At 38.4% G+C, this 142,406-nt stretch overlaps 11 protein-coding genes and 1 non-coding gene across 20 annotated transcripts; 7 read left to right on the forward strand and 5 right to left on the reverse strand.

Moving 5' to 3' along the window:
• The first annotated feature begins 17,470 nt into the window (after positions 1–17,470).
• LOC104425489 (protein PHOTOPERIOD-INDEPENDENT EARLY FLOWERING 1) lies at positions 17,471–29,700 on the forward strand. Of its 4 annotated transcripts, XM_039305737.1 has the most exons (22): positions 17,471–17,840; positions 18,182–18,282; positions 18,626–18,706; positions 18,888–18,995; positions 19,149–19,229; positions 19,328–19,416; positions 19,556–19,695; positions 19,757–19,830; positions 20,475–20,610; positions 20,805–20,876; positions 20,948–21,021; positions 21,107–21,238; positions 21,822–21,860; positions 22,058–22,126; positions 22,822–22,884; positions 22,967–26,039; positions 26,147–26,211; positions 26,293–26,360; positions 26,643–27,411; positions 27,967–28,194; positions 28,291–28,487; positions 28,829–29,700. In XM_039305737.1, the coding sequence occupies exons 2-22, from the start codon at positions 18,223–18,225 to the stop codon at positions 29,274–29,276; spliced, it is 6,066 nt and encodes a 2,021-aa protein (XP_039161671.1). In that variant the 5' UTR covers positions 17,471–17,840; positions 18,182–18,222; the 3' UTR covers positions 29,277–29,700. The 4 variants fall into 4 exon arrangements, with proteins under 4 accessions (XP_039161671.1, XP_039161669.1, XP_039161670.1 ...); XM_039305735.1 differs by having other exon boundaries at positions 17,472–17,840; positions 27,967–28,487; XM_039305736.1 differs by having other exon boundaries at positions 17,473–17,840; positions 19,769–19,830; positions 27,967–28,487.
• A 3,729-nt stretch (positions 29,701–33,429) lies between these two features.
• Positions 33,430–48,347, forward strand: LOC104425492 (VQ motif-containing protein 17). Its single transcript, XM_010038184.3, has 2 exons — positions 33,430–33,604; positions 47,019–48,347. Exon 2 carries the CDS (start codon positions 47,059–47,061, stop codon positions 47,629–47,631), a length of 573 nt encoding a protein of 190 aa, XP_010036486.1. The 5' UTR covers positions 33,430–33,604; positions 47,019–47,058; the 3' UTR covers positions 47,632–48,347.
• On the forward strand, positions 33,603–38,171 carry LOC104425490 (zinc finger CCCH domain-containing protein 14). The gene is made up of 3 exons (XM_010038182.3): positions 33,603–33,927; positions 34,917–34,974; positions 37,205–38,171. The coding sequence occupies exons 1-3, from the start codon at positions 33,855–33,857 to the stop codon at positions 37,980–37,982; spliced, it is 909 nt and encodes a 302-aa protein (XP_010036484.1). The 5' UTR covers positions 33,603–33,854; the 3' UTR covers positions 37,983–38,171.
• LOC104425491 (18 kDa seed maturation protein) lies at positions 39,303–40,326 on the reverse strand. The gene is made up of 2 exons (XM_010038183.3): positions 40,071–40,326; positions 39,303–39,951 (listed from the first exon to the last, which is right to left on the reverse strand). Exons 1-2 carry the CDS (start codon positions 40,176–40,178, stop codon positions 39,526–39,528), a joined length of 534 nt encoding a protein of 177 aa, XP_010036485.2. The 5' UTR covers positions 40,179–40,326; the 3' UTR covers positions 39,303–39,525.
• A 10,657-nt stretch (positions 48,348–59,004) lies between the features above and the next one.
• TRNAA-UGC lies at positions 59,005–59,077 on the reverse strand. Its single transcript has one exon. It is a non-coding gene; the product is annotated as a tRNA-Ala (tRNA).
• Positions 59,078–59,151: 74 nt separating this feature from the next.
• LOC104425494 (DNA polymerase delta small subunit) lies at positions 59,152–65,148 on the forward strand. 3 transcript variants are annotated; one of them, XM_010038185.3, is made up of 14 exons: positions 59,152–59,281; positions 59,522–59,651; positions 60,383–60,489; positions 60,621–60,747; positions 61,082–61,189; positions 61,940–62,055; positions 62,162–62,245; positions 62,748–62,816; positions 62,923–62,994; positions 63,072–63,163; positions 63,236–63,363; positions 63,560–63,661; positions 63,776–63,843; positions 64,774–65,148. In XM_010038185.3, exons 1-14 carry the CDS (start codon positions 59,213–59,215, stop codon positions 64,825–64,827), a joined length of 1,326 nt encoding a protein of 441 aa, XP_010036487.2. In that variant the 5' UTR covers positions 59,152–59,212; the 3' UTR covers positions 64,828–65,148. The 3 variants fall into 3 exon arrangements, with proteins under 3 accessions (XP_010036487.2, XP_039160270.1, XP_039160271.1); XM_039304336.1 differs by having other exon boundaries at positions 61,133–61,189; XM_039304337.1 differs by lacking the exons at positions 59,152–59,281; positions 59,522–59,651 and adding an exon at positions 59,841–59,901.
• A 1,368-nt stretch (positions 65,149–66,516) lies between these two features.
• Positions 66,517–79,570, reverse strand: LOC104427520 (G-type lectin S-receptor-like serine/threonine-protein kinase SD2-5). The gene is given in 7 exon segments (XM_039305200.1): positions 66,517–66,783; positions 66,785–67,213; positions 67,216–67,589; positions 67,672–67,735; positions 67,817–68,269; positions 68,500–69,038; positions 79,375–79,570. Coding segments are annotated over 7 exon segments (2,322 nt in total).
• Positions 79,364–91,699, forward strand: LOC104425495 (tubulin-folding cofactor E). Of its 2 annotated transcripts, XM_039305412.1 has the most exons (16): positions 79,364–80,021; positions 81,174–81,344; positions 83,615–83,661; positions 85,051–85,197; positions 85,288–85,362; positions 85,748–85,798; positions 86,193–86,302; positions 86,386–86,528; positions 86,621–86,682; positions 88,324–88,431; positions 88,547–88,581; positions 88,884–88,949; positions 89,859–89,950; positions 90,024–90,100; positions 90,177–90,254; positions 91,292–91,699. In XM_039305412.1, the coding sequence occupies exons 1-16, from the start codon at positions 79,718–79,720 to the stop codon at positions 91,388–91,390; spliced, it is 1,665 nt and encodes a 554-aa protein (XP_039161346.1). In that variant the 5' UTR covers positions 79,364–79,717; the 3' UTR covers positions 91,391–91,699. The 2 variants fall into 2 exon arrangements, with proteins under 2 accessions (XP_039161346.1, XP_010036488.2); XM_010038186.3 differs by lacking the exon at positions 85,748–85,798 and having other exon boundaries at positions 79,368–80,021.
• A 2,926-nt stretch (positions 91,700–94,625) lies between these two features.
• On the reverse strand, positions 94,626–97,990 carry LOC104425496 (actin). Its single transcript, XM_010038187.3, has 5 exons — positions 97,842–97,990; positions 97,061–97,128; positions 96,461–96,854; positions 95,310–95,923; positions 94,626–95,011 (listed from the first exon to the last, which is right to left on the reverse strand). The coding sequence occupies exons 2-5, from the start codon at positions 97,118–97,120 to the stop codon at positions 94,946–94,948; spliced, it is 1,134 nt and encodes a 377-aa protein (XP_010036489.1). The 5' UTR covers positions 97,121–97,128; positions 97,842–97,990; the 3' UTR covers positions 94,626–94,945.
• Positions 97,991–101,540: 3,550 nt separating this feature from the next.
• On the forward strand, positions 101,541–105,753 carry LOC104425497 (hypothetical protein). Its single transcript, XM_010038189.3, has 6 exons — positions 101,541–101,813; positions 102,539–102,631; positions 103,574–103,703; positions 104,185–104,473; positions 104,592–104,646; positions 105,291–105,753. The coding sequence occupies exons 1-6, from the start codon at positions 101,691–101,693 to the stop codon at positions 105,363–105,365; spliced, it is 765 nt and encodes a 254-aa protein (XP_010036491.1). The 5' UTR covers positions 101,541–101,690; the 3' UTR covers positions 105,366–105,753.
• A 1,907-nt stretch (positions 105,754–107,660) lies between these two features.
• Positions 107,661–112,130, forward strand: LOC104425498 (nudix hydrolase 23, chloroplastic). Of its 3 annotated transcripts, none has more exons than XM_010038190.3 (8): positions 107,661–108,223; positions 109,002–109,133; positions 109,369–109,445; positions 109,603–109,738; positions 109,825–109,965; positions 110,062–110,120; positions 110,238–110,328; positions 111,587–112,130. In XM_010038190.3, exons 1-7 carry the CDS (start codon positions 107,915–107,917, stop codon positions 110,296–110,298), a joined length of 915 nt encoding a protein of 304 aa, XP_010036492.2. In that variant the 5' UTR covers positions 107,661–107,914; the 3' UTR covers positions 110,299–110,328; positions 111,587–112,130. The 3 variants fall into 3 exon arrangements, with proteins under 3 accessions (XP_010036492.2, XP_010036493.2, XP_010036494.2); XM_010038191.3 differs by having other exon boundaries at positions 111,672–112,130; XM_010038192.3 differs by having other exon boundaries at positions 111,679–112,130.
• A 4,323-nt stretch (positions 112,131–116,453) lies between these two features.
• LOC104427521 (probable L-type lectin-domain containing receptor kinase S.5) lies at positions 116,454–118,418 on the reverse strand. Its single transcript, XM_010040601.3, is given in 5 exon segments — positions 116,454–116,778; positions 116,780–117,320; positions 117,323–117,595; positions 117,634–117,934; positions 117,936–118,418. Coding segments are annotated over 5 exon segments (1,923 nt in total).
• Between the last annotated feature and the right edge of the window lie 23,988 nt (positions 118,419–142,406).

Genomic DNA, 142,406 nt, shown 5'->3' on the forward strand with positions numbered 1-142,406 from the left:
TTGGTCATGCTTAGAAAGTTTCTCCGAATCGGTTTCCAACCTTTGGAACAATCATTTTCATAATAATCATGGTTGCCATAGATTGAACATTTAAAAATGTTTTGACCAACAGGTTTTACAAACTATTTTCTAAACTTGTTTTCATAGAAAACTCTCGAAGGCTTTTACCTCTTCCTTTCTTTGTGAGTTGGAAAATCATTTTCTATTTTTTTTTTTTTTTTGCATCCAAGTCCTATTTTGTTGTAGTATGAGATTTGGATGGACAAAATATGTTCCAAAATTTTCGAATCAATTGAAAATCTTTTTACAACATCTGAAATTTCCTTTTTCAAGGAATCATTTTCTTTTAAAACAGAATTATGATTTTCTTTTGTTTGAAGAAGATTCTTTTCAAAATACTCAATCTTTTCTTTTTGGAAAGAATTCTATTACCTTAGTTTTGAGTTTTCCTTATTCAATTCTAAAAATTTTCTAAGCGCAGCCTTCTAATCAATAAGTAATTATTCTATATAATTAGATACTGCAACAAAAATATCAAAATCTCTTACCTCAAATTCTTCTTCAGAATCAGATTTTGCCATGAGACAGATATTCACATATTCTTCATTTCTCTCTTTGCACTCAGTGCTACTCCACGTTTCGGCCTTCAGTGCTTTCTTTGTCTACTTATACTTGTTCTTTCTTTTCTTCAAAAAAGGACAATTCGATTTTGTGTCCTTGCTTCTTACATTTGAAGCATATAGCATCCTTATTTTCCTATTTGTTGTTGAAGTTTCTCTTTTGCTTAGATGATTTGAAGGATTTCTTTCTTTTGAACTCCCTTCCTTTTTTGGCCATTTTTTGAAGCTTTTTCACCATAAGAGCTATCTCATCTTCGTTTGAATTTGAATCATTAGAGTCAAGATTAAATTTCAATGCTATTGCTTTCTTACCTCTGGTGTCTTTCTTGTTTAGACGTTCTTCTTCATAGGATTAGAGTTCTCTCACAAGTTCATTCACATAAAGAGGTGAGATCCTTTAAGTCTCTCGGATGAATGTCTTGATGTTGTTCACTCCTTCAACAAGCATTGAAGAATTTTGTTTACTTTCATTGGGTTTGATATAGGTTGCCATTGATATACTAATCCATTGACAATGTCAATAAATCTACTAAATATGTCAGTTATGGATTCTTTGGGTTTCATTTTAAAGGCTTCATATTTCTGGAGAAGAATGTTTATATTTGTTTCCTTGACCCGATCAGTTCCTTCATAAGTTACCTACAATTTATCCCAAATTTGTTTTACTAATTCACATGAAGAGATTCAATTATATTCAAAGTAAGAGATAGAGAATTGCACATAAAAGTTTATAGTGGTTCGGCTTTTGCAAGCCTACATTCACTCTCCTGCGCTACATCCTATTAGCTAAAATTTACTAATAATAACCGAGTAGGGTTAGACGTCCTAAGTTGTAAGTACTCAAGTTTGTGTGAACAACTTTTCATACTCTCAACCTTTAAAGGTTACATAGTGTCGCTTAGCAAAAACAAATATATGAGATCACAAACACTCTTTAAACTCTCAAAATTAAAAGTTTCAAACCTCGTGAATGTGAATATTATTTCTTCAAAAGAATAACCGTAACCGTCTCCTAGGTGCTCTGGGTTCCTCTCTACCGCTTGGTAGCTGTCTCCCTAATCCGTGGCACTCAAGCCTTCCTGTAGCGACACACCCACATCAAACCTCCATTAAAACCCCATTTCTCTACTTGAAGAGTTGACTCTTACCTCTTCAACCCTTGTCTCCTCTTCCCAGGACGCTTCGTCCAAACCCCTAATCACTAAAACTACTGTTGATTATACCCATATTAATCCCCCACAAAAACCCTAAATCAATCACTGGGAAAAGAATTGCACCTCTTCGACCACAATTATGTCTCATTTTCGTCCCAAAACCCTAAGCAATGAGACCCCAATTCCCTGATCAACCCTACTGGCCGCAGCCCACTTCCTAGCCCCTGCACAATTAAATACTTCCCAATCTCATAGACACATCCCTACCCCACCATCCACTTCCCTACAAATCTCCCATATGGGTTAGCACCACTTCCATCACTGAAAAGGTCTGGTCCTTTTTCTTAGCAAGGATCAACATGTCGACTCACAGCACATAAGGTCTGAAGGAAGGTATGCAAGCGCTTCTGACTTTCATCTAGTGGCACCATCGGGGATTCTACTATACATCTATCCGAGCATCTTTAGTACTGAGGTAGCTTTCTAGATATTTCATTGTGCCCTACAACGGTAAAGTGAAATATGAATTATTAGACCTCTAATGATAGTAGATTAAAGGCTTTGTGTAAAAGCTTGGGTAATTGCTGGTTAGAGGATGATGTGATAGATGTCAATGAAGGAATTTCTGAAGAAAAATTAATAGAATGTTAGTTAACATTATTTGGAAATCTCTATTCTCAACCAAATGTGAATTTTCAGGCTTTTTTAAACACTATGAAAAGGGCATGGAAGACGAAGAATGTATCTGTGTAGCACCATTAAACAACTAAGGTCGCCACAGATACCAAAAGAAGAATCGTAGTTCATAGGCATTTTTTTTTATATAACGGTCCCAGCGCAACTTATTTGCGGAAGCATAATCAAGTCTTACCAATTCTCCATCCAACAATCATGATACAATACACACCACTAAGCACCATAAGAAATATAAAACCGAGCCACTCTTTATTTATATATTTTTCAAGATGGATTTCACGGGTCGGTACAACCAAAAGGAAAGCCAAGACTCTTGGCTAGACTTGGCCACAACTCAAAAAGAGACAACTCGACCCTCTAGGTCGATCATGTATAATCCTTTATCTACAAGTGTCGGCTATGTCCAAAAAGTGTCAGCTCCCACTCCTCACGCGGGCCGTCACACCCATCTCGGTGCGTCAGGCGGTGGCGGCGGCAATGGCAACATCCCCCACATCACTCTGTCACGACGGGCGTGGACAAATATGAACTCCTAAATGACCGATCCCCCAGCCAAGCCCACGTCATACATCACTAGTGCATGAATCCGAATGAACGTCAGACCAGGGATGGTGAGACAGTCGATCTCCATACACTCGACCTCCACGTCAAATGGAAGGCCGTAAAAGGTGCCCCGCGTGACAGTAGGAAGCGGCATCTTTCTAATCTGAAATGTTAGTCTTTAAAAGGGATGAGTACAACCACTTAGCAGGTAAAAGATCCATTAAACCACTCAATGCATCACTCAGAACAATCAAGATAGTACAAACAAAGCACATGTTATTCATGCATCCAAGCATAACTTACCTTGCAGACATGCATATGTCATTATACCATATGTGCATACACCATCATGCCATAGGTGCATATGTAACCATGCATTCATTATCAAGCATACATGCATATACCATCATGCCATAGGTGCATATACATCCATGCACTCATCATCAAACATACATGCATATATGTCAACATACCATGCATGACTCAATTTCAATTTCTCAATTTTTATTCTTTCAATTGGACCATCGCATTTTTCTTTCCCGGGACCAGAAATTGCATCCCACATTTATCGCTCGCACCTAACCTAGCATCGCGAGGAACCTCCGGCACACATCTCTGGGCATCCGGCACACACACTTCGGGCATCTCATACCCCAACTGACATCACGAGGTATCCCTCGGCTCACACCTCCGGGCTTCCAGCACCCCCACATCCTGGGCATCTCGAAACTCCCGAGGACATCCGGCACACACACTCCGGGCATCCGGCATGCACACTCCCTAGCCGAGCATCCCGACACTACCTGGGCATTGTCGGCTCACACCTCCGACGGTATCCTCATTTCTCATAATTCACATTCACATTTATGGCTCAATATCAACATGGCATATGTTATGATGGCAACAAGGTCATTTTCAGCATTTTGATTCTTATATGTAATGCCAAATATCATCACATGTACAGCAAGATTCAACCACTTAAGACAACATAATCCATGGGGTTCATACAACTTAGAATAGTCCATACATCACGGCTTTTGAGATTTACAAAATCCAGCTTGCACAATCTTAGAAGACATATTAATTAAATATTTAAATGACCTTAAAAAATTATGAAATTTGAATGTGTGATTGTCAAGACATAAAAGCAGAAACTTCATGAAGAACACTACACCAAAAGATCTCCATGTAATTTAATATAAACCGTGCATCACAATTCTATTATTTTCACAGTTCCATTTACACAGTTTTTGAAATATTTTTGATTAAATAGACAAATAAACTTTACGAAATTTAAATATATTGTAGGGAAGACATAAAGAGAGATGTTTCATGAAGAACACATACCCCAAGGAACCTCACACAAAAAGATATAGCTCACGCATTATAGCTTGCAAAATTCAGACACATCAGATTGCGTGGTTTTAGAAATATTCCAAATTAAATACCCAAATGACCTTAAAAAATTATGAAATTTTACCATGTGATAGTCAAGACCCTAAGGTAGATTTTTCATGAAGACATCAAAGTCATATTCATCCTAGATAATTAATTATGGACGGTTGAAGCCCCTATTCCTAGTACCAAACATTCTAGGTTTAGCCGTCTCTGAAAAATCACGATTTCACCTGCTTATCTTCCATCTTTTCCTCTGAATTTTTGATATGTTTTGTCCCAAGAGGTCTACTACAACTTTAATTAAAAGATCAAGGTGAGATTTTCAAAGGAAAGTCACTTTATAGTCCACGAAGTCACTGGAGTTCAGTACAACATTTCCAGATCTAACATCTTCAAAAGAAAAATCGTTTCACTAGGCTATATTTGTTCGTTTTACCTTAAATTTGAGAAAGTTAGTCTTCAAAATGTTCTCTACAACTTTTGTGAAGGGGTCGAAGTGAAATTCTCAGTAAAAAGTTACATGCAACACACAAAATCACCAAGAGGTCAACAAAACAGCTTTAGATTTAACATTTTCGTAGAGGGAGGGTTTCACCCCTAAAAACTCATCCATTTTGCCTCAAATTTTATTATTTTATACTTTAAGATGTTATCTACAACTTTTATGAAGAAGTCGAAGCCAAAATCCGACTCAAATATCACATGCAAGCCACTACAACATTATGGGTTAGACTGTTTACTCGAGAACAGTTTACTACTTTAGAACAACACTCTTAAAACTTCGGTTTTTCACACCCTAGACATCCGAAATTCATCACCATTCAATAATACCTTCTAGACACAAATGCAAGAGTAGATCAAAGGATCTAACTTGCCTCTAAATCAAGCTACGGCGAGCACGACGGCGGTGAGACATGGCGGCTACGGGCGATGCACGACTTCTCCTCCTTCTTCTTCTCTTCTTTCTTTCCTTCCCTTTCCTTTCTCTCTTCATCTCTCTCTCTCTCTCTCTCTCTCTCTCTCTCTCTTACGGTCGACACCCCCTAAACCGGCCACCCCTTCTCTTTATTTTCCTTTAAAAGCAATCATTAGTAATCATTAGGAGCCGCCCAAGGTGGCCAATGGGTGTAGCTCCCCTTTTTGCCACTTGGCAAACCCCATGCACATGATGGGCTTGAAGATGGGCCGGCCTTCTCCCCTCATTGTAGTCGATGGCCCATACATGGGCTTATGGGTCAGCCAATTTGGCCCATCTTAGGCCCACACTCTTGGGCCTAAGACCCAAGCTTAATTAAATCCAATTTTAACCCCTTTTTAAAACTAATTAAATCCCTATTAAATCAAAGTACCAAATTACCAATTTAAATGGCTATAATACTTTGTAACATAGACTAATAAAATCCAACTTATAAAATTCATGGCCAAAAGCATAATTTCCTCATCAAATGAATTGGGATCTTACATGAGTATGAAACATGTTTCTAACAAAATATTATCTCATTAGGTGCTCGGCCATTAATTCTATTACATTTCTTTGATCTAATGACCACAACATGCTTCAATGACACAACCATTCCCTTTTCCATAGGTCATCATGTCTCTAGAAATTGCCATGATATTTTGGGATGCCACATTCTGCACCTTGCTCGAACCAGGATTTTTCTCATTTTCCTTCAAATCTAAAGCTAAAAAGTAGAAAGTGTTAGACTCCGAGCTGTGGTCCTTTTCCAGCAATCTCCTAGTGCTCCAGCAATGCGATCTTGACCTTCCAAAAATTTGTTACGACTTCACTCATTGTCCCTTTTGGGCGCACCTGTATAGCTTTCCATTTGGCAGAGTGACGAATGATGTAGTAAAAGAGATAACCTCCAAGATTGGCAAGGTCATAGATGTGAAACTAGAAGCAAAATGAAACAACATCTATAAGGTCGGTAAAGTCAGAATCAATTTGAACCTGGCTACTCCTCTAAAAACAGGTGTAGTTATCAACTTGGGAAGTAAACAATTGTAGATAGAATTCAAATATGAGTGGCTTTCGCAATACTATTACTCTTGTGGAACAATTGGTCATTATGCCACTACATACAAAGAAATACCATATGAAACCACAAGGCTGGAGGAGGACTTACTAGGAAACTTTAGGAATTGGCTACGTGTAGAAGTCTAGGAATTTAGCCCATATGGAAAAGTTTTTTATGGTAAACAAGCTGAACTCCTTAAAGACCTAGAAATGGTGCCGGAATCCTCTCTTGTAAAAAAAAATATGAAAACTAATGAAGCTCATATGGTGAAAAACACAAAAGCGCAACCTATTTTACCCATACATAGTCAGCACTTCTCGGAGGAGGAATCGAAACAAAAGGCTAATCATCTCCATTCTACTTTGACCATAACCTTAAAGGAAGAAAAGGACCACAGAAGAGAGGCAGCAGCTATTTAGATGAGGAATCTATGATAATTCTCTATAACGAACAGTTGAAAGAAATGGAATAAGAAAGATAGCACCAAACAGCAACCAAAAGAGCCCAAATTAAGGGCAAAGCTAGAAGCACTATACTTTCTACATCAAAAAAAGGGAAGAGATTTTGTCCATATGGTGCACAATCCTCAAAGATACCATCAACTGACAAACTACAACTAGTGGAGATCCCTCTTACAAAGGAGGAGAAGTCAACACATTGGGCTTTGGTGGCTAGTCCTAATAAGCCACCGAGTCATCCATGAAGCTACTTAGTTGAAATTGTCAGGGGTTGGGCTCACCCTTGATAATTCGAGCTCTAAAAGTCCTAGTGACTTAGGAAAAGCCCAGTATAATCTTCATAATAAAAACAAAAAATCAAGAGCAGATGGTGCAAATAGTGAGGAGACGACTGAAGTATCAAAATAATTTTTTGGTAAACTTAGAAGGAATATTATGAGGTTTGGCTATTTTCTGGGATAATCAAGTCACTATTTTAGTAGACTCATTTTCTGAATACCTAATCAATGTGCAGTGCTGACTACACAACAATAGACAACTTATGCAAATTACTTTCATACATGCTCCAACTGATTTTAATGATAGAGTTTTACTATGGGAGGAAATATAAAAAGTAAGTGCCTTAAATCATCTACCTTGACTCTGTATCGGGAATTTTAATGAAATCTTATACCATTGGAAAAAAGTGAGAAAGAGGATGGCAAAACACTTTCGCTTAATAGCATTTAGAAATTTCTTACATGCGTGCTCTTTAATGGACTTGAAATGCAAGGGATGCACATTTACTTGGACAAATAAAAGGGGTGGAGACGAAAATGTTAAAAAAAAAAAGGTTGGATAGAGCTATATGTACCTTGGAATGGGGAATAGCATATCCAACCGCAAAAGGCATTGCCCTACCAGCTATCGACTCTGACCCTTGTCCTCTCATTCTGTCAATTTCTCCTAAAATAGAACGTCAACGTTGAGATTTTAAGTATGAAGCTTATTGGGCAGAAGATGAGGATTGTAGGCAAATTGCGAAACGAACTTGGAATGACCCCAAAGAAAAAATATGACTGAAAAACTACATCTAGTGGCCACCAACTAGATGCGTGGAGTGAAAAAAGATTCCCTAATGCTCATAGAAGAATAGACAAGCTAAAAAATGAATTTCAAATGTTGATGAATAGCTTCGACTTGCAATATGATTATCACAAAATTTAACACATTAACCAAGAGATCAAATCACTATAGCGACAAGATGAGATGTTCTAAAGTATGAGATCTAGAATTAAATGGTTGAAATGGGGGGATAGAAATACAAATTTTTTAATGCAACTACTATTCAATGGAGAAACAGAAACTGAATATTCATGATGTTGAATGAAGAGGGAGAGTGGGTCAGGAACGAAGAAATTCTTAAGGATATGACGGTAAACTTCTTCAGGATCTTTTATACGTCAGGAGATCTTAGGAACTTTTAGCCCATTCTAAACCACATCCCAACCTTGGTGGATGCATTTATGAACCAATCACTAATTGCACCCATCACCATGGAAGAAACCACAACAGTTACTAATCAGTTGGAAACTACTAAAGCTCCTGGATTGGTGAATGGCCTATTTTTTCAGCATCATTGGCGAGACATCGGAGGAGATATCTTTAGGGAGTTCCAATACTTTTTCGAGATTGGAACCGTAAACCTAGCCCCGAACAAAACTCAAACCACCCTCATTCCCAAAAATCAAAACCCATAAAAGTTAGAACAATATCGGCATATAAACCAGTGTAATTTTGCCTACAAAATCATATCCAAAATCCTTATAAACAGACTGAAACATGTCATAATTGAAGCAGAACAAAGTGCCTTTGTGGGAAGTTGACAAATTCAAGACAATATTCTAATTGTACAGGAGGTCCTTCATAGATTAAGAACTCATGACCGGCAAATAAAATTCAAAGCTGTCCTTAAACTTGACATGCAGAAAGCTTATGATCGATTATAGTGAGACTTTCTTTAGGGGTGTCTAAGAAAGATAGGGTTCTATGAAGAATTGGTGCAGTGGATCATGCAGTATGTCATTACGGTTTCCTACAGCATTAAGTTTAATGGGGTATCCTTGATTTAGTTCAAGCCATCTTAGGGCATTCGCTAGGGGGACTCATTATCTCCTTATTTATTCATAATAGTGGCTAATGTTCTCTCCCACATGATGAAGCAAGCCCTAGCAGCAGGTACACTTCGCGATATCAAATTGAATAGAAACCGTCCCACCATTTCACACTTATTATTTGCATGACTCCATCTTTTTCTTACATGGTACAATCTTGGAATATCAAAACTTGGCAACTACCCTTCACCAGTATTGTTACGCATCAAGTCAGGCTATAAATCTAAACAAATCGAGGATATTTTTCAGCAAAGGATGTCTACAAAGCCTACGGAGAAACATGGCGTCGGAGCTACAAGTTACTGAAATTGAGAAACAAGCAAATATCTAGGATTCCCTTCGGATTGGGGTGCCTAAAAAAAAGAATTGTTCACGTGGATACTCCCTAGAATAAATATGAAGCTGGAGAGTTGGAAGGCAAATCTACTATCAAAAGCTGGTAAGGAAATACTTCTCAAATCAGTGGTGCAAGTAATATCCTAGTATGCAATGTCAATTTTTAAAATCCCAATATCTATTCTTAAATCCATTGAAAGAAAATAGCTAATTTCTAGTGGAGAAACAACAACAAACGGCAAGTCTACATTGGAGAAAATGGGAACTTCTCAAGCTTCGAAAAGAGGAAGAAGGGTTGGGATTTAAGGACCTACTCACCTTTAACATCGCTATGCTAGGAAAACAAGCCTAACAAATTCATCAGCACCCGGATACTCAATGGAGTCAAATTATGAAAAGTCTATATTTTTCGAACTGTGACTTTTGGCAAGCAAGGAAAAGATTGCGTCCATCGTGGGGTTGACAAAGTTTAATAGCAGGGAGAGAAGCAATCGCCCCTCAAGTTATGTGGGTAGTGGGGAATGAATAAAAAATTTCAATCAAAAAAGATAAATGGCTGAAGATTGGACCAATCGGAGGACTCGCGAGAAGAAATGAACCACGCAAAATGGCGAATTTGATAGATTTTGAAGCAGCTGAATGAAAGAAACCCTCTTGCGGTCCTTATTTGATTATCAGATGGTGGCAGAAATAATCGCCATCCCTATTGGCCTCCCAACTATAGAAGATAAATTGGTTTGGACAAACAATAAATTAGGAATTTATATGGTGAAGAGTGGATACTTAGGGAATAGAAAACTCGCAACGAGTCCACAAGACCAAATGCCAACAACATCTCACCAGTTTAATCCAACCTATGGAAGCTTATTTGGATTGCAACCATACAACCTAAATAAAGTTCTTCCTATAGAGTGTCTGTCAAAATGCCTTGCCTACATTGGATAACCTATATAGGAGGAAGATAGTACCTGAACCAATATGCCCAATATGAAATCTTGAACTGGAGACGATCGAACATACATTACTACTTTGCCCTTAGACAACACATCTATGGAACAAGCCATCCCTACAAATTGACATAAACCGAGTGGGTTTAACTCGATTTGAGGAATGGCTATGTAAAGTTCACGCACGACCAAGGAACTCATGAAGCTTTGAGTTGATTGTAACTGCATTATGGTGCATATGGAAGAATATAAACCATTTCATCTTTAGGAAAAGTCCCCTCAACCCTCATCACGCCATGTTTAAAGCCACAATATTACAAGAAAGCTTTGCAACATGGAATCCAAAGCCAAAGAGTCGGAAGCAAGGCGATGACTTACATAACAAATGGCAACTCTCGAGCCCTGGCGTAATCAAAATCAACATCGATGCATCATTTGGGAGTGCCTTTACGTCAAATTCAAGCTAAGAGAATCCGATGCATAGTACTAAAACTCATTCAGCCTCAGCCCCGGACATACACTCAACTAGAGAAGAATTACCTGCCATGCATCATACTCCCTTAACCTCCAATCCAGATATAAAGACAATTTCTTGCAGCCCTACGGTCTTGAAGCTATTTGATCCTCACCAAGAAAGAGTTGGTCAAAGTTTTGCAATTTCCCCAAGCCCCAAACCAACCTAGACAGCAACCCATAGCAACTCTGAATCAATGCCATGTCAAGAAGGGAGTACAGAAGGGGTTGACCACGCCTCCACCACACTGCCTAACCCAAACTTACACAGCAACGTGCTAAAGGGTAAAATGCACAAAGCAGCGACGACCCGATTTGAATTAAGCAATAATGCCTGGGGCCGATTCGAGCGGACAGGATGGAAGCACTCCTATTATGTACAAAGAAGAAATTAGAGACACAGCATGGCCCAGATCTAAATGGAGATGTGATAAATAGCAACCCCTAACCCTTGAGGACTAGAGGAAACGCCCCGAGCTGAATCACCTGTGAAGACCAAAGATGAATCGCCCCGAGCTGAATTGAAATGTGAAGCTAAGGCCCAAACCAGATCTGGCCAGAGTAGTGCACGCCTTGGCCTGAACAACGTTGTGACGCCTACTGTGACGCCCATTTTGATTCAAAGTGGTACCAGCTCAGCCTAACTCGAACAACAAAGAGGATGGGAAGCAAGCAGTTGTGGATGGCTTCACCTGAGTAGCGGCACCAACGAAGACAGCTACACCTCTAATTGCTCATCGCACCCTAATCTAACCAAATGGAATGCTTGCTCCATCTACAACACACAGGGCACGGTCCTTCCTATATTGCACATAAGTTCAAACGCTAGTTATAGGGGAAGGACGAATCTAAGAAGATAAGCGGCTAATGGTGGCTTCGAAACACCCATGAGCCCTGCTCTGACCATAGCGGAGGACGGCGACGACAACTACACCTTCGACTCTTCACCACACCCCAGTCCGACCAAACGAAACACTGCTTGCATCTACAACATATAGTGCACAGCCCTTCCGGCACTGCACAGCAATTCGGATGCCGGAAATAGGGGAAGGACGGATCCGGACAAAAGTATACCTCAAGTGCTATAACTTAGCACAAATGGACACTTAAGTGCCAAATGTTACGAAATGTATACTTAAGTACCACATTTGAAGAAAAATAGATCATTTGAGTGCCAATCCAGTCAAAATCCGGCCAAATTACATACGTGGCATCTTTCCGACGAAACGAGCCCAAAACAACGTCATTTTGCACATTGACATGGCTAAATAATGCAAAAACAACATTGTTTTGGGCTGACGTGGTAAAAAAAATAATATAAAAAATAATTAAATTTAGTTAAAATATTAAAAAATAATAATTTAAAATTTTAAAAAAGAAAAGAAAAAAAAGAAAGAAAAGGGGCGGTGGCTGAGGGCCACCTCCACACCATCGCCGGGAAGGGTTGGCTATGGAGGGGGTTGGCTAGGTTGCTGGGCCTTGGCTAGGGGCCGGCGGCCCTTGCGGCGAGGGCTCGTGAGCCCTCACCCAGATCCGGCGAGGGTCAACGGCCCTTGCCCGACCGGGCCTAGGGCCGCCACCCACTAGGGCGACCCCTAACAGGATCTGGGTGAGGGCTGCAACCCTCGCCCTAGATCGGGGCAAGGGCTCACGAGCCCTCTCCGCTGGTCGGCCAGGGTCGCCGTCCCCGGCCAAGGTCCGGCGACCCCGCCGACTCTCCCCCTTCATCGCCGGCCTTTTGCGGTGACGGCGGGGAGGTGGCGGCAAATGGCGAGAGCTTTGAATTTTTAAATTTTTAAAATTTTTAATTTTTAATTTTTAATATTTTAACTAAATTTAATTTTAAAATGATCATTTTTAATATTTTAACTAAATTTAATTTAATTAATTTTTATCACATCAGCCTAAAACGACGCCGTTTTTGCATTTTTTGGCAACGTCGGTGTGCAAAACGGCGTCATTTTGGGCTCACTTCACCGGAAAAATACCACGTATGCAATTTGGTCGGATTTTGGTCAAATTGGCACTTAAGGGCGCGTTTGGTAACGTTTCTGTTCTTTTTTTGTTCCAGAGAACATAAACAAAAAAAAAGTGTTTCTGCTTAGGGAACAATTTTTGAACAAAAGAACGCGTTTGGTAACGTTTGTTCCGGGAATAAAATATGAATAGAAACACGTTTGGTAAATTTTATTCTTTTTTTGTTTCTTTTAATTTTTTAAACTTTTTATTTTATTTTTCATTTTTTCCTTTATTTTTTTTTTTTTTTTTTTTCGGCGGCCTCCGGCGACCGGCGAAAGAAAAAAGAAGAAAAAAAAGAAGAAGAAAAGAAGAAGAGAAGAAGAAGAGAGAGAAGAGAAATGTTTCTTCATTTTGTTTCTGGAACAAGAAACAACAATTTGTTGTTTCTTTTTTTGTTTTTATTTTGTTCGGGAACAAAAAAACAAAAAAAAAAAAATAACAAACGCGCTTCATTCTTTTTTTTGTTCCCAAGAACAAAATCCGTACAGAAGTGTTCCAGAAATGTTTCTTTGGAACGTTTCCATGCACGCCCTAAGTGATTCATTTTGCTCCGATTTTGACACTTAAGTGTCACTTTCGTAATTTTTGGCACTTAAGTATTCATTTGTGCCAACTTATGGCACTCCAAGGATTTGCGTGTCGATGGATCTGAGAAGAGGAGCGGTTGATGGCGGCTTCAAACCACCCACGAGCCCTGATCTGAACATAGAGGAGGACGGCGGCATTTCCAACACCCAGCAGCGACACCCCCCTCAATTGGAGCCGTTGCTTGCATCTGCAGGAACTCCCATGGCAGATTACTAGATGGGTTTACTAAATCGATAGAGGTGATTTCAGCAGAACAAGTAGAGGCGGCAGCTTTGGTTCAAACCCTAGATTTTATCTCCTCAAAGCTTGCTCTAAACATAAGCGAAAGAGAGATACAAGTACAATCTAATTGTAGTAGGCTGGTGGAAAGTGTTCTCACTTTAGCTACCCTAAGTTGGGAAGTGTAGCCTCTAGTGAACCAGGCTAAGCACAAAATGAAAAAATGTCGAGAATTACTTTAGCTCATTATAGAGGAACTATAAACAAGGTGGCTGATTGGTTAGCCAAAGCCTGACGAATAGGTTGTCTCCCTAGAAACTAGGTAAATAACCCCCTGTCTGCTATTTTGGACTTCTTATGAGTTGATGCTAGAGATGTATTTGCTTAGAACTTAACCTAGTAATGGTATTCTGCTCGTTTGTTAAAAAAAAAAATACTATTTCTTCAGCTTCGAAATCTCCTCTTATACTCCTCATAGTCCAAGCTAACCGTTGAATATATCTTTAGGAGAACTTATCCAGCCAATCTACCCTTTGGCCTAGATCTATTAGAGAAGATTTGATGGCTTCAGAATCGCCAAGTTTTATACTTCCCATAATTTCTGTCGCCCATACAACAGTTTTGGTTTCCAAAAGTCAAATGTTTACGAATTGAAATAATGTTTTGCTTTTAGAAAGAAATCTTAAGAAAGTTAAACTTCTGAAAGAGTCTTGCAATACTTTCCTTTTGAAATTCCTTATAAATATTGTAAGGAATCAAACCAATTTGCCATTAGCTATTGCATGGATGATTTACTTCCTCCTATATGATTGGTAAAATATGTAAGGGAGATAAACCACAATTTTGATTCTGATTGACAATGTCTAATTATATTCCATCAAACTTTTCTCCTAAAAATAGTTTATATCAGAATCAAAGTCTCTAGGTTTGTCAATCATCAAAACAACTTAGGGAATGTTTCCTCAACACATATAGCCTAAGAAGAGGAGTAGACTCCTTATATCTTCAAGTAGGGGTGATCGAGTCCAAGGTCGGTAGGTTCTAGATCTGGACCTTGAGCTAGACCTTATTATAACCGGTTCTATTTTTTTGGACCCTATATTTGACCATGTTTGCATTGGACTCTGTACCAAATCACCCTATTTTTTGGTTCAATTCCAATGTTAACCATATTTCCATTGGAACCTATTTTGCAACCACTCATATCCTATACGACTTCAAATTTTACACTAATACAAGAGAAAACAACGTAATCCTCTTAATTTGTATTAAAACGTTAAACACTTGTAATCAATAAGTATATTAACTTTTTGACTAAACAAAAGACTAAGATCCACAAGGCTAAAGATGATAAAGTAGAGTTACAATCTCCAATTGATGACTTTTAATAATGTCTACAACTTCCTCATCATGGCAATACGCATAAGGGAATAAACAAAGAAAACAATAAAACATACGTTAAGTGCAAACTCAATTGATCTAATTTCAAGATCTTTTTACCCACATAGCCGGATTATTATAATATAGGTACCTAAGAAAATGCATGAGAATGCCTCGTATCTTCAATAACCGTGTTCATTTTGGGTTTTGGACTTCAAAATCGGTTCCCAAATCAATTCCCCAACCGGTTTGGTCGATTCGGTTCCTGGGTGGGTATTCACTCAGAATTGGTTCCTAGACTAGTTCCAACCACATATGAATTTCGGGAATTGGTTCTCAGACTAGTTTTAATAGGAACTTGTTCCTGACCTTGTTTTCTAAGTGGGTTGGTTTGGCTTTCGGGTAATACCCGGTCTTGTTGCGTACTCCTATCCTCAAGGTATCTTTCGTAAATCTTTTTTAGCCTATATCTCACTCATACTATGTTGGACTTGCATTAGGAGTGACTATGGTCTAGGTTGGCCAGTTCAACACCTAACTTAGGGACCCCCTTGCACAATGTCGATGTTTAATTTTTGGAATCGAGAACCGACTTTATTGAGCTTGGATTGAGGACAAGATTGATTTTGTGGGTGTGGTTCGATTCCAAGCTCAAGACTAATTGATTGTTGTTTTGTTTCATTTTTTGTATTCTTTGAAAGAACAAACATATTTTTTCAAATTACATATTCATCGACAATGCGATATTAAGCAACCAAACTGTGAACATTGGTACAAATCAAATAAAAATTTAAGAGAAGGTAACAACAGAAATTTGCACTTGCTAAAAGTAACAAATCATAAAAGATGAACATGTACAATAAAATTAAACCATTAAAAGTTTAAAAGACATGATATAAACCATGAATAATAGAACTTCATATTTTGTTCATTCTTAAAAGATCGCTTTAATTTCTGAACATCTAAAAACAAAACAAACGACAAACATCAATAATAGGCATGTGCAACAACTACGTGCAAATATTAAAGGAAAGAAATTCACCATCTCTTTCAAGGAAAATCTCACAAGCAGCATATCATTAGATGACTATTTAGGGTTCAAGAGACGCAAAATGCAAGATTTCTCATGAGCATTATTACCAAATGGACTTTACACAGTAGATCAAGAGGTGTTATCATCACCAAGAATGAGATTTTTCTAAAAAGCTTAGAACTCTCAAATCAAGCACAAACCTAGAAACGAAAGTTAAAAAATAAATACCTAACATAAATTGAAAACTCACTCGAGCTTGAAGCTCTCTAATCAAGCACAAATCGAGAACTCACCAACTGAGTTGCATTTATGGGGCGAGATAAGAGAGGCAAGCGAGCTGTAGTCATGAGGGGAGCCAAGACAGGCATGCAATATCACCACCTTAGTTGCGTTCTTGAGGCGAGTGAGGAGAGGCGAAAGATCTAAGAAGAGAGGCCATAGAGTTTTCATTTTATATGATAGAAGAAAGAAGAGGAGAGGTGGAGGGTTTGGACTAAGGATGTGTACACATACATCCATACATGCACATACCATGGTTCAAGGGACCAACCCACATGGTACAACTTCTAGGGGCCTCAAAACCAAGGATTGACCTAGTTCCTCAGGGAAGAGGACCAGGACTAGTCAAATTGGACTAGTCCGGGATTGATCTGGAGTTGACTCTAAAATAGTGCTCACCCTTAACTTGCATGATCATGACGTAGTTGAAAAGCTCACAAGGAGAGCTTTTCTCTGAGCCTAATATTTGATGAGATAATTTGAAAAAAAAAATCAAAGGCTCTAAATTTTATCATAAGCCAGTGCAATTTACTCGATTCTATGAATCAAACATGGGACTAATGTTCATAAGCCAAAAAAAAAAAAGAGTCCTTATTTTACCATAACGAAGTTTTCTGAACCATAACGAAGTCTTATGAAAAAGAGTGGTTCGATTTCGAAATTTCTGATGAAAATGTCTAAACAAGCTCACAAACACGATTTGCATTAAAGTCTGGGGCTCGCTCGACACAAACTTCTTTGCAGATATACTCATTCGCACTCCGCACTCCGCACTCGGAATCGTGTTGCTGCGCACCTCGACAAGTCCATTTTCGAGCGATTTTAAGAGCGCACCTGACCCAACCAAAAAAAGAAAAAAAAGAAGAAAAAGAGAGAGAACGCCAGAATCAATCATCTAATAAGCCCAACGCACATCCCCCCCGGTACGCAAGAGAGGGGGGAAATTTCCAAAACTTTCCGCCTTCTTTTTTTCTCGCTCGTTCCGCTCCCTTCTCCGTGGGGTGGCTCGGATTATAGGTTCACAATACACAACGAGGTCCTCTTTTTTTTTTCTTTTTGTCAAGTCTTCTTTCCTCCTCCTAATCTCCCCCTCTCTCTCTCTCTCTCTCTCTCTCCTCCGTTCCTCAGTCTTTCTCTCTCCTCTCCCCTCCTCTCCGCTCCGCTCGCGCAGCTCGGTCGCACTGTCGAGCTCCGCCGCCACCCTCGCCGCCGCCGCCGCCGGACCTCCTCTCTCGGTCTCCGACCGCCGCTCGCGCCGGTGGGGCCCGGCTCCGGCGTCTCTTTGTGCCGCGCGTCTCCGTCTCTGTGTCTCCGTCTCCGTCTTTTTCTCTCTCTCTTTCTCTCTCTCTCTCTCTCTCTCTCTCTCCACGCAGCGACCCAGCACCGGCTCGCTCGTGTTCTTGGCGGCTCGCCGACTCTGATCGCCGCCGGTCTTCGCCGCTGCTGCCGGGCCCACCTCGCCGAATCGCTCTCGTAAACCGAGGTGAGCGTCTCGTTCCCGCTCGCGCGCGCGCGCGCTCTTGCCAGATCGTGAGGACCGTCGCTCGGGCCGTGCGGATCAGAAAAGGCACTGCCTTGGCCGGCGCGGGGCGGCGTCGCGGCGGTGTCGTGGCGGATTTTCTTCCCTCCCCGCCCGCGCCCCGCGCCCCGTGCCCGTCCCTGTCTACGCCGTCGCAAATTGGCGTCTGGTTTTTAATAACAATTTGGCGTAGCGTAAGGCAACGCGGTCTTCGTTTGTTCGTTTAGTGCCTTGCGTTAAAAACCATTGGGTCTGACAAGTGCTGTTATGACTTCTTTTTATTTTTATTTTTATGGCAAATGCAGATGTTGCTTCCTTCCACAGTGCTATAGGTTGAACTATAACCATGGCGTCCAAAGGTCCAAGGTCGAAATTGGATCACGAGACGAGAGCTCGGCGCCAAAAGGTTCATAAATTATGGGATTTGCTCGATCCTTTTCTGTTTAATATGTATGTTTTGGCGAGTTACATAATGGGGGTGTATTCATAGTTCCTTTTTCGTGAAACACATAGCCAAGTTGCCCAGATGAGCACTCACTGTGCATAATGCAATATAGATGTTTTGTTGGTAGGAGGAAAAGTTTATGCTTTTCTGCTTATGAGGCAGATATTTATGCAACTGCATGATTCATCTGATGGACAGGGGCTTTTCAGTAGAGGGACTGTTCCTAGGTTATCAGATATTAGCTCATAATTTACTTAGTTTATCAGTTTCAGTCATTCATATATGGTGTCACTTTAAATGCTAGGCACTCGAAGCCCCTCGAGAGCCTCAACGCCCTAAAACTCACTGGGATCATGTTTTAGAAGAGATGGTCTGGCTGTCAAAGGTAAAAGAAGCATTTTTGACTTGCTTACCTGGTTGATATTTTTCTTCACTGCAGAAAGCTGTGGGGTAAATGTGGGGTGTTTTGCTTAGGGCGATTGATATCGCTCTCGCAAAAGATGTTGGAATGCAGTAGATTGGTTGAAGTGCATTCATATCATGTCAATTGATTTACTTACATGCAGGATTTTGAGTCTGAGCGTAAATGGAAACTAGCTCAAGCAAAGAAGGTTGCCATAAGAGCAAGCAAAGGCATGTTAGACCAGGCTACCAGGGAAGAAAAGAAAATGAAGGTTTTGCCTTTTTGCTTAGAGTTGCCATTCTTTCTTGTGATCTTCTTCTTCTTCTTCTTCTTCTTCAAGGAAGGCATTGTATACTTGTTAGTTTATGACAAGGAATGCCACAGTGAACATTGGTTGGTTGACTATGTTTAATTTTGATGTCAGGAAGGGGAACAAAGATTGAGAAAAGTTGCTCTTAATATTTCAAAGGATGTGAAGAAGTTCTGGATGAAAATAGAAAAGCTGGTAGGTTTATCTAGTGCAATTTGATCTCTCTCAAACGGGATGCATTTTTCTCTCTTTTGAAGATTATCTGAGACTTGTACTAACACCCTTAATTGTAGGTGCTTTACAAGCATCAGCTGGAGGTTGATGAGAAAAGGAAGAAGGCACTTGATAAGCAGCTTGAGTTTTTATTGGGCCAAACTGAGAGGTAAACTTTTCTTATATTTTCGTAAGTATATAAATTGTTTGCTTATGATGAGATTAATGAGCTTGCTTGTGAAGGATGGGCATCTTAAGAAGATTCAGCTGACATTGATGTATGTGTGTGCCATATATTTTTATATTAGGTACTCAACAATGCTGGCAGAAAATCTCACAGATGCACATATAACTTTGCAACAAAATACTATCGAGGAGCATCAGCCAAGTATTTCACCTGAGGATGATGATGAGAATTTGACTAATGAGGGGATGGAACTAGATGCTGGTGAGGAGAGGTTTTTCAAGTTGTTTGATTTTTACTGTCCGTTTATTAAGTTACATGTTAGTCTATTATGCAGAATCTCATCCAGAAGCGGCAAATGTTGATGAAGATTTTAGTCTACAAACCGAAGATGAGTCGGTGAGGATCTGCAAGCTTTAACTATCCATATAGGGGCACATAGCATTTGGGATTTGCAGCTCTTGCTCTCTTGCATCTTGTGCTGTAGAACATTATTTTGTATTTAGTAGTGAGCAACAGTTTAGAAATGCATATTTTGGGAACCACTTAGGTGCATGGATAGTCATTTTCTTAGTATCAGGATTGGAGTAGCATGTCACTTGTTGATTTGATTTTGAGACAGGTGGAATGCTTTCCCCCTAGAGTAATTGACATTACTAAACTGGAAGAAAGAGTCTGATGTATTTCTGCAAATTATCCTGATGACAGTGAAGTGCATGTTTTTAATGGCAACATTAGCATCGATTACTACTTTATTATAGATTATGTATCTTAGTGGAAATACAATTTTCTTATGCACTGTTACTGTATCAATTCTGATATATGATTACCTGCATCCCTTTGGACACACTCACATTCATTTGGACCCTTTCGATGTCTCTATTTGTTTGTGCTGAAAAGAAAAGTTCATAATCTGTTGGCCTCGAAGTTATTTGCGGATGTTGGAAGAGTTTCAGCTTATTTTTTATTTTGTGCCTAGAATTTGGTTTGCTTCTTCCATGTATATCAAATCTTATAAGTTCTTTTGGTGGATGATGTTCTAGGAGGATGATGAGCAAACTATTGAGGAAGATGAGGCTCTCATAACAGAAGAAGAAAGGAAAGAAGAATTGGAAGCCTTGCACAATGAAATGGATGTTCCACTGGAGGAGTTACTTAAACAATATGCTGCGGACAGAGGTGAAATTTTTAAAAGTTGAAAGTATCTTTCTTAAGAAGGCCCTTAGCTGATGTGTTGTTCCGGGCGAACAAAAATTTGCTGATGTTTCTATGACAAACTTGAATTATTGAATTGTTGATGGATAAATGCTTGTCATTTTCAAGTAATTTCCAGTTCAGTAGTTTGTTACGTATGTTTGCTCATTCTTTTTCAGATGATAGAGATAGTCCAGGAGGAAGTGAAGATGCGGCTCAGCAAAATTCAGACGAGAATGATCAGAATGAGTGTATGACTTAGCTGATAAAGCATTTTAGTTGTGAATTATGGAATATTCCTGATGCATGAGGTATTGTGCAGGTGTACAGAAGGATATTTCTGCTGCTGGCGAGACAAATAAAGACAGCTCTGTTGTAGTAACTGGTCGTCGTTGTGTAAGTTGTATGTGTTTATTGTTGCAGTTACTCAGTTGCTGAGAAATTTATGGCTCAACATGAATATCATCTCTTTTATCTTCAGGCTGAAAGTAATGGCAGCTTAAGTGTACCGAAAAGCCTTGTTTCTGATATGGAGGTCTGCAAAACCGAAAGTAGTTCCAAAATTTTGGAGAATGACAAAGATCATGCGCATTATGACTTTATTGAAGAACAGGTTCTTTCATCTGTTGCCTAGATATGATGGATTTGTAATAATTTCCTATGTATGGTTTGGCTTTGGAATTGACAGTTTTTTTAGATAAATCTGTTACTCCAGCTGCTTGCCTTAAAAGTTTTGAATCCCGTGGCAATGCATGACCAATGGTGATTCTTTAAATCTATAGGGAAATTTGATGGTGTTTTAGTGGCATTTAAGATGAAGTTCAAGGGGTCTCTAGATTCATCTTTGCCTCAATTCGCTAATTTTTGGCTGTGATTTTCTAATTGTCATGGGACTCTCATGGCAATGGTTGTGGTTTGTTGTGACTTTCCGTACTTCTATGTGCATTCTTCTCTTGCACCTATGGTTTTCCAAAATTAATTGTGGTTTGATTTAAAATTGTAATTATGGCCTTTATTGCTTTGCATGAAACTACTGCCTCTCTCTCTTTCTTTCTCTCTCTCTCGCGTGCGCGCACGTGTGCTTGCTCGTCATGTTTCCAACATGATTGCCTTTTACACCATCTACTTTATCTTTGTGATTATCTCAACAATCTTGTATAAGCTGATTTTGCTGATTTATCGCTTGTGGGATGTAGGAAGATGGTGATTATGTCCTCGCTGGTGGAGAGGACAAGGTATAAGACACTCAAGCATCTTGTGCTCTGTTAATTTAAAGCCTTTGTATCTTTATACTTTCTTATTGAAATATGCATGAAATTATGGTTAAGATTTCCTTATGAGATTGGATTAGGAATTGGAGTTTGGTCAGAATTTTTTCTCAAAATTTTCTTATTTGTTACTTACAACCTCTTGTTTACACTTTCATGGTCAGGATGATGAAGCGACCTTGTTAGAAGAGGAGGAATTGGCAAAAGCAGATTCATATGATCCGATGGATGAGGTAGAGAATGCTGATTCACCTTTCCTTTATTAACTTTGTCCTTTTTTGGTCATTGGAGAGGAGGTTTGCTCGTCCAAACTCTTTGAGTGCTTTTTGTTATGTTTTTGCTCCTTTTAACTACTATCACCATTGACCTTAAAGAGAATTCGGGGTTAAGTTGGATTATAATTTACCCAAGATGTAACCTTTATAGAGTGAAACAAAGAGGAGGATTTCTCATTTCTGTTTGTGTACTTTTTTCCCTTGCAAGAGTCAACGCATTTGACAATCGAGTTTTTTTTTTTTTTAGATTCTAGGTTCACTGTGAAACTTGTAATGTGGGGTAGCTTTGACTTTTTTTTGCTTTAATTGTCAACTTGAGTGATAGCTTACCTTTACAATTAATCAACTGCAGCTTATCTTGAATAGTCTTAATATTAAATGGCTCAGTGTAAGTAGGTTTTACATATTTACATATGAAGTTATTTCATCTTTCTTTTGCAGTTTTTCAAAATTAAATCAAAATATTTCTACTAAAAATAGTAAGCCATGTGTCAGAACTTGAGTTGGTTCGGCCAGCTTCTGACTTAGCTTCTAGCTTCGTTCTAGAAACATACATTGGGGGTCAAAATGCCTCCAAACATGACAGTAACTTTTTCTTTGGGATGTTGCTCTTTCTTAGGTTTTTTAATCTTGAAGGATTTACTTTTTCGCAGATTGCTTTACTGCAGAGGGAGAGCGAGATTCCTGTTGAAGAATTAATTGCCAGGTATAAGAAGGTAGGTGGGAGGATTTTCTGCATGTAGATTTGTAAATTTGCATTGTTACTTGAGTATGATGATGTCATTTTTTATATGGCAGGACATTGAAAATGATGCTGTCTCAGAGGATGAATCTGAATATGCCTCTGCTTTATCTGAAGATCTTGAAGATGCTGCAGGCCCCAAGTATGAGGTACCATATAGGGAAAGCATGTCTGAAAGTGATGGTGAACTTCATGCAAATTTGTCAGACTCTTCTCCTGGAAAAGAAGCAGAAGCCGGAGAACTTAATGAATCAGAAGGCAGGGAGAATGATAGTAGAATTGCAGATGCCGCAGCAGCTGCAAGATCTGCCCAGCCCACAGGCAACACATTCTCAACAACCAAAGTGCGCACAAAGTTCCCCTTTCTTATCAAGCACCCACTACGTGAGTACCAACATATTGGCTTGGATTGGCTTGTTACAATGTATGAGAAAAGACTGAATGGGATTTTAGCTGATGAAATGGGTCTTGGAAAGACTATCATGACCATTGCACTACTTGCACATCTTGCTTGTGAGAAGGGAATATGGGGCCCACACCTAATTGTAGTTCCAACAAGTGTGATGCTAAACTGGGAAACTGAGTTTCTAAAATGGTCTCCTGCTTTCAAAATCTTAACTTATTTTGGAAGTGCAAAAGAAAGGAAATTTAAGAGACAGGGTTGGCTGAAACCCAACTCCTTCCATGTGTGCATAACCACTTACAGGCTAGTTATACAGGATTCCAAAGTCTTCAAGCGGAAGAAATGGAAGTACTTAATTTTGGATGAGGCTCATCTAATTAAGAATTGGAAGTCTCAGAGGTGGCAGACTCTCTTAAACTTCCACTCCAAGAGGCGCATTTTGTTAACTGGCACGCCTCTGCAGAATGATCTTATGGAATTGTGGTCTCTTATGCACTTTTTAATGCCTCACATCTTTCAATCTCATCAAGAGTTTAAGGATTGGTTCTGTAATCCGATTTCAGGAATGGTTGATGGACAGGAAAAGGTAAATAAAGAAGTTGTTGATCGCCTGCATAATGTTCTCCGTCCATTTATACTCCGCAGGTTAAAAAGGGATGTGGAGAAGCAGCTTCCAATGAAGCATGAGCATGTCATAAACTGTAGACTTTCAAGGAGACAGCGGAATTTGTATGAGGATTTCATTGCTAGCTCTGAGACACAAGCTACTCTTGCAAGTTCAAATTTCTTTGGAATGATCAGTGTTATAATGCAACTTCGTAAAGTATGCAACCATCCTGATTTGTTTGAGGGCCGTCCAATCATTAGTTCCTTTGACATGAGTGGCATTGTTACCCATTTGAGTTCATCTGTATGCTCCATTTTATCTACTGGACCCTTCTCTGGAGTGGACCTTGAGGGATTGGGGTTTTTGTTTACTCATCTTGATTTTCACATGACATCTTGGGAGAGTGATGAAGTTAGATCCATTGAAACTCCATCGGACCTAATCATAAACAGGGTTGATCTGAATAACCAGAATGAAGATTGGTATTGTCCTAGAAGAGACCGGAAGAGGTCACATCAAACAAATATATTCGAAGAGATCCAAAAGGCATTATGGGAGGAGAGATTACGAGAAGCGAAAGAACGTGTTGCTTCTATTTCTTGGTGGAATTCATTGAGATGCCGGAGGAGACCCATGTACTCAACATCACTGAGAGACATAGTTACAATCAAGCACCCAGTTTATGATATTCATTGTCAAAAGGCTGATCGGTCATCCTATTTATATCCATCAAAGCTTGCTGACATAGTTCTTTCACCAGTAGAACGATTTGAGAGGATGACTGACTTGGTGGAGAGTTTTATGTTTGCAATTCCAGCAGCACGGGCCCCAGAACCTGTTTGCCGGTGCAGTAAAAATGACACTCCTGTCTTCCTGCACCCAAGTTATGGGGAAAAGTGCTCTCAGATCTTATTGCCTCTTCTATCACCCATTAGACCAGCTATTGTTCGCAGGCAAGTATACTTTCCCGACAGGCGACTCATACAATTTGATTGTGGGAAGTTGCAGGAGCTGGCGATGTTGCTTAGGAAGTTGAAATCTGAAGGTCACCGGGCTTTGATTTTTACCCAAATGACCAAGATGCTTGATGTGTTGGAAGCTTTTATAAATTTGTATGGCTATACCTACATGCGATTAGACGGCTCCACCCAACCAGAGGAGAGGCAAACTTTGATGCAGCGCTTTAATACAAACCCAAAAATTTTCCTTTTTATTTTGTCAACCCGTAGTGGAGGGGTTGGTATTAACCTAGTAGGTGCAGATACTGTTATTTTCTATGATAGCGACTGGAATCCAGCAATGGATCAACAAGCACAAGATCGATGCCACAGGATTGGACAAACTCGTGAGGTACACATCTATAGGCTAATTAGTGAGAGCACCATTGAGGAGAATATATTAAGGAAAGCAAATCAAAAGCGGGCTCTTGATGATCTGGTCATACAGAGTGGAGGTTACAATACCGAATTCTTCAAGAAGCTCGATCCTATGGAATTATTTTCAGGTCACAGGACTCTTCCCTTGAAGCAGAAGGAAAAGAATGTTAGCAATGGAAGTGAGGTTTCTTTGTCAAATGCAGATGTTGAAGCTGCTTTAAAACATGCTGAAGATGAAGCAGATTACATGGCACTTAAGAAAGTTGAACAGGAAGAGGCTGTAGACAATCAGGAGTTCACAGAAGAAGCGGTTGGCAAAATGGAAGACGATGAGTTTGTAAACGAGGATGATCTCAAAGATGATGAGCCCACAGATCAGGGTGGCCAAATATCGACTCTAAACAAGGAGGAGGCACTGATTAGTGGAAGTGATTTTAATGAAGATGGAGCTCTCACTCTTGTTGGCAAGGAAGATGATTTGGATATGCTGGCTGATGTTAAACAGATGGCAGCAGCTGCAGCTGCAGCAGGACAGGCAGTTTCATCTTTTGAGAATCAATTACGCCCAATCGATCGCTATGCGATGCGGTTTTTGGAATTATGGGACCCTATCATAGACAAGAGAGCTGTGGAATCTCAGGTAAGGTTTGAGGAGACTGAATGGGAACTAGACCGTCTAGAGAAGTACAAGGAGGAGCTGGAAGCTGACATGGATGATGATGAAGAACCTCTTGTATATGAAAGTAAGTGATACTAATGTCCTCTGGGTATCCTGTGTCATGACCCCAAAATAGAACAAATGCTGTATAATCTTGTGCCTCTCTGAATTTGATATGTTGTCTTATACTAGAGTGGGATGCTGATTTTGCAACTGAGGCGTACCGACAGCAAGTTGAGGCATTGGCTCAACATCAGGTCAGTTTCAAATTGACTAATGTCATCCATCTAATCCACTTGGAATCAAATTAGTTGGTCATTTTACTGTACTTTGTGCAGTTGGAGGAGGAGCTGGAATTGGAAGCAAAATTGAAGGAAGATTTGGATAATGAAAATTACGAAGATAAGTAAGTTGACCAGTAAAGCTTTCTTAGAATTTATGATTTTCACCCTCTTATTCCTTACAATTACAGAGAGTGGCTTGAATGCTGTACAGCGGTTATGAAGGCCTAGGGACAAGAAAATTGTACTGTTGCTTTTGCCCCTATCTTAAAAAAGGAAAAATGGCTAGAAGTATACAAAGTGGTTCATCTTTTTGGCATTCGAAGTTTGTGGAGTGAATTTGCTTGGGCTCTCTCTCTCTCTCTCTCATATCAAACTATATGTGATCGAGATTTATCTATTTGCAGGGTTGAGCGTCCTAGGGCCTCCAAGCCGAAGTCAAAGAAGAAAGCGAAAAAGGCCAAGTTTAAGTCCCTGAAGAAAGGGTCATTGACTTCTGATGGAAAACAATTCAAAGGCGAATCTCCGGAAGAATCCATATACTCAGATGATGACATTGTTTGCCTTGACATTTCAGATGGAGAATTGCCTCATTCAGCTATGCAGAAGAAACGTAAGAAGGATGAGCTTTTTGAGGACCCTGATGAAGAGACTTCTTCCAAGAAGTCCAAGAAACATGACCCTCCTGGAAATTCTGTAGATTTGGATTGCAAGCCATCTGGTAAAAAGCAGGAGGAATCTGTAGACTCGAAAACACTAGATTACATGGATGTTGACCGCGAGCAGAAAACAGTCGGCAGGAGCCGGATGGGAGGAAAAATCTCCATTACATCATTGCCAATAAAGAGGGTTTTTACGATAAGACCGGAGAAGTTAAAGAAAGGAAATATCTGGTCTAGAGATTGTGTTCCATCGCCTGATATGTGGTTACCACAAGAGGATGCAGTATTATGTGCTGTAGTGCATGAATATGGTTTTAACTGGAGCCTGGTTGCCGATACACTATATGGGATGACTGCTGGTGGATTTTATCGGGGAAGATATCGAAACCCTATTCACTGTTGCGAGAGGTTTAGGGACCTTATTCAGAGGTATGTTTTATCTGCTGTGGACAACCCTAACAATGAAAAGGCTGGCCATGTGGTCTCCACAAAAGGTTCTCTTAAAGTGACAGAGGTAACCTCCGATAATCCATCATTTGCTGATTTTTGTTACCCCCACCATCTGCCACCCCCAAAAAAAAAAAAATCTCCTTTAAGATTGTTTTTCCTTTGCTTCCCCCTCCTTCCCCTCTTTTCTCTGTTTCTTGCCATTTTCAGACATTCTTATAGGATGCGAATCCAAGTTTATTATGCCTTTTGTTTACTTTCTCTCAACTTGTTCTCTACTTTCCATGGCATTGCATAGCTCATGATTCCTAGTAATATCACAGTAAATACGTCTGATTGAGCTTAGTCGATGAGTGTGCTATGCTAGCTATACTGTATTGTCCTTGAAAAGTTTGAGGCACTTGCGTGAACCAATTCTTTGTTTATATTTCAATGCATAATTAATGGGAAGACTTTCCTTGTAATGCATCTTAATAAGATAACCTCTTGATCATGTTTTCTGTGAAATTATTTTGTGGTCTTTACTGAATAAACAGTGAATCAGTAATCTATGATTGAAACTGAGAATCTTGTAAATGAAGTTAGCTACTGCTTAGCCTCTCTTTCTAATTTCCTGTTGCAGGATAACATTCGAATGCTGCTAGATGTTGCCATGGATTTACCAGATAATGAGTTACTCCTTCAGAAGCACTTCACTGCTTTGCTCTCATCGGTATGGAGGGTGACATCTTGTGTTAATGACCAAGAGAATCTCTCATCTCCCAGAAATGGCTTGTACTTTAGTAGAAGCATTCTTGATTCTGCTATCAACCATTCTTCACGGAAATCCAGACCTGAAGCTGCGGGGAAGGTTAAAATGACTAATTTGATTCCGAGTAGGAAGTTAATGGCAGATGCACTAGATGCTGTTGGTCATCAGAATGAGATTGTGTGCCCCTCTGACCAGGGAGATGGAGTTTCAGCTATTGAAGAAGGTTTGGAAGTCACCCTCGAATTCCAGCAGGAGAAAGATGATTTGACCATTCCATTGCCAACCTTTCTGAAGCTATCGCTACCTGGCTCGGTTCCATCAACTTCTGGAAGCAATTCTACTGGAGACAAATTTTTAAAATCATCTAGGAACATGGCAGAATGTCGTTTCAGGTAGTCATTTATTTGTTAGATCGGAAATTGGAGGAATTATATAATTACTCCTTGGAGGTCATAGTCAACTGTTTTATGTATTGTGGGATGGCAGTTGGTCCTTGAGGCAATGCATTGCTGGCTATTTTTGGTCTAGGAAAGGTCAAATTCTGAATTGATGCTGGAGGACCACGTTATGATTTCTTTGATGCAAATCCTCTTTGATCTGATATGAGAGCTGATATGAATGGTTGTTTTGGTTGTATAGATAACTTGCGATTATTGCATCTTCTTGTCATGCCGTTTTGTGTTAATCTCTTGTTGTGTTAGCAATGACTTTGTGTTCTATTTGATTTTTACAGGGAAGCGTCGAGAGCTTGTGCTGAAGGAAGTCTTGGTTGCTCGACCTCTGGTCTCTTAGCAACTGATGTCAAGACCCGATCAGCACAGAAGCCACAGGCTCTGGGAAAGCACAAGCTTCCCCCAACTGACTCAATCAAGCCCTCTAAGTCGAAGTTCAGGAAAACAAACATGGAGTTTGGCCTCACTAACCAGCCAGTTTCTGAGCCACGGCCCCTGCCGATGCAGATGGTATCAGCTGGAGATGCGAGTGCATGGTGCGATTTTTCTAGTGCCACTTTTGATGCTGGGGCTCATGACTTCGAGGGTGACTTGCTTTCGGCGATGGACAAAGAGCTTCCCTTGGAACCAGAGAGCTATGATATGGTTCAAAATACCTACTACGTTCCTGATGTAATCTCAGACCTAGATGATTGTTCCTTGTCGCCGGAATATACTGATATTGGCTAGGGTTCTTCAGGTTATAAGTGGCCAGAATTTTACAAAGCCCACATAATTTTTGGAGAGACCTGAGTTTCTCCCATCAAACGAGTCCCTGGTCGACGGACAATGTGCCCTTCAAAGATGAGGCGCTCGAGCTTGCGATCGGGGGGGCACTGGTGGTGGAAATGCAGCAAAATTCTTTTGGCTCCGCTCATGTTATTGTATCTATTGAATTTTGTGACAGGTAGGATCTGAAGATCTGAGGTAACATGGGCCTGATCCTCTCTGGATTAGATAGGACACACAGAAATCTAACATCTGACCTCCGTTCAAATTTTTTTTGACGTGCGACTGTTCTCCCGTGCCGGCACCGATGTATCTGTATGAGTGCAGTTTGTATTGAAGGCATTTCCAAAGGCAGTATGATTATTTGATGCACATTCGAAGCCAATCTCTCTCTCTCTCTCTCTCGTATGATGATACTTGTACTTTTGAGTGTTGAATTGAGTCGATAAAAATAAGATAAAAATAAATTGATTTAGTTTTTACTTTTTGAGATCGCGGGAGGATGAAAATAGATGTATATGGTTTTCTTGGCTAAGAAAGAATACGCGATCGCCGATTGCGATCGTGCCCCCTGAATTATAAAAGGAATATACGATTAAAATTTATTTACATAGAGGTGAATTAATTCAAAGTTATTGAGAAAAATCAAGTCCAGCTCATTTTCCAAACTATAGAGTCAGTCTGAAGGGTTTTTCAATGTCATGCTTTATAAGATCTAACAGTTAGTCTTATATTCATTCTAGTAGTTTTGGTTCGGGAATAGCACAGATGAGATTTATTTTCAAACTTAAAGCCGAAGAGCATCATACATCGTGAAAGCATTACATGTTAATTGGATATTCCATTTTAGGCCATGAATTAAATTGTAAAATAAGAATCAAGAATCGATCTTATTACTAACTGCGCCTACAACATACTCGCTTATAACCAAAAAAAAAAAAAAAAATTGTAGTCAACATCTATACTTGCAGACATTGTTTCTTTTCCCACCTATGTCTCCATCTTCTTTCTCCTGGACAACGATGATCCACAAACCCTTCCAATTCAACCCAAAAGTACTTGTCAATTATCTGAGTGAACTACGAAATGTGAGAACCCTAGTTAGGACGGCTTTGAACCTTCTCGATTGCTTGAAGAGTGCCATCTTCGCCGGAAAGCCGGAAAACCCTTGTCCTTGATTCAAGCTTCTTGTCGACGTCGTCCTCTTTCTCAAACCCAGCAACCATCGTGTACAAATCAAGCCGATGAACTCGGCCGGCGATAGGATGAACGGCGGCTCTATGATCGGATCCTTGTTTGTGGGGTCGGGATGATTTCGACTTTGCTCCATTGCTAACCAGTGGCGACAATAATCTTCCTGGCGGTGTGGTAAGGGCTGAATGAATGTAATCAAAGAGTTCAGAAATACTCGTCTTGATATACTCCATGCTTTTTATAGAAAGGTGAAACCTCAATTATTAATTAAACTAAATAGTGCTTTGATTTTCGAAGAAGCAAATATTTCCTTTTTTGTGCTTCCTAAGAAGCAAATATTTCCAATTTTGTGCTTCCTAAGAAGGAAGTATATCCTATTCTTAATTTAAAGGAAATATTTTCTGTTTCCTATATCATATGTTTTTTGCTCAGGCCGCTTTTTAGGTCCTGTCCTTTAATTCCTTTTTCTTTTTTCTGTAAGAACATAATCGGAAAGGGAACGATGGATGATGGTGGTTCTTAAAGAAATAGGGATAAAAAGTTGATTTAATTTATCTTTTTGAGACCATGAAAGTGTAAAAATAGACGTATATGTTTTTTCGGGGAAAAAAACACGATTGCTAATTGCAATTGTTCTCATAAATTATAAATAAAATAAAATAAAAAGTTAAGATTTATTTTCAGTCAATACGCCACAATTTTAAAAATAGATAAATTAAGACAAGCCATTATGATATCCACTTTTTTTTTTTTGGTCTTAATGCTTTACTATATAAATCTAACAGTACTTATAAAATTAATTCTACTGATTTTTTATTAAACCTAAGATTGAAGATCATCATTGTCAAGAAGTTTCCATAATCCGATAGTAATAGTTGGTCTTCTAAGAAATTCTGACTACCCAACATCATTAAAGCAATAAAGTCCATGCACTTCTAGTTAATAAGAACAAACCGAAAATAGTTCCATATAAACTTTGCACCCTATTCCTATTCCTGATTGGCGGAAAATTAACCGGTTTGAAAATATTTTCCTAGATAAATAATGAGTCAGCAGAGAACTTTTTCATATTTAAAGAAACATATATACTGAAATTCGCTAGAATCATTAAAATTAGCAACTATTTTTCTGAAATATAACTTGACATTCATCATTACCAAATTATCTTGATTGCTCAAACCTAAGCGCTTGAATGTCATACCCAGGACCCTAGCGTTGGGGATGGGGTCCCGACGGCCCGAACCTAATAATATTTTTTAGATTCATTCTAGTAATTCTGGGTAGGGAATAGCAGGGATGAGATTCACTTTCAAAAGATAATATTATCTGTAAGTATGAATTTTTGTAACAAACTAAAAATAAAGAGAATTGATCGGTTCATATCGAATTGGTAAACTTGCCAATTATTTGGTAAAAGCCTATTGAAATTAATGTTTTGCACATTCATGCGATAATTTTGGATTATTTGGACCGTGAATCGAGTCGAATTAAATCTTAAAATACGAAATAGGAATCGCTCGACTGCTAACCATGCCTACAACATACTCACATGATTTGATATGCAACGAGTTATACTATAATATTCAAGTAACATCGAATCCGAGCTCTACAACAAAAAGAAAAGATTGTATCATGGATACAAAATATACTCAAATTCTAGTCAAAGACTACACTTGCAGACGTTGTTTTTTTTCGGATAGTGATGATCCACGAGCCCTCCCAATTTCAACCCAAAGTAGTTCTCAATTTTCTGAGCGAAGTACGAAATGTGAGAGAACCCTAGTTAGGGTGGCTCTGAACCTTCTTGATCACCTCAGGAGTGCTATCCTCGCCGGAAAGCCGGAAAGCCCTTGTTCTCGATTCAAGCTTCTTGTCGATGTCGTCCTCTTTTTCGAACCCGGCGACCATCGCGTACAAATCCAAACCGATGAACTCGGCCGGCGACAGGGTGAACGGCGGCTCGATGACGAGGTCCTTGTTCGTGGGGGCGGGACGATTTCGGCTTTGCTCCATTGCTACCGAATGGCTGACAACAATCTTCACGCTGGTCTGGTGAGGGATGAAGAATGTGACCAAAGAGTTCAGAAATACTCGTCTTGATCTAGTCTATGCTTTTTATAGGGAGTTGATACTTGATTATTGATTAAACTAAGTAAGAGTTTTGGGGTTTTTGTGCTCCCTAAGAAGGAAATATTTCCCATTCCTAAATAAAGTCTGTTTCCTAGATCATATATTATTTGCTCACGCCGCTTTTTAGTTTCTGTCTTTTAATTCTCTCTCTCTCGTTTTTTTTTTCTTTGTAAGAACATAAGCGGAAAGGGGAACAATCGATGACGGTGGTTCTGAAAGAATTAGGAAAATAAATTGAATGGTATCTGCCCATTTGAGGTCATGAAGGGAAAATAGATGTATATGGTACTTTTGGCCAAAAAAAAAAAAACGATTGCTAATAGGATCCTATTGTGATTTATAAATAAAAAGATAAAAAGAACCCTATTGTGATTTATAAATAAAAAGATAAAAAGAACGGTTAAGATTAATTCACAGTTAATGCGCCATAATTTAGAAATTCTTCAGAAATACAACTCAATGTTCGTCGGTGCCAGACTATATCGACCGCTCAAACCTAGGCACTCAGCCATCAGACATGGGACCCGGGGGCTCCCGCAGCCTGGACCGGGATCGGCAATCTGATCGAACCGGCCAGCACCGGTCTAAGACCGCACCCCCAAATCGGCCGAACCGGTTTAATGGGCCGGGCCGGGTCGGGGGCCCTCCACTCTCAAAAGCCTCATGGGCTCCGAAAAGAAGGCCCAATCCGAGAAAAACCGGAGTGAGCGCCAGCTGGACGCCACCACAACCTTTCCGCTCCCAAAAACCCACGGGCCCGGCGACGTCGTATCGAATCGCCGATGACGACCGTCGAAATCTATCCCCTCTTCTTCTTCCCCGATCTATGTTGTCAATTCATTAACACCAATCGAGACATTCAAAAGAACACGAAACCCTAATTTTCCCAAGCTCCGATTTTTATCTCCCTTTTCCTGATTATATATATACTCTCTCCCTCTCTCTCCCTCTCTCTCTCTCTCTCTCTTCTTTCTCTCTCATCTTTCTCTTGCAGCTTGAGGAGTCCGCACGAGCAGCGAACCCCCTCCTGGTTCCTCTAGGGTTAGGGTTTTCCCTGGTTCGGCTCGCGCTCGCTAGCTAGGGCGGTTTCCGCGGTGCGGTTCCTCTTCGTCGCTGCTGGAGTAGCTCCCAGCTCGAGCTTCTTTAGTGGGTTTCCTCGGAGGCGTTCTTGCGGGCTGTTGTGTCGACGCTCTGTTCGCATCTGTGTCTCCGTCCATGGACACTCGCAAGAGAGGAAGGCCCGAAGGCGGCTCGTACGCTAATGGCGGGCTCAAGAAGCCCAAGCAAGGTTCGTCCCCCTGTGTCCTTTCTTTGTTTCTGTCGTTTCGCGTGTTCTGGAGCTCGTGCTTTTCTTTCTTAGCTTGGGATTAGTGGTTGCTCTGTTGTTTGGTCGGTGAGAAAATCGTCGGGGAATGTATGAGCCTTGTAGTTTCCGAGTCATGCCTAGTCGTTCAATGCCGCATCTCGTATTCTTGGCAACTCCTAGGTGTTGGAGCGTTGTTGATTTGACTTCAGCTGTCGCCAATTTGCGTCTCTCTTCCCCCTTTTCTGGTCGCTTTTGTGTGTTTGCCCTATTCTGAGCCGGGAGCTGGAAAATTTGGGTAATTTGTGGTGCTTTAGGAATTAAAAGTGTTGGTTAGTTGTTTGCCAAGTTCTTTTTCTTTTTTTTTTTTAATAAAGAAAACATAAAAGATCTGTTTAATAGGTTGTAGCTACAAAAGGTTTTTCAGGAGTGAATGATGCGAAGACTCAACTGAGAATTGTAGAATGAAAGAACCTCTTACCTTATTGAATTCCATGCCTGTGTCATCTAGCCTCAGGTGAACTTTACGATGACATATTGTTTAGAGACTTATGAACCCGGTTCCTCCTTGCTATTTCATGTTATGAATATAACTCCTTCGATGATGCTTTGAGTGCGCATTTATGAATTGTGGCTTGGTGTTGTTATAGCACCTGGTTCTTATGATGTACTTTCTGATGGGAGTACTATAAAGTGTGAATAAGAAAATTATGCGCCAGTTATAGAGCAGTCATGTTAGTGTCGTCATTAGTATGAAACAACAGAGTGCTCAGGAGTGCCTGGAGCATTCGTTACAAGGAAAATGTTTGATTTTGCAATGTTGCTCATGAACTTTGAAATGAAGAAAGAACTTGTTCTCCAGAATCTCGGTTTTTACCAAAGGTCATACAATTACCTGAAATTATGTTTTTGATAAGCAGATTTGAAATCAACAGAATCTTTAACTGAGAACACTTAATAATGTGTTGTAACAGAATTGGAGTCCTTATCTGGTGTAGGAAGCAAATCGAAGCCATGCACAAAGTTTTTCAGGTTTATATCCTTTCCTATCTAATTAAATATCTTAAACTTCCATACTCTCTTAATAATGTTTACAAGTTCTTAGAAAATTTTAATTATAAGTGCCAGAGATATAATTACTTGATTTCACTAATGAAGTGGACATTTAAGTGTCATACAGGTACATATTATGCCTTGGTTAACCATGTTAAAGAAAGCTATATAATGGAGATACTGCTTTATCATGCAGTACAGATAGATGAACTTTGGCTGCCTATTATTGGATCAAGGAAGTTATTCGAAGTTTAATTGATTAGATCACCCTTATTGGACTTCTATAATAAATCTCATATTAATTAGTTTGTACTGGATGTTACACGGCTATATATCTACCTGTCAATTGGTAAGTCGTATCCACAAACAAGGTAATGTGGTAACGTTACAGACTTCCTCTGTAGCATGTAAAAAGTTTCATTTGAATAGAAATTGCACTTCTTCATGAAGATAAACTATCTATTAGATTGACAATTTATTAAGTGTTGAATTGTCTTAATCAGCTCAAGCCATGCTCATTTTGGACTGAATTACAACCTGGCATACTAAAATTTCCACCTTTTGGTGGAAGATAATTCTCATTTGTCATCATACTTGTTAAATAGAAGTACATGTGTGACTAGAAAATAGGTATACCAAATGAGATCATGTCCAAGGTCTTTTTGAATTGGTTGCAATTTTTATTTTGGAGTAGATGGAGGAAGCTGCGGTTAGTGGGATCCAAGGATTTTTCTTCTTTCTACAGTCGTTTTCCGACTGTTTCTCTTTCTTTTCAGAATTGCTTCTATGAGTTCTTGCATGTATGTCTGATTTCAATCCATTTCTTGGTGTCGTGAATGAATATTGATACATCAGTTTGCATAGCTCATGCAGTAATAATTCTTTTTTCAATCACAACTTGAAAGAATGAGCATCGCAATAGTGGAGGGATTTTCTCCTTCAGCATATGTTTCTGTCCATTTTTTATACGTATTCTGATATGAGACAACAATATTCACAATGATGCAAGGTTGTATTAAAATTCTGAATTGACAGTTGGTGCTTTAGTATTCGAAAACAAGAATTTTTCGTATGTTCCACAGTCATGTGAATCTGCTGGTATACCATTTATTCTCACCTGAAAATCTAGAATTTAGTGAGAACTAGGTCTTGAAACGTAAGGAAGATGAGAATGACAGTAGTTAAGTTGCTGCAGTTCCATATTTTATGTGTCAGTCTAATATAAAACTTCATAGCACCATTCTCAATTCATGGATGAATTTTCATAATGGTTGTCTACAATATTTGATAAAGTGTTTGTGAACATTATATTGCACCCAGGGCTTATTAATCACTGTTAGAAGTTTTTTCCCAACATGTTACTACCTGGCTGAATATCCATTTGCAATATTGGTATATCTTTTTATCAATATAACTGCTGTTATTTTTACCAAAAGAAAAAAAATATAACTGCTGTTACTGTGTAATGCTTTGTTTTTAATCATTATTATCAGAAGAAACCCAAAATTCACATATTGCTGGTGTCTTCTGGAACTTGCATCAATTTTTCTTTTTCTTTTTTTGGTGAAAGATGTGGCCTAAGCCCAAATAACTAATTATTACATAATCTGGCACGAATGTGCCCTCAGTCTCCTACCAATAATGGAATTTGCATCTTTATCTTGGAAGTTTCTTGACACGATGATTTTCTAACTTGAAGGACTCAGATTTAATGAAGTTTAATCCTAGTGTTAAAAAAAAAAACGATAATAATTTATTCTTCTATGTTCTCAGCTTGTGTATTATCTTTTTTCCCTTTTGGTGGGTAGGCCTTGAAAGGTATTCTATACCTTGTGGAAAGTTTTAAGCACGATCATTGTCAAATGTTGTTAGTTCGATTGCAGGTCAAATATATTGCTTTGGAGTCTCATATATTTTTGGTGGAACATTTTGAAGTTATCATATTTAGACTTTGTCTTAGTTTTCTAGTTTGTGAAATTGAGTCTATCCATGGCAAACGGATGTTGTTGCTGGCATTTGTGCACAAACAAAAAGTTGCTGGTTTTCTTTCGCATTTTTGTAGGCATCTATCTAGTTTGTGAAAATCACCACTTCATGCACTTTGATCCAGTGGAGTCATGTAATTTGATGAACTTGATATCATTGTTTCGTTGACATTTTATGGCATTCATCGTACTGTCTCTAAGTGGGGGATGCTTTGTGATTGCAGCATCGCTGGTTGTCCCTTTGGTGAGGGCTGTCACTTCTTGCACTATGTGCCTGGTGGCTACAATGCTGTGGCCCAGATGATGAACCTGGCACCGGCTGTCCCCCAAGCACCTAGAAATATGGCTGCTCCACCCCTGCAAAATGGCACGGGTGCATCTCAGCCAGCTGTCAAAACTCGGATGTGCAACAAGTATAACACTGCAGAAGGCTGCAAATTTGGCAACAAATGCCATTTTGCTCACGGTGAGTGGGAGCTTGGCAAGCCCATTGCTCCATCTTTCGATGATCCGCGTTCAATGGGACCCATTACAGGACCCATTACAAGCCACCGCTTGGGTGGGCGGATGGAGCCGCTGCCACCACCACCTGGCCCTGTTTCTAGCTTTGGTGCGTCTGCCACTGCAAAAATCAGCGTTGATGCTTCTCTGGCTGGAGCCATCATCGGGAAGGGTGGTGTGAACTCAAAGCAGATTTGTCGCCAGACGGGGGCTAAGCTTTCCATCCGGGACCATGAGAGCAACCCAGCTCTCAGGAACATCGAATTCGAAGGAACATTTGAGCAGATTAAGCAAGCGAGCACCATGGTGAGGGAGCTGATCGACAACATCAGTGCACTAACCGGCCATTCAAAGGGCCACGGAGGGCCTGGGGGCCCAGCCCCTCCTGGCAGCAACTACAAGACGAAGCTGTGTGATAATTTCGTCAAAGGGTCTTGCACGTTTGGAGAGAGGTGTCACTTTGCGCATGGAGCTGCCGAGCTACGCAAGACTGCACTTTGAAGAAATCTGTGGAGTTTTGAGAGTGCAATTGTAAGAGAGGATCTGTTGTGCAGCCTTGTATTAGGGAGAGCCTTTTAAGTATCTGAGTTAGTAGCATTACGTATTTCATGTTCTTTAAATTTTGGGGCTACCAAATCACTTTGATAAGATATTGTCTCAGCTTTGGTAATGGTAGAGCTTTTTGATGTACTCGGTGTGTTGATTCGGTAGGCTTTCATATGCTTGCACGGATTGCTGTCTGACCGTGAATTCATTCAGCTCTAATAATGATCATCTGAATAGTGATGCCTTCTTCGTTAAAAAAGAAAAAGAAAAAGAATAGTGATGCCTTCATGTGTCTTGGAGTTAATTCCTTTTCTGGAAGTGTTTTTTGCCAATGGTCCCATTCGGCTTCAAGTCGTTTTACTTTCACAAATTATCTAAATAAAATCCCTAGAGCAACAAATTCGACCAAATCAAACAGCCGGATCATCCGACGATAGTTGAGTGCGATATGGACGGCATTTTTCAAGTTCGAAATCCAAGTTGATGCCCTAAAAGAGAGATTTATAGTTGAATGAGGAGTGATTTTTTTTTTTTCTTTTTGTTAAATTTTCGTTCTTTTATGATAGGGTCAACGCCAGCAAAATGTCGTACACGTCGTACTCAACGTTGCCAATAGTTACACCAGCTCGATTTTCGCCAGATATGCAGAGCATTGGAAGGGCTTCATTATTGCAAATAGAATGATCTCATTACAACGATTAAGACTGCGATATGAAAAGATGAGATACTCTGTCCATCCTCCACCTACAAATATATACCAATTATTTTTCTTCTAAAATTTAATATACCTCATCTCAAGACCCCGAATTGAATCTGAGTTACATGAAGATCAGTCATTTTGAAAAATAATGTAAATCGTTTTGTAATCGTCATATCATATTATGATTGTACTTATGGTAAAATGTAGGGTACAAAACATTAGGACTTTAATTTGACATATTTGGTATTGTAGATCTATGTAATGCAATTATAATATTCGTACCCACATCGCGTCGAACATTTTACCCCCGTTTCTTAAGCATACTTCCCTCGCCTGGCGCACCAATAAATATGCCTGATGCTTCAGCTATATCTCGATCACGCACTCGACAAATAAAGCGCACCAGAAATTCTCTTAAGACTTACGTCATTGATATTAATCAGTCTTCAATTACAGAAATAAAGCTCCTAAACACCTAATAATAGAACTGTTTTTGTACCCTTTTGTTTCAATTTATTCCTACTTTCCAGATTTTGACAATAAAGACTACAAATGCAACATCAATTCTCACTTGGTTAGGGGCAGAACACATCATCTTGTCTTATTAAAACCATGGGCAAAATGCATCTTTACAAATCACAAACACCCTCCCCAAAACACGAGAGTGACCTGGAAACTAGTAGTACACCGCAATTCAAAGAAGGGAAACACACTCGTACGATACGATTCCTTATTACTCCTCTACCATAGCAACCCAACTCATCTACACTCCCCCTTCCGTCCCCCATCGCTTCTGATTTAATTATAGGCCCCGCCCGTGCCATAGCCCTGCCCGGTCCCGCCAACCCGGGTGTTGTGCGCCGTCGTCTGCCCCGTGCCCGTGTTGGTCCCGATGGGTTGGGACCCCGCCACACCCTCGACCACCTGCCTGACCGGCTGCCCCGTGCCGTGGCCGGGCAGGGCTGACATCTGGTGCGCCCCGGTCGGCCGGCCGGTCGCGCCGGTGGTGGGGTAGGTGGCGGTGGTGCCGGTGGTGGTGGTGGTGGTGGTGCCGGGGCCGGTGGTGGTGTTGGCGAGGTGGCCAGTAGCGGCGGTGGACTGCTTGGAGGCGGCGTTTTCCTCGCGGGCCATCTGCTTGTTGAGCTCGGCCTGATCGATCCGCTCGTGCTTCTTCTCCGTGGCCATCTGCTTCTCGACAGGATCGTGGGCCGTCATCTTCTCCATCTGCCACCATAATCCAAAGACAAACCAATTTATTAGACACACCGAAACTCAACCATGCAACTCGTGACATTCGAGATGTACAACACGTATAGATCAATCGCAATCATTTACAGGCTAACCTTCTCCTGGGCGACGGCCTTGGTCTTCTCCATGCCGGCCTTGGCGGAGGCGCCGACGTTGGCCGCCGCCTCCTTGGCCGAAGCCGCCGCGTTCTTCATGGGCTGCATTTTTTTCTCCTCGAACTCTGCGGCAACGACAACGACAGAACCCAAAAACACACTCCACAAATCGCACTCGAATCGGATCGCAAGACTTGACTTCTAACTCACTTCCTCCTGCTTCTGCTGCTGATGACAATGAAGACGAGTGGTAACTGCAATGCTTGGGGGGCCTTAAATAGAGCGGGCAACGTCTTGTCCACGCGACAGGTGGAACAGCGAAGCTCCCTACGTGGAAGGCGAGGGAGGAACTATCGCTGCATCGAGGACACGCGTCCCTGGACCAGCGGAAGATCTGGGGTTGGATCGTCGTTTGTACGGAAGTTCTGGGGGGTTTCCTTATCCGCTTTGGTCACGGGGACAGGGAGCGAGAAACAGGACTAACTGTAAGGCGCAGGAGGGTTACGTGGCGATTCCGACCTCTGTGGCGACACGACGCTGGCCTTTTCTCCTAGGGTTTCTTTTCTGGGTTGGAGTTAGGTCTACAATATAATACATCTTGCACCGACCAATATATATAATACATCTTGCTGTGCTGTTGCTGTGTGCTGTGCTGACTTTTGTTTGTTTCTTTGAATACGTAGTCTGTTTGGATTCTTGCTTCGTTCGAAACTAGACCGTGTTCGAGCTGCTGCTCGTCGGAATGGAAATGGATGAGGTTCCATCACACGGCAACCCAAAAGAAGAAGACCCAGATGCAAGATTAGCATTTCTTGTTCTCAAAACATTAGCATCTCGTATATGATTTTATCTGCACGCATACCCAGAAGATGATCAAGATGCAAGATCTCTCTCTTTTCCAAGGCAAATCTCGTGTATTTCAACGACCAATCCAAGAACCTGCATCTCCCAGATAACTACGCTTACGCCCACAGTAACAGAGAAGAGGACAAATCAAGAGCCTAAAAAGGCCCAGCTAAACTGAATGCTGAGTAGATCTATCTGGCAGAAAAGCCCATGAGAGCCCGCTGCCACGGGAAGCCCATGTTGTAGCTCTTTCCCCAGAACCTATTGAAACACCCTGTCTTAGCACTGCATGGACAGCAGCAATGGTGGTTCTTCCTGCTCAAAGATAGATGGACCAGCGGGGATGTAGGCATTTTGTGTGGCGGATATAGCACGTGGTAGTGACGCGTGGCATGATCGATTCATTAGAAACGAGATGCAAACACACACGGAGCCGAGTGAGATTGGATTTCATAACATGGGGACAATGGTGATTGGTTGGTTACACCACGTCATCACTATTACGTGATATATCTATCATGTGAAATACTTTCTCGTTGGATGGATTATGATGCTAGAATCATTCCCGTAAGAGGCGGCAAGGGTTGGCTAGGCAGAAGTAGATAGGAGAGGTGGCGTGGGGCTGCGGCATAGGTGGAAGAGAGAAGCGACAAAGAGGGCCATGGGAATAGAACGATAGAGTGCCGAGAGGTCTAGACGGAGAAATTTGCAGGATTGTTGGTGGTGGTTTCGGCGATGACGAAGGCGAGAGTTCTTGCAGTGGCTGGCGGCGGAAGATTGTGCATCGGAGGAGACAAGAGTACGGTGGTCTAGACGAGAGCAACGCGCAGTGGTCAAAGCGAGAGAGTAGCTCGTTGTGTCCGGCGACAAGAGAGCATCACAGGTAAGCCACTCCTCTTTGAAGTTAGGAGGCGCTGATAATTGATGTAGAACCAATATACATACATAAATTTTGTTACCTAGTGTATGTTTTTTTTTTTTTTGGTAGTTTCTGGTTTGTGCTCAATTTATTGTACTATATATTATTGATTTGTTCAATGAGAGAAATGAACGTTTCCTCAAATTGACATCTATTGTTTGAGTCGCCCATTTTCCCGGATAGTTTCTTCAAAGAAAAATATAAAGAATAATACATTTACAAAATCATATATATTTGATAAAATAGGGAGTTGGTAGTTACAAAATCAAAGTTCTAAAGTCCACCAAAAACAATATATATGTATTTCATCAAACTAACAACTAAAATCAATTAGATTTCATTCTAGGCATATCAAACTATCTAAATTCATACCTAAAATTCCACCATCAAAAGTTTCTTGTTGATATATCTCTCGTTCTACTTGCTTGCTAGCTGAAGAAAATGAAAAAAATTAGGAATGAGTGGAGTGAGCGACCAAATCACAGCTCATTGAATAGTACGTGTCTTTTTAAAATAGATCAAGTATTCATTATGCATATTTATGAAGAAAAGCTACACGCACACTTACAACATAAAAAATTAAGCTACATCATTTCAACAAAGCTTTAAACATATCAAACCATTTAACAATATCAAATCAAATATTAGTGGTTCATTTCTTTGATCAATCAAAATCAAATCAGACGGCAATAGTTCATTCTATCAATTAACCTAGTATTTAATATTCAATTGTGGTCATGCTTAACGCTCCGTGATAAAGGCAAACAAGATTGTATTCATAGAACAAATATAATCTAGACATCACTTTTTTTTTTTCAAAGAAGTATCAAACCATGTGATGTCTCTTTCATAACTCATAAGTTACCTAATTCCTATTATTTTCAAGTTGAGTTTACAGAATCAAAGAAAACATAAGCACCACTCAACTGAGAATGCCAAAACCAAACAACCAAAGTTAGTTAAGCCGGCAAACTCAAAATCATATCAACTAAGCAAGAAACGGATATGAAAAATTGAGTAAATAACTTCCTTAACTAGGACTTGATTAAGTTAAACTCATCAGGTGGTAAAACAAATCCTATGCAGCAACCAAAAACTCGCTTGTAGCAGGCATTTATTGTTGTCTGCTATGAGTACTACCATGTTGAGTTTGGTTGTGCCACAGCTCTTTCCATCAAACTTTGATTCAAGTGAGTTTAGTGTTAAAAGAAGTCTCTTTTGAAGTACTAAAAGATCCTAAATTTCACCGACTCAAAAGATGGATGGAGGTGGGGGAAGACCATTGCCAAAAACAGTAATTCATAATTGGCTAACAACACGCATGAAACTTTGAAAATTCGCTCCAAACAAACCGTAATCCAAATTGACTTTTTAAAATCCCATAACTACATTGCACCCTATAGTTTCTTTGCAAACAATTTCACACCTTAATAATCACTGGAATGAACCGGGCAAACTAAAATCTACACTAATACGAATTTACAGGTTAATTACGATAATTTCTTCGCAGAAACTTTGATTCAAGGGTTCGAATCTCTCCCTCTCTTCTCTCTTCCCCCGCTCCCCCCTTCTCCTGCTGTTGGTTTTCAATTTCTTGTATTTCAGGGTTGAAGGAATGGAGTTGGGCTGAGGGCCTAACTATAGAAACAAATGGGCTTGGGCTTTGGGACTCTTATTTTACGTCTCGCATGTGACGTTAAAAGTACGATATAAAAAAGGAAATTTAGGTATCAGATGTCAGAATTCTGAGCCTAATCGCGTCAGTTTTAGGCAAGACTCCATTTCGCACGTAGTATCGTTGGTTCGATAATAGTTGTCATTTGTTGAGACAGATCAAATGGGGTAAAATTACCAAAACAATTCTAAATTTATTGCAATTTTTTTCTAATTTAGTCATAAACTTTTTTTTTTTGGCTCAATTCAATCTTAAACTTTGTAATTGTACTTTATCAAAAAAAAATTGTAATTATATCAATTTAGTTCATTTGGCTAATTTTGATTGATTGGTGTTGCATGCATGCCAACTGGCGCTAGCCATTTAGCTGACATTGATGTGGAATTTTTTTTTTTAATAATATTTTTTTTTCTCCTTTTTCCTCCTCCCTCCTTCCTCCAGTCGGATGGCTAGAGGCAAGCGCCGACAAGGGTGAGCCTCGCCCAATGACGATGAGACCACCCTTTTCATGGCTGGGTAAGGCCTTGCCTGCCTCTAGTATAGGCGAGCCTCACTGGCCATAGGCAGGTCGCGGCCTTGTCGAAGGCTCGACCCCTGCTAGATCCGGTAGGGGCGAGCCTCGCTCAACCTCTAGAGGCCCTTGCCAAAGGTCATGCAAGGTCGCGACCTTTGACCTCACACATGGCTAGTGAAGGTGAGCCTCGCCAACCTAGCTGGTGACTTGGGCAAGGTCGCTCAGCTAAGAGCAACGTCGGCAAGGGTGAGCCTTGCTAGCCCAGTTGGTGGCTTGGGTGAGGTCACCTAGCCATGGTTGATGAGGTCCCTCGCTAGCCCTACCTCTAGCTGGTCGTCGGCAACAATCGGATGAAGGTAGGAGAAGGAAGTGAAAATAAAAGAAAAAAAAGAGAAAAATAAAAAGAAAGTTAAAGAAAAAAGAATAAAAAATTTGAAAAAAAAAATACTAATAAAAATTGTCCATGACAGTGTTAGCCAACCAGCCAATGTCCATGTCAGCATCGACTGACAAAAAATAGCCGCATTAACTGAATTGGTATAATTGCAAAAGATTTAGGATTGAATTGGAAAAATTACAATATATTTAGGACTATTTCGGTAATTTTCCCATTAAATAGTATTAACATATAAAGTCTAGGTTGTTAACAAATACTATCGGCGGTTCGATAATAATTGTCATTCGTGGAGACGATTTAAAGGGTATTAACAATATAAAGTCACAAATGAGGGAAAAATAATCAAGTTATTTAGGGATAGAAGAAGTCTCGGTTGTTAATCAGTTTTTATATACATATATACCTATAAGTAATTGAATTCAGTTCATTGGCACACGAAATGGCATCAACGGAAAACAACACCTTCTTTGCAAGCCAAAGACCTAGAGTATGTAATTAACTTTAACTTGTCTTTTTGTCGCTTTATATATAATGACCCTTATTTGGTGATTGGCAACACTTGTGGATGATCCACATTATTGATTATATCGAAGACAGTTTTCAAAAAGGGACTAAAAAGGACCAAAGCCCTCGTTACTACTAATTTGTTGGCCAGATTCTTAGGAAAAAGAGTTTCTAAAGCTAGATTAGTGCATCACTTATATCTGCCTTGGACGAAATGAAGTCAAAGTGATGTTTTTCTATCACGGTAGATATACAAAATGTAGACGTGCATGCCTGGAAAAGTGAGGATGGTCATTTGGTCTTAGGAAGTTCAACCAACAAATTATTACTTAGTTTTATAGTTCGACTCTTGTGTGTGAGACGGACAGACCACGAACTTTAGTGCCAGAAAGAGGCCTAGTTCCATAAATTAGAAAAGACGTGGTACGATGTTTGCAAACTACAGTTTCATCGATAGGTGCCGACGTCTGGGTACTCATTACTTGATCGATGTGAATGTAGAAGTCGACACGAATCATGACAAAGTCAAGGACACTCATGGCACGTTCTCGGAATGATCTGTAAACATCGGGTGTACCTCAACCTCGTGAGATAGTGACCTTGAAATGGTGGAAGCAAGCTGGTGGATTTCATGCTCTGTTCCATGTCTCCATTCGATGCCGTGACATGCTATGATCAGTTATTTACAAGCATCAATAGTTTAGAAGTATGAGATTTTATGGTATCATTCCCAATTTTTTTTTAAAGTTTAAACTGTTAGATAATGGTTCCTCGCATTTAGGCTAGATTTTGGCCTAGTAGTAAGTGTGGAAATATATAATGTCGAAGATGAATAGGGGTCGATAGAAATACAGTGAGAGATCCCGAGTTCAAATTTTTCAAGCCTCTATTTGCCACCTCAATTACATATTTCTTTGCTTTAACCCTAGATCAAAGTCCAACCTACCCCTAAGAATGTGTGGTAAAATATTTAAATATTACACCATATCTTCATCTAGTAGATTTAACTTTTTGAATGGCCTAACGAAGTTTCACGAGAAGAATGAGGTACTGAATAGAGATGCCGACCGTGATAGAGGATCTTCCTTCATAGAGAGCTAAGAACGATTTGGGAAAAGACATCATGTTTAGCCCGGGGAGAATTAGGGCATGATTCTTGCTGGCTTCTGCTTTCTTTTATTTTAAGGTCAAAGACGCGGGAACGTATACAGCTGTTGGATTGTGCAAGGCATGACACATGGATATCCAAAGTAGTGGCATCGCATAGCAAAGGGAGGAAAAAAAACTGCCGTACCAGTCCGTATTTGTATATCCTAACCATTTGGCAACTGATCCTTGACCTAAGCTGGATCCGCAAGAGACATACATTGACAAATAATATTTGTTTGGCCCCTTTTGTTTTTAGTTGGGGTTTTATGTTTGGAAGCTAGGGGCAAGTTTTGAGGACCACAATCGCAAAGCCTGGCCATAATCCCTCAATTGAAGTTTCAAAATCCGTAGTTATAGACACATGATCCGTAATGGCAAGCAACACAGCATGACAGAATCATCTCAATCAGGTTGCCGCGGGGGGCCGGGGGTGGGGTCCCTTATGTCCTAAAAAAACCCTAAATTGCACATCTAATCGTAGTGGCAATTACTAAGTATACTCTCTATAACAAATTATTAGATATATGTACAAGTGATACGTATATTTTAAATCCGTGTGAACTGTTGTATATTTTGAATCTGTGTGAACTGTTGAATTGGTATGTTCACATTAAATGTGATGTAAGAAAAAATCTATACTTATAAATTCACCTAAAGAGTCATTTTGTCATATTTGAACTTATGAGAATTTCGGGAACCTTCCTCTTTTATTTTAATAGAATCGGCTCTCTAATCTGCTTGACAACGATCCTTGATCGAACCTTCCCTAAAAAAGACAGCTTGATATGCTTATTGTTAATCATTATTTTTCTCCTTATCTTCCCCCACTAAACAATCTTTCTTTATTCCTTCCTCTATATATAAAAACACCCTCTTCTCCTCATCTTCCAAACAAATTCACCAACTCCTCCACCACCATCACCGCCACCGCCGCCACCATCTCCCTCTCTCTCTCTCTCTCTCAGCTGAGAGATCTTTGTTGCCATGGAGGAGATGATCCTGAGAGAACAACCCTTTATGGGGAACCCAAGTTCGACCTCAACCCCATCATCTGCCCTAGGGATCCACAGAGACTCAAGATCAATTGCCAAAGTCAAACCTAAGATCAGGATAATCCACATATTCGCCCCGGAGATCATAAAGACCGACACCGCCAACTTCCGGGGCCTCGTGCAACGCCTCACAGGGAAGTCCGCTGCCAGCGCTGCCAACCATCAGAAGAGCCAGAAAAGGAAGTCATCCGGGCTCATCATCCCTAAAAGAGAAGGGCATCAAAAGATCATGCCTGAGAAGCCGATACCAAGGAAGATGGAGCAGATTAACCTGTTTCATGGGTTCGACCCAAGGGAGAGGATGAAGGAGGAAGAAGGGATGATGATGATGATGGTGAGAGGTGGAGGAGATGGAGGTGGGTACTTGAAGGATTTTGCAGACTTGGACGGTTTCGCGTATGAGATGGGAGGTTTGCCTCTGTTGTCTGCGGATGCTTCTCAAATCCCCTCCTTTGAAGCAGCTCATCACCACCATCACCATCACCAGCACCACGTCTCCTCATGAAACACGCATGCGGGTGTGTGGATGGAGAATTTTATAGTGAGTGGAGAGTCTTCAAGATTTGGTTTCAGGGTTTTAGGGGATTGAGATAGACACCGAGAGTTTGTTGATTGATTGATGAAAATGCCCATGCTCTCTCTCTCTCCCTCTCTTTGCTGAGTAAGGATTTTGCACACGGTACACAGACTATGTCAAATAATTTCTCACTACACCCCCATTCTACCGTTATTAATTCAGATCGACAGTTTACTTCTGAAATATAAGTACCCATCTTATGGCAATGAAAATGATTTGTATGGAAAACCAGTTTATGGGCAGCTTGTGTGCCACTGATTAATTTGGTGAGAGAGCATTCTTGTGCTGTAAATATTGATGAAACATAGCTTATGGGATACTGCATCTGCATTTTGGTGGAGATTGCTGCTGGTTCTTCTTGCTCCATCGACGAGGATGTAATGGAAGCAAAGCGATACGATCAGCTAGGGGGTGCTAGTGGGCTTTCTTGGAAGGATTTTGTATTGTTCTTGTTTGGTTTGGCTTCTTGGGTTGGAGTTTTTCTTCGTTTTTCTTTTCAATGTGGGGTTTATGGACATCTCTTTCTGAGAAGTTTCCTTTGTTGACATACAATGTACAGTAGACAAGCATATCTATATCGACAGGACTTGTACGAGAGATTTGATGTGTCAATGGATTTCTTGCAAGAAAAGCACTTGTATGTTCTCCGGTATATCTCAGATATAGAAAATTCAAGTGCACTGAAAAGCGCTAGTGAAAACATATCCTGACTTGATGGGTTCTTAGACGTTCTGTCGATGTTTCAGACTCCAAGTCACCTAATGCGCATGCCCTGTGAATTCAGAAATTGGAACTCTTTCTTCAATTTTGAAATCACGCTCCCGGAGATCTTCTTGTGCGCGTAGCATGTCACATGAACCTTAAGTACATGTTAATCTCACTTTGACACTTCAGGCAGTGACTTGGGTTTTAAGAGCACGGATATAATCATTCTATTCTTCAGTAAGTTCAGAAATTGGCACTCTTTCTTCCATTTCGAAATCACGCCCCACGGAGATCTTCTCGTGAGCATAGCATGTAGCTCGAATCTTAAATACATGCTAATCTCACTTTGATGCTTTAGGTAATGAGTTGGGTATTATGGGCGTAAATGATAACTATTTTATTTTTGAAATAGAGATCTTTTCTATTTCTATTCCTAAATAAGTTTCTGGATGTATTTATGTGTTTGATAACAATAAAACATTTATCTTTCCATAATAGAAATTCATTTATTAGGACACAAAATTTATCCATTTTATGCTCTTTTCCATACATCAATGGGTGATAGAGCCTGTTGTGGATGCGTTGGTTCTGGGCGTTCCCCCCTCTTCCAATTGGGGGGAGGTTTGAGTCACCGCAGTCGCATTTGCGCGACTTAAATGCAGTGCCGTGGGAGGTGGGTCCCCGCGCTAGCATCTCCCTAGGTTTACATCGCCGGTCACCGGTTGTACGATGGTTCTTGAATCATAAAAAAAAAAATGTGATAGAGGGTCAGAGGCAAGGGCAAGAGGTGGAGTTTTTATTTCTCTTTTTATTTCAGAAACAAAAAAAAAAAAATTTACTTCTCATTTTTTTATTTAAACTTATTTCTGGCCTGAAAATTTGTTCTGAAAATAGAAAAAATGAAATTACGTTAACAAACGGCTTTTTATTCCTAGGAATAGATAAATTGATTTGGTTAGAAATAGAATGGCTATCATGTGTGACTTAAATATATCTAATAATGAATCATTTTTTGGTATTGTTTGGTACTTCTATCAACATTGATTAGAAGCTATTAGGTGGAGAAAAGATTGCACACAGAGAAAATCCGTTGAAAGCTATAGACAAGTAGCGTGAGATATTCCGACACCTCCTCTCAAGTGCAAACCGCATTGAAAATGTCATGTGGACAAAAAGCGGCACGCACGAAATGTACTTGGGGGAACATTTGGGATGATGGTCTGTACTTTTAGAGAGACAATCAATGTGGAATAATTAAAGACTGGATTATTCATTTTCGCACTTTGGCATTATTTATGTCCCCAGATACATAATTCATCCTTGAATAGCACGACATAAAGCATCGCGAGGGCAAATAATACAACAAGTTAGTCGACGCTTGTCGGTTTACATAATTGTTTGACTTTGGCGTTGAAGTCAACGCGGCTCCGATAAGCTATAATACCCCTCGCAACTTGTAGTACTAATACCATCGTGACATGTAGATCTGACTAACTTACTCTATTCACAAAATGAAAGTTGGAATGAGGATGACAGAGGAGACGTGCTTCAAATTCATAGATAAACACATATTCAAAAGGCAACTGGGGAGCATATTCCTCATTATTTTATGTACATGTGACATAACCTAACCTTGTTTATAATTTTTTGTTAATCAATCAATTGGGTCTTGCACTAAATTCCACGACAAGCTACCAAACCCTTAGAGAAAGAACTGGATCCATTTCGAAAGAATCGAGGGTTTTGCGAGCTCACAACCTTATAGTACAAAACTCCAATTCAAGGCTCCAAAGGATTTGCTCACGTTGGTGAAAATCCCTCAGAACGAAAATTCGGGTAGTGTAACTATCTTCAAGGGAGATCGGACTCTTGTCCAAAACATAGAAATTAAGACCCGGAACAGAGGATAATCACGCCACGGTTCTCAGGACGACGACTTGAGTAGGAAGACAAGGCCAGGCCGAGCAGCGGGATTGCGCCGGAACTCAATTCAATATACTTCGCCAGGGGTGATGGTGAATGTTGTGATCGACCGTATGAACAAGAAATAAAGAATTAATATGGTGGAAAGTGCAGGTAGAGCACCAAATATCTCACCCAGTTGACGTCCGGGCAAAGGCGGTTCGTTCACATTCCCTAGTCAACCCGCGTGTTCAGCCTCGTGCGTGTCTTTCAGACCTCGATCGCCCATCTTCTCCCTGTGGTATTTCAAGTGACGGATGCCCATACGACAGTGACTACATGGACAAAATCAACTGATTATCGGGCTCCGTTTGGCAACGCTTCCGTTCCTTTGTTTTTTTTTTTTTTTTTCCATTTGCATCTTAGAATGGAAAAAGAACAAAAATCCATTTAGTAATGTCAATTTCTCTGGAATAAAAAAGTGGTTCGAGAATAGGTTTGAAACAAAAAAAAAAGAAAAGTAAAAAAAGTAGTTTCTTATTCCCAGAAATTAGAGAGGCTGTGCAAGGGCTGCTGACGGTGGCGAGGGGCTGCGGATGGGGCTTACCAACGAAGCAATGTTGACTTAGGCGATGGCTTTGTGTGTAGTTTCGTACATCTTTCTTTATTTCTTTTTGTTTTGTCTTTTGTTCAGTTTAAGTTTTCGCGTGTGGGTTAATATAACTCCTGTAAACCACCATTGAAAATGGGGGTTGGAAACAATTCCCTCCAAACCTTTACTCCAAAAGCTAATACCAAATTAGAAAACTCTCTTTGGAAACCCTAATCCTAAAAGCATCTTCACTTATCTCACATACAAACTCTCGATGAGTCACCGCATCAGTTAAATAACTCTTAATGGATTTAATCTTTAGATCAATAATATCGGACGAATCGCCTCCTTTTGCTCAAGAAGAGATAACAATTGTGGACATGAGATGGACTAGAAAATGTCACACAGATGATGAGATCACTATATGTCACAGTCATCACTAGCTGCACACAGTATATCATGAATGACATAGATGCACAATTAATTTTGAAGCTACCCATATACAACTAGGAAAATTGTCCAATTAGTTCTAAATCTGTTATACATATGCCAAACAAGCCATAACATTTTCAATTCTAAACATTTATGCAAAATTCAATTTAATCATCCCAACTAATTTTTGTCGGAAATTATAGGCGCAATAGCGTGTTAGGTAGGATACTCGGGATGATTGGATTAAAAAGATCTTTTAGGTAATCATAATTGCGCATCCATGGATGACTTATTCCATGCTCAAAGCAAGCTTAGGTTCCATCTTTTTGTGTAATAATGGCTTGTCAAATATTTGTTTACTAAATGGCATTACGTGTTGAAGAATAGTCGAAAAGCCAACGGGTACCGGCAACCTGGTTGTAGTACTTTTTTAATAAACAAATATCTCACGTTGAAATGCATAATAAACCACATCAAATTCGCATCGCCTATACGAACTCATGCATAGTAGAATTCTAATTAAGAAAACCTATAGAGTTGCACTATATAGTGTTTTGGTAAATGATTTATGGAGCTCCAATTTCAATTTTACATATTAGGTAAGTCACAAAAAGTTCCAAACCCCAGTATAATCAAGATAGTCATACATTATATTTATAAATAAGCAAGTGATTGTGAAGAAAATAAGGGCATTTTAGTAATTATATGTTTGGATTTTGATATCGAGTTTATTCCGTTATAATATTTCATACCCATACTAAACCATCTGAGCTTTTTAGTAGTTGACTCCAAACACGTCATGCTATCTAAAATCTAAAGTCCGTTTACCATACTTATCGGCTATGTAGCACGGACACTCTCCGGAAGCCTTCGTGTCGTGTCCGACACTCCGACACGCGAGTCCAGAATTCCGACACACGGTTCCGACACGCACAAGGTCAATTTTAAAAATTTATAATACTTGAGGCGTCAAAATATAAATATACACAAAAGAAGTAATAAAAGAAGTAATAAAATTGCTATAAATATACACACACGGGGTCAATTTTTTTTTTCAGTTTTATTTTTTTAGAATTGTTTTATTTTTTTAAAAGTCTTTTACTCTGAAAGAAGTAATAAAAAAAATGCTATATATGATAAATAAATAAATTTAAAAATATCATTTCAGCATTTTTCTTTAAACAATGTTTTTTTCCTCTAAGTTTTGTGTATTATTGTAACAAATTAAAATAATGAATGATATTATTTAATATTTTTGTGTAAATTAATTCTAGGCTATTTTTATTATTATTTATTTATGTATTTATATATAAAAATACATCTAATATATAACGTGTCGGAACGTGTCGAAATTCTCTATTTTTAAGAAATGACGTGTTGACGTGTCGTGTCGTGCCACGTGTCACATGTCCGTGTTGGTGCTACATAGCTTATCGGTGCCAATTGGCACGCATTAGTCATGCGCATTGAAATAACTACTCATCTTCGCTTTGTATATATATTAATTTTGATAGACACCATCTACCTCAGGCAAAGTTGGGTTCCTCTCTATTACCCGAAGGTTGTATTTAGCGGTGTAGGCTAAAAATTTAAATAGAACAAGATAGGGCGATCCTTCAGACTTTTCAAATTGTGTCTTTTGCTTCTATTAAATGAACATATTTAAAGTGGTACAAAAACTAAATGCATAGTGAAAATGAGAATAGAAAATATATTCAAAGAAATAAAAGGAATAGGAATCCCTTGTGGTGGTAACATGGGGGTTGCAAACACCATGCCATGGTCACATGTTGGTTGGGGTCGTTAGGCTGTGGTAAAAAAACCAGAGTGACTTAGGCAGCGATTGTGGCTAGCAAGAATCATAAGATGGTGCCGGTGCCGGTGAGGTTGATCCAGGGACAGCTTCTATCGGTTGATGGTATATCACACGACAAGCCACTTACAATCGGTAGAAAAATTCTTCAAAAAAAAAAAAAAAAACATTGGAAAGAACTCTTCTAGTCAACCCGCATGCTCAGCCTCGTGCGTGTCTTTCAGACCTCGATCGTCCATCTTCTCCCTGTGATATTTCAAGTGACGGGTGCACATACGACAGAGACTACATGGTCAAAATCAACCGATTAATAGTGTCCAAGCATACCGAATCATGTTCTTCTCGAAGCCGGCTATACATCTCGATTTTCACGGTAAAAAACGCATCGAAAGTCCTAATTCTTAAGTCCTAGCCCTTCTATAAAAAATGCAATCGTACCTTTCAATTGATTCAAGTAAACCCTGAACCTTAATATTTTTTTTCAAAACAAACGTAATTAAGTACGTACCCAGAGTTGCTTACGAGTCATGGAAAACCTGTCAATTTGATCTCTTTAAATTAGACTTTTCACCGTAGTTTTAAGATTTAATCGAACCAATTGAAATGTTTGAAACTCGATCCCACTTTTTTGTAGAGTTTAGGACTTCGTTGTACCACTTGATAGGCTTACGACTTCATTGCATTTCACGCAAAGGGTTTAAATATTTGTGTATAACTTTTTCTACTTTTGATTGATCGGTTACCTGACATGTGGTGTATTCATCATATAAAATGCTTATATAATTTGCATGATTTGACAAATTGGATGACAATAGATGAATCTCTAGATCATATATTTCAAATTCATCCGCCACTTACATTTTGTCATGAAGGATCCATAATATATTATGTAAAGGAACTCGAAAACATTTATTTCAGTTTAATTAATACCAGCAAATAAATCAACCAACAAAGCAAACGAGTCCATCTATTCGATAGAAACTAACCTCAAACCTACAGCATGTTAAGTAAAAGTCACTTTCAAACATTTAATGCTGTTTAATAATATTAACAAAAAAATAAGCAGCACCTCGTCTCAAAATTTAAGTGTCTACACCGTTTGCTGAGGTTGTAAGTTGCTCTCATCAAGCTGCGCCCCTATGGCCGCGAGCCCCAAAATCGTCCGCTGTCAATTTTAACTATAGATCGATGATCGCCTACGGTCACGGACAGCCAAACTGAGGTCACCAAGCGGCCAACGTCGCACGGCGGCCTTTAAGCCCTCGGCAACCCGGACCGACGAGAGAGAGAGGGAGAAGGAGATAGACAATTTTTCTTTCTTTTTTGGGGGGGTTGTTGTGCAAGGGCTGCTGGCAGCGGGGAGGGGCTGCGGATGGGAAGCGATGGTTTTGTGTGGGTTGTTGTGCAAAGGCTGCTGGCAGCGGGGAGGGGCCGCTGTAGTTTGGTAAATCTTTCTTCGTTTCTGTCTGCTTTGTCTTTTGTGCACTTTAAGTTCGCGTGTGGGTTACTATAACTCCTGTAAACCACCGTTAGAGATGGTGGTTGGAAACAATTCCCTCCAATCTTCACCCCAGAAGCAAAGACCAAATCAGAAAACTCTCCTCAAAGCCCTAATCCCAAAAGCACCTTCGCGTATCTCACGTACAAACTCTTGATGAGCCGTTGCATTAGTTAAGAGTATATTTGATAACGTTTCTATTCAAAAATTGTTCTAAAGAACAAATAAACAAAAATTACTTTTGTTCCGGAAAAAAAAATTGAATAGAAGAACGTGTTTGGTAATTATACAAAATTTATGTTCCTGAAATAAAAAAAAGAATAGATACACATTTAATAAACACACATATATATATATATTATTTTTTTAATTTAATTTTTCCTTTTTATTTTTTTTTTTTATTTTTTATTTTTTATTTTTTATTTTTCTCCCTTTTGGCCGGCAACCGGCCAATGAGGGCCGGCGGCCTCGCCCAGCCACCGGCGAGGTTCGGCCTCATCGGATTTGGGTGAGCTCAAGCTCGCCTAGCCAAGGTGAGGCCGAGCCTCTCTAGGGGCCGGCGACACTCCGGCGAGGTCGCTAGCCAAAGAAAAAAGAAAAAGAAAAGAAGAGGAAAAGAAAGAGAAGAAAAAAATAGGAGAGAGAAAAATTGTTTCTCAGAAGTGTTCCTAAAAACAAGAAATAAGTTTTTTTTTTTTTGTTTATTGTTTCTGTTCCAAATATGTTCTCAAGAACAAAAAATAAATATTTTGTTCCCGGGAACAAAAGTGTAAACAAACGTGTTTTTGTTCTTTTTTTGTTCCTTGGAACAAAAGAACAGAAATTGTGTTCCGAGGAAGAAAAAAAAAAAAGAACACAAACAAAGATGCCTTAAATAAACCCTCAATGAGTTTGATCTTTCAATCAATACGAGCTACCTCCTTTCGCTTATGAAGAGAACAATTGAGGATGTGAGATGGACCAAAAATGTATCACAAATGACACAATCGCTATATGTCGCTAGTTGCACACAATATATCATGAATGATAATGCACAATTAAATTAGAAGCTATCCATATACAACATTAGAAAAAATGTCTAATTTGTTCTAAACCTACTATGTGGAGGATGATTCAATCCTAAAATTTCTAATTTTACCAATTTAGTTTTCAACATTTATACAAAATTTCAATATAGTCATTTCGGTCAATTTTTGTCAAAATTGCTGGTGTGACAATATGCCAGTAAAACAATCGGGATGATTGGATCAGGAAGATCTTGCAAGTAATTATAATTGCGCATTCGTAAATGACTTATTACACGCTCAAAGCAAGCTTAGGTTCCATCTTTTTGTGGTAATAATGGCTTACCGAATATTTGTTTACTAAATAATGCTAGGTAATGGGATGAGGTGTCGAAGAATAGTCGAAAAGCCAACGGGTACCGGCAACCTGGTTGTAGTACCTTTTAATAAACAAATATTTCACATTGAAATGCATAATAAACCACATCAAATTTGCAGCCACTATCCAAACTCATGCATAGTAGAATTCTAATTTAGATAACCTATGGAGTTGCACTATATAGTGTTTTGGTAAATGATTTATTGAGCTATGATTTCAATTTTACCCATTAGATAAGTCATAAAAAGTCCCAAACCCCAGTATAATCAAGATAAGGTATACATCATTTATAAATAAACTAGTGATTGTGAAGAAAATAAGGGTATTTTAGTAATTATACACTTGGTTTTGATATTGAGTTTTTTCCGTTATAATATTCCAAAGTCATACCAAACCCTTTACGCTTTTTAGGGTGCGTTTGGCACTAGCTTTGCCAAGTACTTTTGGGTGTCCAAAGCCCATTTGCTTAGGTATTGGGTGTTTGGGAGCATTTTTGAAACCCGCCTTGAAGAAATGTTGGTCTTCCAAAGGCTGAAAGCCAAAGGCAGGTCCTCGGCTGCCTTGGGCTTTCAGCATTTTCGGAAGGGTTGGTCACATTGTTCATCTTCCTCTTCATCAGATTCTCTGACATCGGCCGGCGAGGTTGTGATGGGTCGACGACAGGCTGGAGAGAGGCCAGCATGGTCGCGGCACCCCGGCGAAGGTCACCGACCAGTTGCGTGACCCAGATTTGAGTTGCATCGGTCCCCTAGGTTGTAGCGAGGTCAGTCGCCGTGACCTCTTGCGACCCATGACCTCACTGCAACCTAGATCTAGGTTGCAAGGTCACCTAGGTCGTGGCAAGGTCGGTCGCCGCGACCTCCAACAACCCATGACCTCGCCACAACCCAAATTTGGGTCGCAGAGGTCGCTTGGGATAGCGTGGCGGGTCGCGCGATGGCACGGCGAGGGTCGCCGTGTCCTCTGCATGGTGACCCTAGCCGGATGCTGCCCTTCGCCGCGTTGCCTCTCGCCGGACCACCTACCCTTCGCCGGCGGTGAAGCCCTTGGCTAATGGTAACCGGCGAAACCCTTTTTTTTTTTTTCTTTTTTTCTAATAACAAAAGTCTTTTGCAAATTTGATTTACCCAAACACTATTTTGCAGAAAAATACTTCACAATGAACTTTCACAAATAGATTTACCAAATACATTTTGCATTTCAAAAACTCTTTTCACGCCTTACATTTTCTCAAGGACTTTTCTCAAAAGTGTTCCCAAACACACCCTTAATAGTTGACTCCAAAAATATCATGCTATTTGAAATCTAAAGCTGCTTTATGGCCCCTCAAGTTTTTTTTTTTGGGGGTCAGATACCCAATTATACCCACCTTGCTTACCATCCCTATTGGTGCCAATTGGTGTGTATTAGTCATACTCAATGAAATAACTACTCATCTTGGCTTTGTACATATGTCAATTTTCATAGACACTATCTGCCTCATGCAAAGTTGAGTTACTTTTTATTACCTGAAGGTCCTATTTAGTGGCGTAGGATAAAAATTTGAATAGGACAAGGTAGGGCGATCTTCTAGACTTTTCAAATTGAATATTTTGCTTTTATCAATTGAACATATTTAAAACAGTATAAAAATAGAATACATAATGAAAATGAGAATAGAAAATCTGTTTCAAATAAATAAAAGGAATCAAAATTCCTTGTGGTGGTAACATGAGGGCTGGAACCATCCCAGAGAGTGGTCGTGCGAGAGTTGCAATCACCATATGTTGGTCTCATATCGGTTGGGTACTTAGGTTGTGGTAAAAAAAACCATAGTGAGGTAGGTGTGTTTGATAAAGTTTTTGTTCTGATGAATAATTTTTTTTTCATAAACACTTTTTTTCTGTTTCTGTTTTCGAGAATAATTTCTGAACATTCGAACACATTTGGTAACTATACAAAATTTCTATTTTCGAAAGAGAAATGCATTTGGTATGACCCAATATATTTTGGTGACTTAGAATTTATTTTTAATTTATTAATAATTTTATTACAATTTTCTTTTTTTTTTTTTTTCTCCTTCCTCTAGCCGGTCACTGGTTGGCAAGGCTAGACAAGAGCTAGCGAGGTTGTTGGCCTTGGGGGAGCCTCACCCGGCCACCGCAAGGTTAGCATTGCCCTCGCGATGGCCGGCGAGGCTCGAGCTCGCTAGATCTAGGTAAGGTGAAGCCTCACTAGATCTGGGAGATGTTGAGCCTTGCCCATCCATGGAGAGGCTTGGGGGAGCCTCGCTAATGGCCGGTGAGCTAGGGGCAACCTCGCGAGGGTTGGCAAGGCTTCAAGCAAGGTTGTCAAGCCTCGTCTGGCAATCGTCAGCCAGCGTTGAGGCAGGCAACTAGCTAGGGGAAAAAGAAAGGAAGAGAAAGATTAAAAAAAAAAAGAAGGAAAAGAAAGAAAAGGAAAGGAAAAAAAAAGCTTGATTTTTTTTTTTTGATTCTTGCTTCTGGAGTTGTTCTCGGGAGTAAGAAGCACACTTTTTTTTGTTTTTGTTTTTATTAGAAATTTGTTCTTGGGAACAAAACACTTACCAAACGTGTTTATTCTGTTTCTACTCCTGAGAACAAAAGAACATAAACACCCGTTCTTGAGAGCGTTATCAAATGCAGCCTTAGATGGTGATCTTAACCCAAGGTTTAGCAAAAATTACAAAATGGTGCTAGTGCAGAAGAGGTCGATTCGGGAAGAGCTTCCATTGGTGTTGTTTAGCACCATATCTTTGTCTCGCTTGATGGTATTCCATGACATTTTTTTGTGGTATATCACGACATTTTTTAAACAGAAGGACATGATTCTTAAACCACTTACGCGAAATATCAAGGCAATGTTGGATATAGAAAAATTCCAACAAAAAATAACATTGGAAAGAATCTCTTCCAATTAAGTTATAATACCCTTCAAATGAATAAGAGCAAAAAAAGAGAAGGAAAAAAAAGGAGGTGGAGATGCGGGGTATCGAACCCCGTACCTCTCGCATGCAAAGCGAGCGCTCTACCATGTGAGCTACATCCCCATTCGATGACAGTGAGCATCTCTTTATCAATATCAACTCAATTATTTTAGCTCCTCAATTCAAAATGAGGGAGACCCCGTTCTCTCACTAGTTCAGCTTCGCTTCGGTTTCTTCCTTTTTCCCGCCACGGCCGCCATGGAAATCGACGCGCCGCCGCCGCTGGCCGCCGCCCTCCAGCGGAAGCAGTCCGCCTACCTCTCCCTGGTATGCGGGAATCTCCCTCCTTCCCCAATCGCGGGCTTTCTAGCGGGAACGAGCGGAGCTCAGCCTCCGAATCTCTCGCCTCAATCCTCACGCTTTCTTCTTTGTCGTTGTTTCGCCAAGCTTCTCTTTTTCCAGTCTCGAGCCGGTTGCGACTTCTTTTTCGTTCGATTTCTCCATCTGGGTCTTCTCTAATTTTCGCCGGCGGTGGCTTTTTGTTTTGGGGTGGGTTGAATTTTGCAGGATGAAACGTTCCAGATACAGAAGGAGACGTACCGGGGCCAACAGTACAGCCAGATTTACTTCGCTCGTCTCCACATGATGCGGACCCTCCTCTACTCTCTCGTTCCCAATTTGAAACCCCATGTCCCCGGTAAAATTTCCCGGCTTTTCGGGGTCTTTTTCGTCTTAAAGACTGTAGCTTTGCTTCGTTTCCGCGTCATTTTGAGCTGCCAGTCTTTCGATCCGGTTGGTGCATTTTGGGGTTTGACTACTCGCCTGGAAGGTGGATTGCTTGGGGAACTATCGAGTGCTTTGTAGTTCTCTTAGCCTTTGACTTTGCATTTTTGGTAACGTGATGAATATTCCGCGTGTGGGATCGAGGAGTTTTTGTAATTCTTCTGGTGACGATTTTATCTTTCGAAGATGTTTGGGGTAGACTTTCTTTGTTTTTTCTTTTCCATGGTTTTGTTGGAACACTCATCCTGTTTTGGCAAATGGGGTAATGCTAAAGTCTTACAAATTCCGAGTAATCTGTTTAAATTAATATGTGATGGATTGTTAATGGTTTTCACTAGCTTAAAAATTTGTTGAGATAGAAGAAGTTTAGCCCTGTGCTGAACCTTTCGTTATGTTTATAGAGTTGTTTTCTTGCTTGTTTCAGTTGCATTGTTCTTGCTTATATTGGTTGCATTGTGGGTCTCTGTCGGGATGCTTGTGAACATTTCCCCTGTTTTTCATAAACTGTTGAAATGCCTTTATGAAGCTCTACTAGTAGAACCTCATGAAGCTCTACTAGTAGAAGCCTCATCTTTTTCACTAATACCACAGGCTTGACATTCCATAGTGCAGTATCATTCATAATCACCACATGATGTCTTGTAGTTTGCACTGTACTGGGATTAGAAGGTGGCAAGGAATGCATTATTGTTGGTACTTTATACAAGCACATGAAGCTTAAACCTACTATACTTGATGAATACTCCAAAGAGGTAATTTTTTTCCCGGTAATCTCGTCCTGTATAATTGTGTTCTATTCACCGCACTCAGACTGCAATGTGTCTCCAAGATGCATTAAGTTTATTTTGTTTTATGTCCTTTCAAAAAAAAAAAAAAAAAAAAGAGGTCTGCTGTTCCACTCGTGAAGCTCCACAACTTCATGCACCCTGATGATCATCTTGTGCTAGAAGACGAGAGTGGTAGAGTAAAGCTCAGTGGGAGTTTGTTTTCACCTGCTTCATATGTGACAGGTATGATCAGTTGCAGATTACAGGACTCTGTAATGGATTGACAATAGTTTTCTCATAAGTTAAACGAACTCAATTTTACAGAAGAATTTTGGCTCAAAAAAAAAGTTTTACAAAAGAATGAGTGACCGAATGCAAAGAGAAGAAATGTATGGGTAAAAGATAACTTTTATCTGTTTATAACTATATGAATCACTGTTTTTCAATAAAAAAGAAACATAAAAAGCGTTAGTGTTATCGTGTCAATTGTGTCCAAACTTTGCAAATTTGAAGTTGAAAGAAAATCATCAGTTTCTTTTATCGTCATGAATTATGGGAACTGACATGGCTAGGGAAGGTGTTGTTGTTGCTTTGCATGGGAAGGAAACTGATGCTGGTGACTTTTTAGTTCAAGATGTCCTTGAAGCAGGCCTACCATCCCAGTTGGAGTTTCCTCTTAAGTCGAGTAAGAACCGATTCATTTTCCCATCTGTTTTCTTGTATTTCTTCTTTCTAGGAAGGGAGCATGGGTCACTCATCTTTCTGATTATTTTATAAGTTAAGCAATTTTTTGTAATAACCCAAGGAGTTGCTCAAGCAGTTAGCCTGTCCTATTCAAGGGCTGGGTTCTAATCATCAGATTTGCGCATTCTCTAGGCCATCCTTAGGAGCACAATCTTGAGTTCTCCTGTAGTTAACTTGTGTATGTGAGAAGGAGAGTTTAAAACACCAGGTGGGGATAAGTCGAGTTCTTGTAGCATTTCAAACACTGAATTGATAGCAAAAGGAGAAGTGACTCTGTGTAATAATAAGCCTATATATAAAGGCCTGCAATGTTTCTGAGCAGTTGAGATGTACTAAATGAGCATTGACATCTCGAGCTCTTAATGACAGTGCCTGCAGGTAGATATTGTGTGCAGAACATGTGATATACAAGAAGGCACATTAGGATATTTAGTTAGAGTAAAACATCATCTTCACTTGTCTTTGTTGTTTTTGATGGTTTTGTTTTTGCTATTGTATTTCTAGAATGATGTATGATCCTGCTTTCCCCTTTAAGTAGTTTTTTTCATTTAAGGAAAAAGTTCCAGTTTCCTCATCATATATGCGAATCTTTATTCAGAGTGTGAAGTTTAGATTCTGCTTAAGTGTGTTTGTTCGGCACATCTTTTGCTATGTACTTTGTCTCAAGCTCATTGTTTTTTGCTTCAAGCAGGAGAAGACAAATATGTCGTTCTTGTGTCTGGGCTTAACATCGGGAGCAGCACTTGTAACCCCCTCCAGTTTCAGCTTCTTGTTGATCATATAACCGGACATCTTGGGGATGAACAGGTTAAGGCTACTTTTTGGTTTTCCTTCTCCCAACCCATCTATAGAGGATGGATGGCCAATCAATCTAAGTGACTGTCTTGCTTACTTTGCTATGCTGGCTGAACAGGAGCAAGGCATTGCAGCCGAAATTGTTCATGTTGTAATTGCTGGAAATTCTGTTGAAATTCCGCGTGGAATTCTTAACAGACAGGTATGTCATCTTATGCTTGCTTGCCCATAGAAAGGTGCTTTTCCTTGGAGGTGTTGTTGCCTACACAATCTTCTTTGCTTCCAGAAAGAAGTACAGAATACAGTGACTGCACATGGATATGAAGAGCTTCCCTTCTGTTTCTGTGATATACAGATACATGATTAACTTGTACAAGAATCTGCTAGTATTGAACTAGAGGAGTGACCTGCAGTTGTGTATTGACATGCCATTAAACATAATGCTTGTTGCATTTCCCTGAGGGCTAGGAAGGTTTTTATTTTCATAATTTGCGTCTCCAAGGGAAAAGATTCTTGAATTTAACTGTACATTGCTTGACGTGGTTGATGATTGCTTAAAAAAATGATAGATTTGTACTTAACTCTATGAGTGGAAGTAAATAGTCAGTAAGTGGGATAGAACAAATAAGGACAGTGATCATGATAAGTTTGGTTTTTTCTCTGTTAAGCAGTATTGATGACTGTCATTTGCTCAATTGTGGCAGAATTTGGCTTCTAAGGACCTATCGACATTGTCTGAACCAATTAAAGAGCTTGATATATTGCTCATGCAGGTGAATTTAATGTCTCTATGTGCACATATTCTTTTATGTGCAAAAAGGTATTGTTGTTATTGCCTCTTGAAAGATCAGGTTGCTGAAAGTCTTTACTTATATCTAGATAGCTGCAGGGTTGCCTTTGGATATCATGCCGGGGCCAAATGACCCAGCAAACTTTTCCTTGCCTCAGCAGGTTTGGTATCTTTCAATATTGTTAAATACGTTGGTGCTTAATTTTAGTAGTTCTTGCTAACTCTGCTTTTCCGTCAGCCTCTCAACAAATGCCTTTTCCCTGGTTCATCAGCCTACAACACGTTTAGATCTTGTACAAATCCTCATTGTTTTGAGCTTGACAATATAAGGTAAGTATCCCATAATTTGACTGAAGACATACATGCATTAAACTGTTTTTCACCTGTGGTTTTTCCTTTCAGGTTTCTTGGTACATCAGGTCAAAACATTGATGATCTCGATAAGTACTCTGAAGCAAAAAATAAGCTTGAATTTATGGAAAGAACATTGAAATGGAGACATCTTGCACCAACAGCACCTAATACTCTGGGTAAATTTGCATTTTGTGGTATTATCGACTTTGCACTATTTATTGAAAGACATTGGCTTATGTTAACAAAAACTTATGCAAAGGGTGCCCAGCTGAATAGCACAGCACCATGTAGAGAATAGTTGGCTTAAGGCTTTTTTGAGGCACTCTTGTTCTTTCCCCATTATTGGACTGATCTTATATAATCATGACGCAGGCTGCTATCCTTTCGCTGATAGGGATCCTTTCCTTATCGAGAGTTGCCCTCATGTTTACTTTGTTGGGAATCAGGATAAATATGAGACACAGATGCTAAAAGGTGCAATTTCTTTAGAATTTCAAAATAATTTGCTTTCCAGTGGAGACTCTCTCTCTCCCTTTGAACCTCTGCAGTTTATGCAGCTCTGGCTGAAAGTTGATCACTTTTTTGCAGGATCAGAAGGGCAGTTGGTGAGACTCATTTCCATTCCTAAATTTTGTGAGACAGGAACTGCAGTTGTGGTATGGTCCCTTTTTGCTCTGGGCGTCAATATTTTTTGGAAGTATCAGGATATATACAAAGTCTTTTCTTACCTATAATTTCTGATTTTCTGGATGTAGTTCTGCCACTGTTGCTATCAATGTTATGGCATGTTAGTCTGCTTCTGCAAAGAATGTCTTATTTAAATAGTTAATTGCTTGGATGAAACTGGTGTTTGAATTATCACAAGTATAGATGACAAAAGATTATAATGAAAGGGGGGAAAACACAATTGGATTAAGAGAAATTGCACCTTATGCCACAGCTTATGTGGCTAATCTCCTCACCTTATCAAGGATTTGTGACAAAGTGAGCCTTGATTCAATTCTAGTATTTTATTGGAATAATCAAGCGAAAAGTTATTAGTATTATATTAATATTGTATCCTTTGTCATTTAACTCTAATCTACTGTCATATCTCCTGTCATGCAAAGTGTTTTAATACATTCTGGAAGGATAAGTGAGTGATTGTATTTCTTGAAGCCTGGTTATTTCACGAGTTCACTAGCAGTGTGGATGCTTGTCTAATCATGATAGACCCACCTTAGGCAGGGAGGTTATTTAAGCATGAAAGGAAGCTTGAGAATCTGCTTTTAAATTGTGAACTGGTGAAGGGACTGGCTCCTTATTGTACCTTGGATTGATAATCTGTGAAGATCGTTTTAGCTGCTGCACATTTTTAGGCGGATTGCATCTTGTTCCAGGAAGGAGAAAAAGTGGGACGAAATATGATGATAGAAATGCATAATGAGCTGCAAATTTGGTGGTTAAGTATACTTTAACATCACATGCACGGTCTGAAATTGAAAGCGCTTCTCTTGTTCAAAGCATTAACTGGTGATGACAAAGTTATGTTGAAAGATATCATCTGGAGATGCTCAAATATATATCATCTTCTGATTTTTTTGCAGCTAAACTTAAAAAACCTCGAGTGCCATACACTCACTTTTGGGACTTCAGTTTAGCTCGAGATGATGTTTCCTTAGACTGCAACGGAGGATTGATATGCTGAGTGGCTTCAAGCTGCTTTGCTCATCCTATTTGGCCACTGAGAAGCGAGGCTTTCCAGCCAGTGCTACGTTTTGTTGTAATGGAAGTGAATGTTCTATTCTGAAAATTCCACCCCCCCCCCCAACCCAAAAGAAAAAAAAGGGTGCTTGTTCAGGAAATGTAGTCCTGATATGAACTTGTAATGGTTATTATGTTTACATGCTGCATGGATTCTGTATCTTTCTTGGTGAGGAAGATGAAGTAAGTTAATCAATCTAGTAAAGATTCTTCTGTCTCTTATAAACATGGTTCATGAGGATTTCTCTGGCATTTCTCCAAGTAAATGCCTTAATCTCCTCTTTCGCCATGACGGAATCCATATGGATTGGGTGTGGCCAGAGTGGTCCTCCATAACAATAGCCGTCATCTCAGTAGAATTTGATTATCTACTTATTTTTTCACTGTTAGGTTGAATATTGACTTTACTTTTTTCTCCTATCAAATGCACGATTTAAATTTTCCATTAAAAATAATTGGCATATGCAAAATATCTTTCTTATCTTTTCGATATTCTTTTCAACTTTTTTTTTACCATCTGCGAAGTCCAACGAAGGTAATTAACAAGAAAGTTATTATTTAGACATGCATTCTATTTCCATATGTAACTTTATTTGTAACGTTCCATATGCCCAGCAAGGGGAATCGTTTGTTTAAAAAAGCAAGGAATAAAAGTTACTGATTTTTCTATATCACAATCTATAATCCATATAATTTATAAAATATTTGCTCAAATAGCTTGTTGATTATATGGCTAAATTACAGGAAACTACCTATCTGCTTTTGCTATGATCTACACGTCTTTGATCAAGACGTGACTGTATACACTTCTTTAGAACAAGTTGAGAGAGACCGAAAAAAATTGTTCTTTGAAATTCAATCGAGAATGTTTAGTCTAAATATGGCCTTGTTAAGTTGTGCAATCTTTGACTTTATGCAGGTACTCTTCTCTTTTTCTTACTTTCTAAACTAATTTTCTATTATACATTATTAAAGTGGAAACTAAAAGAATGTTTGCTCTTGTAGCATTGCTCGTATCATTTTACCTACACTTATCGGACCTCTTCAAATGCCCTTAAGAAAAGATATCCTCAATACATATCAAACTTTTAAAAGCTTCAAATATGATAAGTGAAAGATAAATACATTTGTGAAACATATATATTTTAGAAATCAAATCGGTTGGATCATACATAGTTGTTGTACGTTTTATACACTGGCACAGTAATCCTCCAAAGATTTACTCCCTTCTAAACTTTCAAATAGCAGTATCATAATTCTCTCAATACCAATCAAAATTTTAAAAACCAAATGTGCCTAGTAGTCAGTAATGCGATTCAAGTTAAGTACATTTGATTGCCTTAGTATGGACATGCAATTCAACTAATACAAAGTTCATCGGCTTAAACACGTGCATTTTCAATCTTTAGGGCAATGAACAAGGTTATATGAAAAAAGTTTACAAAAGGAAACAATTATAATGGGATTTGTTTCATCAACATCATAGTGTGGTGAGGCATACATATAAAATCATGATATGTAAAAGCTTTGTTCCCTTTGTACCAACTTTTCAGCATAGAAAATGTATACAACATGATCAGGATGCATCACCGAGGGCCAGATAAAATAGAGGGTACCACAGAAATAGTAGCACCAAATTCAACATCTTCTTGCCCAATCCTTATACTGTCATTCATGAAGGTGGGATATGGGAAGTTATAATTTAGGTCACTTGGAACTTCTACTACTCCTTCCAAGACTCTAATGATTGTCGACATAGAAGGCCTCTTTTTGAAATCAACTTGCAAGCACCATGCAGCGAGCCTCATCATGTCGATCACATGAGGCTGGTTTAGTTGCATATCTTTAACTATTCTTATCAATTATATCTGACAGCCGTCCTTCTTCGTTCTTTCTCTTGAAAACTCCTAACAAGTGCATATCTTCCTCATTTAGAGATTCCTTGAATACTTTCCTTCCACAAACTATCTCTAGAATTACCACACCAAAGCTATAGACATCTACTTTCTCAGTAATTGATGTGTGTAGCCATTCTGGCACCAAATAGCCTGGAGTTCCCCTTATTGTGGTCAGAATTTGGCTTTGGTCCCTATCAATTAGCTTAGACAATCCAAAATCCGCAACCTTAGCATTAAAATTTTCATCCAAGAGTATATTTTGGGGCTTAATGTCCATGTGGACGATCTTCCGAATACATTGTTCATGGAGATAACATAGACCCTTTGCTATGTCACTAATGATCTTCCTCCTTTGTTGCCAATCAAGCATGAGTGACTCATCTGATTTTGAAAGATCCATTTATCTAGGGACCCTTTGGACATGTATTCATAGACCAGTAGTCTATGAAACTTCTCGGCACAAAATCCAACAAGTCATACCAAGTTCACATGTTGGATATTGCCAACGGTCTCAACCTCGGCAATAAAAGATTTCTTAGTTTGGCTTAAAACTTTGAGGTGCTTCACGGCGACTTTGGTGCCATTAGCTAGAGTCCCTTCATAAACAGAGCCAAATCCACCCTCACCAAGCCTCTTATTGAAATCCTCGGTGATGATTTTCAATTCATCATAGTTGAATCTCTTAGGTGCTCCGAGTATTTGATCAAGATAGTCCTCTTCGGTCTCACCGATGCTTTTCTCCTCTCCGTCTTCATGAACACCTTTGTTTAAGAAAGATGAAGAATAAGAAAGATCCAAGGCTGGAACCGATGATTAGTATCATAATGACATGTGCCATCTTACTGTTTATAGCAAAAACGTGAGGCTTATCTGTATTGGGATAATCAGGAGGTTCACTTGGAGGAATCTGAATGCCAGCCGAAGAATTCTGTACTTTGATAAAAACAGTACCTACATACGGACCTGACAGCTGTAAAATCGAAAATACCCGAAATACTAAGAAGCATGCACCTGGAATTTCAGTTGGTCCTTCCTCGGAGAAAAAAACAGCCGCTCGACACAAACAGTTATTTGCACAAGCCTCTCTGCAGCTCTCCTCACACATAAGTCCAAGGCCCACGATGCCTCGGGAGATGTCTCCCCCCTCATTGCTGGAGTAATTAGACTGGCCGTAGCGCAAAAAGCTTTGGAATCGCGAAGCTTCACAAGACAAAGGAACCACTTCGGCGCACCCGAATCTAGGATTTGAATCGTCTATTGGCTTGAAGTAGCGATCCGGACAGCTACAATTCCCATCTGCACCACAAATCCCATAAGGCCCACAAGCCATTTGATAACCGCACTTCCCTGATTGGTCTGTTACAACATCATGTGTCGTACTCCGCCCATTTTGATGCTGCTGATACGCCATCAGATGTCCATCAGATTCGAACTTCAAGTACTGCATTCCCAAAGACGAATTAAAACCAGGAAACAAAGTACTATTTTTCACAGAATTTACAAAAATGCAATTTGTCCTTGGGTGAATTCTACATAATTAGAGTCACTGCTTGGGTTCGGAAAATTTATTCTCCTTGAATAATAAACGATCAGAGGGTCATGGTTCATCTGGGCAAATAAACCTTCGGTAGTCAGAGAAGGCGAATATAAACCCGGTTCGATCGTGCTTACCGCAGAATCACTAGGGATCAATGTCTGCCCCACCCTCAATTTCTGTCCAGGGAGTGGCGTGTCCTTAGGGTCGTCGAAGGACTCCCACACCACAGCGTCGTTCTCATCGAACATCACCAGGTTTCCGGTGTCTGTCAAGTTGATGCCAGCAACAGACTTACCAGAAGTTTGAGTTGACCATGCCACAAAACCATCGGCATCTTTCAATACCAAATCTCCTCCTTCTGTGAGCTCCAAAGTAACCTGGTTTCCAACAGGACGGTTCCAATTAGCGGACCATACCAATGCTGGAGCCATGTTCGCATTTATAATAGAGCGCTGGTCGGTTTGAACAATGAAAATGGCGAAAACGTAACTTTCTGCAAAAGCTTGGCTATAGAAGCCACAGGCGAATGACAATCCACTATGGCCCCGCAGAAGAACAGGGATCACGCTCACATTAGCACCGGCCAAATCGAACTGGATATAATTGAGATCAGAAGTGGTTGCAATCCAGGTGGTGTTAAGGCGTGCGGTTGGATAGATGTCAGCTTGGGCGCCTATCAAACCGAAAAAAAATGTTAGGACATAAAGGCTAGAGGGGGTGAGCATAGTTGAAACTGAACAAAGGTGTTAGGACAAAAGAAACGAGAACGCGAGGCAGGAGGGGAATGAGAAGAGCCACAAGAAACTGTGTTATAAATAGGAGGCGAAACTGCCATTGTTGTAAGCACCATTGGGAAGTCCATAAAGAAACTTATTTTCCTCACCAGTATGCGCTCAGCCTTGTATACCGAAGCATCCATGCTCTGTTCGATTCCATTAAACCTAATTCCAAGCTACCTAGAAAGCCAAAGCGAGATTGAGGACTATAATTACTTCGAAACTAGAGCTAAGACAGTGCTAACATTGGTTTGTCCGAGCTCCGTCATCAATTAGGTGATCTTTGCCGTGGAATTAACGACTTGAAATGGACAACAAAAAGGCGCATTGTTCTGCAAATGATCTCGTATTTTCCGATAGAATCTAGGGGCAGCCATGTTCAATGGATGTTACAAATTATTCTTTTGATGGAACGATCACCAGCGATAGTACCTATTTGCTCTTGCTACTAAGCGAATTCTCATACTTTTTTAGCTGCTAGAAATATAATTGTTAGAGCACAGTTAGCATTCTTCCTAGACATAGCTACCGCGAGCAACAAACTGGAGACAAGGAATTTATGTTACATTCGATCTCTTGATCTATACTTGACATCTTTAGTCGTTGATCTACTAATATGCAGTTTTATCTGTGACACCATTTGCAGTCGACATAGTACGCAATGTCTTGCAGGCGCATACAAGTCACCACATAGCCTATTCAATAGTTCGAAAGCAATTGGAATATATCCTGGAATTTTATATCGCAGGGAGTTCATAGCTGGTACAAAATGCAAAGAAATGTTAATTACACAAAGTTAAAGTTCCGTGTCATGATATTTGCGCATGTTTGAACTAAACCTGAACGTCTTTTGAAAGAATTGTCGACATTGATATTTCAAAAGAGCTTAAAAGAATTGAACGTCTATTGAAAGAATTTTGGTGCTCTAGGGTAGATATGTAGAACGTTGACATCTAGCTCTAGATTTTAGTTGACATATGTCCCGCTATTCTCCTTTCTTTCCTAAAAGAAATTTAAAAAAAGGAGGTCAAAGAGACAGAACACAAATAATTGAAACATTAAAATAAACAAATAGATGAGACGAGCATAGTTATAAGACGAGTTTTAATTTTTTGGCTATAACTGTTATTGGATGAGTTACTTTAACTAGAATAGTATAAATCACCCGAACAAAAATTGGAAAGAACAAATCTATTTAAATCAAAAGAGGGAATGCACATTTCTAGTAAGTGAGACTATAACAATTTTTTTTTCGAATTCTTAAAAGGTTGGTTGTATGATAAGTAAAAACAAAGAAATTGGAAGAACATTGAAATAAATAGTAAACAGACATAGTACAGTGACTGCGCTTAGATATGATTTTATAAAGAGCTTCCCTTCTATTTCTGCTATGTACAAGAATCTCCCTTCTATTATTGAACTAATGATTGACCAGCAGTTGTATATTAACATGCTTCTTGTATTTAATTGTCCATTTGATGTACGGAGTTGTTGATTCTTTAAAAATAAACAATGGATTTGCTCTTAACTCTATGAGTGGAATCTTTTTTCTTTTTTCTTTTTTTTTGGGTCAAAAGTCTATGAGTGGAAGTAAATAGTGTGTCACACCCAAAATCCCTGAACGCACGAACATCCCACAACGATGGATAAATTATGACGTTCCAAGACTCGTTACCGACCCATTCTTTTTATTTTTCAATTAAATGCAAGTGGAAGCATTTAATACATCAACCAACACCCAATGAAACATAAACATAGAGATAGTAAAATAGTACAACAATAACATTTCCAAAATACTACTTTGTTTATATATTTGTAAACCCGAATCAATATTTCCAATGGACAGTGCTCCCTTTTGGGCTCAAAACAGCTCATTCGTTATTTCAGAAGGCTATGTGTAGGATTTTCCGGCCCATCCTGGCTAATGCTCAAATTTACATTGACAATATCCTTCTCTACAGCCTAGATGAGGACTCTCATTATAAATTATTAGCCCAATTTGCAGATTTAGTATGAAAGCATGACATCATGTTATCCTAGGAAGAGATGATCATTGCCTAGAGAAAAATTGAATTTCTTGGAATGTATCTCAATGATGGAACTTATTATCCAAGTCCTCATAATGCTGAGGAATTGCAAAAATTTCCAGATGAAAATCTCTCTCATAAGTAGGTTTAGCAATTCTTGGGGATTGTAAATTATCTCTAGGACTTTGTTCCAAAGATAGAGTCTGTGAGTCCATTACAACAAATGCTCAAAAAAGATACTCCTCCATGGGGACCGCGACAAATTAAGTTTGTACGCAGACTTGAGGAGATTTTGCAGCATCTTCCTCCATTACAAATCCATCCTAAAGGAAAAAGAGTGCTGCAAACAAATGCCAATGATGAACATTGGGCTGTTGTTTTTTTTTTTTTTTTAAAGAAATCGACGGAAAACGGCGAGTTTGTGGACACAAGAGTGGAAAATTCACATAGGCAGAAATGCACTACCACTCTACGTTTAAGGAAATCTTGGTGGTAAAATATGACATCAAGAAATTTGAATTCCATCTTATAGGACATTATTTTCTTGTGAAAATGGATATGTCATCATTCTCTCAAATATTGAAGTTCAAGTAGAAGCAAATTCCGCATTCCCAGCTTCTTAGATGGGCATAATGGTTTTCAAAGTATTCCTTTAAGACCAAATGTATTGCGGGGAAAAAGAATGTATTTGCTGATTTTCTGTCTAGATCAAAAGAATTTATAGTTACTACATCTATAAATATGTACGTGGTAAGAAATTCAAAAAGTGGTTTCAAGGCCCAACAAATTAAGCCCAAATGGCCTTCATATTCATACCCACCAGAAATCCTGGGTTTATCCAAATGGATTACACCCGAAATATCCATTTACTCATCCTCTCACTTTCTTCCAAGAAGAAGAATTTCCAAAAAAACTCAAATGGTTTTATTGGTATTTATTTAATCTTTATACCATTGCCATTGAGTTTCCAATAGCCAAGATACCCCTTATAATTGGTAGAATCATTGAAGGACAAACCAAGTATAAATGTTTTGGGGAAATGCTTAGTTGGTTTAAACCATTAGGTGCATGGAAAAATATTTTTGAAGCCCGACTCAAAGATGCATGCCTAACTCTACACAATCATTTAATTTTATAGGCCATGAGTATTTGTTTGACCTAATGAAGATATATGTAAAACTCCGACAGATGTTGGAGTATCCACATATAAGCTCCAACTTGCTTCAAATGAGATTTTTGCAACACTCCCTTATAGAATCTCAGCTTATCCTCGATAGTATTGAGAATTGTAGATGATACTATGCTAACATAATCATATCATTCCACCAGAGACATGGCCAACAGAAGATGTCTCTGTTTCTTGGGATCATTCTGATGACTATCACATAACTCGTCCAACGATTGATGCTTGCTTGAAGAGATATTACGGAATGTATGTACCGGACACTTCTGAGTCATTAGCAAATTCACTAGATTCAGCTTCATCATCACAAGATCCTTTTGATTATGGTGAACTACAACTTATATTCAGTCTAGGTCTTGACAAAAAAGATCCATCACTTCAGCTTGGGTATCTACCCAAACCCAGTATTATAGATATTTTGTCGATGCTTCTACAGGTTCTCACCAATCATCCCAGAGATAAAGGCTGACTTAAACAATTGAAGAAGTAGAATAGCTCCCCGAGATGCCTAGGCAACAATATCCAGAAAAAAGGTACTCCCAATCCTCCTGACATCCCGTTTAGCTCATACCAGTCAGATGATTCAAACACAGAAAATCTCGATGCTCTAGAAATTGAAAGAATGCTCAAGGAATATCAAAGACAGAATTATGGAGAAGACTCAAATGCCTTAGACAACAATATTGAAGAGCCCATTCGTAGGCATAATAAGTAAAGTAAAGACTCTGCCAAAAGATTATTCAAGACAAAATAAGAAAGGTAGAAGACCCATGTGAAGAAGATGAAAAATTTGACCCAGAGCACTGTAGTGCACTATTCATGTACTGTTTGGCACTGTTTGATACTATGGCATATTATTGTAGCACTGTAGCAGAAGTGAAAAAAGCGGGATAATGTGTGCAAAATTCAATCTGTCGGTAGAAAACTTGTTAGGTGCAAATAATTGGCCTTTGTCGGCCAAGCGGAGTCTGTAATCTTCTAGTATGTTGTTTTATGCCTATATAAGGCAAGGTTTGCAAGCATTAAGGGGCAAAAGAGAACATACCCTCTCTAGAAATAAAATAATGTGGTTTGCTATGAATACCTAAAACATCTCCTCCTTCTAAGCTCAAGGAGATCTTTTGCTTTACCTATAAAGAATTGGTGGATAACCCGGATCAAATGACGAAAATCTATTTGGAGTAGAAATATCATTTGATCCTGGTCATAAATAGATCTCCACCAATCTTTTAAGCTTCTAGTGAATTTACTTACAAACTCGGTCAATATGTCATAACGATGTTCAACATAAAGTGCTTTAGTGTTGAGCCAAGCATGGAATTCCTACAGTTTATATGGCCATTTGGAGTATAGAATGTCATCGAGTATGAAGTAGTATTTTGAAGTTGAAGAATTATGTCCAAGATTTGAATTATGAAGATGTACTACTTCTGGCTCGGATGAATTTGATTCCATCTTTGCTTTGGGAGGATCAACCATAAAGATAGTAAGTGTGCGGGATTTTGGTGTTTGTGGCTCAAGAGGTTGAAGTAGTTTCAAAGAAAAGGGAATCCGATTCTAAGGCTGATTCAAAGGTACTTTGTTTGGTAGAATCAAACAAGGCAATAGTTGGTATACTTTGTCTATCTTGGTCTCGGACGGAAGCCTCAAGTGGATTTGACACCATATGAGCAGAGGAGGTTCTAGAAAAGGTTCAAGGGCTAGCTTCTTTTCTTCACTAATCTTTCTTTGCTTTTACATTTCTTTAATACGATTTCGAAGGGTAACAATATCCCTTTGATCTTGCCTTGGAGCTTTGTCAATAATTGAAGCAATTGATGTAGCCCTAGAAGGGTCACATATTTTGGAATCGTTTGCCAAGGCTAGGAAAATGGATCTAGAGGAGGAATAAATTTCCCATCATGTAGAGCTTGATTTGTCTTCTCAATTTTTCCATTTCAGCCGTTTGATTTTCCAAATAATGATGAGAGACATATCTCCCGGATTCCATCATTGAAGTCTTTTTTGGAATGTCTCAAGCAATTTATTCATGACCAAAGCCATTTGATCAACATTTTGATCGACATGATCAAGACGAGCTCGGATAGTTGAAAGCTTGGTATCAATTTTCTTGAGAACATTATTCTGAGCCAAGGCATTTTCTGATCGCCAATTCAGAATAGCTTCAGCAGCTGTAACTTTCTTTTGCCTTCTATGGTTGTCAATATCCGTAGGATTTGGGACCTTAGGGATATGACGAAACTGATTATGGACATCTATAAATTCTTCTAATACCAAGAATGGGGCACTAGAATTTGAAAACTGAAACATATAGACAGATGGAAGGACCGGTGGTAGTTCTGGTTCTGGGGAAAATGAAGACTGAGGTGTTTTGGGTATTTCAAGAGGAAAGAAATTCCTTTTAACCCATTTGTAGATGGGCTTATAGAAGGGTGAGATAACTAGCTTTTGGGACGAGGGTTTCTTTTTGGGTGGCAATTGAGGAGGTGGATGGGGTTTACATAATTTAGGGATTTTTGGAGGAGGGTGTGGTCGAGGTGGTCCATGTGAGATCATGAATTGATATTTTCTTCCATTTTCGCCAAGAGGTCCAACGGTAGGGTCTATGTCAAGATACCTTTGATAAAGTTTATCTTTTGATTGCTTCTTTTTCTAGATGACCTATCATCTTCTTCATCATCTAGAGGATTTGTACAAAGAGAAGAATGACAATCTAGATCCCAAAAACAATGTCCTATAATGAATAGGTCATCCCTCCTGGTCAAAAGATTCAATCATGGATTTTGGATCTGGATGGCCTTCGTCATCTAGGACACGAGCTGCACAAGGTTGCATCATAAAAATAGTCGAAAAAAAAAAAAGATGTGCACTCTTCTTTTTCCTTACTAAATTTGATGACAACCATGTCATGTTTCTTCTTAATAGTGAACTAAGACTTTGTGGATTGGATGGGTGTGGAGTGCTGGTGGATTTTTTCATAGTTAGTAACCCACGTGTCTAGGAGTAACTTGACTAACTGATCTCAAGGGATCTATCTAAGAACATGGATACATGAGGATTGGTCATTATCCATCGAGATGAATAGGGCATCTTCAAAACTATGGAAGTTAAGGTCAATAGCATGGTCCTGGACCCGATAAACCATTTGGGAAAAATAATTAATTTAACTAAGAATAGGATAAAGAAATACATTGTTTAAATATATCCTGACTTAGTTATTTGTTTTATATATGGACAGCACACAGCACAAGGCATCCATTTCTCATATTCACTAAATTTAAAATTATCACGTGGAACATTCATGTTTACATCTCATTTAGTTTTATATCCTTCCTTTAAGATTTATTGAAAATTTCTTTTGAAGCAACTTTGTCTGCAAACCATGAAAATGAATACACTTTTTTCAAAAAATTCACAATTTTTAAAATGAGATACTTTTAGAAACAAATTAAATAAGAGATAAGTTCATGAGTTTTAGTTTATTAGGTTCTTATTTGACAATTGGTTGATTACACAAATTAAATTGACATTTATAGTTCATATTTGAAATAGATTGAACATTTGTTTAAATTCAAAACTTATGAATGAAAAATTCTTAAATTAGCCAATCAAATTCAAGTGTTAGGATTGAGCTTCTCACTTCTCCTATTAAAAAGGAGGCTCCATTTTTTGTATAGCCACCCTTACAAAAGAGACATGGAATTTTGTTGTTTCTCATAGACTAAAGGCCTATTTGGTAATCATTTGTTACTGGGAACAATTTCTGCTCACAAATGATTTTTATTTTATTTTATTTTATTTTGTTCCTTGGACGAATTTCTAAGCATTTCATGGTGTTTGGTAATTGTTCAAAATTTATATTCCTAAGATAGAAATGTGTTTAGTAATACCTCAAGTTCTTTTGTGATGTAGAATCTTTTTAGATTTTTTAATAATTTTTAAATATTTTATTTTCCTTTTCTCCTTCTCCTTCTTCCTTTAGTCGTTGGCCTTAGCTAAGCTAACGACCAGCCATAAGAAGGGCCAACGATCTTGTTGGAGCATTGTTGGCCCTTGGTAAGACCAAGCCTCATTGGCCTAAGCCTCATGACAATTGGGCGAGGCTTGGCGTCGCCTTGGCTAGCCCAGATCTAACAAGGCCAAGCTCACCTAATCGCCGGCGAGGCTTGACCTCATCAGACCACCATGAGGTTGGCCTCACCATAGCTGGGCAACACTACCCTCATGGTGGCCTTGTAAGGGTGAGCCTAGCCTTGCCGCCGACAAGGCTACCGACCTTTGTTTGGTGGGTTGCCAGCCATTACCAGGCCAGCAATCGACTAAAGGAAGAAGAACAACAAAAGGAAAAGAAGAAAAGAAAAGAGAAAAAAAAAAATGGGCACGATTATGGAGTTGTTCCCGAGAACCAAGAAATAATTTTTCTTTTACTTCTTGATTTTGTTCTAAATATATTCCTGAAAACAAATTTGTTTTCAGGAACAAAATGTTACTAAAAGGAATTTCTATTCTTTTTTTTTTTTTTGCTAGAACAAAAGAATAAAATCAGGCACCATTCATTCGGCTACTTACTAAACAAGGCCTAAAGTTTTTCAAGAATGCGAAATTCTACTACCTTAAAGCCCAGTTCATGAAGAGGGTTAAAAATTTATGATGTTTTATTGGAGATTAAGCCATCGTTTTCAAGAGAACTTTTTTTTTATTCTACCTTGCAATTAGGGATTGTATTCTATTTATTGAAATTAGTACAGTTTGATATGCTGTTTTCAATGCATAATTAAATAAAAAAATTTACTTATTTATCACATAAAAAGATATGTCTAAAAAACGCATAGCATTTCTTTTCCACGTTATCCACATAAAATTATAAATTTTGTCATTTGCCAACTTCTATCTTAAGATTTTAAATTGATAAATTTAAACAAAATATCCTGAAATGCATTTTTAAAAATTATATGTTAGTTGAAAAAACACATAATAGTAAAATTATTGATTTAACAAAACAAAAATATCTTAAAATAAACATCTATTGTTTCAAATATAATTCATGGCTCTGAAAATTATCTATTTCTTCTAAAGTCAAAGTAAAATGAGAAATATAACTCACCGTGTCAAATAAGTGGATGACGCATGTTATCCTAAATATTACTAACAAATCGAACTACATATAATGATGTAAACTATATATATAAATAGTAGATAAATTACTCATGTTTGACATAATTAGACAAAAATATCTTAATTTAGATTTCAAAAACTGAGTGGCCCTAATGCTATCCTATTAAGAAAAATAATTTTTTTTTATTTATACTCTATATGTAAAAGATTATTTCACATATGTAAAAGATTGTTTTTTTTTTTGAATAAATGTATTAGAAGTCCTAAAAATTGTCATGAAAGTGCAATTGAGTCTGAGAACTTTCAAGAAGTACAATAAAGTCTTAAAACTTGTTACGAAAGTGCGGTTGAGTCATATAATGTCAAAAAGTGCAATTAAGTCTTAAAATTTGTCAAATCAATTCAATCAAGTCATTCCATTCATTACACTTTTTGAATGTTTTAAGACTTAATTGCACTTTCATGACAAATTTCATAACTTAATTCCACTTCTTAAAATTTTTAGAATTTAATTACACTTTTATGACAAATTTTAGAACTTAATTGCACTTTTGAAAGTTTTAAGACTCAATCGTATTTTTATAACAAGTTTTAAGATTTCAAATGTACTTATCCCATTTTGTAAATTTAATTTATTTTTAATATACTTTATAAAAATATGTAAATTTAATATTATATCAGACTAAAATGCCCTTAATCGGCTAGAATATTTAGAATGCGTTTTTTTTTTAAGCTTTCCAAAGAGGGCTTTCAGCCTCTAAAGTCTCTTTAGAAAGTATTTGAGCATTTGACAAGTGTTTTGAAAGAACTTTCGACTAAATGCTGACTTTGAAAATGTTGAAAGCTCAATACTACTCACATCCACCCTTTTGAAGTAACATTTGCAGAATGCTAAAATTAGGATTAAAATATTTTTTTCCTAAACTACCCTTACCAATTCTTTAGTTTTTCTTAATTTTGTCCCCTTTGTAAGAGTTCATCTTCCTCGTGCGACGATGGCCATCAAAGCTAGATGTGACTAGCGAATGCCTGGCGAGGGTCACCTAGGGCAACCTCCGCCGAAGGTCACACGACCTCGAGTGACTACTGTCTAGGTCTCACGACCTTAGTCAACCCTTGCTCAAAGTTGCATAACCTTGCAACCCTCACAAGACCTAAGCAAGGGTAGCCTAAAGTCGTAAGACCCAGGCAATGGTTGCCAAGGTTGCACGACCTTAGGCGGCCCTCACCTGGGTCACGTGACCTCAGTTGCTAGTCATCGGTGCCAAATTTGGCTCTCCAGCAACCATAACCCTTCGCTAGAGCCGGTGAAGGGTTTATGTTCTTTTTAATAAAAAAAAATATAAAAACTATAGCAAAACTCTTTTGTCAAACACTACTTAAACCCAAATCCATTAGCAAATTTTTTTTACCAAACACATTTTGCATTCCTTCAAAGGGTTTTGGCTTTAAGCATTTGCATTACAACCAAAGTCTATTTGTAAAGTTGAGCCAAACTCACCCTTAGCCGATCGTCGAGATTATATTCTTATTTGAAACTGTCATTGGCCACTTTATACCTTTAAAACAATCATGGTCACTTTATGTGTTTATTTGAAACATGGTTCACTTTAGACACTTATTTCGACACTTATTTAAAAAAATTTCAAGTATGTACCAAAGGCAACTAATCTTATCATTGAACTAGTAAAATTGAATTTCTTGTTCTATCAAAAAATTAATTCTCAGCTCTTCAGCCAAATGCCAAACCCCCAAACAAAATAATTTGTTTCTTTTTTACGTCGAAAAAATAGTTTATTGATAAAACAAGAATTGATCTCTTTCAAGTGGAATGAATTGTGAAACTTTGGGGGCAATTTGTCACATCCCGAAAATTTGGGGGGCAAAATGTAACTCGCCGAAACTCACACTGCGACGTCCCTGCTTCTTCCTTCTCAAAGCTGAGCCCACCGCCACCAGCTCCGCCATCGTCGCGGCAATCAACGACGGGAGCAGCCACCATCTCCCGCCGCCGCCGCCGCGCGCCGAGCACCGCCTGAGCTGAGCCCCCAATCTTCGTCCGCATAGCCCTCCACCGCCCGGCCGTAACTGTCACAGCACTCATCTCACCTCAAGATCTCCGCACACTCGGCCACGGCACCGTCGCGCTCAGGCGATCCGTTCGCCGTCGCGAGGACGAACCGCACATTGTGCTCTCTCTCATCGCATTCGTGCGCGTGCGCGTGTTTTTTCCCCAGTCACGCAAGACGCGATGGCCGAGTCGCCGTCTGAGGCCTTCAAGCTCGATCAGCGAGTTCACTCGGCCGGCGATTCCCGCCGGGTCGGAACGGTCAAGTACGTCGGGCCGGTGGAGGGCCACGGCGGGATATGGGTGGGGGTGGATTGGGACAATGGCGAGGGCAAGCACGATGGCTCCATCAATGGGGTCCGCTATTTCCGGGCCAAGACCGAGCGGTCCGGGTCGTTCGTTCGGATCCAGAGCTTGAGCGGCGGCATTTCCTTGCTGGAGGGCCTCTACGTCAGATACCGCGGCGAGTCCACTAAGGAAGAGGAGGGTATGCGAACTCTTCTCTTGTGCTGTGTCTCCTGGTCATTGGAAAATGAATGTGTCGAAACTCTGATTATGCATGTACACATTTACGTCGCTCTCGTTGTAGAGCTCGATCGGCAATGAGAAGAGTGGTTAGAGATTATGCATTTGTTTTCCTCTGAGAATGGTACTCTAGTAGACAAAAGTTTTCTGGGGGATTTGAGCTTGGTTTCGACTTTTGATTCGATATAGTAAGTAATTCATTTACTTGTTTCTTAATTCTTACATGGGAGCCAGGCGCTAATATCGAGATTCCGATCCCAAGTATGTGAATCTTGATTTGTAAAACAGAGTAGGATGCCTCTAATAAGTTGCAAGTTGCCTTAGGTAATAAGTGGGCAAATTTGTTTGCATGATAAGGTGCTCTCGAAACAATTTCGTGTGATCATAGTGCTGACCAAAATGAGTTTTCGCCTCCTGGAGATGTCATGCGTCAATTTCTAATGAGCATGTTATTTGACAGATATTAAGTCTTACTCATGAGGCTTGGTTAAGAGATGGTGCTTTGGGAATTCTCGTGTGAACTAAGTTTGTTGAATCCCTATGTTCGGTTTGTTGCGGTAGAGTGGATTCTTAATAAAAGATGAATTCGACTGTGCCCTATGAAGTTTTAGTGATGATTAGGCTGATAAGGCATTGCACCTTAATGGCTTCACTATGGTTTTATTTAAGCAGACTGAGTGGGACTTTACTGATTTTCACAGGAGTAGGAGATTTGTTAAATAGTCTCGGTGCTTATATTTAGTTAATGTCATGGAGGAGAAGCTGCCACCACTGTAAAGGACCAACCGCTTATTGACCTGTTTTGGAGGAAGTTTTGTGGGGTGGGGGGGTGTTAACATTTTGCAGGCAGACACATGATGGATGCGTATTGTCAATGTCTCCACCCATATAATCTTAGTGTGTGAGTTCAATTTGGTCACCAGAGGTAATGAATCAAAAAGTCTGTTGATTGGAATCATTTTATCCAGTCCCTATATGTTTAATTTATTCCCAGCCTGGCCTTCCCTAGACATGGTTAAGTGATGTAAACCGTTTAGGCCCTGAATTGAATTGGATTTGCTTCATGAACATTCATTTGAACTCTGATTTTCCATCATTTTCTTGTGCATTGCAGATGACATGTATGTCCTCTCAACGAGTAACAAGCGTGTATTCGTTGAGCTTGTTGGTATGGATAAGATACAGGACAAATTAAGCCGGTTTGAGGAGTTGAAAGCTGCATCACTACCGTACTTAGGCATTAGCTCTTTGGGTGAACCATGCAAAATCAGTGCCACTATACCAAGTAAGGTTATTTTTCTCTTTTCTCATGATGCAATTTATTTCCTGCATCTGTTTCCTTACCTATTGAACATTCTCTATTTTTGGTACCTTATCTGTTTTCAGTATTTTAGAACAATTTTATCTCTGCAAAGCCTATTTAGAAGTCAATTTATGCTGCAACTTATTGTACCTGCCATTTTATAAGTCCTGGGATTATATTTTGGCTTCTGTTATGTCGGGTGATGCTGCTTCGCTTATCTGTACAAAGGATTTTTGATCTTTTGTTTTGCATCATAGTTTTGTGGGAAGAATCATCAAGAATTTTGGTCAGCACTGTAGGTTGTATCATGAGGTCTGTTGCAACTTCCTAGTGTTAACTTTAATTTGTAACTTCAGGGGTTGATAACTTTAATCGGGTGATGTCCTACATGTCATGAGTTTTATTTCTCTTCTTTTCTTCTTTTTAATTTTCTTAAAAGAACTAAGAATTTGATTGTCAAATTGATTAACAGAGTTCAACAAATCGATTTGATGTGATCCCTGGGGTTTGTAGTCTCTTTGAATTATTATAATAAAAACAGAAGAAGAAACTCTTAGCTGGCTGTAAAAAATCACAGAGACCTTTTCGAACTCTAATAACAAGTTGGCCCTATGAAATGTTTACAATTTGAAGAGTTGCTATTATAATAAAATTAGTTAAATCCTTGGCTGATATTATGGTAAATTTAGAGGGAGAAAACAGCCACTGAATTATTACATAGGAAGTAGAGTTCACAGTTGTAGTTGTGAGTGTGTGAAAGAGAGAAAGAGAGAGAGAGAGAGAGAGAGAGGGGTGAAAATGAGTGTAGGTGGCCAGTCGAATATGATTAAAAATAATAAAGGATTGCCCATGGACTCTCTTTTTTCGATAATGAGCTTCATTCTTCTACATTTCTTCTTTGGAGTGTTATTGGATTTAATCTAAGGCATTGGAGGAGCAAGTGAGGATGCTAGGGCCCCTGCTTGCCCCCACTTTGCATCCGTCTTTGTGTACGAATATCTTGTAAAATACTTCTTTAAGGTCATTCTCTAGGAGTTTCATATGGGAAGTAAGATAGTTTTGCTAGATGTGAGTTGAGAAGGTTGTGCTTAGCATGATTGGCCCATTTTCTAGAAGTCATCTAACAAAATATTACATGATGCATTAGTTGGTGATTCAAGGAATGATACTAACTTTGTAGGTCTTTTGAGAATATTATGTCTCATGCAGAATTTAGTGACTTTGTGGTGTCTCAACAGCTTTAGATTAAATCGATTTGTTAGCAATCGACAAATATGCTTTTATTACTTGCTCATTTCACCCGCTAATCTTTAAGCCAATCAACCCAAGATTTATATGTACCAAACCTAAGCGTGAGTTTCCATTGGCCTCTTTTTCGTTTGGCATAGTAAAGAGAAATCAAAAGGCTACCTGGAGTTGCCCTTCATTTACAAAACTAGATGCAAGATAAGAAGTATCAAATCAAACAAAGAAATGATTTGACACAGTGATCTTTGTGTGAACCAAAAACGTGGCAACTGTGTCCATCTGGTTTTTCACAAAATCACTACTGGACTTTCTATTATCTAAAGCCCTAGGTTGTATCTTCCTTCATCAAAAAGTTACTGAAGGGATTGTTGAAAGTATTTGGTTCTTGTCCTTATCTTCTCCAAAATGCAGACCTTTGCATGACCAAAACAAAACGTAATAGTTGCTTCTAAATAATTCAAAAATGAAATCATCCCTCCTAGATGCAAGTGCTGAAGTAAGCTAAAAGAATTTAACAGGAAATTCTCCTTTTGGTGATCATATCCAACAAACCTGTCATTCTGTTGCCCCAACATATCAAACCTATGTAAAATTTCAAAGAAACTCAGGAATGTTCATCTCTTAGTCATGAGCAATCTTTGGACGGACACATCCTCTCCTCCAGATAAGAAAGATTTTGGAACACCCCAATCCTGCATTAAATGGAAGACAGATTGAGGCTTGGTACTTTAAGTAGAGACCTATTCCCAAAATGGTCACCACCTAAGATTCGTTTTGCGGACTTGATTCACTTAGATTGATTGCCAAGTCGTTAGAAATGCATTGGTGTGTTACGGCAGCCAGAAGTGTGGTAACTAAGAGTCACATAGGATAAAGTGGTAGTCATATTCTTATTTTGCATAAGTTTTAATCTTGTAGGCATTTACCCTTTCTTAACCAAATAGACTTGTCAATGCTTCTATATTTGGTGAAATGACATTACACTTGTGCTGCTTATATTGCAGATTTGAAGGAGCTAGATTTGACAGGAAATTTGCTTTCTGATTGGAAGGTGCTCTTGCTAATCCCATTTTGAATGACCTTTCATTCTCATTAAGGTTGCAAATTATATGTTCCTGTATTTGCTTAACTGGACATTTTAAAGCAATTTTTTGTTTGCCTCTTTCTACATATACAAATGAAGAACTGTTCTAGTACATGAAGAATATGGAAAAATATGGATGCAAAGGCTAAAAACCAGACTATTAGAACAAAAACTATGAAGAAGTAAGATTAGTGCATGAAGCCCTTAAAAATTTAAAGCAACTAAAAACTAGAAAGTGGAGACTTGGATCCTCAAAGTGTTCCTCTTCTAAATTCTTTTGACATGCTCCAGGAGAAGCAAAGTGACATTGCTCCCTGATTTTTTGGGATGATGTAACCCCATGGAGAAACTTCTGAGCTGAAAAATTTGAAGAGGGTGCTCTGCATAATTCACCGTAAACAGTATGAGCTGTTCCACAGTACCACACTAGTGGAAATTATGATCTTGCCCTGACTCTACAAGAGTAACACCTGTTGATAAAATGTTTTGGCCAATTTTTTTTTATAATCTTTTTGTATTTTCTTTATTCGGGGTGGAATTGGATGCAACTTTGTGGATGGGTAAGGAAAATGGTTAGAGACAGTGATCATTGGTTGCCTCCCAATTTCGTTAAAGAACATGTAAACAAGGCGTTGGTACAGTCACTAGGGCCCGCATAATAACTATGTGTAATAACCATTCTATTTCTCTATTTCTTTATTTTTCTGTTCCCGGGAGCAGGTTTGGAATAGAAATTTGTGGTAAGGCAATTTTATTTTTATATTTTTGAAACAAATTGTTACTTCAGAAATAGGTTTGGAATAAAAATGAGACGTAATAATTTTATACTTTTCTATTTCTGGAACAAAAGTGAGAAATAAAAATCCCTTCTCATTGCTCACTCTCGCTACTAGCTAGTTGCCCACCCGTCACTGCCCGCCATCACTTGCCCATCACTTTTTTTTTTCTTTTTTTTTTAACAGGCTTGCCCATCACTTGAGAAGAAGAAATTTTATGTTGTTATCAAACGAATTTCTATTTTGAGAATAGAAAATTTTTGTTATTATTAAACGCGTTTTTTTGCTCATAAACTCACCTTGGGAATAGACATAGAAAAATCTATTTCTGGCCAAAAATTGATTTCTGGAACAGAATTGTTTTTATTCATGCCTTACTTGTCTGAGTGGTGAACATTCTTTGGGCAGCTGGTAATACCGGTGTCCACTTAATTCAGGTGGAAAAAATAAATAAATAAATAAACATACAGCAGTCACTGCTCTTCGACTCATGTTATTTGCATGTGTGCAGTTTTTTGAGAACCAAAATAAACATCACCATTTGTATCCATGTGCTAATTTTAATGAACCTTTGTTGCAGGATGTTGGCATGCTATGTGAAACTTTACCAACTCTCACTGTCCTTAATTTGTCTCACAATTTAATGAGAAAGATTGTTACTGGCATGCCGAAGTTATATCACTTACGTGTACTAGTCCTGAACAATATGGGCATAAGTTGGGAGCAGGTACTCTAACTTTTCCTTCATTATTTTTCTGCAATCTTTTCGACTTTTTTTTTTTTTTTTTCAGTCATATGACTCATTTTGCACTTCCAGGTTGATATGCTCAAAGAATCACTTCCATCAATTGAAGAGTTGCATCTGATGGGAAATAACATAAGCACAATAGAAGTATGTAACTCTACCATCAACAAAATACCCTGGGATTTCTTTTTTTGTTTGGTTTTGTAGCAATATCAAATAATACTAGAATGCTCATGAGCCAAAGAATATGAAACCTTGCCATGATCACATAAAATCAACAGAGGATAAATGCGAGGCATAGAGGGACATCTTTTGCTTGTGAGGAAGATGTGATATACAAACCCAGATCAGCCTTAAAAAATCATCAACTTGTGCGTTTGCATGTAGAAACGGGCAAATACACACGATAAGGTATATCATGTTAATGTCATGCACATAATGACAGTAAAATTCTTATGCGTTTTTGAGTTTGTACCTTATCCTATTTGTTGTGCACTTCTGATCTTCTAGCTACTGCCACATAATTATTCAGGAGATTGGGAATCATGGCCTGGCAAAGGGTGTGAATAGGTGGAGAAATTATGTGAGTTGTATCTATGACAAGTACAAATTAATCTCAGCAGCAACTACTTTATATGAATAATTTCACAAAAAAAAGTATTCACGCTATTATTTCTTTATAATCATTTAAAACTGCAAGACAATCAATGCAATCTTAACTCTTCGAGAATGAAAGTTGGTCGACACCTCTCTTCTTTTTGTTTGCAGAGATAATATATTGCTTTTGTGGTAAAGAAACTTTGGGACTATACCTGGCCGGACATTTCATATTGCATAACTAGAAACCATGTCTAAAGATTGGTCATTGTGCTTGGTTCTCTCTGCAAAATCTTTGTCCATTTCTACTTCCACACTATGGGTGACTTTCAGATTTTGATTTTACTTGCTGGAGCCGCTGTACATTTTTGTGTTTGTAGTCAGGGTCATCCTTTGTAGATGGAGGCTTTGATTCTCTTCGACTCCTCAACTTGGAAGATAATTCTATAGCTGACTGGGAGGAAATTGTGAAGCTTTCACAGCTTAGAAGGTGAGTAAGGAGTCCTAGAAATCATCCCAGTTTTCTTTTCCCTACTTTTTATTAAAAGTTCTGCAACTCATTTCCCAATTCAGCTTGGAGCAGATACATTTGAACAAGAACAAGTTGAAGCAGATATTTTACCCTGGCAATGATTCAATCAGCAGAACGCTGAATGAATATGACATTCATAATGAAAGCTTTAAGCCATTCCAAAATTTACGTTGTCTTCTTCTGGGTACTAATTAAAACTTGTTCACAAGTTGTGTATACCTTATCATGGCTATCCAGCCTATTTTTATATTAAAGCTATCTTGGTTTCTGTTTTAGGGGGGAACTGCATTGAAGATCTGGAATCTCTTGACTCACTGAACTATTTCCCTAAGCTGGTGGTAAGCATTTCTTTCGGGACAATGTGTGCTGCTTTTTTTCATTTTCTTTGGTTAGCAAGAAGGTGCAGAACTTTTGGCTGATAAAAAAAGGAAACTGTTGTTATGAGACGGGAATTTTGAATCATGAGATTAGTGAAGTAAACATAGGGCCAAACCCAGTGTTTTTACATTTGACTGCTGAATGACCAGTTAAGCAACTGTTTTTTGATTGAACTGGTAGGATCGGCTGAACCATTGATTCGCATCTCTTTTCTCGAAGGTGACGGTAAAATGTAGAATGTTTTGATTGATAATGTTTACTGCCTGGGACTTTTATTTCTTTTGTTTTGGGTTGAACAAACTTTCTTTCTTTGCTCTTTTCATCTTTATTATCATTGTGAAAGCTAATATATCAATCAAATTAGAGAACCTCATTTGAGATTAGTGGTTCCCAGACAGCAAGTAGGCTAATGCTTGTATGGGCAAATGAGCCATTGCTGATGGGTGAAACTAGAATGCACTAGGACTCACCCTTCTGTGGCTCTCAGGATAAAACTTGTGCATAATATACTCGAAGGTAGATGCAAAGATGAAGGCAGAGGTGAAAAATAAGATTGCTTCCAAAACCCAAGATAGCTTGTCAGAAGAAGATGAAGAAACGTATACAAAATAAAGAGCCATGTAATCTGTGTTTTGAAAACCTCGTCCATAACAAGCCTAGAGTAGAACATGCAGGAATATTATGTGGCAAGCCTTATTGCCCAACATTTTGCAAGCCCTGTTGATTTAGAAGGGCATTTATTAATAAAGCGAACTATTGAACCAATTATATTACTGGTCCAGAAGCTGAAGCTTTAACTCATTGAAAAACCCAAACAACTTTTTGGCCAATGACAGATACTTTTATGATACTAAACAAAAAATTTACTATTTAAGCTGGGGAGAATGTGCTGATTGACAAGATAGATATGGGAATTCCCTATTGTCATTGAAAGAAAAATATAACACCAAAGTTAAAACTACTAAACCGTGGAGAATTGAACTGTCCAAAGCATGTAAAGGATGAAATATATAAGAATATACATATTTCCTTATGAAGGAGACCCTGTATCCAAATGTTGGACGCTATTTTTGATGGTTCATTATGTCCTTAATTTAGAAATTTGGCAAGTTTGCTTAACCAAACATAATACTCATGTCCGAGTTTGAGTTACAAAGTGTGCCTTTATTCAGAAAATTGTTGTTGATTAGATCACATTGTTCTTGAAGAGTAGTTTTAATGTTATTTGAGAGTTTGTGTTACTAGTAGGTATACTTCACAAACTTTCTCAGCATATCAACTTTAGCAAAGTGAAAATGTTTGCTTCTGTTGGCTCTACAGAGTTATTCCCCAATATGGGCATGGAGTGGTTGTACAAAAATTTCATTTTATGGGGAATCATGTGTGTCTGCTGCTGTTCAGTCAATGAGAAGGTGACTCCATGGCTATAGGGATTAAGAATCTGTTTAATGATTGTTCAATCATTTGCTTTAACCCTTAAGGATAGCCAGTTGCCTTCCCATTACAGATCATAAAGCATGACAACTAAAAATACTGTACCTTTTCTCATATTAAGATTTGACATTTGTATGTTTTTTATTGCTTGTCCTCTTTCCTCCTAGGACATTAGGCTTTCTGAAAATCCAGTCACTGATCCTGCTAAAGGGGGTGTCCCAAGATTTACCTTGGTTGCTCGTTTAGCAAGAGTTGAAGTACTAAATGGGAGTGAGGTGAATTTCATCTACAGTTTTACTTTTCACTTCTTCAGATGAATTTCATCTACTGTTTTACTTTTCACTTCTTCAGATGTAAATGAACCTTATATGCTGTCCATGTACCTTTCAGGTCAGCACTCGAGAGAGGAAGGAGTCTGAGATAAGGCACGTTCTTTTAAACTCTATCACTTTACCACTTTTGTCTAGTGCTGGAGGAAAAGCATACTTTTTAATGAATATTTTGTGATATCGGGGGGATTGACTTGTAATATCTTGACCAGTTATGAGGTTTTATAACTGTCCTTATTGACATTTTAGTGGGCTTGATTAGAGGTGTTTATATATGATGAATAGATCTAATTTGTACTTGAATTTCACTGGCCACAATTGTTGCGTTTAAGAATAAGTGAAGGGATGAGACAGGGTGGCAGTTAATCACTCTAGATGTTGTCTTCTGGTCCTTGCAGGTATGTTCGCCTTGTTATGTCCAGGCACAGTGACAACCCAGAGGAAATGAAGCGTCTCCATCCCAGGTACTTGAAATGGATGGATGGATGGTATGAAGTGGATTGTTGTTGAATGTTGGTGTTTTTGGTACTGTAACATGATAATTAAAAGCCTAGATGTAAGAATGGTTTAACTAAGATGATGATATGTGGTTTCCCCCACCTTTGGTGATATGGATCACTACCAGTGGCTTCACGGGTCATTTTCATAATCTTAATTTATGGCCTGATCTGCATTTGTGATTGTATATGTGTGATTGGATGGCATCTGATTCTCACATACATTTGGGGGAGTGGCAAATATAACGTGGATTGAATTATAGCTTCCACATATGCCTTTTCCAACTGAAAGAAGCAAAATGCATGTACACTTCTCCGTGGGCAAATCTCATTATACAACCTAGATCTTGGACAATTTCACCACTCTTTATATCCTTGAATAGGTTTAAACTCTGCAACATGTGAAGCTAGGGTGAGCACTGGCCAAGCCTCACTTTTTTGACATGTCTCCAGCCACTTTTCTAATTGGACCCTTACGACCGCACCTTTTCTTGTTGAATTGATTTTTGAACTTGTTTATGACTTTATTAGAGTGTTTCTGGAATAAATAATTCATTTCTAAATTTATTTTTATATTATATATTATTATTTTTAATAAAAATGGGCCATTTCAGGCGTGAGCATAGGCCCAAAGGCCTGGACTAGCCTGAACAAAAAAAAAAGTAGGCCAAAATCCTGGCCCAGGCTTATTTGGGCCTAAAAAATGGGTCCGGGCTGGGCAGGCCAGTCCAAATTTTCGGGCTCATGGTCTTTTTTGCTCAACCTTAGAAGCTGATACTTTCACCAACGTGACAAAATTCAGATTTAGAGCCAATATATCATCATCTTTCTGCTTATGTGGTTGATGATTAAATGTGGAGTCAAAACCAATTCCAGATTTATGGAGCTTAAGGAAATTCATGGAATAGAAGATGAAAGGCCATCAATTGCATCAGCAGGACCCAAGAAAATGTCTTCAGGACTCATATGTAATGATGCTATATCTCTCTCCTTATGTGCCGTTTCATTAGTCATATCACACTGATTTAAATTCCTTGGCAGCAATCACTTTGAAATGCATTGCAGCATCCATGGGTGAGAAGCCCTTACAAACAAAGAAATTGCCAGCCACCACCACGGTTATGTTCCTGAACTTTCCATAACCAAGTCTTTAATTTGAAGTTCTTTCTAAACTCTGCAATTCATCTGATTCAGGTAGGAAAGCTGAAGCTTCTCTGTGAAAGCATTTTTAATATGAAGTCTACCAGGCCAAAGTTATATCTACAAGAAGAGGTTCGGCTTCATCACTGGACATGCTTTTTTCTTAAACCTGTGAATGGCCTCCTTCTCTTTTAAATCTTTAACTTCAGCTGAGGAACACTTGGGCAAAGAGGATGTTCAGTATTGATATATACTTAGATTATGATGACTGTTTTACATCTTCTTGATCTAGTTAGTTTATAGTGATGAAAAGAAACTTCTTATTTTTTCAATTTGAAAACCCAATCTGAGATCTGTTGATCGGTTAAGCTCCTTAACACTCACTCCCAAGGTAGAATTTTGAAGAAAATGGTACATAAGCTCAGAAATATTACATGCAAAGTCAAAAAAATTTAGACACTCTACTTTATGCCTGGACGGCACTGGTAATTCACCCATTTGTGCTTCTTATCATAAGACATGGCAGGACACTTGATAGTGACCTAACATCCAAAGTGAAGGGGAAATTGAAGTGTGAGTTCAGCAGGAACTCCATCTACGCATAATCCAGGAGTATATTGCGTAATTTTAGTTGCCACTCTGTGTTCAGTAAAAAAAGAAAGAGAACAAAGATTGAATGTAGGATCAGTGCTCATATGAGCATTGTGGGCACATTTTACCCTTCTTTTCTTTTGAAAGAGATTTATCCTACATGCAGTTGCATGAAATTGTAACTAACTACAGCAAATAGGATAATCATCGGTTCAAATTTATGCTGGAGAAAAAAGGGTTGCTATTCCTGTCATTATTTTAATTTGGCTCTTGTTCAAGAGTGCCCTGGGGATGGCAGTGTTAATCATACTTTATAACGTAGCTGTGCTGTCAGTAAGAAGGAAGCTGGTGCCTAACTCCAACGTACTGATTACATCTAACACGAGGATGACAGTGTTCTGGAAATAACAAATTTTCTTTATTTGGATGTTTGTTAGCAAAATCTGTTTGATTCTAAGGTTCATATCCATTTTGGCCTTTTTTCCATCTGAAATCAGTTTACAAGTTTTTGTGATGTTCACGACTTCAGAAGCCTCTCAGCATATTGATTCAAGTGCTTTCAATCTTCGATGATATAGGGATCCCCTCTACCGATGTTGCTTGATGACGATATGTCATCCCTAGTGGACCTCGGAATAGACAGTTCTTCAATTATTCTCATAGATGAAGAGAGCTAGTCGAAGCTGTGGGGGATGGCTGGGTCCTTTCACTGGCATGGGCGTGGGGCATGGTAATGTCGGACATCCAACTCCACAAGATTCATCTTTCTGGCGATTCATATTTCCCAACATATGTTCTTGGCTGTCATTTATGCTGATCATTGGTGCAATACTTGGATAATTAGTTTGAGCTACTTATTATGCCATGTAAAACTGGAAATATATCTGCAAGGTTTTGAAGCTCTAGATCATTTTTTTTTTTTTTCATTTTTCATCTATCTGAAGGGATTGGTTGGCATGAATCTGACAGTGTAGTCGAAGTGTCAAGTCAAGCACAATAACCCCATGCTGGTTCGATTTCGAACTGGTGCTCTAAATTTCTAATCTCGACACTGATCAGTGTGATTTTCTCAGAAATGAGATTTCTGGCGTGGTTAACCCCTCATCCCAGACTCTTCAGGAAACACTTTGCCAGGGATCGCAGGGGCTGAACAGGTTCTAGGGTTTGGGATGCTTTGAAGCCAAGAAACAGTCATGTTGCGCTGTTCACGTCTGCTCAAACTCAACCGAGCTTTTGTCGAGCCTTGTTGGTTGGAGTTCCAGCTGGGGTGGCGGCAATAGTGTTAAAGGTCGGTCCAGGATGAATGGCCAAGTTTCAGCTTTGAGCTGTGCAATCCGAGCCATCGGCTGCCTGCCAAGTACCCCACTGCACGTCGTGGGCTATTTGCTGTGTCGCTGATGGATCCTCTGACCAAATCTCTTCGTTGACATTGAACCAGCAAAAACCGAAGCCACATTTGTGATTTGTGTCGAGAAAATTTCCAATGTTTATTATAAGTGTCACCATTGAAAGAAGTGTTATTGAAATTCAGTTTAATTATTGATTGGATTATAGCGCCTTAAATTTAATTAGTCCAAATTGAATTGGTCATGGCGACACCAATTTTTCTCCACGACATAGTGCCAGCTTCAACTTGCTAGGATCATGTCAAGAAACTTGATCGTATAAAATTACAATTTCGAGGGGCGTTTTCAAAAGAAATAGGTAATTCGGTCTAATTTAGAATTCTAACATCAAAATTTAAGGTGCACCTTTTGAGATTTAAAAGTAATCGAGGCTATGAGCATCACAAACAAGAATTTATGTATAGGGGCATCGTAAGATTATTTGGGGGGAATTATATAAAATGTACTAAACCTATTATAATTATGTCAATTCGTCCTAAACTTTTTTTGTTTTACTAATTTAGTTCTAAATCTTTTGCAAAATTTGTGCCATTTTTTTTGTTTCCGGATCCATCAATTTTCAAATTTGGCTTTTTCTTGCCAACATTGACATGGGCAATATTGCCGCCTAGCAAATACTAAAGGTTGATAAAAAAAAAATTCAAAATATTTAATTATTTTTTCAAGGGAATTTTTGTATAGTTTTTTTTACTTTTGTTCCTCGGAGCTTTTTTTTTTTCCACTTCTTTGGCTTCCTCTCTAGCAAATACTAAGTTTGATAACTTTTTTTTTCAATTTTTTAATTACTTTTTGTTTTTCTTTAGTTTTTTTTTTCCCACTTCTTTCTTCCTTTGGTTAGTCATTGATCTTGCCTTGCCACTAACCGGCAAGGGGAAGCTCGCCCAACCACTAGTGAGGTGAGACTTCGTCGGATATGGTGAAGGCTCGCGCTCACTAATGTTTGAGTGAGCTCACCCTTGACCAATGACGATGCAATCGAGCCTTGCCAAGGGTAGGCGAGTTCGCCCTCACCCTTGACAAATTCAACAAGGACTTGCCTCACTAGTGGCTGGGTGGGGTCGACCTCACCCGTCCCTAGCAAGGCGAGCCTTGCCATCGCTAGGTGAGATTGGCCTTGTCCATCCACTAGTGAGGCAAGCCTTTGTGCGATCTAATGAGGGCCCACCTTGCTAGTGGCTTGGCAAGCTCAACCTCACCTAGCAACAATGAGGACTCCCTTGCCAGGAGCAAGAGTAGCCAAGGTCACCCTTGCCCTTGCTAGCCAATGTCAAGGCGAGACCGGCAACTAGCTTGAAGAAATAAGAAGAGAAAAAAATTCAAAAATTCAAAATTTCATTAAAAAAAAAAATTGCCCACTCAAGATTTGCTAGACCACCAATGTTGGCATGTCAAATTTGATCAAATAAACTCAATTAACACAATTGCCAAAGATTTATTATTGAATTGACAAAAAAAAAAAGTTTATAATTGAATTGACATAATTGCAATAAATTTAGAATTTTTTTTTTGGTATTTTTCCGATTATTCAGTGTATGTCAATAGCAATTCATGTTTTTGCTAGGCGAAAAATTAATAAGTTGAAAAAAAAAAATCTTATCTTGATCATCTCTACAATGTTGGCCAGGAATGAGAAATATATTCACTAATAACAAAACATGCCTTACTATTTTTGTTAACGATGAAGATTTTTTATTATCTATTTTTTTTTTCTGAAGTAAGCTAGGAAACTTTTTCCAATTATTGGTAATTACAAGTGCACCTCCAAAAAAGGAAGAAAAGGGACAAGATTTTCCATAAACTACCACTTGTTTCCTAGGAAGCATCAATACTCTCTAAGAATTTTCATATTGTGTCGAACACTTCGACACATATCCGACACTCTCTAACACTTTCCAACACTTGGTCAATAGGTGTGATCAACTCTCTCAACACTTTCCAGTATGCAAGTTCGAATTTAACATGCGGATGGTCAATTTTAAAAATTTTCAACAAATAAGGGTCAAAATGTTAGTTTGTATAATAATAATAAGGAAAAGAATAAAATAATCTATAATAATACATGATTCATCTCTTGAGCTTTCTTTTTCTTATCTTCTAACACGCTAATAATAAAATAATAAAAATGATTATTGGAATGTAGTTGAATTTGTCATATTAAAACAATAAATGATATCGACAAATAATGGATTAATATTTTTAATGTAAATTCATTCTATAATTTTTTATTATTTTATTTATTTGTGAATTCAAATCAATTTAAAATAACCATAAAAAATAATTTATCGTGTATATATTGTTCCGATTATAATAATTCTTAAGAAAAAATAACGCATCGATATGTCGTGTTATGTCGTATGTCAATATCAATGTTACTTAGCTTTTTTTTTTTTGTCTTATTTGGGTCATTTGCTACTTGAGGGAACCATAAATTTAATACGACTGGGCTTGTCATCCGAAAGACTAGAAACTCAAAAGCCATCATAAAATAGCAGAGAAAATATTGAGATAGTTGGCTCTGCAAAAGACCCTTTTATGCATATATGGAAGTTACACTCATCGATTACAATCATCAAATGAACTTTGCTTTAAAGAATCTTGATTCAAAAGCATCCCAAGTTACCAAGATAAGAAGCTTTTCTATAGTAACATGGCATAAGAACAAACGAATCTTCACGGCAATTCGCTTAGGTTTACATTCAATAGTCCCAAATCACGAGGAAGAAAGCCGAAAAGTTGGAAACTCGAGAAAAGAAAAATTTCTGCAGATTAAAAGCTCTCCGTGATAAAAGAATCTCTTCTACGACGTTTGCCAATCCCCACTGACGATTAGAAGCATTTTCTGTGAACAATTGATGGCCCCGATTCATCATACTCCGCCTTTGCGATCCACATCTGCACTCAGAGAAAAAAAAGAGAGGATGTGATATACTTGTTGTCTCAGTAAGTGTAACTAGAGGTGCCTCAAGGTTAATCCAAATTTAAATAGAGTAGAGAAGGTCAACCACGATTTCAGATTCTCAAACCTTCATGCGATTCCTCTTATATAGCAAGTTACTGTCATTACGGTTTGCAGACCTGTTATTGACTGAACATACTATGCTTTCCACAAGTGCAATCGTACATTGGCTGATAAATGCATCTCTCCTCATATATGCACATTGAAAGAGCATGGATAAGTGAGGTTCATTACCTGCTGGAAGGTGCTGAGGGATGCCAAAATGGAACCTCCGATCCAAACACTGTACTTTCTCTCAGGGGGTGCCACCACTTTGATCTTCATGCTACTAGGAGCCAGTGCAGTAATTTCTTTGCTCATTCTATCAGCAATGCCAGGAAACATAGTAGAGCCTCCACTGAGAACTATATTGCCATAAAGATCCTTTCTGATATCGACGTCACACTTCATGATAGAGTTGTATGTTGTTTCATGGATGCCAGCAGATTCCATGCCTATCATGGATGGTTGGAAGAGCACCTCAGGACAACGGAACCGTTCAGCTCCAATGGTGATGACCTGTCCATCAGGTAGCTCATAGCTCTTCTCAACAGCTGAACTTGTCTTTGCAGTTTCCAACTCCTGTTCATAGTCAAGAGCAATATAAGCTAATTTCTCCTTCATGTCCCTCACAATTTCCCGTTCGGCAGTGGTAGTGAAAGAATAGCCACGCTCAGTCAAAATTTTCATAAGGGCATCCGTCAAATCACGGCCTGCGAGGTCGAGACGCAAGATGGCATGTGGGAGGGCATAGCCTTCGTAAATGGGAACAGTGTGACTCACACCATCTCCGGAGTCCAGAACAATACCTGGATAGAGAAAGGTACAAACATGAAACTCAATTTCCAGACACCCATACCACATTGGAATATAATGATGATGCATGAGTTATGACTACCATTCCTCAGTGACAGACAATATTTTAGTTTCACAACGGTGACATTATAAAATTGTCTGATACGATAACTTCAGATACACTCTGTCCCAATACATTGGAAACATTATTTAGAGCTGCCATTGGCCAGAAAGATGGCTATATGTCACTCATGCAACTGCTGGCTGCACAAATTTTGTATTGAATATTCACAGGACATTAATTCCTAGATTTAGACAATGCATGAAATGATGGATGTTCTGTACGTGTGTGCCCATGTGCATTCTATATATTGATGCAAACATAACTTTCACTGAGTTCAACCAAATTTAGTGTCTATCTTCAATCCTCAAACAGAACAATTTTCCATAACATGAGGTTCTTAGAGATATTTTGTTCCCAAATGACATGGTTCCTCGTGCATCAATTACGCATGATAAACACACAAGCAGAAATTCATAAAATTGCTTACCAGTTGTACGACCGCTGGCATACAGTGAAAGGACAGCCTGAATGGCCACATACATGGCAGGAGTGTTGAATGTCTCGAACATTATTTGAGTCATCTTCTCTCGATTGGCCTTAGGATTGAGAGGTGCTTCTGTTAGCAAGACAGGATGCTCTTCTGGGGCCACACGGAGCTCGTTGTAGAATGTGTGATGCCAAATCTTCTCCATGTCATCCCAGTTGCTAACGATACCATGTTCAATTGGATATTTCAATGTCAAAATACCTCTCTTTGATTGAGCCTCATCCCCAACATAAGCATCCTTTTGTCCCATACCAACCATAACACCTGTATGGCGAGGTCGACCTACTATACTAGGGAATACTGCTCTAGGAGCATCATCTCCCGCAAACCCAGCCTGGATTCATAATTGTGAATCAGTCGAGAACAACTCAAGCTTGTAAGAAACTTTCATATTCTAAGCAAAGCATCTAAGCCAATTAGTGTCACATGTGACAGAAATCACAGCATTCGTTTATCTTCTGTAGCAGAAATAATATGCTCAATTGACTACCATCATTTTATATCATGGCGCTTTCATTGAAATTATTCTTGAGCAATTACCTTGACCATTCCGGTACCATTGTCGCATACGAGAGGCTGGATATCCTCGGATTCTGCCATCTTCTAAACTGCAGCAGAATTGCCCAATATCATGTCAAATGCAATTCAAAATAGGAAAATTCACGAAAATAAGATCAAATAGGGAGCTAAAAAAAAAAATTATTTGTTGTCGCCGTTTAACTATTTCCTTCTTGGAGAACAAAGTGCCTTATAAATATTTCTGTTGACAACCTCATCAATCACAAACAGAAATGCTTTGAGGCATTGGCAAATCCACATGAAATATATGCATAGCACACGATGGCAAAGCAAATCTCCAGAGAACAAAAATCTCGGAAACTCCAACAAGGATCCAATGGAGAAGCAAAGCGATCGCACCAAGCAGCTCATGTTTCAAACCACTCGACGCAAATTTCAAACGAAACGCGAACCGGCAACAACAACAACAAGCCAGCACGTCGAATCGATCCGCATTCGCGAGCGGAGAAAATCACGGAAGGCATCGACATGCAGAACGCAACGAGGCGAAACACGACCCCGCGGAAATGCGACGGAAACCGGCCTGACGCACGCGATCGATACAATGCCAACACGAACGACGAGCAATCGAGGTGCTCGAAAAGCCGTTCCGGATCTCGTAAACATCGAAACGAGCGCGATCAGAATCTGCTCTCTCTCTCTCTCGGCCACAAAACAGACGGAATCTGAAATCATCGGGGACGAACGCGCGAATCCGCGAGCAATCGCTACGTTCCTGGAATCGAGCGGGGATCGTGATTACCTCGGCGAAACGACGATCTCCGACTTCCGATCTCCGATCTTCGTGTCTCTCTGGCTGGCTGGCTGGCTGGCTGGCTGGCTGGCTTGGGGGGAGAGCTCGAGACCTGAGGAGAGCGGTTACGCGCTCTGTTTGTTTTAAAAAGGGCGCAGAAAGAGGGGGAGGGAGGGGGCCCGGGGACTGATCCAGAGCGAACGTTCCGAAATCTCGCTGTGTCTGTCGATCCCAGCCGTCCGTTCCCAAGCCCCTCCTCCCTACCATGATCGTTGGACCCCACTACGACCCTGGTGACAAACAGCTGTCTCGCTTTCGGTCGCCCCTCCGCCGCTGCGAAAAGACCGATTTGCCCCTTCCCTTTGGCTAAAATTGGACTAGCTTTTTTTTTTTTTTTTTTTTGGGAAATTTTGGACTAGTTTTTTTTTTGGTAAGGATTTTTGGACTAGTTTCGGGTGCAAGCTGCTTTGGAAATGTCTAATAATCACCTTTTTCTAAAAAATTAAAATATTAACCTTTTATAAAAGGGGAAAGGCCACACAAGTATAAATTTAGGATTTTTGGTATTACAAAAAGAATAAAGTAAATGTTTCATAGTAGGTATGTGTATGATTTTTAGTGGTTTTTTTCCCTTTTAAAAATATTGAATACTATATGAAATCCACATAATCTCAATAAAATAATGCATCGTGACAATATCCAATTATAACGTGCACTCGATAATTTATCTACTTGAGATACATAGTTTCACACTACAGAAAATCACCGACTATAAATTGATTTCATTTGCTTATCCGACCTAAATGCTCTCTCTAAATAATTTTTTCAATAATGATTAATCCATTATCCGGGGTTAGGGCATAGATGTAATTAGAAAGGGAGACGAGGGCTCAAATTCGTCTTGGAAAAAGTTTTCCTGAATAAAGCGCGAGAGGGAGTTGGGTGGGAGTAATAATAATACGTCGCAAAAAAATTAAATTAGAAGGAAAAAAAAAGGAAAAGAAAGGAAAAGAAGGGGGAAAAGATTTTTTTCCAACTCATCCTCGGTTTGCAACCGCCCCAACGATCACGTTGGCGGGTCCGATCTGGTGCGCTCGCATCCACGGCACACCTGTCTGCTCCCGCTGCTTTCTCGGCTCCGAGACCGAGTCTTCCGTTGACCGACATCGGGGAAGCGGTCGAAGGTCGCCTCATCGTGCGGTGAGCGGGGCGGGAAGGGAGAGAGGGGTGGCGTGCGACTATCGAGCCGACGAATCGCGACGTGCCACGTCTGCTGCGGGTGGGCCCCCCCGGAAAGTCGGGAAAAGGAGAAAAAGGACGGGGACAGATGGGAGAGGCATAAAGTGCAGGGTTGGCAATTTGTTCGATTTTTTACCCGATTTCTCGTATCTTACGATGCGTTTCATATCTATAATATAAGATATTAGTTTGAATAATTTCGTTGGGCCTTATGAAAAAGATTTCGATCAATTATATGTATCTCGATCAAATCTTAGGCAAAATTTGTTTCCTAATGAGTGGAATTGAATTCTAATCCATGAAATATTTTTGGTTGATCTCAATGAGATAATCGAATTAAGATAATCTTTTATGTAAGTCCATCAAGTAGAAGCATAAACACTCGTGCGAATATCATTACGAAATGAATCACTAGTCCTGTAGGGTTGACTAGTGATTTAGGAACGAATGTTAGCTGGCAAATTAAGCACATAACATTGCTTTAAAAGAATTACTGAACATTGCTATAAAATAAAGTCATTGACTTGAATATATTGCATATTTTTATTGTCCACAATAAATAAATAAATTTCAAAAACAATTACTCTTGGGTCTAAAATTGAGATGTGACTAATTGGGATTGGAATCCACAAGTAATATGTATCTAAAATTTATAACAATCTAAGTACTCATTTTGGATTCAGCGAGTTTTTTGTTTTTGAGAAAGCTAGCTTGATATCTATTGATTGGTCCAAGAAACATCGGCTAACTTTGAGTGCATTAATATCATTTGAACCAACACGTTGCATATTGTGCACGACATCAGTAATCTTAGTGCATGATTAGTGAAAAAAAAAATGTGCAGTGCAAATTATTTTTCCCTAAACCATAGTGGCTTTTTTTTTAAAGATGAAATCATCCGTAAAAATATGAAAAGAAAGAGAACCAGAAATAGTCAATTTTTCAACTACTTGCTCCTTTCGAAAGTTAAGTACACTTTGGTGTACTAATAATGATTGGATGCACTATACACTTTAGACGTGGAGCATCTTCAAACTCAAAAGAGGCATTTTTTGGGTGTAAAATCTGTTATGAATTATTGCTATGATGGTGAAGTCAACTAAAGAATGGCCAAACCAACCTTAGCATCCTATGATATTTTAAGCATGTTTCTCTGCTGATTCTATCTAATTCCATATCGTTCAAAGCTTCGAATCGAGAGGGCGTGGCATTTCATTACTTCCTGCACGACATGGCTTTGCTGCGCAGTGTGATCGAGATTAAGATGCCACACATATGATGTGTCTTAATGTTTTGTGTTGAAAAAGCTATTGTATTCTGATGATTTTTTCTAGAGTGATGTGCATTAGACTCTCTTTTTGTAAGGACTTTTTTTTTCGGTTAATATCACCAAAAATTCCGAACCGATACACCTGTAATAAATTTACTCTAAATTAATTTTTTGACCACAAAAAATTCCGAACTTAACTCATTAAATTTTGCCGTTAAATTTTGTTATTAAATTATTGAGTTGGATGATGCGTGGTAATTTTTTTGTCGGCAAATTATTTTTTAGTCAGTAACACATAGCAGTTGACTGTACAAAATTGATATAATCCAATTTAATGAAAACTAACGAATGATATTTATCATAAATGTATTAGTTTGGGGAATTTAATGGTTAAAAAATTAGTTTTGGATAAATTTATCATAGGTATACCAATTTGAGATTTTTGATTATCAAAAAATTAGTTTAAGGTAAATTTGATATAAGTGTACTAGTTTCAGATTTTTCGTAATATTAACCTTTTCTTTTTACTATTTTTCAAACATATTTCATGTGTTGATTTTGCTAGTATAAAATATGAAAACTATCAATGCAAGGCTTTGTTTGTTTCTTATAAAGTAAATAATTTGGAAATTTTATTCCTAAAATGATAGCTTATATCACTGGATTTAATTAGTTAATAAAAAATAATTTCATGATCAACAACAATTTCCGCTCCAATAATTTCATAAACGATAAAAATTAGTTCATTCATTTTTATGAGTGATATAATTGATTATTTTAAAGAAAATATTTTCCGTAGTACTTACTTTCCATGAGTTTTTTCTAGAGTGATTCGAATTAGACTCTTTTTTTTTTAGGATTTTTTTTTTTTATCAAACTTATTTCATGGGCCGTTTTTGTTAGTATCAAACATGGAAACTATTAATATAAGACTCCCTTTGTTTCCCCTAAAAATGAATAATTCCGATAATATTTTTCAAAAAATGATCGTTGACGAAAAACATTTTGTCATCCACCCGAAAATATTTAGACATAAAAGATTATTAATAATGAAATCAATTTTTCTTAATAAATTATTTCAAATGATACAAATGATTATTTAAAAAAATATTTGATAAATTATTGATTTTTATGAAAACAAATGCAATTTAAAAACTTTAAAGAAAAAAAGATCTCTTTTGTCAATTACTCCCTTCTTCTCGGGCTCGAGCGCAGCCGCAGCGAGGCCCTGACCGACCCGTCGTCGGCTCACAAGCACGAAGCTAATCTTCCCCCACTCGGTGGCCGCTGCTTCAGGACAGAAATGTTTCATCTTTGAATGTCTGAACGATCGATCGATCCTGGCCTAAATGAATAACGCCGCAAAAGCAGCAGCTCTCATCAACGCTCGGGCACCTTGCCACCATGTCGGAGCCGCCTTCTTTCATTCCACCCCTGTCCTCGAACGCAAAAGACGCACCCACTGGGAACCCGTGAGTTGTCTTCATCCCTTAAAGAAAACAATTCTTCATGCGGGTTCTGCTCATGTTCTTTCGTATTGCTCTGTTGGGTCTTCTTGATTGGCAGTGAAAGAGGGAGAGCAGAGATTCGATGAAGTTGCGGGTTCCTGTTTAGTGTGGTCTTCGGGTGGGTATTGGGTTATTTGGGGAAATGTGGTTAAAGGGTTCATCTTTAAGTTGGATACGATTTGGGAAATTTCAGCTGGAATTGGGTTTATGGGATTTCGTTTGGTTTTTCTGATTGTTTAGGATTCGGTCCGCAGCAGTTCCTGAGGTTCTAATACTTCTATTTGCCATTGTCGGATGAAAGAACCATTTTTTCCCCCTCTTGGAAAATTTGGGTGTCCAATGGGTGAGGGTAGAAGTTGGAAATCGATAGAATTTGAGACAGTTTGGCTGAATAATGTTTACCGTGAGGTTTTTTAGTAGGATAAGGGAATACCAGAGGATTCTGCTAGTTCATTTGTGTGATTCTGTATGACATTAGTTTGAGAAGATTTTCGGTCATTCTGTTCCATAGTTTTTTTGGCTAACAGGTTATTTGGTCATTCTGTTCCTTGCTGGATTTTAATAGCTAACTTTTTCAGTTTGCTTCTTGCCAATTTAGATGACCCTTTAGTGATGATGAGATCTTCTTCCTTGTGACACTGTGGGTGGTCGAACTTAAACTGAATGATTGACTTCAATTATATGTGCAGAGATCTAACCAATATTCAAGAAGGTTCAGAAGATTGCATGCGAAGCAAACATTGCTAAGGAATGTAGATGCTTATGCTGATTTGATGTTCCAGGTTTGTTTCAATTGTACTTTATGACTATCTAGCAATTTGTGAAGTCATTCTGCGTGGTGTGAATTTGTTTCCACTTTCTTTTATTGAACTTCTTGATCAATCTAACGAGTTACAACCACTCGCCCAAGTTGAATAAAGGCATTGCTCTTTCACCTGATTCATTGGGTCTCTGGCCTTTGAAAGCAGAACATTATGCTAGGTCTTGATAGAAATTATGTACTTGGCTTTTCCCCCTTTCTTGCACCTCTCTGTTGTTATGTTTGTCCCTTTTATTTGGGATGAAATTCTTGTGAGTAGTGGAGTGAAAATCCTTGCGATGTGAAGTTTGACTTTGTTAATGAGTAGCTTTAGACTTTGCTTGCCATCTTTTAGATGTTATCAGTTCAGATGAGTTTTTCTTTTTTGTACATCTATATTTGGATAATAGGCCTTAGATGTTCCTTTGCCTCGGGTAATTTATGTTTTAACACTGTCAACTTCAGTCAGAGCTATGTAGCTGAGCTCTTTCATATTAAGTAGATTGTGAAATTTTGCATTTCGGAAACCTATAAAAAAAAAGTCAACACTTTGCGTGTGGTGGAAAGGACTGAAAAGGATTTTTTCTTATTCCTTTCTAACCTTAATTAGCTGGCTAAGTCAGAAGTATGTTTTAAAAAAATTCCTCCTTATACTTGTGTCAGCATATGGAACTGGTTGGAACAAAACTTGCCTAAGGAATATTCAGTCTATTTTAACTTTAGCTAGCTGTATACATTAGAAGTATGTTTCTGAAAGTTATCCTAATGCATGATTAAACAGATGGGAACTTGTTGGAGCAATATTTACCATTTTTATTTTCTAAACAGGCATATGAGTTTCAGCTGAATCTCCTCAATCATTCACAATGTGGTAGTTTCTAACATTAAGTGATTTTACACGGTGTCTTCATTTGGTTGTCTTCAGAGATGGCAAGATGAGGCTGGTGAAGATGACCCGTTCCTCGGTAGGGGCTCCTCATGGTTTAAGCAGTACTGGACTAAGGGACCGAGGAGCGATAGGAGCAGAAGAAATGGACCTCAACATTGGGGTAGAGGTAAGAAAGCACAAAATTTCTATATACAGTGAATGATGTCTATTTGTAGCGGTAGCACATGTGGTGAAAATAATCCTTGCTCTGGGGCCTTCGTTTTTATAATGTTACTGAAGTGAGTGTTTGGGTGAATTAGATCTGAATAGTTAAAGCGTGCTACATATGACTTTTAAGATATCAGAAGTTGGATTTAAAGTTGCATGTTGATAGGGAAAAGCGGTTGGTTATCTTACTGTCCAACTACTTGTTAATAATCTTTTGTGGTGTTGTATTCAATAGGTTATATGATCTTTGTTAGGACAAAAATTCCAGTCAATTTTCGTACTTTGTCCCATTTGTCAGTCAATATCTCGTATTCTTAGGAAAATCCTCATGCATCTCTTAAATAAGATGGTATACACTCGTCAATTCATATATAAACAACTCTCAAGCTTGTAGACAGTAGATTTCTCTATTTGTCATGTTGCTGTTGTACTCTTTTCAGGAGGTTTCCAATTCTGTGAAGAAGATTATGATGCTGATACAATTTTCAAGTCTGCCTTTGGTGGGAATAGATTCTACTTCTGTTCATTTCTTAATGATGATCCCCACTGGTGGGAAACAACGTCGAGCTACTCGAATAGAAATGGGAGATATGAGAAGTGGAGATTTTCCAGCTATGATGAGTATGACTCCTCATCAGAGTCTGGGGAATTCGAGGCAGAATCTTCTAATAGAATGGCCCTTGGTTTGAGTGCCTCGGGTCCTTTAAAGCTTGAAGATGTCAAGAATGCGTGAGTCTTCACTGAGATCTGTTTCTTTCAAATGCTTTACTTTGTCATGTTTCAAGATCTGAGCATGTTGGAGCGTGTTTGCATGTCTCTGATTTTGAGTCTTTGCTGACAATTCCAGATATCGAGCTTGTGCATTGAAATGGCATCCTGATCGTCACCATGGCTCTTCCAAGGTAAAATGAGATTTCCAAACTTAATTTCAGGAAATGCTTTAATTTGGAGTATGCAGCGGAGAGGCATCATGTGGCATCCATTTATACGGTTTTAGTGAATCTTGGAGAACTGACCTGCTAAGACCTTTGTGGTATCATTTAAACTTTTAAGAAAGGCATATTGTGGAAGGCCTTGGTAGTTGCTTGCTACTGTTGAAATATCATTAGTCTATGAGGTTCGTTTCAGCCTGTATGAACCTCCTCCACTTTATAGCTTAAGGTTTTGGGTTGAATTTTTAAACATACTATCATAGCCAAGTCTCAGTTTATCACGTCCATTTAATTAAAAAGATATATGTATCCTTTTAATTATATTTTTTCAAGCATGGTTATGGTCTGTCTTATTTCCTGAGAATCAATTCCACGCGTTTTGCTTCATCTAGTTTATAGTGAGCAGCGGTGTTAAAAGCATCCAACATTGCTTGTCCACAAGTTTCTTCTGACTCTTGTATTCACGTAGTCTAGATGCTAGCTCCACCTAATAACTTAACTTTTCGGTTGGGGCTTTCTAATCCTTCATATTCTGGATATCTTCTAGAAAATCTATTGGCTGTGAAAAATTCTATTCAATTTCGTGAGATTTTGTTTTTATCCCTTCCTTTCAGGACGTTGCTGAGGAGAAGTTCAAGCTTTGTAGTGCAGCATATCAGTCTCTATGTGATAAGCTGGCTGTGAACTGAGGATGCATCAGATGGTTCTTCAGATTCTGGACCCTGGAAGCATTAGAATCCACGGTAGATGCGAGGAACATGTGTTACATGCTAGCAACTACGCAAAATATGTTGGTCCTCATCCGTCTTTATAATTCTCATTGCATAAATCTTGAGAAGAGGTGTCAGTGCTGCCCGGTTGAGCAACCAGTGGCAGCCGAGGCTTTGCTATTTTTGATGTAATCACCATCAGTTTCGCAAACATTAGGAACTAATTAGCTTTTCTTTCTCATTCTTTATTGGCTAGTATCTAGCATAAAATAGGACTAATTTGTCATAACAGTCTGGCAGAGATTGGTGAAATTATAAGGTTTCATGAATCTAATGATTTCTCAGACATTTCTCAAGTGGACTAAAACCCAGGTTTCAGTTGGCGAGTTTATGGAATTTCTGGTGCCGGATCAATTGACAAGAACTGGTCCAGGCAACGTGGGACAACTATCAGGTCAGTCTATAAATGTGACTTGAGGATCACATTAGCTCGCAAGGAAATAACCGGGCGCTGATGGAAAGATCAAGCCCGGCCGTATGATATCTGGACGGCGTCACTGACCGACATTTGAATTTCAGGAGCCTTCTCTCGTCAACAGTTTGTGTGCTCAGTGAAGCCAGTCTAGGGTACAAGAGCATCTGAAAGAAGGAAGAGCAACGGTCTGTATGATGGGCTAACTAGTCTCAATTTTGGACCCGAACATTTTATTTTGTCTCGTGGAGAATCACCACCTTCAAATTTGGCCCTAGAGAGCTTTCTATCCAAATGTCGCCGCTAGAGATGTCACGCGGCAATTACACGTGTACGATGATCCCCCTATTCGTCTAGAGTCAAAGCAATCGATGTTTTCGAAAACAAGTGGTTCGTACTAAATGTACAAAGATAACTTTATTCAATAAGAGTAATTTCATGGTAATTTAACGACAAATTTGATTTATGAAAATGAATTATCATTGTCGACACGACACTCAATTGGTTCCAAATCAAGGTTAAAAAAGGGCCATCGACAATGTTAGAAGAAACCATTTTGAATTTTGCCGTCACTCTCACGAAAATATTTGGATTCAGCGTGAATTTTAGAATCCAATTGCAATCTTGTTTAAAGTTTTTATATTTGGAATTGATTCCAGAACTAAGCTTAATTTACTTGGGTAAACAAAAACTAGTATATAGTTACTGATAAAAAAGTATAAAAAAAAATCTTAAACATATTATATTGGTACCAATTTAATCCAAAACCTTTTAATATTGGTATCAATTCAGTCTATCCGGTCAATTTTGGCAGGTTGGCGCTGACGTGGACGTCGGCCAGACGCTGACGTGGACAATTTTTATAATTTTTTACAATTTTTTTGAAATTTTTATTAATATTTTATTTTATTTTCTTTTTCATTTTCATTTTCTTTTCTCCCTTCTTTCTCCTTGGACTGTTCCGGTGGTGGTTGGCGAGCTCACCCGGCCTCTCCTAGGGCTGTGGGCAAAAGCAACCTCGCTTGTGGCTGGCAAGGCCAACGCGGCCATTGCCAGGGCGAAGGCGAGGGCCGCTAAGCCCTCGCCAACCGTCGGCTAGGTCGCGGCCCTCGCTCGGCCTCGCCCAGGGTCGTGGGTGAAGGCGGCCATCGCCAGGCCGATGTGCCTGATGATGGCCGCCTTCGCCCATGGTAAGGCTAGGGCGAGGTTGGCCTCGCCTAGATTTGGGCTAAGCCGCCTCGCCTACGGCCCTAGGCGAGGCCGAGCAAGGGCCATGACCCTCGCCGGCGGTTGGCAAGGGCTTAGCGGTCCTTGCCTCCGCCCCGGTGATGGTTGCCATGGCCTCGCCGATTGCAGGCAAGGCCGCCTTTACTTACGGTAAGGCAACCTCACTCAGATTCTAGCGAAGCCGTCTTGCTGGCAGCCCTAGGAGAGGCTAGGTGAGGGCCACGACCCTCGCCGGCAGCAAGTAAGGGCTTTGCGGCCACCGTCGGAATAGACCAAGAAGGAAGAAGGGAGAAAAGAAAAGGAAAAAGAAAAAACATTAATAAAAATTTCAAAAAATAATAAAAAAATCATAAAATTGCACACGTCAACATCAAAAAATTCGTTGGATGGTCTGCATTGCATTTAATATTAAAAGATTTATAATGAATTGATCTAATTGAAAAGTTTAAAACTGAATTGGTACTAATAAGTTTATGATTTTTTTTTTTTTTTGATACTTTCGACTTTTTTGATACTTTCCCTCGGTTACTGACGTGAGTATAGCGACCTTATGGTTAATTGGTTATGCTGTTCCCTCCGGGATACCAACAACCAAAACAGACGTGAAACTCTCGTCGAGCCGACTCGCGCGATTCTCAAGACGAACCGAAGACCAAAGATTCCCGCGGGACTCTTCCATTGGCTCCTCCCGATTTCGTCTCGATTTCCGGCATTTTATCCCTTGCCTAATCGCAAACAGGAAATCGGAAATCGGAAATCGGAAATCGTCCGGCCGGAGCTCGAAGATCGGAATCGCCTTCTCTCTCCCGGCGGACAGTGGCGGGGAGCGATGCTGCTCAAGGCGATGCAGGCCGCCCTGGGTCCTTGGCGGAGGCCCTGCTCCTCCTCCTCCGCCCTGTCCCTCTCCGGCCCCTCTCTCCGAAGACGGCGCGGCTCGCAGCAGCAGCAGCATCAGCATCAGCATCGTCCTCCGCCGCTCCGGCTCGTCGTCCCCCCGGCGGCGGCGTTCCCGGCCCGGAGGAGGCATTGCGGCTCCGGGACGGCCCGCGTGCGCGCCGCCGCCGCCGCCGTTCCCCCTCCCGGGCCGAGGTCGGACACGGCGCACTCCGCGGCGCCCGTCGTCGCGGTTCAGACATCCGTAAGTCGTCATCCTCAGTCTCGCGGTTCATTTGTGTCGTGCGCCGGCGTTCGTTTGGTGGGGGTTCCGTGCTGATATCCGCGTCTTTTGGTTTGGGAATGGTGGGGGATAGCAATTCTTGATTGTGAGGAAGTTGGAGGCTTGGGTTATCGTGTGATTTTGGAGCGAGGTTCAAGTGCGTTGCGCTTTTCGATTATGATGCCGATGGCGTACCTTTAGGTGTATCATCGAGTATTACTCTTGCAGTTAAACTTTTAATCCCTTCTTTTCACCTCGAATTAGATGATTTGGCTTGTGGCTGATCAGTATGTACAGTAGCCACTGCTGGGAATTTCGTGAATTGCATGTGTGGACACTACCAGATACTGTTGAGGAGAGAAACTAGAACGTGGAGAATTATGTTCAAAACTTACCTACATTTACACGTTTAATGTTTAAAAGTTCTTGATTTCTTGTAATTATTTCTCTAGAATGTACGCCACTGTGGCTTTCAGTAATGGGACGGGCGGAAGTGATACTAGTTGGAAAGAAGAATGTAAGTTATGATTGGAAATATTCGTAGGTTTGTGAAGGAATTGAAATTGAGTCAGTCCTTGACTGACTGATATTTCACTTTACCTCCTGGTTGGATGGGGTAGAATGATGGTCCTTTCAATCTAACTTCTAAGTATCTCTCTTTCTCGGTTCCATGAGAAGATGAAGAGAGTATGAAAGGAGATGTCTTGCTTGCCTTTAACAACTGTCATTAATCTGCTTTTGCCTACACATTTGAGTGCAGGGAATTGTAAAAAAGATCAATTTCTGCCAATGGTGTGGTGGACCAACTAAGCATGAAATACCTGATGGAGAGGAGAAGATGAGAGCTATTTGCACTCTCTGCGGGAAAATTGCTTACCAGAATCCAAAGATGGTAGAGATGTCCTGTTTGTGTTACTTCAAAGTTTAATTGTTCTATTAAACTCATGTGCTCAAACCAAGTAAATCTTTTCTGTTCCTAATATTTTCTGAGTCTTACTCTTGAATAAATTAGAAGTTTAAAGTAGAATCCTATACATTAAACCTTTCTCTCAGTAAAACATAGAGATGCTATTCTTGTATTTGCAAGAGGTAAGAGTGGTTGTTAACTTCTGGAACTGATATTTTAGGTTGTAGGTTGCCTCATCGAGCATGATAACAAGGTCCTACTATGCAAGAGGAACATCGAACCTTCCAACGGTCTATGGTGTGTATTCATATCAATGAGTTTGGGCTGTTGAAGCTTTGCCTTTTAATCATCTTCTGCTGAGGGAAAAGAAAATGTTGAGGCATTTGAGGAAACAAATTGTTCATGTAGTACTGATCTTCATTTTTAACTCCTGTTCACACATACTGTTGAATAGGACTCTTCCTGCTGGTTACATGGAAATTGGGGAGTCAGCTGCGGAAGGGGCGATCAGAGAAACTTGGGAAGAAGCATGTGCAGAAGTGGAGGTTCTTTCACCTTTTGCTCAGCTGGACATACCTCGTATTGGTCAAGTGAGGAAAATCCATATCTCTATCTATCTCTTTAATTATGTGTGTTGCCTACAAACTTTGAAGCATATGCTCTTTTGTGTGGGCAGACCTATGTAATTTTCTTAGCTAAGCTGCGGAATCCTCGCTTCTCACCTGGTCCTGAATCATCAGATTGCCAGCTCTTTGCCCTTGATGATATACCTTTTGATTCCTTGGCATTTTCATCCATCTTGGTCACCTTGAAATTGGTAAAAGTCTTGACTATGATGCTATGATGTAGTATATCCTATATTGATGATCTCCAATGATGTCAATATATTTAAGACACATATTCTTGATTGCAGTACGTTCAAGATGTTAAGAATGGAAGGCCAAGGTTCCACTATGGTACCATCAATAAAAGGTATTTGCCTTAATGCAACTGCTTTCAGTTCTAAGCACTATGTGAAATATTTTTGGTTTCTTATTATTTTCTGTATGTGTAAGAAGTTTTTAAAGCCAGTTCAATGTATCATGGCAGGCCTGGATCGAGCCCTTCTGATATTCGTGCCTATACTCTGGACTATCATCTGCAGTCCTGATCAAAGCTGTGATGGTTCTTCATATCTTTGGTGAGGATAATCTTGTGGAACTAATTACTGAATAGTAGTTGTATAGTTTAATCTTGGTGATAGTATCTCTTAAAAAGTCTGGAAGTTAAAAGTTCATTCGTGATTTCATCTCATATGTTATTTATGGTTGGATATAGCCCATTCAGTTGGTGTTTCGTGGAACACACGAGTTTTAGTGGTCAGAAAAAGGAGAGAAATAATTTGTGTTTCATATTCTTCGATGGCTCTCAATAATAGATACAAGGGGTAATGACGCCACAAATCTCTGAAATTTTACCCACTGTTCAATGTGGTTCTGAAGTTTTTTCTTTGTTCAATGTAGTCCATGAACCTTTCAGAATTGTGCTCCTTCTGTTAACTCTAGTGCCAAGTCATGCACTTCTTTGCTAATGTGGCAGTCCATATCAGCAATGAAGGGATCCAAGAAGTAACATAAACTGCCCCATGTTTTTTGTATCCAAATCAGCAGAAAATACCTCTTTTTTTCCTTTCTTCTTCTTCTTGAGGTGATGGACACAAGTGTACATGATGGGATGATGTGTGGTGAAGGATGTGTGCAAGTGCAGATGGTGATGGTGGAGTACTGTGGGGAAGTGGGAAGGAAGGAGGAATTAGGGAAAAGAAGAAAAAGAAAGGAAAACAAGGAAAAAATATTTCTGATGTACTTCTTGTGGGCCCTTCAATGGGGGAGATGAAAGCATTTGGATCTGTCGATTGGACAGATCAGATGTAAATTTGGACACTTAAAGGTCAATAACAACATTTAACGCCACATCAGTAGTTATTAGTAGTCTACTTAACGGAAGGATGACATTGCATTGATCTTGAAAAGTGTAATGTTTACATTGGAAAAAAAAGTTCAGGCACGATATTGAGCAACGAGAAATGGTTCAGAGACCTGTGGTGTTGTTGCCTCTATATGCAAACACTCTAGTGGGTTAATAGAGCAAGTAAGAAGCCTGTGATTTTGCCCGTAAAAAATGTGAGGTTTGACGTTCGATTTAAGTTCACCATAATCTTTTGGGTCTAGATCAAGCGGAAAAAGTTAATTTTTAGTCTTGTTTTTTTGACATGGATGTTATGTGGTATTGAGGAGGATGATTCGATTTGGTATGTGAAAGCTTAGCCTGGACATGACTTGACTAGGATAAAAGAAAACAGAGAAATGTTGTTGCATGTGCTCATTTCAATATAGTGCCTGCTTTTGTTCATCATGCTTGGGATGAGTGTTCATTTGTTTATCTGTCTGTTGTTTCAGTATTGGTGTCACAGTCTTGAACTACGGCAATGAAAAATATGCATCAGTCAGACACAGGGTCTCATCTTTAGTGTCTCCCTGCTAGTGTGCAGTAAAGAGAAGTTTCAGAGAATTCAAATGGAGGGATGCTTACTTGCCCAGCGAAAATCAGGAAAGGCCCTGATTGCAATTGCTTTAACTGGAGATACTCTGTGTTCAATGAGAGAATATCGTTATTGGGATGGCCGTTTGAAATCAACAAGAACTTTTGCAAGTCTAAAGAAGAAAAGAGAAAATCTCTATCTGTTTCTGTTTCAGCGCGTAAGAGCAAGGAAACTGACGATACTGTCAAGCTTGTATTTCTGTGTCACATCGATCGTGGAACTGCATGTGGAGTGAGAAATAGATACTCCTGCTTACTTGTCGCTCGGTTTACAGAATTTTAGTAGTAAGACCAGGAATTTCCGCTGAACGACCAAAGATCCTTATTCTTTTGTAGATCTCCTGTGGTTGGAGCCACTTTTCTTGTCAGGGTTAATAATATTTTACTCTGTCAAATTGCTCATGGGAACTACTGTAGTTTCTTGCATTTATTATCAAATAGCCTATGGAAAACGAGGCTGTTCTTTTGGTACTTCCCGTGCTCAGAATATGTTATGGTACTAACGGAATGCAAGCGGCAGCCGCTCACCTTGGCAATGGATGTTCTGTTGGTTGACGGTGATGTCTACTAAGCAGCAGATTGTAGAGGGTCGAAACTGTTGTAAAGACCTATGTCCACGGGAGAGCATCAGCGAATTTCACTATAAATTAAGCAATACAAGAAGATTACACACTCAAACACTCTTGATGTTTCCCAAGCCCCAATTACACCAAATATATCAATCTTTTTTGGATGTAAATCATGAATAATCTTTGCTGTGCGAGAAACACGAAGACCCAAATCCAAGCACCCAGCACCTATGAATGTCTCCCACGAACAAAAAACCCACAGCACGTGAGTAAAAACGGCACTTCAATGTGTGGCTTTCCTCCCTCTCGACGGCGTGCAGCTTCTCGTGGATCCTTCGGCAGCCCCTTTCCGAAAGGGATGAAAAACCTTTTATACGTGTGCCCAGAAAAGGTCAAACAATTGACCTGGGCCCACCATCCACGTATTTAGCTCCACGCGGCAGACTTTCTCTCTTGGCGGACGTGTGTGTGTGCACCAATAAACCAATCTTCGCATGAAGAGGAAATCCCGTGCAGGAGCTTCACGAGTTTCGGATTCCGCATAATTTCCGAAGAGAAAATTCGTATCTATTTTTTTTTTATTTATATTTCTTCTTTTATAAATCCGTCAAAAGTCCAATAAATCTCAAACTCGAGTCATAAATTAACAATCTCCATCTTGAGTTGACGTTTGAGACAAGTCGCAATTGTTTCACAAAAATTCAAATTCTGCCGCTACTTTCTCATAGCCCCGATGAGCTTAACCGCCACAGATATTATCCAAGTCGAAACTTCGCTTGAACTTCGCTATAATCGAGGACCTCATCAGAATACCAACTCCACATGCACGCTCCGCAAGAATTTTTCGACACAACCTCCTTAATCGCAGATAAAGCAAAACTATTGTTGCATCCATATCTGTCAGGAGATCGAATACATACCTTGTCAATATCAGCAGTTACAACAACCATTTGCTCTATAGGCTCCACCTCGCTATAAGCACCATCTGTGTCGATTACTTTGCTAGTACTCGTACTCGTACTCGCCAGCTCAGGAGTTTCTGGTCGCAACTTCACCTCAAGCTGAACACAGTCCAAATCCGTATTAACACTGCCATAAACACTCTTAGCTAGAAGTATCGGACGCTTGTCAAGGGTAACTTCTCTGTTGTCAACAAGTGAATTTATATTCGGGCACCACAACTGATTGCTCCACTCACCTTGTGCATAACCATGAAATATGCACATTGCCCTTCAATCAAACTTACCATTACTCACTCGAAAATAACACGAGTAACCAAACATTTTAATAATAGAATAACCAGTAACGTTACCTAACCACACTTCTTCATGAGTCCGCAATTCAATAGCAGTTGATGGGATCTATTCATCAGGTAACTTATCGTACTTAGCACATCAATCAGGAATCTCCTAGCCATATTAGCACTATAGATAATTTTTCGAGTCATCTCTAGTAATGTTCTTCTCGTCAATTTTGCAAATTGTTGTAATTTATTTGCACTAGTGCAGTGTTTCACTATGCTCTCTTTTATGCAGAATTTATTTGCCAGCTCTGAGCAGAACTCCATGCTATTGTCAGTTCGCACATACTTGATCGACTTACCAGTCTCCGTCTCAATTAAAACTCTCAACCGCGTGATCTTGACACCAGCATCAAACTTGTGCCTTGGCACAAACACCCAGGTCTTCCTCGAGTAGTTAAAAGACTCTCGAACAGATGCATCCAACGTCTCCGCAGCGAAATTTGTCACTATCTCACCTTGAAGTTTATACAGGCCTCCATGTTTGATTCTTTTCATTATCACCAAGACACCTCGAACAACCTTCAAAACTTCACATTTTGAAGAATACCTGCAACCAGCTGAATCTAGGGTACTCAAGGAAATTAAGTTATTTTTCAATTCTAGAACATGCCTCACTCCAACATCACCAACACCCACAACATCGCACTTAGCGTTATTCCCTAACTAAACTTTACCACTACCCGTGCATTGATAAGTAATAAACCAGTTTCTATTTGATGTGACATGAAAAGAACAACCATAATCCAAAATCCATCAATCAAGCGATGAATCATTAGTGACAAACAAGACATAATCGGTACTATTTGCTACAGCTGCAATATTATTTGCAGAATCAACTATAATTCCTTTACCCATCTCATTCTTCAACTTAAGACAATCCTTTTAAGATGCCCCCTCTTGCTACAGTTCCAATAGACAACGTTAACAATCCTAGATTGATTACGTCTGTTCATATTAGTATTACTGTTACCCACACGTGTTCTAGATTTTCCTCTATTTTCACCTACTAAAGCAGTAGATATAGATTCGTCAGATTCTCTTCCACGAATATCCTCGCTCAGAATTAAACTTCAAACCTCCATCAAACGTCAAACTTATTGACCCAGAGAATTACGTCAAACTTATTGACCCAGAGAAATTACTAATAGCAGTAGTATTCCAACTATCAAGCAATGAGAATAACAAAATCAAAGCACGTACCTCATCTTCAAAGTCAATCTCAACTGAACTCAATTAATTAACAATCACATTGAATTCATTGATATGATCTACAACTAACGCACATTCACTCATCTTCAAATTAAACGGACGTCGCATCAAACAGACCTTGTTGATCGCAGATGGCTTCTCGTACATATTTGACAAGGCTTGCATCAAATCAGCAGTGATCTTCTTTTTAAGATGTTAAATGCGACATTACGAGCCAACATCAACTGAATAACACTCTATCCAGCAAATCCCAATCAGCTTGCTTCATCGTCTCTGGTTTCTCCTAAGATAAAGGCAAGTGCAGTTTTATCTGGTAAAGATAATCTTCAATTTGCATATTTTAGAAACTAAAATCATTTCCATTAAATCTGTCGATTCTCACTTTTACTTCTTCCGTCGCCATTCGCTTTAACTTAGCCAAGCCTGTCTACCAAATTTACGTGGTTCAGTCGTAAAGACCTACGTTTACGAGAAGAGCAGTAGTGAATTTCACTATAAATCAAGCGATACAAGGAGATTACACACTCAAGTCACTTAAACACTCTCTTGGTGTTTCTCAAGCCCCAATTATATCCAATACACCAATCTTTCTTGGATATAAATCACGAATAATCTTTGACGCATGAGAAACACGAAAACCCAAAGCCAGCACCCAGCACCCAGCACCTATGAATGTCTCTCACGAACAAAACACCCACAACACTCAGAGTAAAAACGGCGCTTCAATGTGTGGCTTTCCTCCCTCTCGGCGGCGTGCAAAGCCAAGCACCTAGCACCTATGAATGTCTTTCACGAACAAAACACCCACAGCACTCGGAGTAAAAACGGCGCTTCAATGTGTGGCTTTCCTCCCTCTCAGCGGCGTGCAGCTTCTCGTAGATCCTTCAACGGCCCCTTTTCGAAAGAGATGAAAAACCTTTTATACGTGTGCCTAGAAAAGGTCAAACAATTGACCTAGGCCCACCATCACGTATTTAGCTTCACGTGGCAGACTTCCTCTCTCGGCGGACGTGCGCGCGCGTGTGCCCAAGGTCAAAACTTTGACCTTGGGCCCCACCAATAAACCAATCTTCGCATGAAGAGGAAATCCCGTGCAGGAGCTTCACGAGTTTCGGATTCCGCATAATTTCCGAAGAGGAAATTCATATCTATTTTATTTTTATATTTCTTCTTTTATAAATCCGTCAAAAGTCCAATGAATCTCAAACAAGTCATAAATTAACAGAAACAGTTGGTGGCAATCTTATAATGTAATAATTTTTTTGAATATTTCGCACTCGCCTTGTCACGGGAAATTCCACACTAAAGTAATCATATTGGTAGACCTGATGTCATTCCTTCTAAAAACACAAAATGCTCTTGCTTATTCCCCTTTTCTTTGTGCTTCGCTTGAGCAGGGCGTTCTATTATCAATAAAAGAAAACTAACTTCATTATGCCCGTGGGGAGTTTACCCACCGCAACCAGCATAAGCAAGGATGGCGGTTTCCTCCTCAGTCATCTCAGAAATAAAGGAAAAAAGAAGAAAAACCTCGAGTATGCAAATATCTTGAATATACTATAAGATGATTCAGATTCAGGCACTAAATTGGCAAAGAAGGGCTGGTGAAAAGCACAGATTTGCAGGTTCTACCCCTTTGCGCAATCATCTCCTGCGAACTTCTGTTATGGGAGTCATTTGGCCTTTGGCAATGGAGCAATCGAAGTCCTCTCTAAAAGATGGAGGCATTGACGGCCAGATGAAAGCTGGCCTTTCCAGCGGCACAATCGGCGGAGCTACTTGCCCAGTAAGCACCTGCAACACGCTTCTCATTGAGGGCCTACAGTTCGGATTCGGGTGGCAACAGGCCAACCCCAGGACAAACATGTCCTCCATTTCTCCGTCTCCAAAGTCTCCGCCCATCCTGGAATCGGCTGCACTCAAGATCCTTCCCCTCCCATGCAATTCCCATACCCAGGACACAATGATCGCCCGGTTCTCTTCCACAGAAAACTTCAAGCATGAGGATGCCAAATTCGTAAATGTCTGTTTCCATGGTTGCCCTTCCCGTAAGAAAGCTTTCGGGAGCCATGTAACCCCGGGTTCCGGCAATTTCTTTGGTTGAGTGGTGCGTCTGTTCAGTCTGTTGGATGGTGTGCACCAGCCCGAAGTCCCCGAGCCGAGCATTGAACCCCAAATCCAACATGATGTTGCTTGCTTTGACATCCTGGTGAAGCACCTTCTTCTTGCAACCATTGCGGAGATAATCAAGTGCTTTAGCAACTCCATTTATTATGTTGTACCTTCTCTGCCAATTCAGGGTTGGTCCACTAGCTATTAAGTTCTCATGACAGTATATGTACTTGTCTAGGCTACTATTCGGCATGTACTCATACACGAGGAGGAGCTCGCGGCTCTCGTAGCACCATCCAATTAGTTTCACTAGATTCCGGTGGTGGAGGATGCCAATGGTCGTGATTTCTTCTAGGAATTCTTGCTTGCCTTGACATGAATCCTCAGAAACCCTTTTACCATTATGTGCCCTTTATAAACAGTTCCAAAACTCCCCTGTACTAGCTTGTTCTTGAAGTTGCCTGTTGCTTTCTTAAGATCCTTGAACCGGAACTTCTGTGGAGCTGTGGATGAGCCCTCGGTCTGATCTTCTATTGTTGGGTAAGTGCCTTCCAATAGACCCTTTTTGTCTGTTCTTATCCTATTCAGGAGATAAATTAGAGCACACAGCCCAAGTACAGTTGGAACTGCAACCCAAACCCACAAAAGTTTAGGATCTTCGTCCGAGTTTGTTTCTTTATTTTAGTCAGAGGATCTTCGTCTAAGTTTGAACCCTCAAAGAGTCATGACCTTATGCAGTTCAACTCTGTGTAGTTGCTTGTTGGAGCAGAAAATCCTAGGAACACATCCTGCAGGAGATACTCAGAAAGATTGAGAGGAACAGAAATAATTGGATTTTTCATGTATTCTCCTGTTTCATTGCTCAAGAAGACAGACAATGGGATGTTCTTCCCGTCATATTCCACTCTGGCTGTTATATTGGTAGCTGTCCAAAGATTGACACTGTAATCAGCCAGAGGCTTTTGTTTGAGCGAGAAAATACTATTCACGTTCAATCCCACGTGGTTATCATCACCAGTCTCCTGCATAGCTCTTCCGGCTGTTGAATTCTATGGCTATAACTTGGTTCTAACGGAGTCTGTCTGTGGTCGAGTTGACATTACCGAGCCATCTTCCGTGACTGTTGTCTGGAAGACCCGTTTCTCCAGTTATAAGGAAGGCAAGACCTTCTCCACCCGGAACAGTATGTGGAGTTATATTAAGCACAAAAGTGGAATTGAAAGATGTGATGTCTCGACTGTCGCCCTTTTTCTTCCATAGCTTGAATGGGTCTTTGTATAATATGCAGTCAGACAAGTTTGAGATAGAAGCTACAATTACATCTGGTGTCACTTGGAGGGAATTGAGAACTATATAGGAATTATTCCTGACGAAATGGTTCTCATCTGCTTCTACAAAGATGGGGTAATTGAACTTCAAGCACATTGCTCGATCATAAGTACATGCCACGATGGTAACTACTACCAGCAGTGACTTGATCGGAGGAGTAATGTTCATACTTTGATGGAAAGAAGGGAAAGAAATCGAAAAAAGGGTTAGGAGTCGCAGATGGAGGAAGCAATTTTGGTGAGTCGGAGATTTTACATGGCCGTTGAAGTTCCTTAGATATTTAAAGTGGTGAAGCCAAGAAAACTTGGGTGGGGGATGACCAGTAATTTTTAGAAGAAGTTTAATGATTTCCTCTATTGAAATAGTAACTTTAATAAATGACTTCAAGCGAACTTAAAACAGTTCTTTTCATGGTTGATGTCAACAAGCAAGCTAGATAAGAATGGAAGGGTCTTCCCCGTTCCAAGCTCTGTTCAACTCCTCTGCATTTTCATTATATTTTCCTCTTTGAACTTTCTCTGCACAGATCAGACACTTCGATTTTTCTAAACCTTGTATGGTTATCTGCATATTTTTGTATGTATTTCTGTAGGAAGACCTAGTCAAGTTACTATTATTCTATAAACCCCAATTACAAAGTGACTCTTTGCTAATTTGTTCTATTGTCTATGCTGCCGGGTCAATTTAATATAGTAATTAGCTCCTACTTGGAAGGTAACAAGTTGACTTGAAGACATGGAAAGTTGACTCAGGATTAGATGGAAAATGTTCAAGAATGAAATGATTTAATGCAATAATTCTTTTAAACGTTTTATTTTTAACTCGTAAGATGTTAGTGTTTGTCCATCGACTCATATAGTCAAAGTGAAATTTTATTTGGTGAGGAAATAAGGCATACACAACACTGTCAAACCTGGATGTTCATTGATGATCACAAACAGTTCATACTGATGTTAGAAGAACCGATCAATAAGCTGCATGTTCATTGGTCAACTGAGGGTCTATTATTTTCCTGACTCATGTCTTTTGGTTCATCTAATAGAAGAGACATATTCTTTACCCGGTTTCCTTCTGTGCCATACTGCATTCATGAAGAATACACTGTCAATGCCGACATCGTCACTCCGAACTAACATGCAGGGAAGGCTGGAGGCATTTCTTTAACGGAGTGACTGACTGATTAGTTGTAGGTAAGTCTATTCATAGTAGATTGGCATTTTCGAGACTGAAAAAAGACTCAACACTGAAGAATAGGTCAATATACGAACAAGTCTGGAGGAGGCTTGCAAAATGTTAGGAGATAGAGAATATGGTCAACAATACAAAGTTAATGCTGTTCTGAAGTTTTATTGATTTGTTTCAAATGTCTATCAAGTACTGCAAAAAAATATCATGAGAAAATCATAAATTAATGTACAGAGCGGTCAAGCCTTGAATACTTTTCCAGATATGATCAAGAGAACAATATTTTGCAGTATCCTTTCCTTGACTGTAGGATTTGGTTGCTTAAACTAATAAGCGGAACTTCACAATTAAAAGGAAATTACCAAAGCGAAAGATGAAGAAGCATTGAATGAAAGAAAGGCTGGCTGGAGAGAAGATTCACCTCAAGTGCTAGCATTCGTCTTGCACTTATGAAACGTATATGAATCATGTCAATTCTGAGGAGGCCATTGGAAGTATCTGACCATGTTCATGCTTCACTAGGGCTAAGCATCAGTCTAGGGTCACTTTGGATTGACCTTGGACCGGCCCAACCTGGCCAAGTTCGGTTCCCAGCAGGATCGAGTCAATCTTTGGTCCTAGGATCTTTGGACCCTGCACTGTGCGAGTTAGTTTAGGTCATAAGAATTTAGGATTAGTTCAAACTGGACCAACCCTATTAATATATAATCTATGATATATAATATATATTTATTAGATATTAGATATATTACAGATTATATTTATTATATAATATATATTTATTAGATATTAGATATATTACAGATTATATATTATATGATTTTGCTACTCCATTCTCTTCACAATTCAATTTGCCGTGTAAATTAAAAAGTAGAAAGAAATTAAGCTTTAATGCGGCCAAAATAAAAAAATAAAAACCCTCTTCACTTGCCTAGGCCTCGCTCACCTCTGTTCGCTTGCCTTGCCACTCACCTCACGTGTTCGTTTTTATGGTTTGTTACTTTTTGCAAATGTGAAATTTCTTTTGTTACCTTATCTTATATTTGTATTTGATATGTAATGATATTAATAGTTTGGTTACTTAATGTCGTATTTTTAATTAATATGTAATTTGCAATAATACATTTGTCCTTTCAAGGAATACAAAAATGAAACAAAAAATAATTGGTTAGTTTCGAGTTGACCTTGGAACTGGACCCAAGCTCAATAGGGTCGGTTCTTGATCCCAAAACTAGGGACCAATATTATACGGGTTGATCCCTGGGTTAAGTGCTAGATCGACCCAATTCGGATCAAGCTTACCCCTATGCTTCATAGTTGACAAGTATGGTAGAGTTTGGAAAAAGTATGGCATTTTTCTTCAACCTAATGAAGGATACAGAAAAAGACAACACTGTTTCACCCACCCATATGAACTCTACGCTCTTTCATTTGGATTTTTATAGATCATAATTACTACTCTTTACAAAGATCTCTCGTCCAAATGATGATTTTGTCATGAACGGACATAATTTTCCAAAAGACGTCACTCGAGTAATTAGTAGAATGAAAACAAAGTGTTAAGGAACTTTCTGATTTGCATCTTCAAATGCATCAGGTTGTCCTCATGCTATCCGACTACGGATTGAATAAGCAGACATGAAGTCCTGTTCTTCTCCAGAGAAAGCCATGTGGGCACCTCATTGCTGTATCGGCAAAAGCTGTGTCGTCTAGTCTTGATTCTGAAGCTCTCTTACTGTATTTTATGCTTTCTTAAGAACTTGATGAGCAGTTCCAAAGGGGCCTTCTTCTCTCTTTTCTTAGCCTTTTCTTCTCTCTTTTCTTACATACAGATGCAGATTTTCTACATAACAATTGGACATACTCATCTGCTCATGGAAAGTTGATTTAGTTAGAGAATGAGGACAATGGGTGGCGATTTGAATAATTTTCAACCCCTGGTGTCACTTTCCTAATAGAAAATCTCCAACAAAAATTTGACCCTTAAGTCAACTAAAATAAATAGAAGATTTTCATCCTTTATTTATATTGAAACGCAATTCATCATCAACATGATAGACATTATGGAGCGTGGACTTGCTGAGGTCCCTCTCAATTGATGTAGGCAGATTTTCTTTCTTTGTTACATTCGGATTTTCTTATATGAAAGTCCGCGTGGAACTAGTTTGCAGTCACCTAAAAACAAGTTCTTCAAGAGGACATAGAAGGATTAGATAAAGGAATCTGTGTTCCCATCTTGCTTTTAGCATTGCTGATAAACTTATATATGCATTGCAATGTTCCTCCGACGCCTCACGCGCATCGGAACCGAGCAATGACTTTTGGATGGATGAAATGCAAGAGATTGACACCTACCAAAGCATTCAAACACTTCAGCCACCAACAACCCTCGAGGCTTCTCAACGTCCAGCAGCACTGTACCGTGAGCACGGTTTTATGTTCGGGCTGCAAAGCTAGAGATCTCTCATGTCATAATTAACAAACAATGAGCATTTCTTGTCACAACCTTTGTATCTACCTATTCTCGTATGCTGATCCAGCATAAACAATTAGAGAGTTTAAATTGATCATTTCTTGGAAACTTAGATAGTCTTCTTGAACGAGCGTTTATCTGGTAAGTGACATTGATAAAGCTATTGTGAAGGCTATGAGCTTAAAAATGGAGAATAATTGAAAAATGTCCTTAAATCATTGCAAATGCTCGTGAATTGAACTTCATTAAAATGCACTCTGATTTTCAATAAAAGTGTTGGGATCGCTGCTACCCTCAAATCGGGGCCAACGAACAGTTGATGTGAAAAGTTGCAATATCTTGTTAAAACTCTATCGATACGTTCCTGAAGGTACCCAAAAAGCTTGTGACTACATCCCAGTGAATTTATCGCTTGATCCAAGAAAATCACAATTTCTTGACATCCTAAAGGTCGGATGGTTAAAAGGCACAATATCCAGCAATCGAGTCATTCAGTTTCGAAAAATCGAGTGTTGCTGGAAAGCTTCTGCAAAACATGAACCTTTTATACCCTTCGGTTATAATATCACTATATTGAAATCATATAAATTCATTTTTAGTCAGATTCACCGCCTCCTGCGTTGATTACCATGCCTGATAATTATTCTCAATACCTATTAAAAGTCGCCAGTAACAAAAGTAAAGAAAATAAAGGCTCGAGTACCATTCCACTTTCTCCATTCCCGGCAGGCAAACAAACCTTGATGTTCGACCCAAAAAAGAAAAGGCTTGAGGTTTCATAGTTCAAACGACAAAAGTTTCGAAATCGCCCAACGATTCAGATGAAATGAACGAAAATAAACTCAGTATGCTTTCTTGGATTTCTAACATGAAATCAAATCAGATCTTCGAAAAGAAACATCTGAACTTGTGGATGTCATTTTAGGCTCTTCTCTTCAACTATGGATGCTTGAGTTGGCTGTCGGATACTTTCACTGAGTCTTTTTACCGCTAAATGCATCATCCTCGGTATCACTGCTGAACTTCAAATATTTCTTCCAATCTTCGCTTTCTATAAAGACAATCAAATAAATAAGCAGATATAAGGAACTCATGTTTATATTTATGCCGTAAGATTTGCTTCAGAAGGAAAAACCTGTTGCCTCCGAACTGCTACTGCAGATGTTCTTTAGGTTGTTGTCCAATTCCTCCGAAATAGGCTCGAGAGTAATTTTCTTTGCACTAGAGATCTTTAATGACTTGGTTGGAGGAATTTTTTCTTTCTTATCAGAAGATCTCGTTCTCTTCAAAAAACCTTTCGCTGTAGTGGCAAGACCTTGCTCCTAAATTGTCACCCAAATGAAATCACACCCTAAGCATTAAGTAAATATAACTTTATTTTGCATTTTATTTATTTAGGGTTTTTGTAACTCACCTGTAGAAAATTACTCCCTGGCGTCTTCTTATCTGTCATTGCTTCCATTATATACTGGACAACCTCGACAGTTGAGCGGAACAATCTTTTTAATTGTCCATGACGATAGCTCTACAAAGATAATAGATTGAAGATATCTTGATTACCATCAGAAATTTCAAGATAGTCGTGTGCAAAGCTATTACTCATAAGAGGTAGTGAAAAGATTTCAATACACTCAATAATAAAATGCACGATAACGTAAAAACTAACTTTTTTATTAATCCTTTTGGATAACATATAAATTAATCAAATACACGTTACTTCTTTTTAATCATCAATGCATTAAGGAAAGCAGTAACAATGAATTTTTATTAATATATAATTACCATGTCTAATTTTCCATCTACTCGTTGTCTGCATGCAATATGCCAACCTTGCAGCCTCTCTTCAAATGAAGACCGATGTTGGATGTTCTGCAATCAATAAATAATAATCGCATCATAAAAATGAAAATAGTTAGAGAATTAGATATATAGATTGAGATATTTATATGCATTTACGCAAAAACATAAAGAAGAAGTTCAAGCAACCACCTTGTCCAATTCTGTGCCAATTAGACAATCCGGAGGGAGAAAGAAAGATACTATCTCTTCCCCTACTAATGTGCTTTTGCCTCGAGTTCTTGCTTTCTCCGATGAAGATGGATTTGTCTGTGTTTAGGATATACTCATTTGTCATTTGTTGTGAGCATTGGTTACAAATTCTTACAAATAAAAAGTGTGCATTAATATGAGTAAAATATGATATATTGATTATTGATCACCATGCACTTGAACTCAAGAAATGTTTGTTTCAAATCTTCAAGAATGCATATGCGAACAATGTACAAAGAAATTATTGAAATAATATTACCTTAAAGGTTGAGACATTTATCCCCATGTTATCTTGAGATAATGGATACGATATTGGATCCTTGTTGAGCAAATGATCTAAAATACTTCTTCTCAATTGAGATACAACTTTCTGCAATAAAAAATTATCAATGCTAGTATATCTTATCATTAAGGCATGGACAATTCTGAATTATTGTCTAAATCAAAGAATTGGGAATATATGTATTCTATTCATACATAACTTGTGTAGCTATAACTTTTTACAAATGAAGCTTTGGAGTGTCCTTCACAACTATATCAAGCTTATCAAATATGCTTCAAGAATCAAGATGAAGAAATTTTGAGTGCCTTGCAGTGTATTTTGTGGATCATTCTATCTCATGTGTTCTATCAATCTTTTCATGAAGATATTGGCATTCAAAAGCTAAGTGTTGAACCTCTTAGAAGTGAATTGGAAAACACCACACTCTATAATTGTAAAATTGCGTTTATGTCGTGGTCTATCTCCCAAAATATCACAAAACAATTACATCTACTACTTGTATCCAAAAAGACTTAACAAAAAGTTAATTTACATTACATCCACTATCATTGTTACTAATGTAAACCATTCTATATAATTTTATAATTGAGTTAATGTCATGGACTACATCACAAAGTTTCAAAGGACAATATAAAACTCGCACTGAATATCTATATGTTAAAAAACTCAATAGAAAGTTAACTTACATGTACTACTGCCTTAAGTGATGCATATAGTTGATCTCTTGGTCCTTGATTAGGAATGTCAAGCTTTTCCGAACCACGTGATTCATTCGATCCCTTTGAAATAGGAGCGTTATCTGGAGCTGAGAGTGACCTATTGACCTACACGGATGAGAAAGATAGAGAAAGACAAAGCATGAGTAAAGCAAATAAATAAACATATACGATTATACTGAGCATTAAAAGCAGCCTAACAGTTCAAAGTGGTAAAACATATATGTCATGAAATAGGATCTTCAACTATATTCATTATGTCAAAGAAATCAAACATTTGTTAAACTATTATCAAGATGTTAAGCAACTCATGCTTGACAGTTCAATAATAAAAGTAAAACCACTAAACCAACCACATTCGATAAAGTTTAAGAACCCGCTCCTTCTATCAAGAATTCAAACTCATTAGATACGGTAAAAATGATAAAGGACTAGATGAGTAGAAAGATATAGTGCCATATTCTGAAAGAAAAAGAATATCAAATCATATTATGTGGAAAGCATGATTTTGTCCAAAATGATTCCATGGAACCTCTAGGTTTCGAGAGGAAGAAGAGAGAGAAAGAGAATATCAAGTACCTATAACTCATTCAAGAAATAACAACAGTGGCATAAAATGAAGAGAAACAACATCTCCAGAATGACAGGCACAAGAAAAGGGAAAATATATGAAGGAGCCACAGTTTCAAAGCATAACAAATGAATTGGAATGGTGGAAACTCATTTCACTTTATATGTAAAAGCTTATCACCTTCTTCTCTTGTTCGATTTGGAAAGTTGTTCATTCTCTAAATAGTTATACTTTAGCTACACATTATTCTTTGATGCCAAATGATGGTAGATTTTCTTAATCATTGATCTTAAAGAATGTGCAAGTTCTCAATCAATTCTTTGGTCTCAGCTACAATATTTATTGCTTATCAACTTACAATATAGCGGCGAACTCTGCATAGTATGAATATCAATTAAGGGAAATGAGTTCCGTACGTATTGATGATGTTTACCGTTATAGCACTAACGGTATGATTACTTATAAAAGTTAATAACGGTTTTGCCATTTCAAACAACTACCATTCGTTTTATTGTGTAACGAATAACGATTTATGCATTGATCAATGTAAAATGCAATACACCCAAACCTTCCAGCCACGAATATATTATCTATTCTTCCAATACATATTAGAAAAACCTATTGGCAATTTCAATTTTGTCATCCTTAAAAATCATATTCTTGTACACATACATATACAATCTGTATACCCATAAAACAGATCTGGATACAAAAAAAAATGTTAACATATATATTGAAATAATTATAAATGTAATTCGTTCTTTGTCAACAAAATATTTAGAATAGTTTAGACATTTTTCATGGTAAAATTCAACTAACAATTACTCGTTAGTTTCACTAAGTGTACAAACAATTAGATCTGCACGCCTTAGATAAGAAAATTAGATTTTAACATGACAGATGTCCTAATCTATATAAAATTTGTCAAATCAATGCACAGATCTAGATGATAGATCATTTGTACCAACTCAACTCTTAACCTCAATGTAAACCAAAAGAGAACCCGAGAGAGCATTGGAATTCTTTATCTTTCACCATTCATCACTTTTGATTTTTCTATTGCAAAAAATGCCTTAGAAAAAAAATCCATTTCTTTGTGGTTGAAGCACAAAATATATGGCCAATGACCCAGCACGAAGGTTGATCGAGACTTACCTCACTCATTTTTGGGGGAGGAGCACCTGTTGAAGGAGATGACAGCACAAGTTGAGAAGATTCGTCCTGCGATTTCTCTTTTGGAGAGGGAGGAAGAGTTTGCATCATAGGGTTTGCCGCTTCAAAGATCCCTTCGAGAGCTTACGCTTATTAGAAGCCGAAAGATATGTGGTATGTCAATTGAAAGAGAGAAGATGGTGTCTAAAGAGAAGAAAATGGTGCATATTTGAAACAACACGGTGAAATAAAGCCAAATAATTTTGCCCATTTATTGTCTTGGACCGATACGCGTACATCATTGCAAGTCTCTTGTATTTTGATAACCTAGGTTGGTAATGAAAAGAGCTAATTAGCCTTCCATTTTTTTTTTGTAAAAGCTAAAAAGAATCTAACACAATTAGAATAAATATATTTTTCCATAAATGTAAAAAGCCCATAAAATCATTGAGTACTGAACCTTAGGTATGTTAATATTACAAAGGAAACTTGAAATAAGTTGTGGCAAGTGAAATTTAGAAAAACAAATGATGCACTTTTGCGCAATATACAATTACCTAAGACTAGTAGAGGATTCTGCTTTTATACTAAAAAAGGAAAATAATGAATTCCAATCAAACTTAAGGAATGTTAGCTAGCACCAATACCATTTAGGCGGACAACTTATATGTCAAATAGGATGATGTGTGATTAGAAATACTATAAACAGGATAACAATCAAGGGATTAACAATTTTATAGATGTACCTATTAAAATATAAATGGGTTTTAGGAAATGAATTGATCCTTATCTCTTAGGTAAATTCAATCCAAAAATTAAATGCTCATTACCCTATAGCATTAAATGCCAGATTTTGAGTATTAGACTACCCTGAATGGGTTTTGTTTATTTTGAGGCATCATTTAATACAACCTGATTACATTAACCATATTGAATTATCGATTTAGCTTGATTATTTCATTCACTTAGCCATAACATCTTATAATAAAATGCAAATAACTCCTCCTGTAGCGCAAGAAAAGGAACAGGCGCTTGCTTCTGCAAGATCTGGCATATACATATCTAGAAATGCTAATAAGTAGGCATGCTGTTAATATGTACCTAGGAGGAACAAATAAATTGTTATACGGACATTTTCAGTCAAATTAATTACTACAAATGTTTGCTAATCACCATATCCATGTACATCAGGTAAGGCTCCATCAATTGAATGACATGTGTAGCACCCAAGTTTCTTTACGTATGCGACCTTATGATCTAAATGCGGGATTTGTCATATCTAAATCAAGAGCTTAACAATTCAATCACTCTTTGGGGATTGAATAAATAATCTTCAACTTTTTCCAAAACAATCTTACTCATCTAGTTAGATACCTAAAAAATCCAATAACTCATGTGCCGATCCATGTATCACATCGCTTTAATTAGTCTAAGGGTATTGACGGGCCTGTTCCATTAGGGTTCCCACTTATACTTGACCCTTGTAGGACATGAATGTATATGTTTTTTTTGTGATTCAATCTGAGGCTCCCCTCGCATAAAATCCGAGCTTAAAAAACGGGTGGAGTTGATTTTTTTTTTTTTTTTTTTGTTGCATAGTCATCCTAAATTATCTCGGCCCAAATTTTAGCATGGTTAATGCATATTTAGCTACACCGCACCATGGACCAATTTATGTGCTGAATTTTCACTTAGGAAACATACCATTTTAAGGAGTCTTCACAAACCCGCATAGATCCATGCCATTTTAAGGAATTTTTATAAACAAATGTGCAGGCACAAAAGACATATAAATATATACATGCATATAAATTTATAAGTTGCCAACAATAAAAGGAAAAACAATAAAGATAGTACTTCTCTACTTTCTTCATTACTGGCTGACAAAAAAGGCCTAATGTCTGATTCCTCATTCTCACTACTTAGCTTCAAATATTTCTTTTGTTCTTCACTTTCTTTAAAGACAATCAAATAAATAAATTAGATATTAAGAGCTCATGTTTATATTTAAGCTATAAAGTTTGTTTCAAAAGAAAAAACCTTGTGCCACCCATCCGCTACCACAAATATTGTTGAGATTGTTATACGATTCCTCCAAAAAAATGTTCAATGGCGATTTTCTCTACAACAAATATTTTGAACGACTTGCATGGAGGAAATGTTTCTTTCTTTCTAGAAGATCTCTTTCTTTTCCATGAACCTTTCTTTGCAGTAGCAAGACCTTACTCCTAAATTATCACCCCAATGAAGTTACACACTAAGCGCAAAGTAAAAATAACTTTAATTCACATTTACTTATTTAGAGTTTTTATAACTTACATGTAGAGAATTACTCCAAATCAAAACCTCCATTATAAACTCAACAATCTCGACAGTAGAACGAAACATCCTTCTTGACTGTCCATGATGATAATTTTGCAAAGATAATAGATTTTGATTGTCTTCATTACCATCTGACAATTTTAATCATGTGCAAAGCTTTACTCATCCATAGTTGTAAAAAATTTCATTGCACTTAATAATAAAATAGCCAATAAGGTGAAACTAAGTTTTTATTACTCCTTTTAGGCTAATATACATCACTATGATCCATTTCATCTTCTTGTAATATTTATAGAAATCAAATTAGTTGAATTTGCATGACTTCTTTCAAATTGTCGATCTTATTAAGGAAAACAGTAGCAATGAAGTTTCTTGAATATACAGTTACCATGTCCAATTTTTTTATTTGCACGTTGCTTGCATGCAATATGCTACCCTCAGAGCCTCTCTTCCAATGAAGATTGATGGTGGATGTTCTACAATCAATAAATAATAGTCACACCATATAAGTGAAAACTATTAGACAATTAGATGTACATAATGCAATATTTATTTGCATTCAACATAAAAGCAAAAAGAAGAAATTCAAGAAGCCACATTATCCAAGTCTGCTAGACAATTTTGGGGGAATACGAAAGATATTGTTTCTTCCCCTAGAAGTGTAGTTTTGGCCCTTAGTCTTGACTTCCACTGATAAAGATGGGTTTGTCTCTGCTTAAAATTTGATCATTTGTCATTTGTAGTGAGCATTGGTTACAAATTCTTACTTATAAAAATTATGCATTAATAAGAATAAAATATGAAATTTTGACTGTTAATCACCATACACTTTAACTCAAGAAATGTTTTCCGGAATGCATATCTGGACAGTGTACAAATAAATCATTGAAAAAATATTACCTTAAAGTTTGAGGCATTTCTCCTTGCATTATTTTGAGGTAATCGATATAATATTGGATCCAAGTCTAGCATACGATCTAAAATACTTTTTCTCAATTGAAAAAAAAGTTTTTGCAATCGCAAATTATCAATGCTAATATACCTTATAATTAAAGCATGGATTATTCTAAATTATTGTCAAAATCAAAAGAATTAGGAATATATGTATTCTATTTATATATCGCTTGTGTAGTGTAACACCTTATAGATGAAGTTTAGTAGTACTTTATATATACATTCAAGCTTATTAAATATGCTTCAAGAATCGAAACAACGAAATCGAGTGCCTCACAATGCAATTTTGTGGATCATTCATCTTATGTGTTTCTATCAATCTTCTCATGAAAATACCAAAATCCGAAAACTAAGGGTTGAACCTCACAAAAGTGAATTAATCTATAATGGTAAAATTTTATTTATGTCATGATCTATCTCACGAAATATTACAAAACAATTACATCAATTACATCTATCGAGGTAAACTTGACAAAGAGTTAATTTGCATTACATTGACTATCATTCTTAGTGATGTAAACTATACTATACAATGGTAAATTGAGTTTATGTCATGATCTACCTCACCAAGTTTCAAATGACATAAAACTGGTATTGGCTTTATATGTCTTAAGAAACATAATAGCAACTTAACTTACAATTACTTGTGCATTAAGTGATGTATACAATCGATCATGATGTCCTTCATTAGGAATGTCTAGCTTCTTCAAACCACACGGTTCATTCACTGCCGTTAAAACATGAGAGTTGTCTAGAGTTGAGGGTGACCTATTGATCTACAAAGATGAAAGAGAGAGAGAGAAGGAAAGACATGAGTAAAGAGAATAATTATACATAGACGATCATATTCATCATTAAATGCTTCCAACTGATTAGAAAAAGAGAAAACATGTATGCCACCAAATAGGATCTTCAACTATATTCATGATATCAAAGAAATGAACATTTTGTACATATTGATAGTGCTCACCATAATAACATTAACGGTTTGATTACCTATAAAAGTTAATAATGATTTTACCATTTCATACAACCGCCGTTAGTTTTATTGTCCAACAAATAACTATTCATGCATTGATCTATGTAAAAAGCAATACATCCAAACCCCTCAACCCTCGAACAATGTTATCTCTATTTCCAATGTTTATTAGAAACCTATAAGCAATTTAAATTTTGTCGTCCTCGAAATCATATTCTTGTACCCATACATTTATTATTCTACATGCCCATTCATACAAAAAAGATATAAACATATATAAATACATATATATGTAATTTGCTATTTGTCAACAAAAGATTTAAGAATATTTCAGACATATTATACAATGTAAAATTCAATCAACAATAATTCGTTAGTTTCACAAAGTGTATAAACAATTAAATCTACACGCACTTAGACAACAAAAATATATTTTAACATGATAGATGTTCCAATCTGTATAACGTTTGTAGAATCAATATGTAGATCTAAATGATGGATCATTTCAGTAATGCAACCCTTAACCCTAATGTAAACCAAACAAGAACCCTAGAGAGCATTAAATGTTTATCTTGTCTTTCATCATTTATCACTTTTGATTTTTTTTTTTTAGATAACCTGTAGGAAATCCATTTCTTTGTACCTTTTTTCGGGTCAAATTTTTTGTACTTGAATTGCAAAATACATGGCTGGTAACCCTGCATGAAGCATGAAGGTCAATCGAGACTTACCTCACTCATTTTCAAAGGACCTACACTTGTCAAGGGAGAAGATTACACAGGCTAAGACAATCCATCATGCACCTCTCTTAGTGAGAGAGGAAGGTTAGGGTTTGCCATTTCAAAGGTCACTTTGAGAGCTGATACTTATCGCAAGGCAAAAGATGTGTGGTACACTAATTGAAATGGAGAAGATGGTATATAAAGGGAGGAAAAATTGTGGATGTTCAAAACAACACGGTGAAATAAACCCAAACAATTTTGCACATTTATTATCTTGCACTGATAAAAGTATATCATTGCAGGTCTCGTGTATTTTAATAACCTAAGTTGGTAATCAACGAGCCAATTAGCCTTCCATCTTTCCATAAAAGCTAAATAGAATCTACCTTTCTAGAATAGTCTTTTTGATAAATGTAAAAAATCCACAAAAATGTTGAGTACATGAACCTTAAGTATATTGATTATTGCAAAGGAAACTTAAAATGAGTTGGTGAAATTTGGAAAAACATATAAATGCATTTTTGTGACTTTTTTCCCCTAAAATATTGATAATGAAGTTTATCAAATTAACTTCAGCTATGTTTGAAAGCAATGTCTATCACATTCTATTTATCGAAGAAAATTAAGAAAATAAATGTAAATGGAATTGCATATTTAATACCAAAAATTTTTAACTTAGCTTTTTGTAATCAATTGTATCCATGCTAGAATAATTAAAAAAAAAAAACAAAGTGGATATTTGCTAAATATTATCTCAATATTAAGCGATCAAATTGATGCAGCAAGGATGCACCAAAACTTTTAATTGATTTTACAATATACAATTATCTATAATTAATAGAGAATTTTGCTTTTATAGTAAAAAAAGAAAAATAGAGAAAACCCATCAAATATAAGGAATGTAAGCTAGCACCAACAGTATTTAGATGGACAATTAACTTATATGCCAAATAGGTTGATGTGTGATTAGATATACTATAAGCAGGATAAGAATCAAGAGACTAACAAATATATGGATGTAACCATTCAAATGTGAGGTTTTAGGACATGAATTGATTTTTATCTCTTGGGTATATCCTATTCAAAAATCAAATGCTCCTTACGCTAAAGCATTAGATGCCAAATTTTGAGTATTTGACTTTCATGTATGGCTTTTGCTTCTTGAAGCATCATTAAATACAACCCAATTACATTTAACCATATTGAAACGATCAATTTAACTTCATTTTTTCATTCACTTAGCCAAGACATCTTATCATAAAATGCAAATAACCCCTTTTTCAGTGCAAAAAAGGGAACAAACCCTTAACTTTTGCAAGGTCAAACATATACATTGCTTGAAATGCTAATAAGTAGATATGTTGCTAATATCTACCTAGGAGGAACGTATGGTACACAATATGTAAACCTTTTGGTCAAATTAATCACTATGAGTGCATGTTAAGTGCTTCATCCATGTACATCAAGTAAAGCTCCATCAATTGAACGCATGGCATTAGCAATTTTTGAGGTATTATTAAGACATAATTTGATCACATTAACTATGGATAAAGACCCTACAAGTATGATTTGAATGTTATAATTTTCGTACAAAGTTCGCTTTGATTCCATAACCTTTCAATAATCACTTAAATATCATAACTTTTAAAAAAAACCTTCACCTCAAGTGTCAACAAATCCAACTTTTGAAACTCGTTATGAGCTTTTTCTTAAAGTCATCATAATCACATAATTGATTACTATGTCATGGCACCGAAGTTAGCGTCATACGATATTTTTGCCCTTGTAATATTCTTATCCCCATTAAATATAATATAAAATAGCCATAACATCTTATTGTCAAATGCAAATGCAATGCTTAGTTCAAGAAAAGGAACTTACTCTTACTTCTCTTATGTCGGACATACACATTTCTTGAAATGCTAATAAGTAGGTTTATTGTTAATATTCACTTTGAAGAAACATGGAAAATGCCATGTTGGATCTCCAGCAAATCTCATCGTTGAAACTTAAGTGTTCATTTTTTCTTCGATTTTGGCACTTAAGTACACATTTTGGAAGTTTTGACACTTATGTGTCCAACCATGCCAAGTTTTAGTACTTAAGGTATACTTCCACTATTAGATGAGACAATTAAGGAGAAAGTCTCGTTCGGTGATAATTCCAAAATTCTTATCAAAGGCAAAGGTATAATTCTGACTCGTTTTAAAGAATGGTGCACATCAGTTTACTACTAATGTTTATTATGTACCAAAAATGTCAAGTAATATCTCGAGTTTGGGATAATACTAGAGAAAGGCTATATTGTTTGCATGAAAGCTTTGTTCTAAGAGATCAAAATAATAAACTAATTGCAAATGCGAAGATGTCGAAGAACAAGATTTTTATTCTCAATATAAAAAATGAAACGACTTGATGTTTTGAAGGCATCCATGATGAAGGAATTTGAAATGACGTATAATGATCTCATAAATTATTATTTTGGCATAAAAGTGAAGCAAAGTGCAAGTGGGATTCTTATTTCCCAAAAAGGTTATGCAGAAAGCATACTTGAAAAATGAGATGCAAACACCATGAGTGCCAAAACTTAGTACATGGGGACATTTAAGTGTCAAAAAGTCAAAAAGATACAATTAAATGCCAAAATCGGAGAAAAAAATGAATACTTAAATGTCAACAGCAAGAAATTCCGATCAAATTGTTGACATGGCATTTTTTCGGCAAGATAAATGCAAAACGACGTCGTTTTTGGTGTTGATGTGGCTGAATCAGTCCAAAGCAACGTCATTTTGGTGCCAATGTTGTCTTAAAATTTAATATTAATATAAATATTAATTAAAATAAATTTAAAGAAGAAAAGATCTACAGCAGCATTCAACAAGGGCTTGCATGGCCCTCGTTGCCATTGACGACAATGGGGCAAGGTTTGGCCAGGATCACCAGCCCCTAGGCAATGGCTAGTGACCTTGGCCAACCACCGGCGACCTCGGTCGACCATCCCCCAATGTCGGTGACAAGGGTTAAGACCCTCATTGAACGTGTTTGCCATTTTATATTATTATATTATCTTTATTTTTATTTAAATAATTTAGTTTTTAACTTATTTTTAATTAATATTAAATTCATAAATTTAGGAGTAAAACGATTTCGTTTTGCACCTTCATTGTAGAGTTGGCTTTCGATGAGCTGCGTAGACCACATATATTATTAAAAAAAAAAATTCCACGTCAAATTTCTTGCTACTCTCGCCGGACTTAACACTAAAGTGTCTTAATTTTCAAAAAAAAGTGGTACTTAAGTGTGTTGATACCTGATTTTTAGTCGACGCGTCATTAAAAAGTAAAAAATCGAGATTTAGATTTTTGATCATGATGAAGCCCTATCTCTCGACCAAAAAGTGTCATTTTTCATTTATTTCTTTTCATTGTCATTTTTAAGTAGTTTTTAGCTCATTTTCAAGAAAAACCAGAACAGTCAAACGGTTAACTTTCGGGTTGACTTTTTACCAATTTTTTTTTCACTTAACTTTAATTTCACTTTTTTCAAATCAATTTCTTGAAAATTCAAAGATTTGACAAAAAAATCGACATTTTAGGAAAAGTCAACTAAATGATTGACTTTTGGTCAAACTTTTGACCCAAAAAAAAAATGCACAAATACATTTCTTTTAATGCCAATTTGACTTTTGTGTCAAAAAATTCACAAAATTCGATTAAGAACCTTGATTTTTGAATTTTTCAGTTTTAGGTTCTAAATTGACAAAAAATAAAATTACTTTTATTCTAGTCATAATTAGGTGCAGTTTCTTTTTCGATATTCGGTTTTGGGACTGTTTGAAATCTGCGTGCACATCCAATTTCACGATTTATTGAATTGAAATGCGAATTGTCGTTTTGGGCCCTAATTAGGGGACCGAAATCAATTCTTCATGACTTATGAACGGACGATTGCATTTCACTCATTTTTTTTAGATAAGTCCAATTAAGGGTCAATTTTGAGAGATTCACTTGGGCACATTCTAGTTTGGTCGATTTGACTTATTCAAAGGTTAGGAAAACTAGCTAAGATGCTTCAATTGATATAATTTGACTTGGCCCATTCTAGACTAGGATGTAATTGAAATAATTGAGCTTCAATTTGGCCAATTGAGGTTCAATTAAAAATATGAGTTTAGCTTGTGACCTCACTTCAATAGGAATTCGATGGATTTAAATATTTTGTGCATAAATAGTCGATTTGAGATAGCCCAATTGCATCTCATTTGATCCGATTCATGTAGAAATATTTGATTTTGTTTAAATTGGGTAAAACCAGAAAAATCATAATAAAATTCAAACAAAAATTCAACCCGGTCAACCCAATGTTGACCATCGTTGACCGTCGTTGACCAGATTTGACAAGTGTTGACCGGCAAATTTCTCTAGGTCATTTTTTGGCCGGAAACCACCCTAAGCTAACCCACTTCATGGTCAATGCATTTATGCCCTTAATTTTCAAGTTTCGAAATTTTCCCCAGATTTATGAAATTTGCAAATTTGCCCCCCAAGTTTGATTAAATTACAAAAGGACCCCAACTAATCCCTTACCTCAAGATTAGATCATCACCGTCCATTGAGAATGCCTCGTGACCATTCAATTTAGACATGTGATGGATTTGAATGTCATCATAGAGCTATTAAATTTATTAAGAAGAAATATAGCATCATAACCCTTGGATCGATCCAAGGGCTAAGATGGCCTCTCTCATGCACACATAAATATCATTTTCCTCTGAAAAAATTTGAGAGGGGGCATTTTTTTCAGATCTGTTTTCTCTCACTAAAAACTCTCTCTCCCCATCGACTTTCTCCCTCTCATCTTTGCACGCATTTTTTTTCCTTTGGCGCACCACCCCTCGCCGGCATTCAACCTCTCGCCGGCGATCTCTCTAGTGCTGCCAACCACCACAACGTTCCTCTGCCCTTCCTCGAGTTCCAAGTAGTCGCTGGTGGTCTTTTGGTGCCCAATCTAATGGCTGTTTTGTCCAGCAGCATATTAGAGCAAATTTGGCATTGTCTTCAGCATCTCCAGCGATCTCAGTCCCTCTAAGACAGTCATTGACATTCCCAGGTGTCACGGTGGCTCGGTGATAGTTCACGGGAGTTCGTTTCATGCGAAAACATTAAGAGGTAAGCTCTTTGGCCTCGAGCTCAATGAAGCAAGGTCTCAATAGGAGATCGGGGCTAGAGTTCATCTTAAGGATTGATTTGTGAGGTCTATGATGACTTGATGATATTTAGGATATATTGGGAAGGAAGTAGATAGGCTGCGATGATGATAATATGTTTGATTGCTTGGATATCATTGTTCTGCAATTTTGGATCCATGCCGGATCTCTTTGTGCATATGCTTGGAAACGAGCTAGTAGATGTGCTTTTTTGTGCTCGATGCCTTTGTGAGAGTCAAAGATGACTTGATTAGCTTTCCAATGAGCTATAGCACATCCCGATCTGATGTCGTTTGCTATATGAAATCTGTTCCGTTTGGATTTCTAATTTTTCTATTTTTTTTATTATTGATTTTTGGGTTGAGTTTTGGAATAACTTTTCTTCATTAAAGTTTCTCGTACAGGTGTTGTGCATGTCCTGTATTTTTTTTTTCAAAATTTTTAGACATGTTTAGCTAGGTCAAAATTGCCTAAATCTGAACATAGGTCAGTCTGTCTTGCATTTGTCGGAGATTTGTTTTGATGAAATTGAGTCCATAAATGCACATATTTGGTCACAAATCCTTCATAAAAGTTGGAATACATGATATATATATATATATATATATATATATATATTATATGTTCAATTGATGCATGACATTGGCAAAGTGAGTTAATTGTGTGCACTAAAATAAAAGGTACTGTAGCAACATGTGCTGGACATATAGTTTGTTTGTTTTTCCATTTTTGCCATGACTCATCATCTTAATTGAGTTTCGACATCTTAATGAGAAATCTTCATCATCGTATGCTCTGTATGTGAGATTTTTGGTAGGATTTATGCATGTTTTGAGGATGGCTAAAATCATGTTTGTTCTGTAAACTTAATGCTGAAATAAAACATTGTCATATACACACTTTTCCATGCTTGTTTGAGTCATCTAGGGATCAAATCTTATGATCATGCCTCCTTGATGATTGAACTGCATGTTGCAAGGTTTGCATACATGTTTAAGTCATGTCATTTGAGTTGCATCTTGCACATTAAATTTGTCTCACAAAAAGTGTTCATCACACTTAGAATTCTCAAGCATACCATTAGGAATCATGAATCATCTCATAATGTCATTTAAATTGTAAGACATTTTGCATACCGATTTAGGATTAGATGACTATCCAAACTTTCCGTCGCATCCAATCCTATGTCCCATGTGATTTTTTCATGCCGTTTGTGCATTCTTTGAGTAATTTTAAGGTTTTCTAATAAATGATTATGTTCTGTTTTCTTTGTTACTGATGCGCACACTTTTAGAGATCTTAATTTTAGGATACCAAATTGACCTAGTTTGGACTTGAGCTCTTCTAGGAAGACATAGGACACACTAAGAAGTTTCTAATGCCATTGCTTTCATGCCATTTGCTTATCGTTTCGACTATTTTCCATTTTTTTCAAAGCCAAAATACAATCCAGACAAGGGATCAAATTCGGACCCTTGTTCTAACCCATGTTTGGACAGACCGTTGATATTTTTGTTTCATTTTTTCTTTTATTTGGAATTTGAACTTGACCTCTTAATGAAACTTTCTTGTTATCATGTTAACTATGATGTGTGTAAATTTGATGATTTTTAGACATGTTTTGATAGAAAAAATCCTTATGACATTAGCTGAATGTCCAGTTGTTTTGACAAATTTCTGATGTGTTGTTGCTTGTTGTTTGATTTTTGTAAAATCATGTGTAGATTGTTTAAGAATTATTTTTTTCATGAAAGTTGTTCATCATCATGTCGTCCATGTTAAGGGATTTTTTCATTGCAAATTGTCATTAGGTATTGCCTAATTTTGTTGTCCTTACACCATTGTTCTGAAATTTCTTGATATAAACATGATTGTGATTGTTTAGTTATACATTTTAGGTTAGTTTGTGCATAAATTTAGAACATGCCATCTTCATGAAAATTGTTCTAAATGTTTTGATCTTTGTTGTTAAACAATCGGCATTTTCAAATTGCATCTTTCAAAAAATGCTTTGGTACATGTGATGTTTCTCAAAAACGATTTCTAAAAAATTATTCTCCAAATCTCGATTTAGCTTAAGGAAAAATCGTGGTTTTGACCATATTCAAAATGTCTATGATGCTTGTGAGTGCACTTATGCAAGCCTTAGGCTAGTCTTGGAAATTGAATGTGTTCCATAGCCTAGACATTCCTTAATCCTAAATATCTTAAAATCTTTTTAAAAATCTTGATTTGACATCATGAAAGTCACAGTTTGAATTGTATTCAAAATGCATGCGATGCTTGTGAGTGCATTTATGCGAGCCTCAGGCTAGCCTTGACAATTGAAGACTTTCATAGCTGAGGCATCACTTTATCTCAAAAATTTTCATGAATGATTTCAAGATATGTTTTTTGAAATATCACATGTACCCCTCATACATATAATTTAATCATGTGCTAGAAATTGCATATGTTTGTGATTAGCGCACGCCCTTGGTAATAAGTGACCCACCGACAGTTCACTTTCTTACTTGATTGGTTGAGAAACAAGGTTCAAAAGATCTGCATGCATGTTTAAATTTTTGCAATGCATGTGACTTTTAGATGAATGGTAGGGTCGATGTATGATATCGGGGAAAACCCGAGATCACATAGATCGCTTAATTATGAGACTTATAAGCATTATTGGCCATGCGAGAATACAATTGGTCAACAATTGCTATAAGTCACAAAAAATGGATTGGGTAGGTGTCTTAATGGGACCCTCACATGAAAGACAAAGGCTGACCTTGAGGCCCCAAAATTTGACTTTCGTATTGCACTTCCTTTGAATGATTGATCTCGACATGATGTCTTGTTTTATTTATTTATTTATTTATTGTTTTGATGTGTATACTTGTTTCTTTCCATTGTATCCACCTAGTTATAAGTTTTTCTTAGATTAGGTTTAGATTAGGACCCTGAAGATGGAGAAAGCGTAAAGACGGTGGAGGTCGATGTCCATTCCGACCATTGTCATGTACTATTCATTTCCCTGACATATGTCTCGAGTTCCATTTGTTGTATAAAGCCCGACGAGTTGTGGGTTTTATCTTTTTCTCTCATCTTTTTCAATTGTATTTCTCTTTTATATTTTCTATGATTGCATGGTAGATTTACTGCTTTCTTTGATTGTTTACTTACTATCCCATAATTTCAATTCCATTGATTGCTTTCTTTTCTTGTTTTTCTAGAAATAGAATAGAATAAAAATGACTAACCACGCACGATCGCTTAGTTTAGGACAAACGTTCCTGAAAATGAAAAAAGAAATGCATGGACATGTTAGGAAAATACAACATACTGTTTAGGTACCGAAAGGGCGCTAATAGAAATATTAGTGTAACCCAAGTCTCGAAACCTAGATATTTGGTTGCATAGGAATCGATGGAACATTCCCGACCCTCTATTGGGTTTTCTAGCCGAACCCCAAAATGAGGCTAGTGGCAACTCCCGTTTTATTTTTAGGTTGTCATAAATAACTAGACCGTGTAAATAAACCCGTCATGTGGGGTACGAGTTTTGATGAAACTCACCATGGTTTAACATATTCGATATGGGAGTACCCTAAATGATGAAGTAATGCCATCCTTATGGGCGAGGCATACTGTCGAGAGGCCTACCATGGTAAAGGTACCATTAAATTCAATATCCACACCCGACCCCTTCCTCTAAGGTGTGTCGCCTATGTGGGTATGGATCGCGACACTCCGCTATCACGCGGGGTACGAGCTTGTGAGAGCTCGCGAACTCGTGGAAGGAACTCACGAGAGGCATGATCCGAAAGGCGAGGTGATAACGTCTTTTGGAACGCAAGCCGTGAGGAAACTCTTGTGATCAAGTACCCCTAAACCCGACCTTTCCCCATTTTCTCTCTTCATGATGGTGAGGGATTCGAGAGCGGCGAGATCGGGTTGCGACAAAGTGCACATTTTGAAACTTTTGGCACTAAAATATCCACTCATGCCAAGTTTTGGCATTCCTGGTGTACTTTTTCCCTTGAAAAATTCAATATGAAGAATTGTATAGTAGTCAATACACAATGGAGTGCAAAGCCAAGCTTTCGAAGTTTAATGATAGTGTTGATGTTGATTCAACATACAACAAAAGCTTAAGATATTTGTCATCTCATCTTAAAGCTACAAAAAGGGATAAGTGCAGCGGAAGTCCTAAAACTTGTCACGAGAATGCATTTGAGTCCTAAAACGTGCAAAAAAGTGCAAATAAGTCCTAAAACTTGTCAAAACGTTTCATTTGAGTCCTAAAATCGATGCCGTTAGTTTTATTAACGGAAAATGCTGACGTGGCATTTTAAATTGTTTTTTATTTTCCAGCTGGCTTTTTAAAATAATTTTGTATTCAATTTTAAAAAAAAATTATTTAAAAACTAAAATTCAATTTTTAAAAAACTGTTAAAAAAAGAAAAGGGCAGGATTTGCCAGCCGCCCATCGCCGGAGGGGCCAGCAACGGTCGTCGGCCGCCCCCCAACCAGGGCGAGGGCTCGCCGGCCCTAGGTGAGGGCCGGCGACCCTCCCTGGCGTGGGTGAGGGCGTCTAGATCTACGCACGCCGGCCCTCACAAGGGGCCGGTGAGCCCTCGCTCGGAATTATGGACGGTTCGACTCAACAAGTCGGGATGGCTATTTTCCAAGGCTTCCTAGGATTCTAGGGTAACATTTCTTGTCATACAATCTTCCACTTATTGGTAGCTTCGAGTACACTATGAGGTATGAAGAAATCACCTTGTATGAAAAGATATAGTTAAGATGTGATGACATGATCACATCACACCAATTCTCCAATTTAGGACATTTTTTAACACACAACTTACGTATGTATCTCAACAATAACAGCATAGAATAAAGAGAAAAATATTCATCGATGAGTCCACAAATAAAAAGCAGCTTTTTCCTATTTTTGACAACTCAACAGAGAATAAATTCTCATGCTTTAATGAATATACAAATGTATAGGAGATACTATTAATTTCCGTGGTCTTCTTTGGTGGTTTCCATAAGGATTAAACAAACCATGGATTTTACTCAAAAATAAAATGTATCAAAATAATCATTGACTATATATACAAAGATATAAATAAGATGTGATGACATGATCATTCTTTCTCGATTCATTTGAAAGATAGTTATATTACCAGATGCATATTCTTAGTCGTTTTAGAAAGTATTAAACAAGAATTACTCGTGAGTCGTCCATACGAATGTCAATTCCAAAAGCCAGAAAATATCCACGACGATATTTATAGTTTATCATTTGATAATGAAATAGTGAACTGCGAATAGTAACGATACCAATTAAAAGAAATAAGTTCTTGTACATTGATAATGTTAACCATTACAGAATCAACCATCTAAATAATTACAAAAGCTAATTAATTACCTAAAAGTGAATATAACTGGTAATAGTGCCTACAGGTTGGAGAAAGATACTGCAAGTTAGGCCTCTTCTTAAGCCTCATGTTGGATGCTCGATTGGTAATGGCCAATAAGCGTGCCTTTGGCACGA

The sequence above is a fragment of the Eucalyptus grandis genome, chromosome 11, assembly GCF_016545825.1.
Source record: "Eucalyptus grandis isolate ANBG69807.140 chromosome 11, ASM1654582v1, whole genome shotgun sequence".
NCBI classification, from domain to species: Eukaryota; Viridiplantae; Streptophyta; class Magnoliopsida; order Myrtales; family Myrtaceae; genus Eucalyptus; species Eucalyptus grandis.

What these genes read in the sequence shown, in the direction of transcription:
- LOC104425489 (XM_039305735.1), top strand. Translation starts at nt 18,223, where the DNA reads ATGGCGTCCAAAGGTCCAAGGTCGAAATTGGATCACGAGACGAGAGCT. An exon ending in TACAAACCGAAGATGAGTCG is followed by an intron (nt 19,831 to 20,474) that starts GTGAGGATCTGC and finishes ATGATGTTCTAG; the next exon opens with GAGGATGATGAGCAAACTAT. An exon ending in TAGTAACTGGTCGTCGTTGT is followed by an intron (nt 21,022 to 21,106) that starts GTAAGTTGTATG and finishes TTTTATCTTCAG; the next exon opens with GCTGAAAGTAATGGCAGCTT.
- LOC104425490 (XM_010038182.3), top strand. Translation starts at nt 33,855, where the DNA reads ATGGACACTCGCAAGAGAGGAAGGCCCGAAGGCGGCTCGTACGCTAAT. An exon ending in GCTCAAGAAGCCCAAGCAAG is followed by an intron (nt 33,928 to 34,916) that starts GTTCGTCCCCCT and finishes GTGTTGTAACAG; the next exon opens with AATTGGAGTCCTTATCTGGT. An exon ending in CCATGCACAAAGTTTTTCAG is followed by an intron (nt 34,975 to 37,204) that starts GTTTATATCCTT and finishes TTGTGATTGCAG; the next exon opens with CATCGCTGGTTGTCCCTTTG.
- LOC104425491 (XM_010038183.3), bottom strand. Translation starts at nt 40,178, where the DNA reads ATGCAGCCCATGAAGAACGCGGCGGCTTCGGCCAAGGAGGCGGCGGCC. An exon ending in AGGCCGTCGCCCAGGAGAAG is followed by an intron (nt 39,952 to 40,070) that starts GTTAGCCTGTAA and finishes TTATGGTGGCAG; the next exon opens with ATGGAGAAGATGACGGCCCA.
- LOC104425492 (XM_010038184.3), top strand. Translation starts at nt 47,059, where the DNA reads ATGGAGGAGATGATCCTGAGAGAACAACCCTTTATGGGGAACCCAAGT.
- LOC104425494 (XM_010038185.3), top strand. Translation starts at nt 59,213, where the DNA reads ATGGAAATCGACGCGCCGCCGCCGCTGGCCGCCGCCCTCCAGCGGAAG. An exon ending in ACCTGCTTCATATGTGACAG is followed by an intron (nt 60,748 to 61,081) that starts GTATGATCAGTT and finishes TGGCTAGGGAAG; the next exon opens with GTGTTGTTGTTGCTTTGCAT. An exon ending in GGAGTTTCCTCTTAAGTCGA is followed by an intron (nt 61,190 to 61,939) that starts GTAAGAACCGAT and finishes TGCTTCAAGCAG; the next exon opens with GAGAAGACAAATATGTCGTT.
- LOC104425495 (XM_039305412.1), top strand. Translation starts at nt 79,718, where the DNA reads ATGGCCGAGTCGCCGTCTGAGGCCTTCAAGCTCGATCAGCGAGTTCAC. An exon ending in ATTTGCTTTCTGATTGGAAG is followed by an intron (nt 83,662 to 85,050) that starts GTGCTCTTGCTA and finishes CCTTTGTTGCAG; the next exon opens with GATGTTGGCATGCTATGTGA. An exon ending in AGGAAGGAGTCTGAGATAAG is followed by an intron (nt 88,582 to 88,883) that starts GCACGTTCTTTT and finishes TGGTCCTTGCAG; the next exon opens with GTATGTTCGCCTTGTTATGT.
- LOC104425496 (XM_010038187.3), bottom strand. Translation starts at nt 97,120, where the DNA reads ATGGCAGAATCCGAGGATATCCAGCCTCTCGTATGCGACAATGGTACC. An exon ending in ATGGTACCGGAATGGTCAAG is followed by an intron (nt 96,855 to 97,060) that starts GTAATTGCTCAA and finishes TTATGAATCCAG; the next exon opens with GCTGGGTTTGCGGGAGATGA. An exon ending in TGCCAGCGGTCGTACAACTG is followed by an intron (nt 95,924 to 96,460) that starts GTAAGCAATTTT and finishes TTCTCTATCCAG; the next exon opens with GTATTGTTCTGGACTCCGGA.
- LOC104425497 (XM_010038189.3), top strand. Translation starts at nt 101,691, where the DNA reads ATGAATAACGCCGCAAAAGCAGCAGCTCTCATCAACGCTCGGGCACCT. An exon ending in ATGCTGATTTGATGTTCCAG is followed by an intron (nt 102,632 to 103,573) that starts GTTTGTTTCAAT and finishes GGTTGTCTTCAG; the next exon opens with AGATGGCAAGATGAGGCTGG. An exon ending in CTTGAAGATGTCAAGAATGC is followed by an intron (nt 104,474 to 104,591) that starts GTGAGTCTTCAC and finishes TGACAATTCCAG; the next exon opens with ATATCGAGCTTGTGCATTGA.
- LOC104425498 (XM_010038190.3), top strand. Translation starts at nt 107,915, where the DNA reads ATGCTGCTCAAGGCGATGCAGGCCGCCCTGGGTCCTTGGCGGAGGCCC. An exon ending in TCGTCGCGGTTCAGACATCC is followed by an intron (nt 108,224 to 109,001) that starts GTAAGTCGTCAT and finishes ATTTGAGTGCAG; the next exon opens with GGAATTGTAAAAAAGATCAA. An exon ending in TCTTGGTCACCTTGAAATTG is followed by an intron (nt 109,966 to 110,061) that starts GTAAAAGTCTTG and finishes TCTTGATTGCAG; the next exon opens with TACGTTCAAGATGTTAAGAA.